The sequence below is a fragment of the Triticum urartu genome, chromosome 3A (genome assembly GCF_056163025.1).
Source record: "Triticum urartu cultivar PI428250 chromosome 3A, HENAU_Tu73, whole genome shotgun sequence".
Taxonomy (NCBI): domain Eukaryota; kingdom Viridiplantae; phylum Streptophyta; class Magnoliopsida; order Poales; family Poaceae; genus Triticum; species Triticum urartu.
Genome location: NC_141875.1, coordinates 126,161,287 through 126,305,465, shown reverse-complemented (window position 1 = coordinate 126,305,465; position 144,179 = coordinate 126,161,287). Strand labels below are relative to the sequence as shown.

The window sequence follows — 144,179 nt, the reverse complement described above, 5'->3', positions numbered from 1 at the left end:
TCAGGTCATTCCAAGAACTTTTATTTCTGCACAAAAATAACTCCATGGCAATTCTACTGAAAGCAACATCAGTCCGGGTTAGTTCCATTCAAATCATGCAAGTTAGAGTCCAAAACAAGGTCAAAAGTGTTTGGAAAAGTAGATACGATGGATACGTATCATCTCCCCCAAGCTTAAACTTTTGTTCGTCCTGAAGCAATTCGGTTGACAAACTGAAGTGATAAAGAAAACTTTTACAAACTCTGTTTGATCTTGTTGTTGTAAATATGTAAAGCCAGCATTCAAGTTTTCAGCAAAGATTATGAACTAACCATATTCACAATAACATTTAGGTCTCATGTTTACTCATATCAATGGCATAATCAACTAGAGAGCAATAATAGTAAATCTCAGATGACAACACTTTCTCAAAATAATCATAATATGATATAACAAGATGGTATCTCGCTAGCCCTTTCTGAGACTGCAAAACATAAATGCAGAGCACCTCTGAAATTCAAGGACTGACTAAACATTGTAATTCATGGTAAAAGAGATCCAGTCACAGTCATACTCAATGTAAACTAATAGTAATGCATGCACATGACAGCGATGCTCTCCAACTGGTGCTTTTTAATAAGAGGATGACGACTCAACATAAAAGTAAATAGATAGGCCCTTCACAGAGGGAAGCGGGGATTTGTAGAGGTGCCCGAGCTCGATTTTTTGAAATAGAGCTAAATAATATTTTGAGTGATATACTTTCATTGTAAACATAACAACCAAGAGATCTCGATATCTTCCATGCTACACACAATATAGGCGGTTCCCAAACAGGATGGTAAAGTTTATACTCCCCCACCACCAACAAACATCAATCCATGGCTTGTCTGAAACAACAGGTGCCTCCAACTAACAACATTCCTGGGGTAGTTTTGTTTGCAATTATTTTAATTTAAGCATGGGACCGGGCATCCTGGTTACCAGCCATTTTCTCGTGAATGTGGAGCAGAGTCCACTCCTCGTGAGAATAACCCACCTAGCATGGAAGATATAGACAGCCCTAGTTGATACATGAGGTATTCGAGCATACAAAACATAATTTTATTTGAAGGTTTAGAGTTTGGCACATACAAATTTACTTGGAATGGCAGGTAGATACCGCATATAGGAAGGTATGGTGGACTCATATGAAATAACTTTTGGGGTTTATGGAAGTGGATGCACAAGCAGTATTCTCGCTTAGTACAAGTGAAGGATAGAAAGAGACTAGGAAGCGAGCCGCTAGAGAGCGACAACAGTCATGAACATGCATTAAAAGTAATCAACACTGAGTGCAAGTGATGGTGTCCTGGACTAGGGGTACTCAACACGTCATCTCCCGATCTGATAGATTGGGCCGAGGACCCCCGTGGCCGTATAGTCATGGGTCAGTTCGGACAACTGCCGCATACAAGGAAGATTCCACAAGACTTGGCGATCAAGACAAGGACTTCTCCCCACCGGCGTATTTGGCTAGGACTCTTGTTAACCTAGGCCTCTGGTGCATTATATAAACCAGGGCCAGGCTAGTCGATAGATCATATATACATACAATCATACCATAGGCTAGCTTTTAGGGTTTAGCCTCCTTGATCTCGTGGTAGATCTACTTTTGTACTACCCATATCCTCAATATTAATCAAGCAGGACGTAGGGTTTTACCTCCATCAAGAGGGCCCGAACCTGGGTAAAACATCGTGTTCCTTGCCTCATGTTACCATCCGGCCTAGACGCACAGTTCGGGACCCCCTACCCGAGATCCGCCGGTTTTGACACTGACATTGGTGCTTTCATTGAGAGTTCCGCTGTGTGATCGACAAAAGGATCGATGACTCGCCTGCAGATCAACTGCGACTTCGGCATCTTCGTCACCAGCTCGACTGGTCATCTTGGTTCGACCAAGAATTGCGCCCCGTGTTCGGATCACCATGTTCGGACGAGGGCCTTCATCAAACATCAACTCCGATCTCTATTAAGATCATGGAGTAATCATCCATGGAGCTCGGGGGCTCAACGTCAACATTGCCCTCAAGCGACCGTGCTGTTTTTCTGGACAGCGAACTCGTATCTGCTGCCACCACCTCCTCGAGTATCGCTTTGACGATCGCTTTGGTGGAATTGTGCGGAATTGAGTCTACAATAATCCTGGAAAATTTCGTCGAGTTCCGATGGAGGAATCTCTGGCAATCCACAATATACCGGAGCCCTGTTAAATCTGGAAGGGAATCTGGATGAGTTTAGGGCGTGGTGTCCAGCTTCTACCTCGGACGTCCTTTGGAAGATCCAACCATTGATCGGCTGCGGAATTCCTATATCTAGCACCTCTCAAAATTTCAGCTCGATCCGACCGTCCAAACTCCGGGAACCTTCCGATTAGTACATCACTTTTCGGATCTGTTTTCTCCGCGAAAACGAATCCAACCCGAGTTCGTATTTTTTATGAACGGGATTTCGGACATCCCTTTTGAAGGAAGTTTTGTATGGGGTATTGTGTTTTGTTCCCGAACACATCCCACTAACTTTAAGTTCTTTTGAACATGATCTTCAACATCATGCTGGTGTCAAACCAGTCCGGCAATATTGCTCCATGGCTGCCGACCTACGCTAGACACGTCGTCACTTTGTTGAGCCAAGCTCAACTTCTTCGGATCATCATCTCAGCAAGCCGAACAAGAGTCCGGCATTGCGAAGGATAAATCATCACCAACATCGTCGCCGCACGGATTACACAGAGCAGGCATACCAGCATCGCCGCACGGTCACTTCATCAAGCCGGCATCGACCACGTCACGACCTGCATAGGCAGGGCCGCACTATTGCTTCTTCAAGCTGGTGTCCGTCACGCCGACCTACTTCGACTCATCGGCTGACATCGAGGCTCCGTCACCTCGGCTAGACCGAGGACTTGGCTATTTCTTCATCAACATACTCCAGTGACTTCGGTGTCACCAGCCGACCAGCTTCGTCACGTTAGCTGGACCGAGGGCCTCGCCTCGGCAAGCCAACCTTTGCCAGCATCACCGGGCCATCGCTTTATCGCCCATCAAGCAATGGGTGTGCGGATCGATTCTTGATTTTGGGAGTCGCTTTTCTTCGGAATGCTACAGCAAATAAACTGGGTGCTATTAATCCTAACAATTTTTGCTTGTTGGGTTTATTTTTCTTAAGGAATTATTACTCTGGTTTGTTCCATCATCTGTACACAGGTCTATCAAATGGCGGCCACATTAAAAACGGTCGCGTGGTGGTTCGGTCAGTTTCCGTACATTATTCGGCAAACGCCGCATCCGGAGCCCGGACCGCCCTGCAAATTCAGGCTTTGTCACGCCTTCACTGCATCACGCCGACGCCCTGCATAGACATTGACTTCGGCGCCAGGCCATATTTCTTTTATTACTCACTTTGCATAAATTATTTATTATGCAGCATTTTTTATTATTATAATTACTATTATCTCCAGTTGGCGCTATTTCTTGTGCACAGGAAATTGATCCGGGTTGGGCAGTATCGTCAACTCGGCGTACTGACATACCATGTCACCTCGGCTGGACAGGGGGCTTCGTCAACACTTCATTACCCCATGCCGGGGACTTCGGTATCACTCTGCCGGCCTGCATTGGCCGTGCTATGTCACTACTTCGGTGTGCCGAGCTCTTTGCTCCGCCACCTCGGGACCGGCTTGGGGGATGGAACCTTGTCCCGCATCAAGCTCGGACCACGTCGTTAATACCGAACACATTAACTAGCTAAGTGTCCTTCATGCTCCAATTTTTAAATTTTTTACTTGTGTTCGGTTCGACCAAGCATTATAATTTTTTGGAAAAAAGTTGCTTGTAAAAAATCTCCTTGTCAAAACTTTGTTTGTGACACACAAATTCAAGGACCCAATTCACTTGGGGGCTTCCTTTATGAAGCTTTTCCTCTTGCATATGATTATACTTGTACGGCTTCGTTCCTTGTTCATGTATTATGCCACAATATGCACCATATTGACTTAAGCAATTTGCAAGCTAGGTTGCCTCGCTCATGTGTTTACCCCTACGTTCCTGATTGTTCGGCTAGGGAGTAAAGGGAGCACCTCTGCGATTGTCACGATTGGGTCACCCGAGCCGGACCTTAGACTGGGTGAAGCCGAAAGCTAGCGCTCTTATAGTTTTCAATGATGGTCGGCACACAACGGAACTCATGAGTACAAAAAATCTATTGCACAAGTCTCATAATAACAATGAGCACCGAAGAAAGGTATCGGTGGGGGTACTATTTTCTTCGAAGATGCTTCTTACACTTTGCAGTAATATATCATAAGTTCCCTGAGCGCGCTTTGTCTGTTACAGCCTTATGGCCTGATTGCCTGGTTATTGGAAACACCGTCGTTATTCTCGACAGATGGAGTACATAACACTTTTCGGTCCTTGACCGAAGAGGGAGAAGCTGACGGTCGGTTAAGACGCATTTAAAGTTCGGTTGAACATAGATATGATATAAGTACTTCGGTACATGCAATCATTCTTTTACCCAAGTCACTTGGGGGGCTCTTAAGTTTATTTGAGCCGTTTTACAATAAGTGTTCTTCTTCTTAGTCGTTGCAAAGTATTATTATTATTATTATTATTATTATTTATCACTCCTTTTTTCGACACAAGTGTGTGGTCACTAGCCGGGGAGCCTAATTTCTCTCTCAAGGCCGCTAGAGTTTAGTTTGCTAAACTGGCCTAATGAGAAGTACTCCGCCTTCGGGATAGGAGGTTGAAGCCGTAGGCTGACCTGCTTGAAGTCTTGAGATAGGATGTGTCATGTTAAAGCGCGACAGAAGCACTCCTTTTTTCTAAGACCAATTTTCGGATTGGCACTTTACACTTGATCTTGTTCGGACGTCAAGTTTTTACTGACATTTTTTTGGTTTTCCAAGCTTATGGAACTTTTAAACTATTCGTGTCTTTCCAGCACAAGTCTCACAGTGCAATGCCGGACACCTTTATATATTCGGCAAAAACATTCTCGGATCTCACTATATATGCATTGGTTTCGAATTGTGTCTTCGGTCAATAGTTGGGTTGCCCGGCTCCTGCGCTTGCCTCCTACATTTCGCTTTGTTTGGCTAGGTTTGCAAAGGGAGAACCACTACGATTGTGCTTCCAGCTCACATGGTTAAGCACCTCAGTGGAGAAACCCGAAAACTGACTGTCACAATAAGCGTAAACTGGTCAGCAATCCGATGACGGTGTTAAATAACTAGCCATTCATAACATTGGCCGAAGTGTTTACGGCTTGATCTCGACTGTCACTGAACACTACCGGGGGCTATTAACTGGCCTCCCAAACTAAATCCTCAATATTTTGCTCTTACATTAGAGCTGAGGTTTCATGATCATGCTTAGCATGACAACCCAAAGAAAGGAACCGATAGCGGGACTATTTTCTTTGGAAGACATTTCTTATGTTAGACAGTAATATAACATATCTCTCTACGTACCTTTGTTTATAAAACCGTATGGCTAGATTGCCTTGTTTGTCGTAAATCTTTGCCCTCATAAAGGATTTATAAAGTAGGACAAACACTCCCCGGCTTCTGGCCGAGGAGGTTGAAGCTGGTGGTCAGTTAACAAAGTTTTGTACAATGCGGATCTGAGCATTAATGACGTAAAGTACTTGGATACATAGAGTCATTACACATAATTTGTGATTTTACTATGGATATCGATCCTTAATTCGGCCACCCATGCCCGCATTAAGGCTCGGGGGCTATTGGGCTTCGGGCTTATTATTTACAAATATTAAAGGGGCACATCGATCCCCTGATCTGGTGTTGCCACCCGACCAGTGTCTCGGGGGCTACTGTATTGCTTGTTCAATGCAGAAAATTTTAAGTGCAATACAGTTGCCAAGGAGATTTTGATCCTCAGGTTGGTCGGCCGCACCCATCCTGAGTCTCGAGGACTGAGCACGCCGCTTTTTGTGTCCCGAAGTATTCTGCCGAGCTAGGACTTGATCCTCAGGCCGATTTTGCAAATCAACCTGAGTCTCAGCAGCTACTGGGATCAGCGGTCTTACGTCATCCTTCAAGTGCATCTCGGGTTTTAAACCGATACACACCTTGAGGGCTACTGGCTATATATCTTGGCAGAGAATAAATTGCACCAATAAAAAATATTAACAAAAATCGGCCCACATTCGGGGTGGTGCACCACCTCGGAAGCAGTCCGGCATAAAGCTCGGGCGTTAGTGGCTGGCTCCATAGAGGGCATTTCCGGCATTAAGCTCGGCTAAACTCCTTCAAACTTCTTTGAACCAAGGTGATTTACGACACCTCGGATACAGTCCGGCGTTGGAGCTCGGATACATAGTACGGCGTTGGAGCTCGGATACAGTCCGGCATTGGAGCTCGGATACATAGTCCGGCGTTGGAACTCGGATACATTCCGGCATTAGAGCTGGGAAGCGGTCCGGCGTTGGTGCTCGGCTGCAAAAGATACCTCGAATGCAGTCCGGCGTTGGAGCTCGGACGCAAGAGGACGCTGCCGCCCAGGAACAATTTCAAACCCGAGGTGTGGCATAAAGATAACAAGGCATTGATAAAGGCCGGAAACTTAAAGGGGCTCCTCGGATACCCGATGTATAAACTTGTCGAATTCATTTTGGCGATCCTCAAGATCGAAGATGAGAAGATTTGTTGAACCAGTTTTCAAGACCGACGACCGAAGATGAAGAACAGTTCGGAAGAATCGAGGAGCATCCCTAACTTGAAGACCGGTTCAGGGGGCTACTGACGGTGTCCTGGACTAGGGGGTACTCAACACATCATCTCCCGATCTGATAGATTAGGCCGAGGACCCCTGTGGCCGTATACTCATGGGCCAGTTCGGACAACTGCCGCATACAAGGAAGATTCCACAAGACTTGGCGATCAAGACAAGGACTTCTCCCCACCGGCATATTCGGCTAGGACTCTTGTTAACCTAGGCCTCTGGTGCATTATATAAACCAGGGCCAGGCTAGTCGATAGATCATATATACATACAATCATACCATAGGCTAGCTTTTAGGGTTTAGCCTCCTTGATCTCGTGGTAGATCTACTCTTGTACTACCCATATCATCAATATTAATCAAGCAGGACGTAGGGTTTTACCTCCATCAAGAGGGCCCGAACCTGGGTAAAACATCATGTTCCTTGCCTCCTGTTACCATCCGGCTTAGACGCACAGTTCGGGACCCCCTACCCGAGATCCACCGGTTTTGACACCGACAGCAAGCATTGGTAGGATATAATTCACCATGAACATAAATATCGTGGATGCTATGTTGATTTTGTTTCAACTACATGTGTCAACACGTGCCAAGTCAAGCCACTCAAATCGTTCAAAGAAGCATACCACCCTATCATACCACATCACAACCATTTTAATAGCATGTTGGCACACAAGGTAAACCATTATAAACTCCTAGGTAATTAAGCATGGCATGAGCAACTATAATCTCTAATTGTCATTGCAAACATGTTTCATTCATAATAGGCTGAATCAGGAACAATGAACTAATCATATTTACAAAAACAAGATAGGTCGAGTTCATACCAGCTTCTCTCATCTCAATTAGTCCATCATATATCATCATTATTGCCTTTCACTTGCACGACCGAACGGTGTGGATAATAATAATAGTGCACGTGCTTTGGACTAAGCTGGACTCTGCAAGCATTCAATACAAGGGAGAAGACAAGGTAATATGGGCTCTTTGTTAGATCAACAATAATGCATATGAGAGCCACTCAACATTTTCATCATGGTCTTCTACTCTTGACCTCCAAAGAAAAGAAAAGAAACAAAACTATTTACACGGGAAAGCTCCCAACAAGCAAAAGAAGAACGAGAATTGTTTTGGGTTTTCTTTTAATTATTACTACTACGGTCATGGAAAGTAAACTAGCTAAAAGCTACAAATAATTTTTTTGATTTTTCTTAAGGTTTCTCAAACACACAAGAAGAAATCTTGGAAAAGAAAATAAACTAGCTTGGATAGTATAAAGAAAAAGTATGAGCACCGACAACTGGAATGAGTGTGTGAACATTAATGTAATGTCGGTGAGAAATACGTACTCCCCCAAGCTTAGGCTTTTGGCCTAAGTTGGTCTAGGGCCATGGCTCAAAGCTGCCCTCTACGGTGTATGGAGGAGTGTCCTCTGGGTGTCACTGGTTGGCGATCTCCTCCGAATCCCACTGATAAATAGACTGTCGATAAGGGTCAAGGGGTGGCTTCCGCTTAGGCTCTGGAGCTGGTGTCAGGCTCCAGTATGCATGAACGGCCTCTGGAAAAATGAGGTACGTGCCTGAAAATATGTTAAACAAAGAGTGCGCGGGCAAGGTAATAATCTCACAATAATTTTTTTTATCAAATATCAATTTATACTTAAGCATCTTCTTCTTATCTTTAACAATAAAATCATGTGCTACCATACTCTTATAATCTAGAAAAATAGGGGGCAGCAACTTTTCCTCTTTCTCATAATGCCTAATAGGTATCCCAAAGTGTGCAGCAAGGCGCAAAGCAAAGATGCCTCCAAAGATGGGGCCCTTTCTATGGTCCAGATTTAATCGTTTAGCAACAATAGCGCCTAAACTGAAAGTGGTATCTGTTGGGGAACGTAGTAATTTCAAAAAAATTCCTACGCACATGCAAGATTATGGTGATGCATAGCAACGAGAGGGGAGAGTGTGATCTACGTACCCTTGTAGACCGACAGCGGAAGCGTTAGCACAACGCGGTTGATGTAGTCGTACGTCTTCACGGCCCGACCGATCAAGCACCGAAACTACGGCACCTCCGAGTTCTAGCACACGTTCAGCTCGATGACGATCCCCGGACTCCGATCCAGCAAAGTGTCGGGGAAGAGTTCCGTCAGCACGACGGTGTGGTGACGATCTTGATGTACTACCGTCGCAGGGCTTCGCCTAAGCACCGCTACAATATTATCGAGGACTATGGTGGAAGGGGGCACCGCACACGGTTAAGAATATGATCACGTGGATCAACTTGTGTGTCTAGGGGTGCCCCCTGCCCCCGTATATAAAGGATCAAAGGGGGGTGCGGCCGGCCAGGAGGAGGGCGCTCCAGGAGGAGTCCTACTCCCACCGGGAGTAGGATTCCCCCCTTTCCTAGTTGGAATAGGATTTGGGAGGGGGAAAGAGGAGAGAGAGAAGGAAGGGGGGCGCCGCCCCCTCTCCTCTCTTCCACTAAAGCCCACTAAGGCCCATATACCTCCCGGGGGGTTCCGGTAACCTCCCGGTACTCCGGTAAAATCCCGATTTCACCCAGAACACTTCCATATCCAAATATAGGCTTCCAATATATCAATCTTTATGTATCGACCATTTCGAGACTCCTCGTCATGTCCGTGATCACATCCGGGACTCCGAACAAACTTCGGTACATCAAAATGCATAAACTCATAATATAACTGTCATCGAAACCTTAAGCGTGCGGACCCTAAAGGTTCGAGAACAATGTAGACATGACCAAGACACGTCTCCGGTCAATAACCAATAGCGGAACCTGGATGCTCATATTGGCTCCTACATATTCTATGAAGATCTTTTATCGGTCAGACCGCATAACAACATACGTTGTTCCCTTTGTCATCGGTATGTTACTTGCCCGAGATTCGATCGTCGGTATCTCAATACCTAGTTCAATCTCGTTACCGGCAAGTCTCTTTACTCGTTCCGTAATACATCATCTCACAACTAACTCATTAGTTGCAATGCTTGCAAGGCTTATGTGATGTGCATTACCGAGAGGGCCCAGAGATACCTCTCGGACAATCGGAGTGACAAATCCTAATCTCGAAATACGCCAACCCAACATGTACCTTTGGAGACACCTGTAGAGCACCTTTATAATCACCCAGTTACGTTGTGACATTTGGTAGCACACAAAGTGTTCCTCCGGCAAACGGGAGTTGCATAATCTCATAGTCATAGGAACATGTATAAGTCATGAAGAAACCAATAGCAACATACTAAACGACCGGGTGCTAAGCTAATGGAATGGGTCATGTCAATCAGATCATTCACCTAATGATGTGATCCCGTTAATCAAATAACAACTCTTTGTCCATGGTTAGGAAACATAACCATCTTTGATTAACGAGCTAGTCAAGTAGAGGCATACTAGTGACACTCTGTTTGTCTATGTATTCACACATGTATTATGTTTCCGATTAATATAATTCTAGCATGAATAATAAACATTTATCATGATATAAGGCAATAAATAATAACTTTATTATTGCCTCTAGGGCATATTTCCTTCAGTCTCCCACTTGCACTAGAGTCAATAATCTAGATTACAAAGTAATGATTCTAACACCCATGGAGCCTTGGTGCTGATCATGTTTTGCTCGTGGAAGAGGCTTAGTCAACGGGTCTGCTACATTCTGATCCGTATGTATCTTGCAAATCTCTATGTCTCCCACCTGGACTAGATCCCGGATGGAATTGAAGCGTCTCTTGATGTGCTTGGTTCTCTTGTGAAATCTGGATTCCTTTGCCAAGGCAATTGCACCAGTATTGTCACAAAAGATTTTCATTAGACCCGATGCACTCGGTATGACACCTAGATCGGATATGAACTCCTTCATCCAGACTCCTTCATTTGCTGCTTCCGAAGCAGCTATGTATTCCGCTTCACACGTAGATCCCGCCACGACGCTTTGTTTAGAACTGCACCAACTGACAGCTCCACCATTTAATGTAAACACGTATCCGGTTTGCGATTTAGAATCATCCGGATCAGTGTCAAATCTCGCATCAACGTAACCATTTATGATGAGCTCTTTGTCACCTCCATAAACGAAAAACATATCCTTAGTCCTTTTCAGGTATTTCAGGATGTTCTTGACCGTTGTCCAGTGATCCACTCCTGGATTACTTTGGTACCTCCCTGCTAGACTTATAGCAAGGCACACATCAGGTCTAGTACACAGCATTGCATACATGATAGATCCTATGGCTGAAGCATAGGGAACATCTTTCATTTTCTCTCTATCTTCTGCAGTGGTCGGGCATTGAGTCTTACTCAACTTCACACCTTGTAACACAGGCAAGAACCCTTTCTTTCCTTGATCCATTTTGAACTTCTTCAAAACTTTGTCAAGGTATGTGCTTTGTGAAAGTCCAATTAAGCGTCTTGATCTATCTCTATAGATCTTAATGCCTAATATGTAAGCAGCTTCACCGAGGTCTTTCATTGAAAAACTCTTATTCAAGTATCCCTTTATGCTATCCAGAAATTCTATATCATTTCCAATTAGTAATATGTCATCCACATATAATATCAGAAATGCTACAGAGCTCCCACTCACTTTCTTGTAAATACAGGCTTCTCCAAAAGTCTGTATAAAACCAAATGCTTTGATCACACTATCCAAGAGTTTATTCCAACTCCGAGAGGCTTGCACCAGTCCATAAATGGATCGCTGGAGCTTGCACACTTTGTTAGCTCCCTTTGGATCGACAAAACCTTCTGGTTGCATCATATACAACTCTTCTTCCAGAAATCCATTCAGGAATGCAGTTTTGACATCCATCTGCCAAATTTCATAATCATAAAATGCGGTAATTGCTAACATGATTCGGACAGACTTAAGCATCGCTACAGGTGAGAAGGTCTCATCGTAGTCAATCCCTTGAACTTGCCGAAAACCTTTTGCGACAGGTCGAGCTTTGTAGACAGTAATATTACTGTCAGCGTCAGTCTTCTTCTTGAAGATCCATTTATTCTCAATTGCTTGCTGATCATTGGGCAAGTCAACCAAAGTCCATACTTTGTTCTCATACATGGATCCCATCTCAGATTTCATGGCTTCAAGCCATTTTGCGGAATCTGGGCTCACCATCGCTTCTTCATAGTTTGTAGGTTCCCATGATCTAGTAGCATGACTTCCAGAACAGGATTACTGTACCACTCTGACGCGGATCTCACTCTGGTTGATCTACGAGGTTCAGTAGTATCTTGTTCTGAAGTTTCATGATCATTATCATGAGCTTCCTCACTAATTGGTGTAGGTGTCGCAGAAACAGGTTTCTGTGATGTACTATTTTCCAATAAGGGAGTAGGTACAGTTACCTCGTCAAGTTCTACTTTCCTCCCACTCACTTCTTTCGAGAGAAACTCCTTCTCTAGAAAGTTTCCGAATTTGGCAACAAAAGTCTTGCCTTCGGATCTGTGATAGAAGGTGTATCCAATAGTTTCCTTTGGATATCCTATGAAGACACATTTCTCTGATTTGGGTTCGAGCTTATCAGGTTGAAGCTTTTTCACATAAGCATCGCAGCCCCAAACTTTCAGAAATGACAACTTTGGTTTCTTGCCAAACCACAGTTCATAAGGCATCGTCTCAACGGATTTTGATGGTGCCCTATTTAACGTGAATGTGGCCGTCTCTAGAGCGTATCCCCAAAACGATAGCGGTAAATCAGTAAGAGACATCATAGATCGCACCATATCTAGTAAAGTACGATTACGATGTTCGGATACACCATTACGCTGTGGTGTTCCGGGTGGCGTGAGTTGCAAAACTATTCCACATTGTTTCAAATGTACACCAAACTCGTAACTCAAATATTCTCCTCCACGATCAGATCATAGGAATTTTATTTTCTTGTTACGATGATTTTCAACTTCACTCTAAAATTCTTTGAACTTTTCAACCGTTTCAGACTTGTGTTTCATTAAGTAGATATACCCATATCTGCTTAAGTCATCTGTGAAGGTGAGAAAATAACGACATCCGCCACGAGCCTCAACATTCATCAGACCACATACATCTGTATGTATGATTTCCAACAAATCTGTTGCTCTCTCCATAGTACCGGAGAACGGTGTTTTTGTCATCTTACCCATAAGGCACGGTTCGCAAGTACCAAGTGATTCATAATCAAGTGGTTCCAAAAGCCCATCAGTATGGAGTTTCTTCATGCGCTTTATACCGATATGACCCAAACGGCAGTGCCACAAATAAGTTGCACTATCATTATCAACTCTGCATCTTTTGGCTTCAACACTATGAATATGTGTGTCACTACTATCGAGATTTAATAAGAATAGACCACTCTTTAAGGGTGCATGACCATAAAATATATTACTCATGTAAATAGAACAACCATTATTCTCTGATTTAAATGAATAACCGTCTCGCATCAAACAAGATCCAGATATAATGTTCATGCTTAACGCTGGCACCAATAACAATTATTTAGGTCTAATACTAATCCCGAAGGTAGATGTAGAGGTAGCGTGCCGACTGCGATCACATCGACTTTGGAACCATTTCCCACGCGCATCGTCACCTCGTCCTTAGCCAATCTTTGCTTAATCCGTAGTCCCTGTTTCGAGTTGCAAATATTAGCAACAGAACCAGTATCAAATACCCAGGTGCTACTGCGAGCATTAGTAAGGTACACATCAATAACATGTATATCACATATACCTTTGTTCACCTTGCCATCCTTCTAATCCGCCAAATACTTGGGGCAGTTCCGCTTCCAGTGACCAGTCTGCTTGCAGTAGAAGCACTCAGTTTCAGGCTTAGGTCCAGGTTTGGGTTTTTTCTCTTGAGTAGCAACTTGCTTGTTGTTCTTTTTGAAGTTCCCCTTCTTCTTCCCTTTGCCCTTTTTCTTGAAACTAGTGGTCTTGTTGACCATCAACACTTGATGCTCCTTCTTGATTTCTACCTCCGCAGCTTTCAGCATTGCGAAGAGCTCGGGAATAGTCTTATTCATCCCTTGCATATTATAGTTCATCACGAAGCTCTTGTAGCTTGGTGGCAGTGATTGGAGAATTCTGTCAATGACGCAATCATCTGGAAGATTAACTCCCAATTGAATCATGTGATTATTATACCCAGACATTTTGAGTATATGCTCACTGACAGAACTGTTCTCCTCCATCTTGCAGCTATAGAACTTATTGGAGACTTCATATCTCCCAATCTGGGCATTTGCTTGAAATATTAACTTCAACTCCTGGAACATCTCATATGCTCCATGACGTTCAAAACGTCGTTGAAGTCCCGATTCTAAGCCGTAAAGCAAGGCACACTGAACTATTGAGTAGTCATCAGCTTTGCTCTGCCAGACGTTCATAACATCTGGTGTTGCTCCAGCAGCAGGCCTGGCACCCAGCGGTGCTTCCAGGACGTAATTCTTCTGTGCAGCAATGATGATAATCCTCAAGTTACGGACCCAGTCCGTGTAATTGCTACCATCATCTTTCAACTTTGCTTTCTCAAGGAACGCATTAAAATTCATCAAAACAACAGCACGGACCATCTATCTACAATCAAGCATAAATAAGCAAGATACTATCAGGTACTAAGTTCATGATAAATTTAGGTTCAATTAATCATATTACTTAAAGAACTCCCACTTAGATAGACATCCCTCTAATCCTCTAAGTGATTACGTGATCCAAATCAACTAAACCATGTCCGATCATCACGTGAGATGGAGTAGTTTCATTGGTGAACATCACTATGTTGATCATATCTACTATATGATTCACGCTCGACCTTTCGGTCTCCGTGTTCCGAGGCCATATCTGTATATGCTTGGCTCGTCAAGTATAACCTGAGTATTCCGCGTGTGCAACTGTTTTGCACCCGTTGTATTTGAAGGTAGAGCCTATCACACCCGATCATCACGTGGTGTCTCAGCATGAAGAACTTTCGCAACGGTGCATACTCAGGGAGAACACTTCTTGATAATTAGTGAGAGATCATCTTATAATGCTACCGTCAATCAAAGCAAGATAAGATGCATAAAAGAGAAACATCACATGCAATCAATATAAGTGATATGATATGGCCATCATCATCTTGTGCTTGTGATCTCCATCTTCGAAGCACCGTCGTGATCACCATCGTCACCGGCGCGACACCTTGATCTCCATCGTAGCATCGTTGTCGTCTCGCCAATCTTATGCTTCCACGACTATCGCTACCGCTTAGTGATAAAGTAAAGCATTACAGCGCGATTGCATTGAATACAATAAAGCGACAACCATATGGCTCCTGCCAGTTGCCAATAACTCGGTTACAAAACATGATCATCTCATACAATAAAATTTAGCATCATGTCTTGACCATATCACATCACAACATGCCCTGCAAAAATAAGTTAGACGTCCTCTACTTTGTTGTTGCAAGTTTTACGTGGCTGCTACGGGCTTAAGCAAGAACCAATCTTACCTACACATCAAAACCACAACGATAGTTTGTCAAGTTGGTGCTGTTTTAACCTTCGCAAGGACCGGGCGTAGCCACACTCGGTTCAACTAAAGTTGGAGAAACTTTCACCCGCTAGCCACCTTTGTGTAAAGCACGTCGGGAGAACCGGTCTCGCGTAAGCGTACGCGTAATGTCGGTCTTGGCTGCTTCGTCCAACAATACCGCCGAACCAAAGTATGACATGCTGGTAAGCAGTATGACTTATATCGCCCACAACTCACTTGTGTTCTACTCATGCATATAACATCAACACATAAAACCTAGGCTCGGATGCCACTGTTGGGGAACGTAGTAATTTCAAAAAATTTCCTACGCACATGCAAGATCATGGTGATGCATAGCAACGAGAGGGGAGAGTGTGATCTACGTACCCTTGTAGACAGATAGCGGAAGCGTTAGCACAACGCGGTTGATGTAGTCGTACGTCTTCATGGCCCGACCGATCAAGCACCGAAACTACGGCACCTCCGAGTTCTAGCACACGTTCAGCTCGATGACGATCCCCGGACTCCGATCCAACAAAGTGTCGGGGAAGAGTTCCGTCAGCACGACGGCGTGGTGACGATCTTGATGTACTACCATCGCAGGGCTTCGCCTAAGCACCACTGCAATATTATCGAGGACTATGGTGGAAGGGGGCACCGCACACGATTAAGAATATGATCATGTGGATCAACTTGTGTGTCTAGGGGTGCCCCCTGCCCCCGTATATAAAGGATCAAAGGGTGGGTGCGGCCGGCCGGGAGGAGGGCGCGCCAGGAGGATTCCTACTCCCACCGGGAGTAGGATTCCCCCCTTTCCTAGTTGGAATAGGATTCGGGAGGGGGAAAGAGGAGAGAGAGAAGGAAGGGGGGGCGCCGCCCCCCTCTCCTTATCCTATTCGGACTAGGGGGGGAGGGGCACGCGGTCCATCCCTGGCCACCTCTCCTCTCTTCCACTAAAGCCCACTAAGGCCCATATACCTCTCGGGGGGTTCCGGTAACCTCCCGGTACTCCGGTAAAATCCCGATTTCACCCGGAACACTTCCGATATCCAAATATAGGCTTCCAATATATCAATCTTTATGTCTCGACCATTTCGAGACTCCTCGTCATGTCCGTGATCACATCCGGGACTCCGAACAAACTTCGGTACATCAAAATGCATAAACTCATAATATAACTGTCATCGAAACCTTAAGCGTGCGGACCCTACGGGTTCGAGAACAATGTAGACATGACCGAGACACGTCTCCGGTCAATAACCAATAGCGGAACCTGGATGCTCATATTGGCTCCTACATATTCTATGAAGATCTTTTATCGGTCAGACCGCATAACAACATACGTTGTTCCCTTTGTCATCGGTATGTTACTTGCCCGAGATTCGATCGTCGGTATCTCAATACCTAGTTCAATCTCGTTACCGGCAAGTCTCTTTACTCGTTCCATAATACATCATCTCACAACTAACTCATTAGTTGCAATGCTTGCAAGGCTTATGTGATGTGCATTACCGAGAGGGCCCAAAGATACCTCTCGGACAATCGGAGTGACAAATCCTAATCTCGAAATACGCCAACCCAACATGTACCTTTGGAGACACCTGTAGAGCACCTTTATAATCACCCAATTACGTTCTGACGTTTGGTAGCACACAAAGTGTTCCTCCAGCAAACGGGAGTTGCATAATCTCATAGTCATAGGAACATGTATAAGTCATGAAGAAAGCAATAGCAACATACTAAACGATCGGGTGCTAAGCTAATGGAATGGGTCATGTCAATCAGATCATTCACCTAATGATGTGATCCCGTTAATCAAATAACAACTCTTTGTCCATGGTTAGGAAACATAACCATCTTTGATTAACGAGCTAGTCAAGTAGAGGCATACTAGCGACACTCTGTTTGTCTATGTATTCACACATGTATTATGTTTCCGGTTAATACAATTCTAGCATGAATAATAAACATTTATCATGATATAAGGAAATAAATAATAACTTTATTATTGCCTCTAGGGCATATTTCCTTCAGTATCACGAAACAAAGCATGGCGCAAAATAACAATATCAGGAGCACTGAGATTTCCACTGTTCCCGCAACCAATTAAGCATTTACTAGCAAATACTGCAAAGTAATGTAGAACAGGAAAATGTGTGCTAGTAATTCTTGCATCGGAAACTTTCCTCGTTTTCCCTACAGAAATTTCATCGATAAATCCCTCCACATCATTACGATGTGGTTCCTCTATGCTGCCCGCAAAGGGTATCTTACAGACCCGACAAAATCATATAGTGACATCTCCTCAACCTCATCATATAAGTGAAATTCCACTGAAGGTGGTGATTTCTTAGCATGAAAGTAAAAAATTTGCACGAAAATATTAGTGAGTAGGAGATAATGTCCGCGCTCGTCATGGAGGAAATCGATGAGACCTCCATTCTCAGCCAAATAATAAAAGTCCTCATAAATCCCTGCTGCTCTCAAGAACTCATCACAAGGCCATTCGCACGACCGAACCTCCGTAGTGCGAGGGAGATTATATTTGGGCTTCTTATTCTCTTCACTTTGCTTATCCTGCGAGCTTCGGCTCGAAGAGCCCCTCAACAATCTCTTCATCATTTTCTCTCTCTGAAAAATTTCTGAAATTTTGAGTGACTCAAAATAAAAGTGAACCAAACTCAACAAGATTGATAGCAACTACTCCCAAGTGCCCAGAGGCCATATCATGCATTAAAACTACTTTTGACCACATGATTTTGACATGCAAGCTCAAAAACAGGGTCACCTAAGCAGCACAAATTTGCAATAAATAAAGCACTAGAACAGAAACTAATTGGACCATTGGAGGAGTCACATACCGAAGAAGAATCCCCCAAAGCAGTTTTGTGAATGGAGCTTTGAGCAAGGAGATCGAAAATAGCAGCAAGATGAGCTAGAACACATGTTTGAGCTGTGGGATGATTTTTCCTATAGGAAGACCAAGTGTGTGGGTGCTGGAATAACTGGAGGGGGCCCACGTGGGGTCCACGAGGCAGGGGCGCACCCTACGGGGTGGGCGCGCCCTGGACCCTCGTGGCCAGGTGGTGTAGCCCCCTGGTGTGTTCTCAGTGCCAATAATTCTTAAATATTCTACAAAAAATCATCTAAAATTTTCAGGACATTTGGAGAACTTTTATTTTCGGGGTATTTTTTATTGCAAGGATAATTCAGAAAACATAGAGAAAATACTATTTTTGCTTTATTTAATCTAAATAACATAAAGTAAAAGGAGGGTACTGAGAGTTGTGCTTTCTAACTTCATCCATCTCATGCTCATCAAAAAGGAATCCACTAACAAGGTTGATCAAGTCTTGTTAACAAACTCTTTTCGAATAACATGAAACCTTAGAATTTTCGAATAACACTACGTTACCTCAACGGGGAAATGCACGTCCCGAAATAAGAATATCATATTTCTTCTTGGCAGTAGGAAGAGGAAATTCAAAACCTCCAATAGTAATCGTTGAAGTTTTTCCAATAGAATTAATACTGTGGACTTGAGGTTGTTTCCTCAGAAAGTGTACCGTATACTCATTACCATTAACATGAAAAGTGACATTGCCTTTGTTGCAATCAATAGCAGCCCCTACAGTATTCAAAAAGGGTCTACCAAGAATAATACACATACTATCGTCCTCGGGAATATCAAGAATAACAAAGTTCGTTAAAATAGTAACGTTTGCAACCACAACACGCACATCCTCACAAATACCGACAGGTATAGCAGTTGATTTATCGGCCATTTTCAAAGATATTTCAGTAGGTGTCAACTTATTCAAATCAAGTCTACGATATAAAGAGAGAGGCATAACACTAACACCGGCTCCAAGATCACATAAAGCAGTTTTAACATAGTTTCTCTTAATGGAGCATGGTATAGTTGGTACTCCGGGATCTCCTAGTTTCTTTGGTATTCCACCCTTAAAAGTATAATTAGCAAGCATGGTGGAAATTTCAGCTTCCGGTATCTTTCTTTTATTTGTGACAATATCTTTCATGTACTTAGCATAAGGATTCATTATAAGCATATCATGTTGGAAATATGCCCTAGAGGCAATAATAAAATGGTTATTATTGTATTTCCATGTTCGTGATAATTGTCTATTATTCATGCTATAATTGTATTAACTGGAAACCTTAATACATGTGTGAATACATAGACCACAACATGTCCCTAGTAAGCCTCTAGTTGACTAGCTCGTTGATCAATAGATGGTTATGGTTTCCTGACCATGGACATTGGATGTCATTGATAACGGGATCACATCATTAGGATAATGATGTGATGGACAAGACCCAATCCTAAGCATAGCACAAGATCGTGTAGTTCGTTTGCTAAGAGCTTTTCTAATGTCAAGTAGCATTTCCTTAGACCATGAGATTGTGCAACTCCCGGATACCGTAGGAATGCTTTGGGTGTACCAAACGTCACAACGTAACTGGGTGGCTATAAAGGTGCACTACAGGTATCTCCGAAAGTGTCTGTTGGGTTGGCACGAATCGAGACTGGGATTTGTCACTCCGTATGACAGAGAGGTATCTCTGGGCCCACTCGATAATGCATCATCATAATGAGCTCAATGTGACTAAGGAGTTAGCCACGGGATCATGCGTTACGGAACAAGTAAAGTGACTTGCCGGAAACGAGATTGAACGAGGTATTGGGATACCAACGATCGAATCTCGGGCAAGTAACATACCGATTGACAAAGGGAATTGTATATGGGATTGATTGAATCCCCGACATCGTGGTTCATCCGATGAGATCATCGTGGAACATGTGGGAGCCAATATGGGTATCCAGATCCCGATATTGGTTATTGGCCGGAGAGATGTCTCGGTCATGTCTGCATGGTTCCCGAACCCGTAGGGTCTACACACTTAAGGTTCGGTGACGCTAGAGTTGTTATGGGAAATAGTATGTGGTTACCGAAGGTTGTTAGGAGTCCCAGATGAGATCCTGGACGTGACGAGGAGTTCCGGAATGGTCCGGAGGTGAAGATTGATATATTGGACGAAGGGTATTGGAGTCCGGAATTGTTCTGGGGGTACCGGGTGACGACCAGCGTGTCCGAAAGGGGTTTCGGAGGCCCCGACAAGTGTTGGGGGGCCTTACACTTATGGGCCAAGGGTAAGGGGCACACCAGCCCACTAAGGGGCTGTGCGCTCCTCCCACCCCATCTCACGTAACCAGGAGAGGTGGGGGCACCTCCCCTAGGGCAGCCTCCCCTCCTGGCTTGGGGGGCAAGTCTTCTAGGGGTGGGGGCGCCCAAAACCCATCTAGGGTTCCCTCCCTGGCCGCCGCCCCTCCCCTAGATGGGATCTGAAGGGGCCGGCCCCCTCTCCCCTTCTCCTATAAATAGTGGGGGTGGGAGGGCTGCTAGACGTGACAGACCCTTCCCCTGGCGCAGCCCCACCCCCTCTCCTACACCTCCTCCTCCTCCGTAGCGCTTGGCGAAGCCCTGCCGGAGAACCACGAGCTCCATCACCACCACGCCGTCGTGCTGTCGGAGTTCTCCCTCAACTTCTCCTCTCCCCTTGCTGGATCAAGAAGGAGGAGACGTCCCCGATCTGTACGTGTGTTGAACGCGGAGGCGCTGTTGTTCGACGCTTAGATCGGAATCGACCGCAATTTGAATCGCTGCGTGTACGACTCCACCAACCGCGTTCTGGTAACTCTTCCGCTTAGCGATCTTCAAGGGTATGAAGATGCACTCCCTCTCTATCGTTGCTAGTATCTCCTAGATCGATCTTGGTGACACGTAGGAATTTTTTGAATTGTTGCTACGTTCCCCAACAGTGGCATCATGAGCTAGGTCTATGCGTAGATTCTATGCACAAGTAGAACACAAAGCAGTTGTGGGTGATGATTTGTTCAATTTGCTTACCGTTACTAGTCTTATCTTGATCTGGCGGCATTGTGGGATGAAGCGGCCCGGACCGACCTTACATGTACGCTTACGTGAGACTGGTTCCACCGAATGACATGCACTTGATGCATAAGGCGGCTGGCGGGTGTCTGTCTCCCACTTTAGTCGGATCAGATTTGATGAAAAGGGTCCTTATGAAGGGTAAATAGCAATTGGCATATCACCGTTGTGGTTTTGCGTAGGTAAGAAACGTTCTTGCTAGAAACCCATTTCAACCACGTAAAACATGCAACAACAATTAGAGGACATCTAACTTGTTTTTGCAGGGTTTGCTATGTGATGTGATATGGCCAAAAGGATGTGATGAATGATATATGTGATGTATGAGATTGATCATGTTCTTGTAATAGAAATCACGACTTGCATGTCGATGAGTATGACAACTGGCAGGAGCCATAGGAGTTGTCTTAATTTATTTATGACATGCGTGTCAATGAAAACGCCATGTAATTACTTTACTTTATTGGTAACCATTAGCCATAGTAGTAGAAGTAATAGTTGGCGAGGCAAATTCATGAAGACACGATGATGGAGATCATGGTGTCATGCCGGTGACAATGGTGCTCATGCCGCGCCTCGAAGATGGAGATCAAAGGCGCAAGATGATATTGGCCATATCATGTCACTTTATGATTTGCATGTGATGTTTGTCATGTTTACATCTTATTTGCTTAGAACAACGGTAGCATAAATAATATGATCCCTCACTAAAATTTCAACAAAGTGTTCCCCCTAACTGTGCATCGTTGCGAAGGCTCGTTGTTTCGAAGCACCACCTGATGATCGGGTGTGATAGATTCTAACGTTCGAATACAACGGGTGTAAGCCAGATTTACACATGCAAAACACTTAGGTTGACCTGAAGATCCTAGCATGTACAGACATGGCCTCGGAACACGAGAGACCGAAAGGTCGAACATGAGTCGTATAGTAGATACGATCAACATGGATATGTTCACCGTTGATGACTAGTCCGTTTCACGTGATGATCGGACACGGCCTAGTTGATTCGGATCATGTATCACTTAGATGACTAGAGGGATGTCTATCTGAGTGGGAGTTCATTGAATAATTTGATTAGATGAACTTAATTATCATGAACATAGTCTAAATTGTCTTTGCAAATTGTGTTGTGGATTAATAGCTCGCACTTTAGCTCTTTGTTTTAATACGTTCCTAGAGAAAGACTAAGTTGAAAGATATTGTAAGCAATTGTGCGGACTAGGGCCGTAGTCTGAGGATTGTCCTCACTGCTACACAAAAGGCTTCTGTCCTTGATGCACCGCTCGGTGTGCCAACCCCTCTGGCGTCGTCTATGGATGTTGTGAACATCTGGTAGACACGTTCTGATGACTACCTGATAGTTTAGTGTACCATGCTTTAGGGCTTAGAGTCGGGGCTCCAAAAGCGTTTTGAACGCCATAGAACATATGAGATGTTCGAAGAGCTGAAATTGGTATTTCAGGCTCATGCCCGTGTTGAGAGGATGAGACCTCTGATAAGACCTTTGCCTACAAGATGGAGGAGAATAGCTCAGCCAGTGAGCATGTGCTCAGAATGTCTGGGTATTTCAATCACTTGAATCAAGTGGGAGTTAATCTTCCAGATAAGAGAGTGATTGACAAAAGTTCTCCAGCCGCTATCACCAAGCTACTAGAGTATCGTGATGAACTATAACATGCAAGGGAAAATAATCCCGGAGCTGTTCATCGTGCTTAAGGCCATAAAGGTAGAAATCAAGAAGGAGCATCAAGTGTTAATGGTTAACAAGAGCACTGGTTTCAAAGAAGGGCAAGGGCAATAAGGGAAACTTCTTGAATGGCAAGCCAGTTGCCGCTCCATTGAAGAAACCCAAGAACCCAAACCCGAGACACAGTGCTTCAATTAGGGGTACGGCCACTAGTAGCGGAACTGCCTCAAATACTTGGTAGATAAGAAGGCTGTCAACTTCAACAAAAGTATATTTGATATATGTGTGTTATTGATGTGTACCTTACTAGTACTCCTAGTAGCACCTGGGTATTAGATACCGGTTCAGTTGCTAATATTGATAACTCGAAACAAAAGCTATGGAATTAACGGAGACTAGCTAAGGGCGAGGTGACGATGTGTGTTGGAAGTGTTTCCAAGGTTGATGTGATCACCATCGCACGCTCCATCTACCTTCGGGATTAGTGTTGAACCTAGATAAATGTTGTTTGAATTGGTGTCTGCGTTGAGCATGAACATGATTAGATCATGTTTATTGCAATACGGTCATTCATTTAAGTCAGAGAATAATGGTTATTCTGTTTACATGAATAATACCTTCTATGGTCATGCACCCAATGTGAATGGTTTATTGAATCCCGGTCGTAGTTATACACATGTTCATAACATTGATGCCAAAAGATGTAGAGTTGATAATGATAGTACCACTTTAATGTGGCACTACCGCTTAGGTCATATTGGTGTAAAGCGCATGAAAGAACCTCCATGCTAATGGATTTTTGAAGTCACTGATTTTGAATCACTTGACACATGCGAACCATGCCTCTTTGGCAAGGTGACTAAAACCCTGTTCTTTGGAGCAATGGAACGGGCAAGTGACTTGTTGGAAATCATACATGCTGATGTGTGCGGTCCGATGAGTGTTGACGCGCGCGGTGGATATCGTTATTTTCTCACCTTCACCGGTGAATTGAATAGATATGGGTATATTTACTTAATGAAGCATAAGTCTGAAATGTTTGAAAAGTTCAAGCAATTTCAGAGTGAAGTTGAGAATCATCGTGACAAGAAGATCAAGTTCCTTCCATCTAATCAAAGGGAAAGTATCTGAGTTATGAGTTTGGCAATCACTAAAGACAAGGTGGAATCGTTTCATAGTTGACACCGCCTGGAACACCATAGCATGATGGTGTGTCCGAACGTCGTAATCGAACCTTATTGGATATGGTGTATGATGTCTCTTACCAATCTACCGCTATTTTTGGGGGTTATGCATTAAAGACAATTACATTCACTTTAAATAGGGCACCACGCAATTCCATTGAGATGACACCATATGAACTATGGTTTAGAAAAACCTAAGCTATCGTTTCTTAAAAGTTTGGGGCTGCGACGCTTATGTGAAAAAGTTTCAGGCTGATAAGCTCAAACCCAAAGCGGATAAATGCATCTTCATAGAATACCCAAAACAGTTGGGTATACCTCCTATTTCAGATCCGGAAGCAAAAGTGATTGTTTCTAGAAATGGGTCCTTTCTCGAGGAAAAGTTTCTCTCGGAAGAATTGAGTGGGAGGATGATGGAGACTTGATGAGGTTATTGAACCGTCACTTCAACTAGTGTGTAGCAGGGCACAGGAAGTTGTTCCTGTGGCACCTACACAAATTGAAGTGGAAGCTTATGATAGTTATCATGAAACTTCGGATCAAGTCACTACCAAACCTCATAGGTCGACAAGGATGTGTACTACTTCAGAATGGTACGTAATCCTATCTTGGAAGTCATGTTGCTAGACAACAATGAACCTATGACCTATGGAGAAGCGATGGTGGGCCCGAATTCCGACGAATGGCTCGAGGCCATAAAATCCGAGAGAGGATCCATGTATAAAAACAAAGTATAGACTTTGGAAGAACTACTTGATGGTCGTAAGGCTGTTGGGTGCAGATGGATTTTAAAATGAAGACAGACAATGATGGTAAGTGTCACCATTAAGAAAGCTCGACTTGTCGTTAAGATGTTTTCCGACAAGTTCAAGGAGTTGACTACGATGAGACTTTCTCACTCGTAGCGATGCTAAGAGTCTGTTGGAATTATGTTAGCATTTACTGCATTATTTATTAAATCTTGTAGATGGGATGTCAAAACATTGTTTCCTCAACGATTTTCTTGAGGAAAGGTTGTATGTGATACAACCAGAAGGTTTTGTCAATCCTGAAAGATGCTAACAAGTATGCAAAGCTCCAGCAATCCTTCTAAGGACTGGAGTAAGCATCTCGGAGTTGGAATGTATGCTTTGATGAGATGATCATAGATTTTGGGTTTATACAAAGTTTATGAGAAACTTGTATTTCCAAAGAAGTGAGTGGGAGCACTATAGAATTTTTGATGAGTATATGTTGTTAACATATTGTTGATCAGAAATGATGTAGAATTTCTGGAAAGCATACACGGTTATTTGAAAAGTGTTTTTCAATGGAAAACCTGGATTAAGCTACTTGAACATTGAGCATCAAGATCTATAAGGATAGATCAAAACGCTTAATAGTACTTTCAAATGAATACATACCGTGACAAGATTTTGAAGGAGTTCAAAATAGATTAGCAAAGAAGGAGTTCTTGGCTGTGTTACAAGGTGTGAGTATTGAGTAAGACTCAAGACCTGACCACGGCACAAGAGAGAGAGAAAGGACGAAGGTCATCCCCTATGCTTTAGACGTGGGCTCTACAGTATGCTATGCTGTGTACCGCACCTGAAGTGTGCCTTGCCATGAGTCAGCAAGGGGTACAAGGGTGATCCAGGAATGGATCACATGACAGCGGTCGAACTTATCCTTAGTAACTGGTGGACTAAGGAATTTTCTAGATTATGGAGGTGGTAAAAGAGTTCGTCGTAAACGGTTACGTCGATGCAAACTTTGACACTAATCCGGATGACTCTGAGTAGTAAACCGGATTCGTTTAGTAGAGCAGTTATTTGGAATAGCTCCAAGTAGCGCGTGGTAGCTGCATCTACAACATGACATAGAGATTTTTGTAAAGCACACATGGATTTGAAAGGTTCAAACCCATTGACTAATAAACCTCTCTCACAAGCGAGATATGAACAAATCCCATGGGTGTTGGATTCATTACAATCACATAGTGATGTGAACTAGATTATTGACTCTAGTGCAAGTGGGAGACTGTTGGAAATATGCCCTAGAGGCAATAATAAAATGGTTATTATTGTATTTGCTTGTTCATGATAATTGTCTATTGTTCATGCTATAATTGTATTAACTGGAAACCGTAATACATGTGTGAATACATAGACCACAACATGTCCCTAGTAAGCCTCTAGTTGACTAGCTCATTGATCAATAGATGGTTATGGTTTCTTGACCATGGACATTGGATGTCATTGATAACGGGATCACATCATTAGGAGAATGATGTGATGGACAAGACCCAATCCTAAGCATAGCACAAGATCGTGTAGTTCGTTTGCTAAGAGCTTTTCTAATGTCAAGTATCATTTCCTTAGACCATGAGATTATGCAACTCCCGGATACCGTAGGAATGCTTTGGGTGTACCAAACGTCACAACGTAACTGGGTGCTATAAAGGTGCACTATAGGTATCTCCGAAAGTGTCTATTGGGTTGGCACGAATCGAGACTGGGATTTGTCACTCTGTATGACGGAGAGGTATCTCTGGGCCCACTCGGTAATGCATCATCATAATGAGCCCAATGTGACTAAGGAGTTGCCACGGGATCATGCGTTACGGAACGAGTAAAGTGACTTGCCGGTAATGAGATTGAACGAGGTATTGGGATACCGACGATCGAATCTCGGGCAAGTAACATACCGATTGACAAAGGGAATTGTATACGGGATTGATTGAATCCCCGACATCGTGGTTCATCCGATGAGATCATCATGGAACATGTGGGAGCCAATATGGGTATCCAGATCCCGCTATTGGTTATTGGTCGGAGAGATGTCTCGGTCATGTCTGCATGGTTCCTGAACCCGTAGGGTCTACACACTTAAGGTTCGGTGACGCTAGAGTTGTTATGGGAAATAGTATGTGGTTACCTAAGGTTGTTCGGAGTTCCGGATGAGATCCTGGACGTGACGAGGAGTTCCGGAATGGTCCGGAGGTGAAGATCGATATATTGGACGAAGGGTATTTGTAACACCCCGGATGTAACTTTCCCAATTTTACTCCAACTCTTGCCGTTTCCGGCGTTAAGATATTTTATTTCCTCGGGTTCGGGGTTTTTTGTCTCCGTGTGTTGTTATCATTGTCATGCATCTCATATCATGTCATCATGTGCATTGCATTTGCATACGTGTTCGTCTCATGCATTCGAGCATTTTCCCCGCTGTCCGTTTTGCATTCCGGCGCTTCGTTCTCCTCCGGTGGTCATTTCTAGATTTCTTTTGTGTGTGGGGATTAAACATTTCCGGATTGGACCGAGACTTGCCAAGCGGCCTTGGTTTACTACCGGTAGACCGCCTGTCAAGTTTCGTATCATTTGGACTTCGTTTGATACTCCAACAGTCCAACACCCCTCCATTTTGGCCCAAAACCCACCTAACTCTCCTCCATCACCTAGAGCGTTTGATCACGATCGCGTGGCCAAAAACCGCACCTCATTTGGACTCTCCTAGCTCCTTCTATGCCTATATATACCTCCCCCATTCCAAATCTTGGATCCCCTCGTCAAACCCTAAAAAAAACATCTCCGCCGCCGTCGGACGTGTCCGCACAGGCCGGACAACGTCCGGATCCGCCTCCGCCAACCGGGAGCCGCCATGTGGGCACCCCGGACCACATCGCCGCCGCCTCCCCACGGGCCCGCGCGGCCCAGGCCGGGCCCCCCGGCCCGCATCGCCACCGCGCCCCGCCTCCTCGCGCTCGGCCCGCCCGACCGGCGCGCGCCGCCGCCCCGCCGCTGCCGCGAGCCGCCGCCCGCTGCCTCCTTCCCCGGTCGCCGCAGCCGCCGCGGGTCCCCGCCGCCGCCGCGCCATGTCCGCCGCCCGGAGCCGCCGCCTCCTCGACGTCGGCAAGCTCCACCGCCGCCGGCCGCCCTCGCCCCCGTCCTCGCCTCTTCTTCTCTCCCGCCGGCGAACCGAACCCCAGCTGCTACAGTGCTCGCGCCGCCGCCTCGGGAAGCGTGCAGATCTGGAAACCCTAGATCGGAGGTTGAATTTTCGTCCAAGTCCCCGGATTTTCTAGCCCATATGCACATGTTCGTAGCTTCGTAACTTTGCATCCATAGCTCCGATTCATGCATATAGCATATCAAAATGTTCATCTCAGAGAGTACATCATTTAATTCCATTGCATCATTTTCATTTGAGCTCATCTTGATGCCCGAAACGCTGTTAGAAGAGGGCTACTTGAGTTAATTGTCAGATCTGCTACTCCGTTTAGCACTTTTGTCATTTTTGCCATGATTAATGTGTGCATGATATGCCCTGATGCTCTACATGTGTTTTGTTAAGGGTTTTGTCATCTTTCCAGAGGTGCAACCCATCTATTTTTGTGATGTGTGTGGTGACTTTTGCAAGCTTGCAAAGTGGTGCACTTGCTAATTTTGTTTTCAGGGACTTAGTAATTTCACTAAGTCTTGGAACTATTTATCTCATGATGCCATATGTTCTTGTTGTTTCCTAGTGATCCGTGCCTCTTTTGAGGATGATCAGTAAGGATGTTTTGTTAATCTTGTAGTGCTCTATCCATCTATGTCTTTGTTTGCAATATGGAGCAACCTAGCTTGAGTCAATCGAGCTCTACGTTTGCTACTTTGTGAATCTGGGCAGATTGTCAACTTGTTTGCAATTTTGCCGATGATGTTGTAGTTGATCCATGCATGCTATGCTATTGTTCTTGCCATGTCTAGCTTGCATTTTGTGCCTTCTTGATGGGTGTATGATTAGCTTGTCATGAATTGCATCGTAGTGAGTGCATCGAGCTTGTAAACATGCCTACTTGAGTTATATTTCAGCATGTGTCAGTTTTTCACTAAGTCTGAAAACTGATTATGTTTTTGCTATGTTCACATGCTTGCAATTGTATTTTATGATCCCTTTTGGCTCAAGGTCACTAAGGGACTTTTGTTAAGCTCTTTGAGTAGCTACATGCCATGCTTTACTTTTCCATGTTCAGGTCCTGTAGCATATAGTTTTGTTGCTCCGAAGAGGGCTACCGGATCTGAAATTCCAGGCGAGTGTTAATTTCACTAAGTCTGAGATCTGTTCGTCATATGCATTTTTGCCATGCTTGTTTGAACATGTTAATGGATGAATTGGCCGTAGCTCAGTGCTAGACTTTTGTTAAGCATCTTCTGTGCATCAATGCCATGTATTTTGTTGTCATATTTGGTGGCTATAGCATGTTCATTTCGTTGCAGTTAGATGCCTACTTGCTGTAAATCGCAGACCGGTGTCATTTTTGAATCGCTTGCCATTTCCAAACCGTAACTCCGATTCCGGCGTTCTTTATATCGTTTTCAAGCGATTTCATCTCATCTTTCCAGTGGAACACTTGGATTTCCAAGTTGAAGCCAGGTTCATGCATTTCCTGTCATATCTTGCATTTTGCATCCCGCATCGCATTTCGCATGGCATATCATTATTTCATCATATTGCTTGGTCTTGCACGTGGTTGATTGTATCCTTGTTGCTTGTTTGTCTTGTTTGGGTAGAGCCGGGAGACGAGTTCGCTAACGAGGAGCCCATTGAGTTTGCTTTTGAGGATCTAGTCAACTCTGACAACTGTGCAGGCAAGATGATCATACCCTCGAAATCACTACTGTCTTTGCTATGCTAGTTTGCTCGCTCTTTTGCTATGCCAATGCTACGATGCCTACCATTTTCTTGCAAGCCTCCCAAATTGCCATGTCAAACCTCTAACCCACCATTGTCCTAGCAAACCGTTGTTTGGCTATGTTACCGCTTTGCTCAGCCCCTCTTATAGCGTTGCTAGTTGCAGGTGAAGATTGGAAGGCCGTTCCTTGTTGGAACATTTATTTACTTGTTGGGATATCATTATATTGCTATGTTATCTTAATGCATCTATATACTTGGTAAAGGGTGGAAGGCTCGGCCTCTCGCCTAGTGTTTTGTTCCATTCTTGCTGCCCTAGTTTCCGTCATATCGGTGTTATGTTCCCGAATTTTGAGTTCCTTACGCGGTTGGGTTATAATGGGAACCCCTTGATAGTTCGCCTTGATTAAAGCTTTTCCAGCAATGCCCAACCTTGGTTTTACCATTCGCCACCTAGCCTCTTTTTTCCCTTGGGTTACCGGAGCCCAAGGGTCATCTTATTTTTAACCCCCCCCCCCCTGGGCCAGTGCTCCCTCTGAGTGTTGGTCCGAACTGAGCTGCCTGCGGGGCCACCTCAGGGAAACTTGAGGGTTGGTTTTACTCGTAGCTAGTCTCATCTGAGTGTGCCCTGAGAACGAGATATGTGCAGCTCCTATCGGGATTTGTCGGCATATTCGGGCGGTGTTGCTGGTCTTGTTTTAACCTGTCGAAGTGTCTTGAATTACCGAGATACCGAGTCTGATCGGAACGTCTTGGGAGGAGGTCTATTCCTTCGTTGACCGTGAGAGCTTGTCATGGGCTAAGTTGGGACTCCACTGCAGGGTTTTAAACTTTTGAAAGCCGTGCCTGCGGTTATGGGCAGATGGGAATTTGTTAATGTCCGGTTGTAGATAACTTGAACCTTAACTTAATTAAAATGAATCAACTGAGTGTGTTACCGTGATGGCCTCTTCTCGGCGGAGTCCGGGAAGCGGACACGGTGTTGGAGTAATGTTTGCGCAGGTTGCTCTCTAGTTTCTCGCTCGTGCTTTGCCTTCTCTTCTCGCTCTCTTTTGCGAATAAGTTAGCCACCATACTTGCTAGTCGCTTGCTGCAGCTCCACTCATATTTTACCTTGCCTTACTTATAAGCTTAAATAGTCTTGATCGCGAGGGTGCGAGATTGCTGAGTCCCTGTGGCTCACAGATTACTATTACACCAGATGCAGGGCCTGATGATTCCGCTCCAGGAGACGCGTATGAGCTCAAGTGGGAGTTCTACGAAGACTCTCAGCGTTACTATGTTTCCTTTCCCGACGATCAGTAGTGTTGCCCAGTTGGGGGTGATTGGGACTGTGTCGCATGTTGGGTTCTCTTTTATTTTGGCGCCGTAGTCGGGCCATGAGTGTTTGGATGATGTAATGTTCTTTATGTACTTGATTGACGTGGCGAGTGTAAGCCAACTATGTTATCTCCCCTTTATTATTATTTATATTACATGGGATGTTGTGAAGATTGCCTAACTTGCGACATATGCCTTCAATGCGATTATGCCTCTAAGTCGTGCCTCGACACGTGGGAGCTATAGTCGCATCGAGGGTGTTATAGTATTGGAGTCCGGAATTGTTCCGGGGGTACCGGGTGATGACCAGCGTGTCCGAAAGGGGTTTTGGAGGCCCTGACAAGTGTTGGGGGACCTTATGGGCCAAGGGGAAGGGGCACACCAGCCCACTAAGGGGCTGTGCGCCCCTCCCACCCCATCTCACGTAACCAGGAGAGGTGGGGGCGCCTCCCCTTGGGCAGCCTCCCCTCCTGGCTTGGGGGGCAAGTCTCCTAGGGGTGGGGGCGCCCAAAACCCATCTAGGGTTCCCTCCCTAGCCGCCGCCCCTCCCCTAGATGGGATCTGAAGGGGCCGGCCCCCTCTCCCCTTCTCCTATAAATAGTGGGGGTGGGAGGGCTACCAGACGGGACAAACCCTTCCCCTGGCGTAGCCCCTCCCCCTCTCCTACACCTTCTCCTCCTTCGTAGCGCTTGGCGAAGCCCTGCCGGAGAACCACGAGCTCCATCACCACCACGCCGTCGTGCTGTCGGAGTTCTCCCTCAACTTCTCCTCTTCCCTTGCTGGATCAAGAAGGAGGAGACATCCCCAGGCTGTACGTGTGTTGAACGCGGAGGCGCCGTTGTTCGACGCTTAGATCAGAATCGATTGCGATCAGAATCGCTGCGTGTACGACTCCACCAACCGCGTTCTTGTAATGCTTCCGCTTAGCGATCTTCAAGGGTATGAAGATGCACTCCCTCTCTCTTGTTGCTAGTATCTCCTAGATCGATCTTGGTGATACGTAGGAATTTTTTTGAATTATTGCTACGTTCCCCAACATATCAGTCAAACGCATACGCAAAAAGATAGGTCTAATCATTTCTGCAAAGCGCTCAAAATCCTCATCATCGTTTTTCTTGGATGGTTTAGGAGTAAAAGGCATGGGTTTCTGAACCCATGATTCTCTTTCTTTACCGTGCTTCCTAGCAACGAAGTCTCTCTTATCATAACGTTGATTCTTTGATTGTGGGCTATCAAGATCAACAACAGGTTCAATCTCTATAATTATTGTTATTTCTAGATTGAGCATCAACATGAACATCATCATTAACATTATTGCTAGGTTCATGTTCATTGCCAGATTGTGTTTCAGCATCAGAAATAGAAATATCATTGGGACTCTCAGGTGTGTCAACAACAGGTTCACTAGAAGCATGCAAAGTCCTATCATTTTTCTTTTTTCTTCTTCTTAGAAGAACTAGGTGCATCAACATTAGTTCTTTGAGAATCTTGCTCAACTCTTTTAGGGTGTCCCTTAGGATACAAAGGTTCCTGAGTCATTTTACCCCCTCTAGTCACAACTCTAATAGCATTATCATTTTTCTTATTATTTAATTCATTGAGCAAATCATTCTGAGCTTTAAGCACTTGTTCTACTTGAGTGGTAACCATAGAAGCATGTTTACTAATAAGTTTAAGCTCACCTTTAACTCTAGACATATAATCACTCAATTGTTCAATCATATAAGCATTACGTTTCAATTGTCTACCAACATAAGAATTGAAGTCTTCTTGTTTAACAATAAAATTATCAAACTCATACAAGCATTGGCTAGCAAACTTAGTAGATGGGATTTCACCCTTATCAAATCTATAGAGAGAATTTACCTTTACTACCTATGTAGGGTTATCAAGACCATGTATCTCTTCAATAGGTGGTAAATTCTTAACATCTTCAGCTTTAATACCCTTTTCTTTCATAGATTTCTTTGCCTCTTGCATATCTTCAGGACTGAGAAATAGAATACCCCTTTTCTTCGGAGTTGGCTTAGGAGTTGGTTCATGAAGTGTCCAATCATTATCATTACTCAACATATTATTCAATAGCAATTTAGCTTGATCAACAGTTCTTTCCCTAAAAACACAATCAGCACAACTATCCAGGTGGTCTTTGGAAGCATCGGTTAGTCCACTATAAAAGATATCAAGTATTTCATTTTTCTTGAGAGGATGATCAGGCAAAGCATTAAGTAATCGGAGAAGCCTCCCCCAAACTTGTGGGAGACTCTCTTCTTCAATTTGCACAAAATTATATATTTCCCTTAAGGCAGCTTTTTTCTTATGAGCGGGGAAATATTTAGCAGAGAAATAATAAATCATATCCTGGGGACTACGCACACAACCAGGATCAAGAGAAATAAAACATATTTTAGCATCAACCTTTAATGAGAACGGGAATAACTTAAGGATATAGTAGTAACGAATTTTTTCCTCATTAGTGAATAGGGTGGCTATATATCATTCAATTTCGTAAGATGTGCCACAATAGTTTCAGATTCATAGCCATAAAAAGGATCAGATTCAACCAAAGTAATTATCTCAGGATCGATAGAGAAATCATAATCCTTATCAGAAATACAGATAGGTGAAGTAGCAAAAGCAGGGTCATATTTCATTCTAGCATTCAAAGATTTTTCTTTCAGCACACCTATCCATAACTATACCCAAATGCAGCACATCTTGTCCTTTGGGCTGGCGACCGACAAGCATACCATGGGCTCTGGTGAGTCACTCGGTTAGCCCATGCCTGACTATCCGGACACTCAGGAGTCAGAGGCCATCATCCTTCATGGTCCTGCTAAGGGTGGTGATCACGATCATGTGCTTGACAGGAAGAGGAAGAGGGGCGGCTTCATGGATGAAAAGCTAAGCGTCTTCAACAACATGACTAAGGTCATCAAGGAGGTGGCAACCATCATTAATTAGGGAGAGCAAGTGGGTTGATGTCCACCCTGACCTCTACAGCGCTGTCATGGACCAAGGTAGCTTTAGCCCAAAGTCTTCCATGACTGCTCTGGGCCACCTACTGGACAACAAGGCTTAGGGTGTTAGGTTTGTTGGAGTAGACGGCCGTAGGTTGCTCTAGCTCAGGACCACGCTGGGCAAGCACTATTGGTAGTGATGTTTCTGGTTCTCCACTAAGCTTAGCTAAGATTTTCCTGAGCGCACTCGAGCAATACCTAGGAAAATAAAGGTTGGACAAGTCTTCGAGCCAAATTCAGGAAGAAATGCATGTGAAAGAGAATGCTCTCGAGGGCGCATGATTCTTTTCTGTCTTGGGTGAATTGACTCATTTCGAGGTCTATGCCTGACTTCATCTTTGGGTCGAAACTACATACTACATACCCGACCCGATGCGGGAGCCACTCGCACCCATTAGAGACTTTAAATAAAAGTATGGATTAGACCAGATATGGGGAGAAGTCTCCATTTCTCCTCACGTCTCATCTGTTAGCGGAATGCAAGATCCAAGAAAAACTGGTGGTGGTGACAACATGCATGATCGTCAACAGCGATGGTTATAGCGATGACGATGACGATGTATATTTTGTGCTAGCTAGGGCTTGAGAACTATTGTTGGTATGTATATTTTGAGAAGGTGGTATATACTAACCCCTCGTGCTGATGGCAAACTTGAGGTGGTAGGATTGCACCCTCTTTTGAATGTGATGGTAGGATGACACCATAGTAGTGGTAGGTTGAACTAGCTATGATGTATGATCATGCATGCTTTCTTCTGTTATGTCTCTAGTGTGCTCCATTGCTTGTTGCTTGAATTGTTTCTCTTCTACCATGGTAAGACAAGTGTTATGTGGTGCTCTGGGGGAGGGTTCCAGGGGTTTACAATTGATGGGAAGCATGTGATAATAAGTGAAGGGTTACAAAGTAGCCACTACATAGGGTTTAAGAGTAGGCAGGCGACATAGAATGCTCACTCCAAGACCATGCTCAAGCAGACGTGTAGTGTTTCAGTTAGCAAGGCGGATCGACAGTTTGGGCTAAAGTAATTCATCAAAACATCCAGTTTGTCATGATAGGAGTGTTGTTTTATTGGTGTGATCAGTGACATCATGCGTAAGGTGTAGTTGGTAAGCTCACCATGCAGGGTACATGATAACCCACAAGTATAGGGGATCGCAACAATTTTCGAGGGTAGAGTATTCAACCCAAATTTATTGATTCGATACAAGGGGAGACAAAGAATATTCTCAAGTATTAACAGTTGAGTCATCAATTCAACCGCACCTGAAAGACTTAATATCTGCAGCAAAATATTTAGTAGCAAAGTAATATGGAAGCAGCGGTAACAGTGGCAAAAGTAACAGTGTTGGTTTTGTAGTGATTGTAACAGTGGCAACGGAAAAGTAACTAAACAAAGATCAATATGTGAAAATCTCGTTGGCAATGGATCAGTGATGGATAATTATGTCAGATGCCAATCCTCATGCAACAGTTATAACATAGGGTGACACAGAACTGGCTCCACGTCATCAATGTAATGTATGCATGTATTCCGAATATAGTCATACGTGCTTATGAAAAAGAACTTGCATGACATCTTTTTTCCTACCCTCCCGTGGCAGCGGGGTCCTATTGGAAACTAAGGGATATTAAGGCCTCCTTTTAATAGAGTACCGGAACAAAGAATTAACACATAGTGAATACATGAACTCCTCAAACTATAGTCATCACCGGGAGTGGTCCCAATTATTGTCACTTCGCGGTTACCGGATCATAACACATAGTAGGTGACTATTGACTTGCAAAATAGGATCAAGAACTCACATATATTCATGGAAACATAATAGGTTCATATCTGAAATCATGGCACACGGGCCCTAGTGACAAGCATTAAGCATAGCAAAGTCATAGCAACATCAATCTCAGAACATAATGGATACTAGGGATCAAACCCTAACAAAACTAACTCGATTACATGATAAATCTTATACAACCCATCACCGTCCAGCAAGCCTACGACGGAATTACTCATGCACGACGGTGAGCATCATGAAATTGGTGACGGAGAAAGGTTGATGATGACCATGGCGACGGATTTCCCTCTCCGTAGCCCCAAACGGACTCCAGATCAGCCCTCCCGGGAGAGATTAGGGCTTGGCGGCGGCTCCATATCGTAAAACGCGATGAATCCTTCTCTCCTACTTTTTCTCCCCGAACGTGAATATATAGAGTTGGAGTTGAGGTCGGTGGAGCCTCAGGGGGCCCATGAGACAGGGGGCGTGCCCCCCACCCTCGTGGACAGGGTGTGGGCCCCCTGGTGTTGATTCTTTCGCCAGTTTTTTTATAAATTCCAAAATATTCTCCGTGAAGTTTTAAGTCATTCCGAAAACTTTTATTTCTGCACAAAAATGACACCATGGCAATTTTGCTGAAAACAGTGTCAGTCTGGGTTAGTTCCATTCAAATCATGCGAGTTAGAGTCCAAAACAAGGTCAAAAGTGTTTGGAAAAGTAGATACGATGGAGACGTATCAATACAATGTAAGTATACCTCGTTGTCTATGTACAACCAAACATCATGTAGTTGCAGGAGTACAACCAATGCAAGACATCAACCTCATGCCAACATTGCTCCACTAATGGAGGTAGTCTAGATCCGGGAAACCAACGATGTGCACATGATAGTTTTTTCCTCATCCTGTCTCACATGTAATGCAGGCAAAATCGTTGCGGGCAACCAAACGTTTCTAACACCACGGGTATATCTTTGCATGCAATGACGTTAGAAGCTTCTAGAAGAAATCCAGCAAAGCCGTCCATGAAAGGTAATGCCATGATTAATTCATCCATCCATGACTATGGGGAAAACTGATAGCCAACATGCACAACAGAGTAAGAGATATCTCGGGGTAAGATAAAGCAGTGGTCTTGATGGCGTCCGAGAAGTCAAGAGCACACGTGGAACAACGCGTCGTGACTATATCTTGCATTAAGCGAGATGGTAGGAACTCTCACTGCAAGCTTCAATGGTAACGGGTTGGCCCACTCGCGCACACTTTAGAAGCAAAATAGTGAAGAAAAAGGAGTGCACGGGGGAGTGGACCCCAACCAGCGGGCTAGCATTGGGTTCCCGATGAAGTAATATGACAGGGTATACTTCACGCGAAATGAGCCCACTTTCCACTGGTTTTTTTTCCAGTTTTCCCTCTTTATACTATTTTTTCTTTTCTTTCTTTTTGTTCATTTTTATATGGTCTTCTATGTTTTTTATTTTCTTTTTTCCTATTGTTTTTTGTTAGGTTTTATTGTTTCTTCTCTGGTTTATTGTTTTTCTTTTGTTTTTTTTCTTTGTTTCTTTCATTGTTTTTATCAGTTTTTTTATTCTTACTCATTTCCCTTCTTTTTTGAGTACATAGTCAACATTTGTTCTATACATATTTAACATTTTCCAAAGACAAGTTTAACATTCTTTGAATACATGGTCAACGTTTTTCCTATGCACATTTAAAAAAATCAAAAAAAGTTTAACATTTTATAATACATGGTCAATATTTTTTCTATACATACTTAACATTTTTTAATACAAGTTTACATTTTTCGAATACAAGTTTAATTTTTTTAATACATGGTCAATATTTTTTATATACACATTTAACATTTTTCAAACACAAGCTTAACATTCTTTGAATACATCGTCAATATTTTTTCTATACACATTTAACATTTTTCAAAGACAATTTAACATTTTTTGAATATATAGTCAACATTTTTTATACACATTAAAAAAATTTCAAAGACAAGTTTAACATTCTTTGAATGCATGGTCAACATTTTTTCTATATACATTTAACATTTTTCAAATACAAGTTTAGCATTTTTAATACATGGTCAACACTTTTTATGTACACGTTTTATATTTTTCAAATACAGCTTAACATTTTTCGAACACTTGTTCAACATTTTAAAAAATGCTTGAATTAACATTTTTAAGTACATGGTCAACAGTTTTTATATACACATTTCACGTTGTATATTTTTTCTATACATGATAAACATTTTTTCTATACACGTTTAACAGTTTTTAAATGCCTGATTAACATTTTTTGAAATACTTTATGTAAAGTACTTTTTGTAATATAGAATATCTGTAAATATAAATAAAGTAAAAGTAAACAAAAAAGCAAAAGCAAAAGTCAAAAAATGAGAATATGGCCTATGGCCTCTGGCCTCTGGTCAGCAGCTCGATGGGCCAGCCCAATATGGAGCTCGCCTTCACCGAGACTTCCTCTGTTCTGGCTGGCGAGACATATCAGTGCCCCATGGAACAGCGGTGCATCTTGGAAATTGACTGTCACCAGGCTTTGTCTTGGTTGTCTATAATCCGAGATATTTGATTTTTCTTCTCGCTGTAGGCGAGACATATCAGCACTCCATGGAACAGCGGCACATCTTGGAAATTGGCTGTCACTAGGCTTTTGTCTTGGTTGTCTATAATTCGAGATATTTGATTTTTCTAGTCTTTGACCAGAAGTCAATCTATTTTATTTCTAAAAAGTGAGTTTGAGGCCCACCCTAAGTTACTGGGCCTAAACATATAGTAAAAGCATTCAAATTTGGTTGCCAATCTCCGCTCGCATCGGTCCCTCTTCTCTCGCCCACCTATTTGGTGCCCTCGGCGCCTGTTATATGCTATTCTAGAACAGGTGCACACGCCCTTCTATCTTGGGCCCGTCCTGTTTTTTTATTTATTTATTTTATCCTTCAAGGAATGGGTGTGCGACGTGAGATTCAAATGCCCGACCTAACAGTTTAGTACCACCCACGGTAACCAATTGTGAAAGCTTAGCCCATGTGACTACCTACTTCTTTTTTCTTTCTTGTTATGCGTCAAATGTAACACTAAAAAATACAATGCCTTACTTGTTTGATTTTCTTTTTTTTTTGTTTGGCTAGTTCTTCTTTGTTTTTCTTCATTCAATTTTTCCTTAGGAATTTTTCTATTTCTTTTCATTTTATTTTCCTTTTTATATATTCAGTATTTTTTCCAAAATTATGAATATTTCTAATTCGTGAACATTTTTCCAAATTAGATCATTTTTGTAAAATTGGCGAACTTTTTTTCGAATACGTGAAATTTTATAGAATACATAAATGTTGTTCAAATCCAGGGGCTCTTTTAAATTTTCAAAAACTTTTGCCAAATCCGTGAACTTTTTTGAATGCATGAATGTTTTTCAAATCCATGAGCTCTTTTCAAAGTTTATATGATCTTCTTTTTAAATCCACAAACTATATCCAAATTCATGGTTTTTTTTCAATTTATGAACTCTTTATTTTTCAAAATCTATAAAAATTTTGCATTTTCATGAACTTTTTCTAATATCATGAACTTTTTGAAATTTGTGATTTTTCTAAATTTAATGAACTTTTTTGGATTTCACAACTTTTTTCAAATTCACGATCTTTTTTCAAATTGATGAACATTTTATCAAATTCATGGACTTTTCTTGTGAATTGTTTTTCATATTTTTATGAACTTTTCTCTCAGATGAATGGACTTTTTAAAAATGTCTGTGAACTTTTTCGAATTCATAATTTTTTTTCAGTGGTATTAAAAAGACGGTTGTTTTTCCTACCAGACCAACAGCACACAAAAAGACTAGCGGGCGAAGCGAGGGAATAGCTGGAGTGAGTATGGGCCACAGCCGGCTTGCATGCACGCGAAGCACTTAAGGCACTAGGGAGGACCTCCCCTCTTCTAATGTCGCGTGTCCTGTGTGGCGCCCACGCGACCGCTTGCCACACCCTTATACCTTCCCCTTTGCCTCTAGGCCATCCGTGTTGTGTGCCCATCCTTTCGTCCACCTCCTACCCGCGTCGGTGCGGCTCCTCCGGTACTCTTTGCTCTCCTCACCTATAACCACCGCTAGCCCATCTCAATCTCGCTCCTCCGGTATGCTCGATGTCACCGGACCTTGCTCTACCAGTGGGTTGCAGATCACACCGTTTGTGAGGGACGAGCGACGTTGGAAAAATCTATCTCACAAGCTCCTCGAAGCGGGCACGGGGTGCTGCTACGGGAGCCAGAGGCAAGGAGTGACCACACTGGACGAGTGCCGCGAGCTCGCATGGCTTGGTGTTGCATCCATCACGGAGCTCGCCACTCGATGCTTCAGTGCACCTAGAGAGTTTGCGGCCGCCGGGCGACTTCAGGGTGGTCGTGCTGGAACCGTCGGACGACCATACTGTGACTGTGGGCGCCCGTGCTAGAACCATTGGACGGACGGGTTACGACGCGCAGGTGACCATGCAGAGATCATCGACTGTAAAAAAAAAACTAGACATGATACTTCAACTTTCGCAATGGAATATTGATCTCAACAAAAGAAAAGATGGTTGGGCACATTAACAGATGTAAATGTCGGCACGTTTTCGGGAAAACATGAATGAAACCACAACCATAATGAATACATAGAAAACCTCGTGACGAATTGGCAAGCCTGTGTATCGGTGACTCGTGTATATCGGTGATCAGTAAAAGTTGTAATAAGTATACAAATCCGCGTAGCATCCAATTACTACCAGGGTTTGCAACTGTTTATGCTGTTTAGCCAGCCTTTGGCAATATAGCGGTGGGCTGCCTCGGTGAAATGGCCGTCCCAGTAGAGATATTGAGACGGGTCCTGGCACACCGTGGCGCCTGGCATACCGCAACCGGCGCTTATGTTGAAGTTGTACTTGCCACCTCCACCGCAGCAACAACTCAGAACATCCGTGGTAAGCCCTACACATTGCAATAAGGAAGTAAATAAACAACTTGTGTCAGAACAAGCGATGCCATCTTAATCAGCACCACAGCTTGAACGAGCAAACTGGACAGAGATTGATCAAATTTGTCAGTAGATTGACAAAGACGGTTACTGACCAAATTTGTAGGGAGACTCCACCATCTCGATGACGGGGGTGAAGAAATCGGCGTAGATGACCCGGGCATCTGGGTGGTTTCCCCGGACCGTGTCGAGGGCCTTCCGCAGCTCCGAGTTGTGGTGCCTGGCTATCTCGTTGAGGCCTTTCAGGCATCCGGTGCTGGACTCGTAGCCTGCCGTCTCGTTACTGGGGAAGAAGACCAGATTCGGCGGCATGCATCCCAGCGGCGGGATCCCGGGGACCACCACGGTCTTCGCCCCCTGCCCGAGTAGCGCCTGCTCGGCGTTTACAGGGTCGCATATCTACCATGATCAGCGCCGGCCGACTTCAGATAGAGTTGTTCAGACTGATAGATCCGGCATGGTTACCTCAGTGGCCGCGGCGATGGTTTTGACGACGTCGGGGACGATGGATCTGAGCTGTGGCAGGGTCATTCCGAAGACAGCGAAGCTGTAGTCGTTGAGGCCGATTTCGCCCATGAAAAAGAGCGTCCTGTGGAAGAAGCCCGGGCACTCTGCAACACACACACAGAGCGTACGTAAGTTCACTCACTGTCCCAAGGATATTATCATATCAAATCTATCAACACATATCACTGAGTTTGGAATTGGAAATGCTAGTAATTGATTACCTTGGGCGGGGCTGCACAGCGACGGCTTGAGCGACTGGAACCACCCCAGCTGCACGCTGGAGCTGGTGTTGAGAACAAACGAACCTACAAGCGGGATGTCCCTGAAGAAACTGGCGTTGAGAGCGGTGGCGCCCGCCACGGCGAAGTTGACGCCCTCGCTGAAGCTGCCGTTGTGCGAGAGGTACGGCAGGAGAAACGGCAGACCGAGCTTCTCAGCTGCACGTACGCCGGCCAAGCAAGCACAGATACATACATCAGCACGAGAAGAAGAAAGTAAGTAAGAGTGGCCGGGAAGGGCGTGCGTACCGATGAAGTCGATGATGAGGCGGCCGTTGGAGTAGCGGCCCGTGGGGCGGCCGAAGAAGGTCATGCCGTAGGGAGGCTGCACCGTCGGGTCGAACCGCGATTTCTCCGCCAGGACGACGACAGCGTTCCCGGTGTCGGTGAAGGAGTCGCCGAAGGTGATGATGGAGTCGTAGCGCCGGGGGGACGAGACGGCGGGCTCCACGGACGCGAGGGCGAGGACCGCCGCGAGGACGCAGAGCAGCTTCATCGTCGCTCCTCGCCCTGGGAAGCTCGGGCCAGTCGACGGGAGAGGAGATGAAGTTAATGGAGTACGACTACGAGCGTAGACTCTACGAAATTTATAGTACTATTGTTCTACATGTATACTGGTACATGGTCGCCTGCAGCTAATGGCAAGTTGGCCACGCCCAAATTTTGCGCGTCAACTGGTTTCATGTTTTTATAAAAGAGTAAAGAAAACGACTCAACGTGCCCGAGAGGTGACCTAGAAAAAAAGAGAAACTTGTCATAAATACAAATATAGTAGAACACATGGTTGCAGGACGCAATGTTGCAGAAATAGCCACTTGACTGGACCACAAGAGAATCGTATCGATTCTACACGAACGAGTGAAGTGAGATACTGGAGTAGATATTAACATTTTTATGAAACTAGGGACATGAACACAATAGATAGGGATTTGTGCTTTGCGAGTGAAAGTTTTTGTGGGGATGTTTCAGAATTATAATCCTATATGCTTGGCATTAATTTTCTTTCAAGAATAATACCATAGATTCACAGTTGTCAACGTATTGGCACGTCAGTGAACATATTATAGTTCGAAATGACTAGTTGGAGGGCCTTCATTATGACAAATAGGCTTAGAAAAAGGAACACCTTACCTGTATCTAGATGTAATACTACAAATGAACAATCCTTGTATTACCTAAAAGCATCTCCAACAGGCGCCGAACGCGCTGCGCGCAAAAAACTGATTTGTCGCGCGCCCATCGCCTGGTTTGGCACAGCGCGCAGCGCTGGTTCCAGCAGCCGCGCTAAAATGCAGCGCGCGCGACTCTCACACAAACAACATATGCATTCCAAAATAGAAGCAAAAAGATCAAACACAAACAAAAATAAATCAAAATAAATAGTTCAATTTTATTATTACAACTCAAACAAACAGCTTATCGTTCAATACAACAAATAGTGCAATAAACACAACAAATAGTTCAACAATACAATATCAAACGCACAAATCATGATGCTCTTTGTCGTCCATTCCATGCCCACCACTCCTCAATAAGATCCTTCTGAAGATCATTATGCGCTGCGGGACGTCGAATGGCATGATAGGAGCCAACAAAACGGGCCACCCTTTCAGCCCTCCGTCGCACTCGCACCGGATGTCCCAAAAGCTCATACTGAGAGTAGTCTACATCTTGGCCACGCTCATTCTCGATGATCATATTATGCATGATCACACAAGCGTGCATGATGTACCAAAGCATTTTCTGATCCCAAAATCTAGCCGGTCCTCTCACAATAGCAAATTGGGCTTGCAAAATCTCAAAAGCTCTCTCCACATCTTTTCTAGCCGCCGCCTGAGCATTGTGGAAATCAAGTTCTTTCTTACCTTCTGACTTTTTCAACGGCTTGACAAAGGTTTGCCACTTTGGATAGATGCCATCCGCTAGATAATAGCCATAGTTGTATGTACGGCCATTTGCTACAAACTGCACCGGTGGCAACTCCCCATTTGCAATCTTACTCATCAGTGGTGACCGGTTGACAACAATGATGTCATTCAAAGATCCAGGCATTTCAAAGAATGCATGCCAAATCCAAGTCTCTTGATCGGCCACCGCTTCAAGGATTATAGTGGAACCTTTTTTTTGGCTGTGGAATTGCCCATGCCATGCCTTTGGACAATTCTTCCAACTCCAATGCATGCAATCTATTGAGCCAAGCATGCCAGGAAAGCCGCGAGCTTTGTTCATCGCCAAAAGCCTTGCGACGTCTTCAGCGGTGGGAGATCTCAAATACTCCTCGCCAAACACTTGCACAATTCCGACTGCGAAGCGCTTGACACACATGATAGCTTGGCTCTCACCCATAGCCAAGTGATCATCAACTAGATCAGCCGGTATACCGTATGCCAACATACGCAACGCGGCGTCACCTTCTGAAAGGTGCTATGCCCGAGCTCTCCGGCGGCATTCCTCCTTTGCTGAAAAAAGCGGTCATGGCTCGCTAGTTTCTCTGCAATGCGTCTGAACAACTCGGTGCTCATCCTAAACCGGCGACGAAAATACGACTCGGGGTATGTGGGATTCTTCGCAAAATAATGCCTGATCAATCTGTTGTGGGCATCGATCCTATCCCTCCAATTTTTTTGCCAACCCATAACCGAACCACCGTGTTTCGGTTTTTTATTAATATGCATAGCTAGGATCATTGCAAGATCCTCCTCCTCTTCCATATCAAATTCTTCTTCGGAAGAATCATACGACGAACTCATCTACAATGTTGAATATTATGCTATAAATAAAAAACTACAATCAACATGCACGAAATTCATGGCTTTTGAGCAATACATACCTTCTAGGCGTTTTGTCGAACACCTAGCGGGCGCCGAGCGGCAGCGAGCGCGCGAGCACTGTTCGTCGGTGGACCAGCACACGCGCGGGACGGCGGGCCTAGAGGGGGGCCGGAGAAAGCGCGCGCGGGGCGGGGATAGGCCGGGGAAGCGCCGGAACGGTCGCCGGATGGCGCGGTCGGCGGCGGCGGTGCGGCTGGAGGGGGGTGGGAGGTGCGAGCGAGCGCGCGAGAGTCTAGCGCGCGGGAGCGGGCGCAGCAAATAAGCGGCGCGCGCTTGCGTTTCGGCCCGCACGCTGGACTACGTATGCCGTGCGCGCGGTTTTCGCGCGCCCGCTGGAGCAGCTCTTCCGGTTGCGCGTGCGCTAAAAGGGGGGGATTTTGCGGCACGGCGCTAGTTTGGCGCGCCTGTTGGAGATGCTCTAATCAGTTTTTGATGTATGTCAACTTGCTACAAATTAAAGGACAACGTTTTCGCAACCGAGCTCAGATGCTCCCGCACATGAACAATGAAATCGAAATAAATCGCAAAAAAGAAAATATGGTTTATTAATTAAATTTTAACAAAAATTCCCTAAGGGCTTGCAAATTTTTGTGGCGATATGACATTAGAGAAGCTCTAAAACGGAATTTTTAGAAAGGCTTTTATTTATTTATTTCACACATGGAAAACTTTTTCATCTTTGATGTGCAAAAATTTCAGTTTTTTTTTAAAAGGTGGTATTCATTTCTAATTTACTACTCCCTTCGTCCGGAAATACTCGTCGGAGGAATGGATGTATGTAGATGTATTTTAGTTCTAGATACATTCATTTTTATGCACTTCTCGGACAAGTATTTCCGGACGGAGGGAGTATTCACCATGGATCATCTTAGCTCTTGTCCAACTATGGATTTCCGGTGTTACGACTCTTACGATGTTGATATGTTAGCCTTATGTTCTGGTATGAATAAATTGTCCATCTTCTCGTCATTTTTGACGTTTAATAAATTAATGCACGCAACTCAACTCAATGCTTGTATGATCTGAAGGGATTTTGATCATTTGGTACCGGTTATGAAAGGAGGTAGAACCCGAGTTATAGTGTTTTGTTTCATGCAAAATTGCAATGTTTGGCTGAATCTGTCTACCTCTGTGTCGCCGGCTCGGGCGAAGGACTTCTTTGTTCATTAAAATCCAATTGCCGCGCCAGTTCATCATACGGAAAGATTTAGAGGACAATTTGAGAAAATTGTGGAAGTGGAAAAAACTAAATAATTTGAATTCTAATGCAACCATACATGCGGTGGGACATATTTATAAGTCAGAACTAATACATTAGCATAATTGCTTCCCTTTTTACATTTCTCTGTATCATGTTCATGGGCAAATATGCAAAAAAAAAAAAGGGTCAGAGTTAAACGTGTAGTTGTGATCTGGGAGTTGGTTAGTACGTGTATATCTCCTGTAACAACCTGATGTATATCCTGCCTGCCGGTTGTGCCCTAGCGCACATATATATAAACATCTCAAGACCACCCCGTATGGTCGACCCGATCCAATCTCTCTCTCTCTCTAGTTTCTCATGGTATCAGGCCTTCTCGCGCCGCCGCACCATTGGTTCTCCTTCCGCTGCTGCCTCGTCCTCCTCTGCCATGACTTCCATGTCCCCTGACGAAACTAGACAAGATGTTTTTTTGGGAGGGGGGGGGGGGGGGGCGCTAAGCAGAACATAAGGATGTTTGGAGGGGCCAGAAAACTATATTATCTTAATCTAACCCCTCTCAAAAGGAATCCCTGTGTATTTTTATCAAGGCTGGGGGGCCATGGCACCTGCAGGAACCAACGTAGCTCCGCCGTTGTCCTTGTCCCTGCCTGCTTCCTTCACTGCGCCGTCGGCTTCGGCTGTCCCTGCGCCATCTGCTAGCCTCATCACCGCCAAGCTCACCACCTCCAACTACATGATGCGGAAGGCCCAGATCCTTCCTCCCCTGTGCATCGCCTACGTCATCGTTTACGTCAACGACACTATCTCGACTCCTCCTCGTGACTCCTTGAAGCCGACGACAAAGGGGTTCGCGCGCTCAATCCGGAGTATGATGTCTGGTTTCGTCAGGACCAGATCGTCCTCAGCTACCTGTTGGCCTCCCTCACCGAAGACGTCCTCCAACAGGTGATCATGTTCGACACCTCGTGTGCCATTTGGGCAAACCTGGAGGAGATGTAATCCACCCACTGTAATGCTAGTATTGTGCAGATCAAGCTAGACATGACAACGTTTCAGAAGGGCAACCTCTCCATGGTGGACGACTTCGCCAAGATTCGTGCCAACGCCGACCAACTTGCTGCTGATGGTCGCGCCATGCGTGATGAGGACATCATCACCGCTGTCATCACTGGCCTCGACAGCGACTACGAGGCACTCATCACCGCCGCCACGACTCGCATCGATGGCATGACTCTTGGGGAGTTCTACTCCCATGCCATCGCCTTCGAACGCAGGCGTGAGTACAATGCCGCCCGACTCCATCACCAAATCGCCGGGGTCTTCCGTCAACTACGTTGCCCGCGACAAGAATAGCAACATCAACAACCAGGGCAAGGGAAACTATCATGGCAAGGGACGCGGTAACTTCAGTGACCACGGCGGCTACAACAACAACAACAACAACCACGGGGGTGACCATGGCGGTGGTGGCGACCGTCAGCAGGGCGAATATGGTAGCAACCGTGGGGATGACTGAGGGAGTCCTGGGCTAAGGGGTCCTCGGGCGTCCAACCTATTGGATATGGGCCAGACTGATGGGCCGTGAAGATACAAAGACCGAAGACTCTACCCGTGTCCGGATGGGACTCTCCTTGGCGTGGAAGGCAAGCTTGGCGACCAAATATGAATACTCCTTTCTCTGTAACCGACCTTGTGTAAACCCTAGGTCCCTCCTATGTCTATATAAACCGGAGGGCTAGGTCAGTAGATACATCTTCATAATTATAGTCAGGTTAGACTTTTAGGGTTTAGCCATTACGATCTCATGGTAGATTAACTCTTGTAATACTCATATTCATCAAGATTAATCAAACAGGAAGTAGGGCATTACCTCCATAGAGAGGGCCCGAACCTGGGTAAACATTGTGTCCGTCGTCTCCTGTTACCATCGATCCTAGACGCACAGTTCGGGACCCCCTACCCGAGATCTGTCGATTTTGACACCGACATTGGTGCTTTCATTGAGAGTTCCATCGTGTCGTCCTCAAAAGGTTTGATGGCTCCTTCAATCATCTACAACGATGTTGTCCAAGGAGAAGTCTTCCTTCCCGGACAGATCTTCGTTCTCGGCGGCTTCGTACCGCGGGTCAACTCGCTTGGCCATCTGGAGCAGATCGAAAGCTACGCCCCTGGCCACCAGGTCAGATTTGGAAACTTGAACTATGTCGCAGATATCCGTGGAGACTTGATCTTCGACGGATTCGAGACCACGGCAACCGCTCCCTGCCACCACGATGAACATGACCTAAATCTGTCATCGGTCCACACGCAGGAGATAATACCTATAGCTGCTCCAGCCATAAATCCGGAGCAGATCGCCCCATCCAAAGACGGGAAGCTCAAGCCCACCGCGGAAGCCGCGGTCTCAGCGGCACTGGAGCCGCACACAAACTTAACTTCAAGTGACATCTATGTCACTGGAACTACGGACCCGTCTCAGGCTGCAGGTTCCGAACTATGCGCGTCCGCGCTATCGAGCTCGATCGGTTATCGATCACCGAATTCAGTGCCGCAGACATCTTCCCGCATTCGCCTCTGGGCCACGTGCTAAACTCGTTAAGATCACTATCCCTAGCAGGGGGCTCACAGCCGAACTATATCCGGTTCGAACTGGAGATTGATAACGGAGAATTTTGCTTCCCACCCACCGCCCACTTCATACACACTGTCGAAGACTTAACCAACACGCTCGACTACGGCTCCGAAGACATCGACGGTATGGACGATGATGCCAATGAGGAACCGGGCCAAGACCCGCCGTTTACCGAACTCTGGAAAACCACCTCTTACTACGACATATACATGGTGGATACAACTAAGAGAACTAACGACAACGAGAAAGCAGATCCAGTTGAGGACAAACCTTCGGTGATGCAACCAAAACGCCGGCGTCAGCGGCGTCGCTCTAAGTCGCGTCATGGAATAGACGGCGATACGGACACAGGAGAGGGCAACACTCCGGATGGTAGCGAAGACAGAGAAGATCCCGACGAACGAACGGCCGAACAGGATGATCGGGAAAACGGGCAACTTAGCCCTGACGAACAGGCCATAAACGACGACTCGGAGGACAGCAATTATTTTCCACTCTCTGAGGATGAGGTGAGTCTCGGCAGCGAGGATTTTATCGTGCCTGAGGAACCTCAGGAGCAGGAGCGCTTTAAGCGTCAGCTAATAGCCACTGCAAGGAGCCTGAAAAAGAAGCAGTAGCAGCTTCAAGCTGACCAAGATCTGCTCAACGATAGATGGACTGATGTCCTAGCATCCGAACAACACGACTTCAAGCGCCTAGTCAAAATTTACCCGAAGCTAAAATTGCTACCTCAGTTCGATAACGAGGCACCGGAGCCCATACCATCACCGCACAATGCGGCTAACAGACCACCACGCGGTCGGGACAAAGCGGCAACTCAAGCCGAACACCAGCCCACCCCTCCTCACCGTAAAGGCAGAGACAACACAGCTCGTGGTCACACAATGACCTTCGGCAGGACCTGGACAATAGAGAAGGACATACCAGATCGATCTACAGATCGCGAGGACGTGCCCCGATATGTGACAACGACTATCTATTCGGACATGACAAGCCTAGTCACACCCGGGCCGAAAACCGCAGGCGGACTCCATTGGAGCTACGTCGCAATGTGGCCCAACATAGAGGTGCCGCACACCCTCTTTGCTTCATAGACGAAGTAATGGAGCATGAATTCCCAGAAGGGTTTAAACCCATGAATATCGAATCATATGATGGAACAACTGATCCCGTGGTATGGATCGAGGATTTCCTTCTCCTTATCCACATGGCCCGCGGAGATGACCTTCATGCCATCAAATACCTCCCGTTAAAACTCAAGGGTCCAGCTCGGCACTGGTTAAACAGTCTGCCTGAAGACTCTATTGGCAGCTGGGAGGATTTGGAAGACGCCTTCCGCGACAACTTCCAAGGTACATATGCCCGGCCACGAGACGCCGATGACTTAAGCCATATAGTTCAACAGCCCGGAGAGTCAGCCAGGAAGCTCTGGACTAGGTTCTTAGTTAAAAAGAACCAAATCGTCGATTTTCCGAACGCGGAAGCCCTAGCAGCCTTCAAACACAGTATCTGGGACGAGTGGCTCGCCCGCCACATCAGTCAACAAAAGCCAAAATCCATGTCAGCCCTTACTGCTCTGATGACCCGCTTTTTCGAGGGGAGAAGATAGTTGGCTCGCTCGTAGAAGCAACAGCGCCAGCGATCCGGGCACTTCTGAAGTCCGAGACGGCAATGGAAAACCACGACGCAGCAAACACAAATGTCGCAATGATAATGAGAGAACGCGCGACACATCGGTCAACACCGAATTCAGCGGCCCCAAACCCGGTCAACGGAAAAAGCCATTCAAGGCAAACAGAGATGAGCCATCCACCTTAGGCAAGATATTGGATCGACCCTGTCAGATTCATGGCAATCCCGATAAGCCAGCCAATCACACCAACAGAAGTTGTTGGGTCTTCAAACAGGCCGGCAAGCTCAACACTGAACATAAGGGGAAAAGACCGCCCAGTGATAGCGATGACGAAGAGATTCACCAACCAAATACCAGGGGTCGGAAGCAATCCCCCCCCCCCCCGAGGTAAAAATGGTGAACATGGTATACATGACACACGCCCCTACAGAGGAGCATGAGACATACTCCCTCCGGACTGAGGATCATACTACGTTCCCTCCAGCCGGAGTACAAGTCGGCCTTATTAAACCGCATAACTAGTCGGCCATAAAGCCGCCGGTTCCCATTCGGCAGCACCAACAAATTATGCGGCTGGCCTAGCAGTTCGGCCTCCGCCGTCCACCTCGTTCACCTGCGAAATCTATACCGCGCGTACATAACTATGCACTTAAAATACCATGGGCGTCGGCAGAGGCATAATACGGACGGACCTACAAGTACTTCTATAACCCCTCTCTTTTCAATTCTTTTCTGATGACTTTTTCTTTTTTTTCATTATCCTTTTATCATAAGTGACTCGTAGGCTGGTCATCTCCCCGACTCCATCGGAGTTCCGGTTTGTACATTCGTCCAAAAGTTACTCCCTGTAAGGAGCCCCTCCATTAAGGAAAGGCGGCGTAGACGTGCGACAGGAGGTCCAAAACAACTTTTTCGACTATACTCTCTATTTTGCGAGCCTGTAAAGTGCCTTCTACCTCAGCCATCGACCCTTGGCATGTCAAATAGCTAGGGTCGTGGCGTTATTATATACAAAACAATGATTGGCATGTCACTCAAGTTCTAGCGAATATAATTTATATGATGTATTCACTTTTCTGTAAAAAACTATATTTTCCTCCTTGTGTTATTTCACACACCCCGCTAGGGGCTCGATATGGGAACAAATTAAATTGCCAATAAGTCCGAACAACTTTATAGCATACTTCGGCGTCACGAGTTTGGCCTTATATGCATCAGCTCCGAATCATGTCTTGGGTCAATAGTTGGGTTGCCCGGCTCCTGTGCTTGCTACCTTACGTTCCGCTCTATCGGCTAAGGTAGTAAAGGGAGAACTACTGCTATTGTGCCCTGGTTTACCCAGGCGAGCGCCTCAGTAGAGAAAGCCGAAAACTGACTGTCATGATGCGGTGAGAGCTGGTCAACCACTCGACGACTTATCAGAATCTTTCGTGATTCCCTTCGTATTACACGAAGGACCTTTCTTTTAGGTCATACATGTGAATGCACCACATTGGGATAACAGCGTACATACCAGGGTTTATATCATAGACCCACCATAAAACTCCTATGGCTAAGTGAAAGTATTAACGCCCTATAGTCCGGTTGCCTTGTTCACCGCATTGACACATCCATTCATGGACCAAGACATTGGGTTAAGAGTGATCATATGCTTTTCTGAACACCCCCGTATTTTCTACGTGGGGGCTGAAGCCGACGACTGGAAAACTTCCAGATTATGCAAACAACGGCCGCACAGGAGGAACCAAAAACTTTTAAACAAAAATCATAATATTATCATCATACTGTCTTTTACAAATTCAATACATTTCATTCAAATATCATATCTTTCGAGAACTGACCCTCTATCAAGCGGGCACCCTCTAAGACGTCCTCGAAATAGTGTTCGGGTGCGTGATGGTCCTTACCCTTGGGGGGACTCCCCACGGCAACGTCAGTGGCCTTCATCTTGGCCCAGTATGTTTTGACATGGGCAAAGGCCATCCGTGCACCTTCAATGCACGTTGAACGCTTAACGGCGTTGATACGCGGCACCACATCCACAAGCCTCTGCACCAAATTGAAGTAACTATTTGGAATGGGCTCCGTAGGCCACGGCTAGACTATGACGTCCTTCATGGTGGAACCAGATATCCGGTGGAGCTCAGCCCACTGGACCATCTGTTCATTTAGTAACAACTGACGCTTTGGCGCGCCGAACTATGACCAAAAAAGCTTCTCCATGGCACACCCTTCATGCACTTGGTAAAATTGCGATGCATCGGAGGCACTCTTCGGAAGGTCTAAAAAGGGGTCCGGAGAACTCCACATTTGGTTAAGCGGAGAATACTTCGGATCGCCGAACTTCGTCTGCAATAAGAAAGGCTTACCAGCCGCTATCTCCCCGGCTTGCCGGATCTCTTCCCGATCCGCTCTAGACTCAGACCGTGCTTCTTTCGCTTTTTGTAAGGCCTTGTCGAGATCGGCCGTTTTGGCCTTGTTATCCTTCTCAAGGAATTCACACCGGACGGTGGTCTCCTCCAGCTTGCGCGCCATGGTAGTAGTTCTTTCCTCACACTGGCGCCAAACAGCCTATTCGGTTTTAACTCTTCAGCCGCCTTATGGGCAGCCAGATACTCCTCCGGGTTTGTTCCTTGGCAAGGACAAGCTCAGCCCGAAGGGCCTCCATTGCAGCAGCACCATCTGTAGTTACACATGTCTCAGTATACAATTCCAGCTTCATGCTGATGTTATCATGCATAAATATACTGGCTGACCCAAAAACATACCTTGTGCCTTGTCAAGACGCTTGTTGATCAGCGTGATGTCGTCATCCGCCTCATCAATCTTTCGCTGTAGATATGCAACCTCCGCGGATCATGCAGTTGCAGGGGAAGTAATAGCTTGTGTTCAAGTAGTCATATTATTTCCTGGATAAATATTTTTGATCCTCTGATTGCTTCCCTTGGGAGCCTATCAATGTCTCAGGGGCTACTATCTATACATAGGAGTATTTTGTGAATAAAACACAATTGAAAGCATTACAGCACAAACCTCGAAACCTCTTAGCAGGCTCGTGAAGGCTTCATTCAATCCGCTTTTCGCGGACAGAACCTTTTTAACCACCGTATCCATCAAGGTACGATGGTCTTCGGAGACGACCCTTTTCTTACCATAGGGGGAATGAATGCTGGCTTCCCCTTTACTTTTTCCTTCGGGAGAAGGGATTTTCATCTCCCCGGACACGACGTCTAAAATATCTTCGGGGTGGAGGCCCTCTTTGGTCCCCCCGCTCCCCGTCTTGTCCTCCTTGGCAAACATCTGGTATGGTGTCGGGGCCAGCATCCTTGTTAATACGGGATCTGCTGAGGCTTCAGGAAGGGGGGCCGAACACCTAATTAGTTCCGCTTTCTTTATCCAGCCCTGAAAGAAGATAGTTTGCTCGGTAACATATCACGATATACTTAACTATGAAGTGTGAAGGAAATATGCCCTAGAGGCAATAATAAAGTTATTATTTATTTCCTTATATCATGATAAATGTTTATTATTCATGCTAGAATTGTATTAACCGGAAACATGATACATGTGTCAATACATAGACAAACAGAGTGTCACTAGTATGCCTCTACTTGACTAGCTCGTTGATCAAAGATGGTTATTTTCCTAGCCATAGACAAAGAGTTGTCATTTGATTAACGAGATCACATCATTAGGAGAATGATGTGATTGACTTGACCCATTCCATTAGCTTAGCACTTGATCTTTTAGTTTGTTTTTATTGCTTTCTTCATGACTTACACATGTTCCTATGACTATGAGATTATGCAACTCCCGTTTACCGGAGGAACACTTTGTGTGCTACCAAACGTCACAACGTAACTGGGTAATTATAAAGGTGCTCTACAGGTGTCTCCGAAGGTACTTGTTGGGTTGGCGTATTTCGAGATTAGGATTTGTCACTCCGATTGTCGAAGAGGTATCTCCGGGCCCACTCGGTAATACACATCACTTAAGCCTTGCAAGCATTGTAACTAATGAGTTAGTTGTGGGATGATGTGTTATGGAACGAGTAAACAGACTTGCCGGTAATGAGATTGAACTAGGTATTGAGATACCGACGATCGAATCTCGGGCAAGTAACATACCGATGAAAAAAGGAACAACGTATGTTGTTATGCGGTTTGACCGATAAAGATCTTCGTAGAATATGTAGGAGCCAATATGAGCATACAAGTTCCGCTATTGGTTATTGACCGGAGATGTGTCTCGGTCATGTCTACATAGTTCTCGAACCCGCAGGATCCACACGCTTAAAGTTTGATGATGGTTATATTATGAGTTTATGTGTTTTGATGTACCGAAGGAAGTTCGGAGTCCCATATGTGATCACGGACATGACGGAGAGTCTTGAAATGGTCGAGACATAAATTGATATATTGGAAGCCTATATTTGGAAATCGGGAATGTTCCGGGTGAAATCGGGATTTTACCGGAGTACCGGGGGTTACCGGAACCCCCCCGGGGGGGTTTAATGGGCCAAGATGGGCCTTAGTGGAGAAGAGGAGGGGTGGCCAGGGCACGCCGCACGCCGCCTCTCCCTCTAGTCCGAATTGGACAAGGAGGGGGGCGGCGCCCCCCTTTCCTTCCTCTCTCCCTCCTCCTTCCCCCTTCTCCTACTCCAACTAGGAAAGGAGGGAGTCCTACTCCCGGTGGGAGTAGGACTCCTCCCTGGCGCGCCTCCTCCTGGCCGGCCGCCTCTCCCCCCTTGCTCCTTTATATACGGGGGCAGGGGGGCACCTCTAGAGACAACAATTGATCTCTTAGATCTCTTAGCCGTGTGCGGTGCCCCCCTCCACCATAGTCCACCTCGATAATATCATAGCGGTGCTTAGGCGAAGCCCTGCGTCGGTAGAATATCATCATCGTCACCACGCCGTCGTGCTGACGGAACTCTCCCTCAAAGCTCAGCTGGATCAGAGTTCGAGGGACGTCATCGAGCTGAACGTGTGCTGAACTCGGAGGTGTCGTACGTTCGATACTTGATCGGTCGGATCGTGAAGACGTATGACTACATCAACCGCGTTGTGCAAACGCTTTCGCTTTCGGACTACAAGGGTACGTGGACAACACTCTTCCCTCTCATTGCTATGCATCACCATGATCCTATGTGTGTGTAGGAATTTTTTTGAAATTACTATGTTCCCCAACAGTGGTATGAGAGCCAGGTTTTATGCGTAGATGTTATATGCACGAGTATAACACAAGTGAGTTGTGGGCAATACAAGTCATACTGCTTACCAGCATGTCATACTTTGGTTTGGCGGTATTGTTGGATGAAGCGGCCCGGACCGACATTACGCGTACGCTTACGCGAGACTGGGTCTACCGACATGCTTTGCACACAGGTGGCTGGCGGGTGTCAGTTTCTCCAACTTTAGTTGAACCGAGTGTGGCTACGCCCGGTCCTTGAGAAGGTTAAAATAACCTAACTTGACGAACTATTGTTGTGGTTTTGATGCGTAGGTAAGAACGGTTCTTGCTCAGCCCGTAGCAGCCACGTAAAACTTGCAATAACAAAGTAGATGACGTCTAACTTGTTTTTGCAGGGCATGTTGTGATGTGATATGGTCAAAGCATGATGCTATATTTTATTGTATGAGATGATCATGTTTTTGTAACCGAGTTATCGGCAACTGGTAGGAGCCATATGGTTGTCGCTTTATTGTATGCAATGCAATCGCCCAGTAATGCTTTACTTTATCACTAAGCGATAGCGATAGTCGTAGAAGCATACATTGGCGAGACGACAACGATGCTACGATGGAGATCAAAGTGCCACGCCGGTGACAATGGTGATCATGACGGTGCTTCGGAGATGAAGATCACAAGCACAAGATGATGATGGCCATATCATATCACTTATATTGATTGCATGTGGTGTTTATCTTTTATGCATCTTATCTTGCTTTGATTGACGGTAGCATTATAAGATGATCTCTCACTAAATTATCAAGGTATAAGTGTTCTCCCTGAGTATGCACCGTTGCGAAAGTTCTTCGTGCTGAGACACCACGTGATGATCGGGTGTGATAGGCTCTACGTTCAAATACAATGGGTGCAAAACAGTTGCACACGCGGAATACTCACGTTAAACTTGACGAGCCTAGCATATGCAGATATGGCCTCGGAACACTGAGACCGAAAGGTCGAGCGTGAATCATATAGTAGATATGATCAACATAGTGATGTTCACCATTGAAACTACTCCATCTCACGTGATGATCGGACATGGTTTGGTTGATTTGGATCGCGTGATCACTTAGAGGATTAGAGATATGTCTATCTAAGTGGGAGTTCTTAAGTAATATGATTAATTGAATTTAAATTTATCATGAACTTAGTACCTGATAGTATTTTGCTTGTCTATGTTGATTGTAGATAGATGGCCCGTGTTGTTGTTTTGTTAAATTTTAATACGTTCCTTGAGAAAGCAAAGTTGAAAGATGATGGTAGCAATTACACGGACTGGGTCCGTAACTTGAGGATTATCCTCATTGCAGCATAGAAGAATTACGTCCTGAAAGAACCGCTGGGTGCCAGGCCTGCTGCAGATGCTGCTGATAACGTTAAGAACGTCTGGCAGAGTAAAGCTGATGACTACTTGATAGTTCAGTGTGCCATGCTTTACGGCTTAGAACCGGGACTTCAACGACGTTTTGAAGGTCATGGAGCATATGAGATGTTCCAGGTGTTGAAGTTAATATTTCAAGCAAATGCTCGGATTGAGAGATATGAAGTCTCCAATAAGTTCTATAGCTGCAAGATGGAGGAGAATAGTTCTGTCAGTGAACATATACTCAAAATGTCTGGGTATCATAATCACTTGACACAACTGGGAGTTAATCTTCCTGTTGATAGTGTCACTGACAGAGTTCTTTAATCACTGCCACCAAGCTACAAAAGCTTCGTGATGAACTATAATATGCAAGGGATGACTAAGACAATTCCCGAGCTCTTCACGATGCTAAACGCTGCGGAGGTAGAAATCAAAAAGGAGTATCAAGTGTTGATGGTCAACAAGACCACTAGTTTCAAGAAAAAGGGTAAAGGGAAGAAGAAGGGGAACTTCAAGAAGAACGACAAACAAGTTGATGCTCAAGAGAAGAAACCCAAGTCTGGACCTAAGCCTGAAACTGAGTGCTTCTACTGCAAACAGACTGGTCACTGGAAGCGGAACTGCCCCAAGTATTTGGCGGATAAGAAGGATGGCAAGGTGAACCAAGGTATATGTGATATACATGTTATTGATGTGTACCTTACTAATGCTCGCAGTAGCACCTGGGTATTTGATACTGGTTCTGTTGCTAATATTTGCAACTCGAAACAGGGACTATGGATTAAGCGAAGATTGGCTAAGGACGAGGTGACGATGCGCATGGGAAATGGTTCCAAAGTCGATGTGATCACGGTCGGCATGCTACCTCTACATCTACCTTCGGGATTAGTTTTAGACCTGAATAATTGTTATTTGGTGCCAGCGTTGAGCATGAACATTATATCTGGATCTAGTTTGATGTGTGAAGGTTATTCATTTAAATCAGAGAATAATGGTTGTTCTATTTATATGAGTAATATCTTTTATGGTCATGCACCCTTTAAGAGTGGTCTATTCTTATTGAATCTCGATAGTAGTGATACACATATTCATAATATTGAAGCCAAAAGATGCAGAGTTGATAATGATAGTGCAACTTATTTGTGGCACTGCCGTTTAGGTCATATTGGTGTAAAGCGCATGAAGAAACTCCATACTGATGGACTTTTGGAACCACTTGATTATGAATCACTTGGTACTTGCGAACCGTGCCTCATGGGCAAGATGACTAAAACGCCGTTCTCCGGAACTATGGAGCGAGCAACAGATTTGTTGAAAATCATACATACAGATGCATGTGGTCCGATGAATGTTGAGGCTCGCGGAGGGTATCGTTATTTTCTCACCTTCACAGGTGATTTAAGCAGATATGGGTATATCTACTTAATGAAACATAAGTCTGAAACAATTGAAAAGTTCAAAGAATTTCAGAGTGAAGTTGAAAATCATCGTAACAAGAAAATAAAGTTTCTACGATCTGATCATGGAGGAGAATATTTGAGTTACGAGTTTGGTCTTCATTTGAAACAATGCGGAATAGTTTCGCAACTCACGCCACCTGGAACACCACAACGTAATGGTGTGTCCGAACATCGTAATCGTACTTTACTAGATATGGTGCGATCTATGATGTCTCTTACTGATTTACCGCTATCATTTTGGGGTTATGCTTTAGAGACGGCTGCATTCACGTTAAATAGGGCACCATCGAAATCCGTTGAGACGATGCCTTATGAACTGTGGTTTGGCAAGAAACCAAAGTTGTCATTTCTTAAAGTTTGGGGTTGCGATGCTTATGTGAAAAAACTTCAACCTGATAAGCTCGAACCCAAATCGGAGAAATGTGTCTTCATAGGATACCCAAAGGAAATTGTTGGGTACACCTTCTATCACAAATCTGAAGGCAAAACTTTTGTTGCTAAATTTGGATCCTTCCTAGAGAAGGAGTTTCTCTTAAAAGAAGTGAGTGGGAGGAAAGTAGAACTTGATGAGGTAACTGTACCTGCTACCTTATTGGAAAGTAGTTCCTCACAGAAACCAGTTCCTGTGACACCTACACCAATTAGTGAGGAAGTTAATGATGATGATCATGAAACTTCAGATCAAGTTGTTACTGAACCTCGTAGATCAACCAGAGTGGTATGGTAATCCTGTTCTGGAGGTTATGTTGCTAGACCATGACAAACCTACGAACTATGAAGAAGCGATGGTGAGCCCAGATTCCGCAAAATGGCTTGAGGCCATGAAATATGAGATGGGATCCATGTATGAGAACAAACTGTGGACTTTGGTTGACTTGCCCGATGATCGGCAAGCCATTGAAAATAAATGGATCTTCAAGAAGAAGACTGACGCTGACGGTAATGTTACTGTTTATAAAGCTCGACTTGTTGCAAAAGGTTTTCGACAAGTTCAAGGGATTGACTACGATGAGACTTTCTCACCCGTAGCGATGCTTAAGTCTGTCTGAATCATGTTAGCAATTTCTGCATTTTATGATTATGAAATTTGGCAAATGGATGTCAAAACTGCATTCCTGAATGGATTTCTGGAAGAAGAATTATATATGATGCAACCGGAAGGTTTTGTCGATCCAAAGGGAGCTAACAAAGTGTGCAAGCTCCAGCGATCCATTTATGGACTGGTGCAAGCCTCTCGGAGTTGGAATAAACGTTTTGATAGTGTGATCAAAGCATATGGTTTTATACAGACTTTTGGAGAAGCCTGTATTTACAAGAAAGTGAGTGGGAGCTCTGTAGCATTTCTGATATTATATGTGGATGACATATTGCTGATTGGAAATGATATAGAATTTCTGGATAGCATAAAGGGATACTTGAATAAGAGTTTTTCAATGAAGGACCTCGGTGAAGCTGCTTATATATTGGGCATCAAGATCTATAGAGATAGATCAAGACGCTTAATTGGACTTTCGCAAAGCACATACCTTGACAAAGTTTTGAAGAAGTTCAAAATGGATCAAGCAAAGAAAGGGTTCTTGCCTGTGTTACAAGGTGTGAAGTTGAGTAAGACTCAATGCCCAACCACTGCAGAAGATAGAGAGAAGGTGAAAGATGTTCCCTATGCTTCAGCCATAGGCTCTATCATGTATGCAATGTTGTGTACCAGACCTGATGTGTGCCTTGCTATAAGTTTAGTAGGGAGGTACCAAAGTAATCCAGGAGTGGATCACTGCACAGCGGTCAAGAACATCCTGAAATACCTGAAAAGGACTAAGGATATGTTTCTCGTTTATGGAGGTGACAAAGAGCTAGTCGTAAATGGTTACGTCGATGCAAGATTTGACATTGATCTGGACGATTATAAATCGCAAATCGGATACATGTTTACATTGAACGGTGGAGCTGTCAGTTGGTGCAGTTCTAAACAAAGCGTTGTGGCGGGATCTACGTGTGAAGCGGAGTACATAGCTGCTTCGGAAGCAGCAAATGAAGGAGTCTGGATGAAGGACTTCATATCCGATCTAGGTGTCATACCTAGTGCATCGGGTCCAATGAAAATATTTTGTGACAATACTGGTGCAATTGCCTTGGCAAAGAAATCTAGATTTCACAAGAGAACCAAGCACATCAAGAGATGCTTCAAATCCATCCGGGATCAAGTCCAGGTGGGAGACATAGAGATTTGCAAGATACATACAGATCTGAATGTTGCAGACCCGTTGACTAAGCCTCTTCCACGAGCAAAACATGATCAACACCAAGGCTCCATGGGTGTTAGAATCATTACTGTGTAATCTAGATTATTGACTCTAGTGCAAGTGGGAGACTGAAGGAAATATGCCCTAGAGGCAATAATAAAGTTATTATTTATTTCCTTATATCATGATAAATGTTTATTATTCATGCTAGAATTGTATTAACCGGAAACATGATACATGTGTGAATACATAGACAAACAGAGTGTCACTAGTATGCCTCTACTTGACTAGCTCGTTGATCAAAGATGGTTATGTTTCCTAGCCATAGACAAAGAGTTTTCATTTGATTAACGAGATCACATCATTAGGAGAATGATGTGATTGACCCATTCCATTAGCTTAGCACTTGATTGTTTAGTTTGTTGCTATTGCTTTCTTCATGACTTATACATGTTCCTATGACTATGAGATTATGCAACTCCCGTTTACCGGAGGAACACTTTGTGTGCTACCAAACGTCACAACGCAACTGGGTGATTATAAAGGTGCTCTACAGGTGTCTCCGAAGGTACTTGTTGGGTTGGCGTATTTCGAGATTAGGATTTGTCACTCCGATTGTCGGAGAGGTATCTCTGGGCCCACTCGGTAATACACATCACTTAAGCCTTGCAAGCATTGTAACTAATGAGTTAGTTGCGGGATGATGTGTTACAGAACGAGTAAAGAGACTTGCCGGTAACGAGATTGAACTAAGTATTGAGATACCGACGATCAAATCTCGGGCAAGTAACATACCGATGACAAAAGGAACAACATATGTTGTTATGCGGTTTGACCGATAAAGATCTTCGTAGAATATGTAGGAGCCAATATTAGCATCCAGGTTTCGCTATTGGTTATTGACCGGAGACGTGTCTCGGTCATGTCTACATAGTTCTCGAACCCGTAGGGTCCGCACGCTTAAAGTTCGATGATGGTTATATTATGAGTTTATGTGTTTTGATGTACCGAAGGAATTTCGGAGTCCCGGATGTGATCACGGACATGACGAGGAGTCTCGAAATGGTCAAGACATAAAGATTGATATATTGGAAGCCTATATTTGGATATCGGAAATGTTCCGGGTGAAATCGGGATTTTACCGGAGTACCGGGGGTTACCGGAACCCCCCGGGGGTTTAATGGGACAAGATGGGCCTTAGTGGAGAAGAGGAGGGGCGGCCAGGGCAGGCCGCGCGCCCCCTCTCCCTCTAGTACGAATTGGACAAGGAGGGGGGCGGCGCCCCCCTTTCCTTCCTCTCTCCCTCCTCCTTCCCCCTTCTCCTACTCCAACTAGGAAAGGAGGGAGTCCTACTCCCAGTGGGAGTAGGACTCCTCCCTGGCGTGCCTCCTCTTGGCCTGCCGCCTCTCCCCCCTTTCTCCTTTATATACGGGGGCAGGGGGCACCTCTAGAGACAACAATTGATCTCTTGGATCTTCTTGGATCTCTTAGCCGTGTGCGGTGCCCCCCTCCACCATAGTCCACCTCGATAATATCGTTGCGGTGCTTAGGGAAGCCATGTGTCGATAGAACATCAGCATCGTCACCACGCCGTCGTGCTGATGGAACTCTCCCTCAAAGCTTGGCTGGATCGGAGTTCGAGGGACATCATCGAGCTGAACGTGTGCTGAACTCGGAGGTGTCGTACGTTCGGTACTTGATCGGTCAGATCGTGAAGACGTACAACTACATCAACCGCGTTGTGCAAATGCTTCCGCTTTCGTTCTACGATGGTACGTGGACAACACTCTCCCCTCTTGTTGCTATGCATCACCATGATCATGTGTGTGCGTAGGAATTTTTTTGAAATTACTACGTTCCCCAACAAAGTGTTCGAAAGAGAAGTGCTTACCGGGGTGTCCGGACGGTTGCAGTCAAGGCCGACATCTTCGGAGGTGTCCGGCCAATGTTTTCGTTTCCCAAAAAGCATCTTCCACATCCCTTTGTGCGTAGCGCCGAAGAAGTGTTGGAGGCTTCGTGGCCCTTCTGGATTAAACTCCCACATGTGGAAAGGCCTACGCTGGCATGGCAGGATTCGGCGGATCAACATTACTTGAATCACGTTGACATGATCGATGTCCCTCTCGAGGAGGGTTCGGGTGCGGCTCTGTAGAGTCCGCACTTCATCAACTGATCCCCAGTCCAGCCCCTTATTGACCCAGGATGAAAGCTGTAACGGAGGGCCGGAACGGAACGCAGGTGTAGCTGCCCACTTGGTGCTATGGGGTTTCGTAACGTAAAACCACTCTCGCTGCCATTGATTGGAAGCTTCGGTGAAGGAGCCTTTTGGCCAGGAAGTGTTGGTAAGTTGGCTTGCTACAGCACCGCCACACTCCACTTGTTCCCCGTCGACTACCTTTGGCTTCACACAAAAGGTCTTGAGCCATAAGCCGAAGTGTGGGGGGTTCGGAGGAAGGCCTCGCATGTGACAATAAACGCCGAGACGTGAAGGGAAGAATCCGGAGCTAGATCGTGAAAATCTAGTCCGTAATAAAACATTAGCCCCCGGACAAAGGGGTGGAGAGCGAAACCTAGCCCTTGGAGGAAGTGAGAGATAAATACAACCCTCTCGCCAGATCTGGGGGTCGGAATAACTTGTCCTTGAGCAGGGAGCTTGTGGTGGATCTCCGTGGTCAGGTATCTGGCTGCCCGAAGCTTTGCAATATCCTCCTCTGTGACGGAGGAAGCCACCCATCGACCCTGAGGGCTGGGTCCGGACATGATGGGGAGGCTTGAGGCAACGAAGTCGAACCTCGGGTGCTAGAAACTCGAGGCTGGGAAGGTTAAGGAGAGGCTTGGCGTAAAAGGATGGCCCTTGGTTCCTTTATAAAGGCCGCGGGTACTGAACGCCTTCTCCTAAGACTAAAAGCCTTCCTATTCCCAAGGAATCTTTCCAGTGGAACGGTTGGGTTACCCACGCTCGTATTAATAAGGATCCCGCAATAAGGGGGACACGATCTCTGCTCCGACAGAACGTGCCAATAAGGGCCACGCCTCAGAACGTGGAACAAGAAATGGTTCGAAATACCAACCGGACAGACGTGATGTCATCTTGTAAAAAGTTGTCAGCAGATGGGACTCGTGAAATATTATATTCCCTGCAATCGTGTGTACTATTTGTGTTGCAGATCCGGACACCTTCATTTTATCCAAAGACCATCTTGGAGTATTCGGAAAATGGAACCCACCTTGCAATGTCAAAGATAATCTACGCGCCGGACACATCGTCGTTGAAGTCTGGTTCAGGGGCTACTCAGGGAGTCCTGGACTAAGGGGTCCTCGAGCGTCCGACCTATTGGACATGGGCCGGACTGATGGGCCGTGAAGATACGAAGACCGAAGATTCTACCCGTGTCCGGATGGGACTCTCCTTGGCGTGGAAGGCAAGCTTGGCGACCAAATATGAATACTCCTTTCTCTGTAACCGACCTTGTGTAAACCCTAGGTCCCTCCTGTGTCTATATAAACCGGAGGGCTAGGTCAGTAGATACATCTTCATAATTATAGCCAGGTTAGACTTAGGGTTTAGTCATTACGATCTCGTGGTAGATCAACTCTTGTAATACTCATATTCATCAAGATCAATCAAGCAGGAAGTAGGGTATTACCTCCATAGAGAGGGCCCGAACCTGGGTAAACATTGTGTCCCTCGTCTCCTGTTACCATCGATCCTAGACGCATAGTTCGAGACCCTCTACCCGAAATCCGCCGGTTTTGACACCGACAATGACCACGGTGATCACTTTGGCGGTGGTGACAACCGTGTGTAATGCCAGCCCTGTTGCGGCCGTGGGCATCTTTTCTGGGAGTGCGGTTACAACCATGCCTTTCGGCCTCAACACTCCAAGATGGCGGGACTTGCTGCTGCTTCTCCCCCGTCCATCCTTGGCAATCCCGCCTGGTTCACGGACACGGGGACCACCGACCACATCATCCCTGACCAGGATCGTCTCATTGTAAGGGAGAAATATCCAAGGAGGGACCGCATCCATATGGCTGACGGATCAAGTTTGCACATAGCTCATCATGGTCATGCAATACTTGCCACACCTTCCTACACCCTTATTTTATGATTTTGTTTTCTGAAACTTCTAATCAGGACTACCAAGATGCATATGTCCCGATCCATGAGATATGATGTGATCGCTTCTACTCCGTAAGTTCTAACGTTGCCTTTGCCTCTAGGATGGGCGGGTCGGCAAAGGGCCCGTAGAGCCATCCCTTGGCGATGTGGCCGTAGGCTGCCTCCGTGAGGTGGACGCCATCCCAGTTCCAGTGGTTTGATGGGTCGTCGCAGGCGTAAGCGCCTGGCTCGCCGCACTTGGACGTCAGGTTGAAGTTGTATACCCCCACGCCCGGCGCGCCGCAGCATGTCCTCGGAGTCTGCTTCAGGAACCCTGAAAAAGCAAAAGTTGAAATTAGGGTATGAAGTTGTCGGACTCAAAGACGAACTGGGCTCTAGGCCTGAACTCTCAATTGACCATGGTGAACTAAGCCCATCAAGGGGGTCTATGCTTCTATGGGCCTTCAGTGCTTCCTGGTCAACTATTGGCCATCATGCTTTTCCGGGAAAAAAAATATGTGGTCTGTCATCATGTAGAAAATGTAGCGATGATGTAGATAAGTTCACAAAATATTTCATGCGGTCATTGAATTGTTCTTTGCTTCCAACCTTGATAGCGAGTTGGCACAATTTCTACTTTGTTTCTTGCATTTAGATGGAGGAACATTTCAACGAAAGTTAGCGACATCATCAAGAACGACTTTGCTAAATCATGCATGACCATTCCTAATGTCGAACAGTAACAAGAAACAGCACAACATAGACTAAATGAGCTGCGTGCATTCCAAAAACTCACCCCACTTCTCGGCGCGCAGGACGAACTGCGTGACGGCGGTGTAGTAGTCGGCGTACATGATGCGCACGCCGGGGTGCTTCTTCCGGAGCTCGGCGATCTTGCGCTGCAGCAGGGCGTTGTGCACCCAGGACAGCGTGTTAAGGTCCTTGATGCAGCCGCTGCGCGGGCCGTACATCTCCGGCCGCTGCTTGAGGAAGATGGACAGGTACACGGGGAAGCAGCCGATCGGCAGCACGCCCGGCACCACCAGCTCCACCGCCCCCTCCGCGATCAGCTTCTGCACCCAAGCAAACACGCCGGACGGACACAGTAGGGTGATTGAGATTAGTGCGCACATGTACATGCATGAAAACGAGATGGGTAAGACCTCTCCCAATGCAAAAGTGCTTAGATGAGGTGCTAAGTATATTAAATGCCTTAGCAACTCAAGTCCACAATGCAAAGATGCTAAGCTTTTAGGTGCTAAGCTTCGTACATTTAATTTGTTGTACACTCAGAATTGTGATTCTATCTAGGTGTACGTGCTTAGCATCGTTTCTTCCTGGGTCACCATACTACTTTTTCTTTTCTTAACTAGCATGCCACATCATATTTTTTGCTTAGTTGGCAACCTTAGCACCCGTACAACGCGGAGCATTGGGAGGGGCCTAAAGTAGACCTGAGAGAGACGAGCACCTCGATTCCCTTGCCGATGGAGTCGACGATGTGCGGCACGAACGTGTGCACCTTCTGCACCGGGAGGAACGCGCCGAGCGCCGCCGCGTAATCGTTCCCGCCAAACTCGCCGACGATGAACAGCGACCGCCTGAACAGGTCCCTGCACTCTGAATTCCGATCGAAGTGCAAAGCAAATCAGTACGATGTAGCGAGCCGCACACGGTGTGTCAACAGCATAAAATATATGGTGAACCTTTTGGGGAGTTGCAGATGGATGGCTTCATGTCTTGAAACCACTTGAGCTGGGTGTGCAGGGAGCCGGAGTTCCAGACCGTGTGCCTCATGCCACGCGCCTCAAAGAAGCTCGTGTCCAGCGACGTGCCGCCGGTGATCGCGAAGTTGGCACCACGGTGGAACGACGCGTTGTGCGCCTTGGACGGCGGTAGCAGTGGCAGGCCCAGCTCCTGCGCTGCACATTGCCACAGCCAGGGAAAGATCATCAGGAACACACGTGCACGTACAATAGGTCGATCGGTTTAATCCGATCAAAGTTGGAAAGACGAGGATACCGATGAAGTCGACGACGAGGCGGCCGTCGGAGACGCGCCCCGTCGGGTACCCGAAGTACGTCATGCCATACGGCAGGCGCGCCGTGGCGAGGTAATCCGGGATGCCATCCGCGACGAGGTTGCCGGCGTCGGCGAGGGAGTCGCCAAAGTTGAAGATAGCGGCGTACTTCTGCGCAGCCGCGGGCAGCGGCCAGAGCCCGGCGACTATGAGCGCGAAGCCAACTAGGTACTCACGCCTCATGATGAATTGATGATACGCTCGTGAGTGCGCCCAAGGTCGTCGTCTCTGCCTGTGGGTATCGTGTTTGCAACGGGGTGGTTTCGTGTACGTTGAGATCTGTTATAGTATGTTGCACCATGGTCTGTGATGGAGAGTGCCGACCTGTTCTACGCACCTTGCTTGCTTGACTACCGCGGCGTGATTTCAAAATGATTCGTGGAAGTGGTCTTAGGATGAACTTCCTGGATTAACTAGTAGTCTAAGAGTAGGTGTTATTGTGCGACTTATAGCATTTTGATTGCTCTTTCTGAGTAGGAATGCAAAAAAGATAAGAAGGAAAATTCCTTTACTCTTCCTATATGTTTCATCCCTTTGAATCAATAGATATATAGTATCATGGAAGGAAAAATGAATTCCTATTTCCATATTTTCCTCCACCTTTAATATGAATCATAGATGCCCTTAGTTTTGGGTTACCGGTATTTTTTTTGCCTTTTTTAGTAGAGTGCAATGGTCTTGGGTTCTTTGCTTTCTATAATATAATATGTAAATGAGGACCACATTTGTCTAACATTAGGTTAGTGGTTCGGTTCTTAGGATCTTGGTGTGACCATAACAGAAATGGCCCGGATGTGTTGAGCGGCCTTTTGGCTCGGCTCACGGCCCGCTATGGATCGGCCTGAACGGTCCAGGCGTTGTAAAAGAAAAACGGCCGGTCCGGGTTGTCAAATTAGGCCCGACTAATAACGTTTTCTTTTTTTTTGTGTGTGTGTGTGGGGGGGGGGGGGGGGGGAATTTAGGCCCGACTAACGTTGCATTAACAGTAATTTTCATATTTGATTCTAAAAAAAAGTAATTTCCATATTTTACTCCACCTTTCATATCTCTACTTTTAATGGAGCAGTTGGTAGCCTGGTACGGTTTATTTTTGTCCCACCTCCCACCTTAGCTGATTTTTTTTCGTCCTCCTCCCACCTCGTATGGTTTTTTTTGTCTCCCCCATCCCACACGGAAATAAACAGAGGAAAACTGTAGCAATGCCCCTCGCATGAAAAAACAGAAGAAAACGGAAGAACCAAAGTGAGGCCCCTCGCACGAAAAAAAATGACGAAGTAGGCTGCCCTCGATCTATTCCTACGACGACGGGAACCACGCCCCAGCCGCCATCGATCCCTTCTGTCGTCAATCCCAGTACGACGACGGGAACCACACCCCAGCCGCCATCGATCCCTTCTGTCGTCGATCCCAGCGAGGCCACATCCGATCTCATGGAGGCCGCCTCAGATCATGCACATATGTGACAGTGCCAGGTCTCGCCGTCGCCGCACAATCCCATTGACGCCTCCGCCGCCGCCGATCCGTGGGAGGCTGCCTGTCACGCCCTCGATGCGGCTATATCTCCCACGTGCCGAAGCACGATTTAGAGGCATAACCGCATTGAAAGCAATGTCGCAAGTGAGGTAATCTTCACACAACCCATGTAATACATAAGGAAAAGAGATACATAGTTGGTTTACAATCGCCACTTCACACAATTACATGAATAAAGCATTACATCAACCAATACATACAAGGTCCGACTACGGAACCCAAAATAAAAAAACACTATCCAAAATGCTACACAGATCCCCGATCGACCCCAACTGGGCTCCACTACTGATGAACTAGAACGAAACAACACCAAGGACAAGATCTTCATGAGCTCCTCCTTGAGCTTGGATGCGTCATCTGCACGGTTCAACGACACCTGCAAGCTGGTTTTTGAAATATCTGTGAGTCACGGGGACTCAGCAATCTCACACCCTCGCGATCAAGACTATTTAAGCTTATAGGAAGGGTAAAAGGTATGAGGTGGAGCTGCAGCAAGCGACTAGCATATAAGGTGGCTAACATACGCAAACGAGAGCGAGAAGAGAAGGCAAAAGCACGGTCGAACAACTATGATCAAGAAGTGATCCTAGAACAACCTACGTCAAGCATAACTCCAACACCGTGTTCACTTCCCGGACTCCGCCGGAAAGAGACCAACACGGTTACACACGCGGTTGATGCATTTTAATTAAGGTCAACTTCAGATTTTCTACAACTGGACATTAACAAATTCCCATCTGCCCATAACCGTGGGCACGGCTTTCGAAAGTTCAAATCCCTGTAGGGGTGTCCCAACTTAGCCCATCACAAGCTCTCACGGTCAACGAAGGATATTCCTTCTAGCGGCAAGACCCGATCAGACTCGGAATCCCGGTTACAAGACATTTCGACAATGGTAAAACAAGACCAGCAAAGCCACCCAAATGTGCCGACAAATCCCGATAGGAGCTGCACATATCTCCTTCTCAGGGCACACCAGATGAGCAAGACGTCGGGTAAGCCAGCCCAGGGTTGCCCCTGGTAGCCTCGAACATCGCTCAGTTGGACCAACACTTAGAGAAGCACTGGCCCGAGGGGGTTAAAATAAGATGACCATTGAGCTGGCCGACTCAAGGGAAAGAAAAAGGCTAGGTGGCAAATGGTAAAACCAATGTTGGGCCTTGCTGGAGGAGTTTTATTCAAGGCGAACTGTCAAGGGGTTCCCATTATAACCCAACCGCGTAAGGAACACAAAATCCGGGAACATAACACCGATATGACGGAAACTAGGGCGGCAAGAGTGAAACAAACACCAGGCATAAGGCCGAGCCTTCCACCCTTTACCAAGTATATAGATGCATTAATTAAATAAAATATATTGTGATATCCCAACAAGTAAACATGTTCCAACAAGGAACAACATCTCCATGTTCCAACAAGGAACAAACTTCAATCTTCACCTGCAACTAACAACGCTATAAGAGGGGCTGAGCAAAGCGGTAACATAGCCAAACAACGGTTTGCTAGGACAAGGTGGGTTAGAGGCTTGGTTCAACAATATGGGAGGCATGATAAGCAAGTGGTAGGTATCGCAGCATAGGCATAGCAAAAGAGCGAGCAACTAGCAAGCAAAGATAGAAGTGATTTCGAGGGTATGGTCATCTTGCCTGAAATCCCGCAAGGAAAAAGAACAAGTCCATGAAGAAGACAAACGGACGTAGCCGAACGGGTCCTCACAATCACGACGTTACCGGAAACAACCCGAAGAAGCAACACCGGAAAGAAGCACACAACATAGTAAACAACCAACACATGAACATGTTATGATATGCGGGATGCGGTATGCGATGCATATGCATGATTTGCAAATGAATGATTGAACCTGGCCTAAACATGGAAATTCAAGAGTGCCACTGGAAAGGTGAGGTGATTTCGGTTGAAATCGATATAAAGATCACCGGAATCGGATGCACGGTTTGGAAATGGCAAGCAAAACAAATATGACACCGGTCTGCGATAATCAGCAAGTAACCATCTAAATGCAACAAGATAAATATGCTACAGCACTCAAACATGGCAACAAAATACATGGCAGGGGTCCACTCAAGAAGTTTGCCAAGAGATGAACACTGAGCTATGGCTAATTCACTCATTAACAGATTCAAACAAGCATGACAAAAATGCAAATGATAACAGGTTTCAGACTTAGTGAAATTAACACAAGTCTGGAATTTATCATCAGGAAGCACACTTTAGAGCATGAAAACTACATGCTTCAAGAACTTAACATGGCAAAGAAATGCATGTCATAAGCTACTCAAAGCACTTAACAAAAGTCCCTTAGTGACCTTGAGCCAAAAGGGATCATAAAATACAATTGCAACCATGTGAACATAGCAAAAACATAAACAGATCTCAGACTTAGTGAAAAACTGGAGCATGTAAACCAGTTAACGAGTAGGCATGTTTACGAGCTCGACGCACTCACTACAGAGCATGGCATGACAAACTAAGCATACACCCATCAAAAATACATGGCATAGAAGCTAGACATGGCAAGAACAACAACATAGCATGCATGGTTCAATAGCAACATCCTCGCAAAATCGCTAACAAGTCAACAATCTGCTAGGATTCACGATATAGCAAAAGTAGAGCTCGATTGACTCAAGCTAGGGTGCTCCATAAATGCAAACAAAGACATGGATGGATAGAGCACCACAATATTAACAAAACATCCTTACTGATCATCCTCAAAAGAGGCACGGATCACTAGGAAACAATATGAACATATGACATAACGACAAAAATCAGGATAAGGACTTAGTGAAATTCTAAGTCCCTGAAATCAGCATTACCGATCACGCTACTTTGTAAGCTTGTGCTAGTCACCACAAATATCACAAAAATACATGGTAAGCACCACTGTAAAGATGGCATGGCATATAACAAAACACATGTAGAGCTCAAGATCATATCATGCACACATTAATCATGGCAAAAATGACAAAATGCCATTTGCTGAAACAGATCTGACAAATTACTCACATAGCCCTCTTCCAACAGCATTTCGGCCATCAAGATGAGCTCAAATGAAAATGATGCAATGAGATTAAATGATGTACTCGTCGAGGCGAACATTTTGATATGTTAAACGCTCAAAATGGAGCAACGGGTGCGGAGTTATGACATGATGAATAATGCTAAAAAATATGCAGATCTGGGACTTAGAAGAAAAAAATAGACCTCGCGGAAGTCAACGCGGGACGAGGGCGAGTGGGATGGAGCGGTCCAGGCGCGGTGTTTGGATGGACGCGCGGGTGGATCTGATCCATCCCGCGGTGGATCCGAACGAGGCGGACGGCGACGGGCCTCCGAGCGGCGGAGCTCGCCGGCGTGGAGGCGGTGGTGCTCGCCGGCGCCGGCGGCCGGCGAGACGAACGGCGGGAGGGAGACGCGGCGGCGCCGGGCGGCTGATGCATGGCGGCGGCGGCGAGCGAGTGCGGCGGCGCGGGTCGGCCGGTGAGAGGAGCTGCTCCGGCCGGTGAGAAGAAGTGCGGCGGTCGCCGGCGCTGCAAGGGCGGCGGGGCGGCGCGGTGCACAGGCGGCGGAGAACGAGCGAGGCGACGGGGAGGTCCGGTAGTTGACCGCCGACGGCGGGCGGTGGTCCGAGGCGCTCCGGCGAGCTTCTTGCCGGCGGCAACCGGAGACGAAGACGGCGCGAGGTTCGGGCGAATCGGGTTGTTCGGGCCCGCCGTGGCCCGGAGATGGGCTCGCGGGCCCGCGCGGTGGAGGGGAACGGCGGCGACACTTGGCGATGCACGGTTGGGCGAGGGCGGCGGCTGGCTGACGTGGCAGCGCACTATTTGCCGGGGCGACGTGGCTGGAGGCGGAGGACGCGTCCGGCGGCGGAGTGGACATGTCCGGCGGCGCAGAGGGAGGAGTTTTAGGGTTTCGGGGAAAAGATCCGAAAACGAAAATGAAGGGGTCTATTTATAGAGGTAGAGTGAGCTAGGAAGCTCCAAATGAGGTGCGATTTGCGGCCACGCGATCGTGATCGAACGACCGAGATGATGGAGGGGTTTAGGTGGGTTTTTGGGCCAAAATGGAAGGGTGTTGGGCTGCAACACACACGAGGCTTTTTCGGTCCCTCGGTTAACCGTTGGAGTAACAAACGAAGTCCAAATGGCGCGAGACTTGACAGACGGTCTACCGGTAGTAAACCAAGGCCGCATGACAAGTCTCGGTCCAATCCGAGAACGTTTAACACCCGCACACGAAAAGAGGTAGAAAGGGACACCGGGTGACATAGGAGCGCCGGATTGCAAAACGGACAACGGGGAAAATGCTCGGATGCATAAGACGAACATGTATGCAAATGAAATGCACATGATGACATGATATGCAATGCATGACACGCAAGCAAAGACAAGGCAACAACAACGAATAACTGGAGGACACCTGGCACATCGGTCTCGGGGCGTCACAACACTCCACCACTACGAGAGGATCTCGTCCCGAGATCTAGAATGGCACCGGAGGGAAAAACGGAAGAGAAAGAGAAGAGGTAAAACTAAGTTGCTCCTTTGACAAACGAGTGAAACCAAAGAATCTGCAAAGGTTAAGCCATTTCGAGAAAAGAATACAACGGATATGACGAAGTTGAAAAACACTTTGTTTGAAAAGAGGAACAAGGAAGAACAACTTTGGGCAGCTCTCCGATTGAAAAGAAAGGAATTGAATAAGAACTTGATAAGGTGATAGAACTTGAAAAGAGGGCACGACACTCCGGTTAAATGGACAATCATGAAAAGAACATGATCTTTGACAAACGAGATGATGGGTTGAGAAGAGCAACATCACAATGCCTCCAAAACGAAAGAATAGAATATAGATAATTGAAATAAAAGAATGGAGAAGAAAATGCCAACTTCTGTCACAAAAGAGTTTGAAAAGGCATCCTTAGGAGAAGGGTCGAACGGAGTTGTTGGAACACCAACAACGAAAAAGAGTAAGCTTAAAATGGTCTTATGGAATACATCTCAAATTATGAGGTGACAACCTGCCACTCATGGGAAAAAGAATTGGATTGGTAAGAACAAGGAGACGAGAAGCTATCTCACCGGGAGGATAAAAGAAGGACTTGGGTCCTTTATAAGCACCATAGATAGCAACAATCCTTAGGGAAGGCTTTAGGTGAAGTATAACCCAAGATAATTCAAATGACGAGATTGATGGATTCAAAATATCTCATTCTTAACAACATATGGATCATGAAACATGAACTCAAATTATCAAGAATGACACAATACCACCTCCAATGATACGGAAGAAAGAATTGCACTCCGGAATGCAAGATGGAGAATGCTTGAGCTCCTTAGAAAAGAATCTCGATGAACACTTCGAGAAGGAATATAAATCCTTGATGAACCATCATGTAGAACCTTCATGAAGGACTCTGGTAAACAAAAGAATTACGAAAATAAAGAGAAGCTGGAAACACAAGGTGAAACCTTGTAATGATTTAATGGATCTTTGGAATGATGAGAGCTTGGAACTCCGGGAAAAGAAAATATAAAGCATCTCGAACCGAGAATGTGATATGATGAACCACTCCGGAAAGCAGGAATTGAATACATTCGATGAAACAAGAATAAGAATTACATTATGCTTAACCTTCACCAATTAAATTGATGACAATCAATGGATTTGGCATATTACTTATACTCGTAGAAAGGATTATGATAGATATATCGCCAACTTGAGAAAGTCTTCAACAAGTCACCGGTAGGATAGAAAACAACGAATACATTGATATGATAAATGAAGGAAGAAGAATCTTGGAAGAACCACCGTAAGAATTGAAAAAGAACGAATAAAGATAACGAATCACCGGGAAGAATTTGCAAATGAACGAAGATGCTAGAGAGAAACTAGATACATGAGAACGAAGGGATCACGAACTGATTAGAGATCACTTGAACGAAGCACCGGTAAGATTGGAGAACGAGAGCTGAAAGCTGAGAATGAATAAATTCTGAAATGATGGGCTCCGGAGAAACAAACTGAAAAGAATCTTGAATTGCTCCGGATAGGTGAAAAGAATTCTCACAATCCAAAAACAACTATGAGAGGATGGCAACAAGCTAGAATGACGAATCTTTGAGAGAACGGATAAGATATGGAGGAAAAACTCTTCTTCGGTCTTCAAAATCTGAGAATTACGACGAGAAACACCATCATGAATTGTAGAGGCACTCCGGAATAAAGAAGAATGGAAAAGTTGAACCAACGATGAAAAGAATTTGAAAGATCTTGAAGAAATACATATGACTGATGACAATTCATTCTTACGTAAAACTTTAGAAGATTTGAGAATAACTCTGATAAGAACCGAACCTCGTAGTGAGATCCGATCCGTTGTTGGGGCCAGATCTTTCACGACACTCCACCACCAGCAGTAGCAACCTCTCGCCCGTGCACGCGATGTACACGAAGTAGAGGGTTTGAACCTTGCGGCCCAGCACGAGAAAACCAATCTCGACGAAGGTACTCACGCGCAAAACAATTTCCACAAAGAAAAATCGCAAAACAGAGGTTTTCTAAAGATCTCTCCAAAACTTGATACAGGTGTGTCTACCCTGAAAAACACATCGTGTCTATTTCATATAAAAATAACCTGATTTTACAATGAACTCAATCGGCTTTATATAATAGCCGCACCTCTTAACTAACTTGGAAAGCAAGCATTTGATACACGTAATTAAAAAAACCGACTCATCTATCTAAGGAAACAAAAAGTACTAGTTTTGATGGATGCATCGCCGGCTTCAGATTTGGTGCCGGTGGACCCCATCCAATTTCCTGTAGACATAGTAGACTCCATATATCCCATGTATGTGCACTTGCCTGATATTCCTTACGTGGCAGGAAAAGAAATAGAACTCTGCTATTTATCTTCTTGACCGATCCCAAAACATCAGGTAATATATTTTCTATTTTATCTCTAACAACGACTCCTTTCGTGGATTTGCCTTCACAAGATCTTGATGGAACCACGTACTGCCATGGACCCAAGTAGTACTAGAACATGTAGTCTTAGCTGAACCAAAAATAATATTAGTGCATGTGTAAATTGTTTCAACCAACTTTTGTACCTGGTGCACTTTTGTATCTTCATGCCCAGTTTGTATCTGCTGTTCGATTGTGCCCAACTCAGTGTATACTTTCCTAAAGTGGCATGTGCCATTCTTGCATGTAATCAACACCAAAGACTCGACCTCCTTGTTACCTTCACTAAATTGAAATATTTTAGGCTCGTGTATATCTGTGATCTGAAGCGGTACAACATTATGTGTGGTCGTATCATCCTCTCCTCCTTGCATCAAAACCGTCCTCGGATTTGGGTTGACCTCTTGAGCAATATTTTCTTCACTCGATTGAATAACAACCACAGAAATTTCAGCAACTTGGGCCTTCTTCTTTTCTTCTTCTTCCTGCTCTTTTATCCTCTCAAGATGTTCTTTCCTCCTAGAAATAAAACGCTCCTCACCCATTGGCACGAGGCTGCACCTCTTACCCCTCTTGATGGTATATCTGTGTGTTTTGCAATCGTACGCGACATCATGCTCTCTGTACCACGGCTCTCCCAATAACAAGTGACATGAAATCATCGGTGCCGGAATCACGTCGCACAAAACCTCGCAAACATAATTTTCCAACAAAAACGGTACCTTTGTTTGTTGCGTGACAGTGAGCTCTTCATGACCCCAACGGAAACAATATGGTTGTGGATGTGGTGTCATTGGTAGATTCAGCTTCTCCACCATCTCGATGCTTGCGGCGTTTATCAAATTCATGTGATCGACCGTCATAGCACATGATCTCTCTCTCACCACCACACGGGTGTGAAATAGCCCGGCCCAACGGCCTTCCTCCTCCAGCTGAAATCCATAGCTTAACTTACTGAATGATAATGCGCTCGTCATCTTCTCCATAGTGTCGTGAACAACCTTGCTCTGAATACCACCTGATAAGGACCGCAACAACGGATCGGATCTCGCCACGAGGTTTGGTCCTTATCAAACTCCGGGAGAATAAGAAGAGTCAGGTAAGATCCTGGAAAAAGACCTGTGGGTTAGGGCCCACTGAAAAGAAACACCGTAAAATGATTTAGAAGATAGATTGCGCCAGTTGAATTAAATGGCTAGAATAAGATAACAACCTCGAAAGATCTTGAATGAATGCAGAGTGGAAAACACGAATCTTCGAGATATCTTGGGCACTCCGGAACAATTAAATAGCGAGAAGTGAATGAATATGAGGTGCACCGGCATGAGAAGGTATTTGAAACGAGGAAAAAGGATATGATCAACACCAAAGCTTGATTTGAATCCACCGGAGAAGAAAAGAATGAAGAATGACGAACTTGAGGCTCCGTTAGTATCTTCATGAGAATCACCAGATAAGAATATTGACGGAAAAGGAATGGAGAGACTTCGCATCAATAAGATGGATACTTGATTAAGAAATATGAGTCCTTGAAGAAAAAGGGTGGGAGGGTGGGAAAACAAAGGCAACTTGGGATGGATGAAACAAACACCGTTGAGAAGAACTAGTAATAGATCTTGCTGATGTTGAAATGGTCGGATCCACTTGAAGAGAGACACACCAGTTGAGAAGGATTGACATGAAAATCTCAATAAATGAGAAGGATTAGTATTCGCATAGAAATATGAAAACACCGCTTGGGGAAGGTATGGAATCAACATTTGACTTCGAAGCAACTCGAATACCACAACTCAAAAACAGAACAAGGATTGGCTTGCAGAATAAGCCGAAACAAACATATGATAGAGATTTCATCCGAAGTTTTCGTGGTGGGGCCTACACGGGCTCGATCGTACAACACCATCATGTACAAGGCAGTGCACATGACATACGAAGCATCCCCGAGTCGGCATAGCCAAGGACTCTTTAAGACACAACGAGACCACTGTAAAACCAACCGTGAATAGGCGGACCACTAGACGTCGAACCCCAATTTCATATCATACATCTGTCGGAAAGATATCCTAAGAGCTACTTGAATTCCCATTTATAAACTCCCGAAATTTTCCCAGTTATGCAATCAGGTGTTGGGGATACAGGGGAAGCATAATATCTCACCCAAAACTAGCAAATCCTACATCCAGCTGTATCCATCCTTCAACACATAACCGAGAACCCTTCGGAAATCGTCTACCTCAACCTTCGAAAAGCATCTGTTATACGAGTTATGGCAATACTCCCGAACTCCCGCCCCAGTACTAGGTGGCGTCGAGGTTATCTCACCAACAACTGCATAAAAGAGATTTTCAATGTCGGCGAAACTAAACTCAGGTATTCCAGAACTGCAACGATAAAATTGTGACGACAACACCTCGGAGCTCAACTCCCCGGGACACTGCCACAACCCCTAAATGTCAGGAGGCACCAAGAACAATGTTCTTGTCACAAATCGATCGGAACGATTCCAAGATACCCGTGTGATCCTAAATTTTTTTTAGTGAAATTTGAGAAGAGAAGAGTCAAAACTCTACGTCAGGATGCCTCACCAGAGCGACGAAGGGAGTGAGGAGTAAAAAGAATCCTACTCTCCAATATATATAAATCCTAAAAGACTCAAAACATTTTTCTAGACTCAACAACGCCAGCTATTCGATCAAGCAGGGGGCTCCTAAGGTCGGGGAAGGCTCTGATTACCAACTTGTCACGCCCTCGATGCGGCTATATCTCCCACGTATCGAAGCACGACTTAGAGGCATAACCACATTGAAAGCAATGTCGCAAGTAAGGTAATCTTCACACAACCCATGTAATACATAAGGGAAAGAGATACATAGTTGGCTTACAATCGCCACTTCACACAATTACATGAATAAAGCATTACATCAACCAATACATACAAGGTCCGACTACGGAACCCAAAATAAAAGAAGACTACCCCAAATGCTACACAGATCCCCGATCGACCCCAACTGGGCTCCACTACTGATCAACTAGAACGAAACAACGCCAAGGACAAGATCTTCATCGAGCTCCTCCTTGAGCTTGGGTGCGTCATCTGCACGGTTCAACGGCACCTGCAAGCTGGTTTTTAAAATATCTGTGAGTCACGGGGACTCAGCAATCTCACACCCTCGCGATCAAGACTATTTAAGCTTATAGGAAGGGTAAAAGGTATGAGGTGGAGCTGCAGCAAGCGACTAGCATATAAGGTGGCTAACATACGCAAACGAGAGCGAGAAGAGAAGGCAAAAGCACGGTCGAACAACTATGATCAAGAAATGATCCTAGAACAACCTACGTCAAGCATAACTCCAACACTGTGTTCACTTCCCGGACTCCGCCGGAAAGAGACCATCACGGTTACACACGCGGTTGCTGCATTTTAATTAAGGTCAACTTCAGGTTTTCTACAACCGGACATTAACAAATTCCCATCTGCCCATAACCGCGGGCACGGCCTTCGAAAGTTCAAATCCCTGCAGGGGTGTCCCAACTTAGCCCATCACAAGCTCTCACGGTCAACGAAGGATATTCCTTCTAGCGGGAAGACCCGATCAGACTCGGAATCCCGGTTACAAGACATTTCGACAATGGTAAAACAAGACCAGCAAAGCCACCCAGATGTGCCGACAAATCCCGATAGGAGCTGCACATATCTCCTTCTCAGGGCACACCAGATGAGCAAGACGTCGGGTAAGCCAGCCCAGGGTTGCCCCTGGTAGCCTCGGACATCACTCATTTGGACCAACACTTAGAGAAGCACTGGCCCGGGGGGGTTAAAATAAGATGACCATTGAGCTGGCCGACTCAAGGGAAAGAAAAAGGCTAGGTGGCAAATGGTAAAATCAATGTTGGGCCTTGCTGGAGGAGTTTTACTCAAGGCGAACTATCAAGGGGTTCCCATCATAACCCAACCGCGTAAGGAACACAAAATCCGGGAACATAACACCGATATGACGGAAACTAGGGCGGCAAGAGTGGAACAAACACCAGGCATAAGGCCGAGCCTTTCATCCTTTACCAAGTATATAGATGCATTAATTAAATAAAATATATTGTGATATCCCAACAAGTAAACATGTTCCAACAAGGAGCAACATCTCCATGTTCCAACAAGGAACAAACTTCAATCTTCACCTGCAACTAACAACGCTATAAGAGGGGCTGAGCAAAGCGGTAACATAGCCAAACAACGGTTTGCTAGGACAAGGTGGGTTAGAGGCTTGGTTCAACAATATGGGAGGCATGATAAGCAAGTGGTAGGTATCGCATCATAGGCATAGCAAAAGAGCAAGCAACTAGCAAGCAAAGATAGAAGTGATTTCGAGGGTATGGTCATCTTGCCTGAAATCCCGCAAGGAAAAAGAACGAGTCCATGAAGAAGACAAACGGACGTAGCCGAACGGGTCCTCACAATCACGATGTTACCGGAACCAACCCGAAGAAGCAACACCGGAAAGAAGCACACAACATAGTAAACAACCAACACATGAACATATTATGATATGCGGGATGCGGTATGCGATGCATATGCATGATTTGCAAATAAATGATTGAACCTGGCCTCAACTTGGAAATCCAAGAGTGCCACTGGAAAGGTGAGGTGATTTCGGTTGAAATCGATATAAAGATCACCGGAATCGGATGCACGGTTTGGAAATGGCAAGCAAAACAAATATGGCACCGGTCTGTGATAATCAGCAAGTAGCCATCTAAATGCAACAAGATAAATATACTACAACACTCAAACATGGCAAAAAAATACATGGCAGGGATCCACTCAAGAAGCTTGACAAGAGATGAACACTGAGCTACGGCTAATTCACTCACTAACAGGTTCAAACAAGCATGGCAAAAATGCAAATGATAACAGGTTTCAGACTTAGTGAAATTACCACAAGTCTGGAATTTATCATCAGGAAGCACACTTTAGAGCATGAAAACTACATGCTACAAGAACTTAACATGGCAAAGCAAGGCATGGCATGAAGCTACTCAAAGCACTTAACAAAAGTCCCTTAGTGACCTTGAGCCAAAAGGGATCATAAAATACAATTGCAACCATGTGAACATAGCAAAAACATAAACAGATCTCAGACTTAGTGAAAAACTGGAGCATGTAAACCAGTTAACGAGTAGGCATGTTTACGAGCTCGACACACTCACTACAGAGCATGGCATGACAAACTAAGCATACACCCATCAAAAATACATGGCATAGAAGCTAGACATGGCAAGAACAACAACATAGCATGCATGGTTCAATAGCAACATCCTCGCAAAATCGCTAACAAGTCAACAATCTGCTAGGATTCACGATATAGCAAAAGTAGAGCTCGATTGACTCAAGCTAGGGTGCTCCATAAATGCAAACAAAGACATGGATGGATAGAGCACCACAATATTAACAAAACATCCTTACTGATCATCCTCAAAAGATGCACGGATCACTAGGAAACAACATGAACATATGACATAACGACAAAAATCAGGACAAAGACTTAGTGAAATTCTAAGTCCCTGAAATCAGCATTACCGATTACGCTACTTTGCAAGCTTGTGCTAGTCACCACAAATATCACAAAAATACATGGTAAGCACCGCTGTAAAGATGGCATGGCATATAACAAAACACATGTAGAGCTCAGGATCATATCATGCACACATTAATCATGGCAAAAATGACAAAATGCCATTTGCTGAAACAGATCTGACAAATTACTCATATAGCCCTCTTCCAACAGCATTTTGGACATCAAGATGAGCTCAAATGAAAATGATGCAATGAGTTGAAATGATGTACTCGTCGAGGCGAACATTTTGATATGCTACATGCTCAAAACGGAGCAACGGATACGGAGTTATGACATGATGAATAATGCTAAAAAATATGCAGATGTGGGACTTAGAAGGAAAAAATAGACCTCGCGGAAGTCAACGCGGGACGAGGGCGAGCGGGACGGAGCGGTCCAGGCGCGGTGTTTGGATGGACGCGCGGGTGGATCTGATCCACCCCGCGGTGGATCCGGACGAGGCGGACGGCGACGGGCCTTCGAGCGGCGGAGCTCGCCGGCGCGGAGGCGGTGGCGCTCGCCGGCGGCGGCGGCCGGCGAGACGAACGGCGGGAGGGAGACACGGCGGCGTCGGGCGGCTGATGCATGGCGGCGGCGGCGAGCGAGTGCGGCGGCGCAGGTCGGCCGGTGAGAGGAGCTGCTTCGGCCGGTGAGAAGAAGCGTGGCGGTCGCCGGCGCTGCAAGGGCGGCGAGGTGCACAGTCGGCGGAGAACGAGCGAGGCGACGGGGAGGTCCGGCAGTTGACCACCAACGGCGGGCGGTGGTCCGAGGTGCTCCGGCGAGCTTCTTGTCGGCGGCAACCGGAGACGAAGACGGCGCGAGGTCCGGGCGAATCGGGTGGTTCGGGCCCGCCGCGGCCCGTAGCGGGCCGGAGATGGGCTCGTGGGCCCGCGCGGTGGAGGGAAACGGCGGCGACACTTGCCGATGCGCGGTTGGGCGAGGAAGGCGGCTGGCTGACATGGCAGCGCACTATTGGCCGGGGCGACGTAGCTGGAGGCGGCGGACGCGTCCGGCGGCGGAGTGGACATGTCCGGCGACGCAGAGGGAGGAGTTTTAGGATTTCGGGGAAAAGATCCGAAAACGAAAATGAAGGGGTCTATTTATAGAGGTAGAGGGAGCTAGGAAGCTTCAAATGAGGTGCGGTTTGCGGCCACGCGATCGTGATGGAACGACCAAGATGATGGAGGGGTTTATGTGGGTTTTTGGGCCAAAATGGAAGGGTGTTGGGCTGCAACACACACGGGGCTTTTTCGGTCCCTTGGTTAACCGTTGGAGTATAAAACAAAATCCAAATGGCGCGAAACTTGATAGACGGTTTATTGGTAGTAAACCAAGGCCGCATGACAAGTCTCGGTCCAATCCGAGAACGTTTAACACCTGCACACGAAAAGAGGTAGAAAGGGACACTGGGTGACATAGGAGCGCCGGATTGCAAAACGGACAACGGAGAAAATGCTCGAATGCATGAGACAAACATGTATGCAAATGAAATGCACATGATGACATGATATGCAATGCATGACACACAAGCAAAGACAAAGCAACAACAGCGAATAACTGAAGGACACCTGGCACATCGGTCTCGGGGCGTCACACTGTCGCACAACCCCACGCACGCATCCGCCTCCGCCGATCCAGGGAGGGTGCCACCGATCAGGTTCCGCCTAAATCAGGTTCGCCTAAACCCTAAACCCTTCGTCCATTCAACAGGGCCCAACACACATACGTACAGAACTCCGATGGAGCAGTACCTTCCTGTACGTATGATGATTTTTTATGCTTCCGCCGGCAGCACATTCAATAAGACACTTGAAGGTTTTCGGACTTGTGAATCATACAATTTATACATATGCAACTTCTCTGAATTTTACGCAAAGCTAAATTACGCCTTTTCTTTATCAATGTTCCCAGCTCGACCAGGTTCAAGCTTTTCCTGTAAGCAGTTGCTAGCTTTGTCCTCCTGTAAGTTTACTTTGAAATGGACCTCTACTCTAGCTTCTCATGTTAGCCTACATTTGTGATAGGTCACTCATCAGAACAAAAGGTAAGTATGGGAAATTAAAATAGCAAGGCACCGGAACAGAGAAAGGCATCGGATGTACCTCTACCCCCTCTTGTTGATCTACATCCCCAAGGAAGTCCAGGTTTACCTCTACCCCGTCTTGTTGACCTTCATTCTGGTGTAAACACAACATTGCATATAACTACCGTGTTACAGGCCATAATGAGGGTATAAATGTCGATGAATCCATCCTAGAAATTGTTCTCGCACCGAGTCACAACATTGACGAGTATTACCCAATTATGGCAGGTATGGGGCTTTTGTAAATAACGTGCATTATCAAATAGTTCTTATTTGATCTTCTCATGTTGACCTACATTTGTGATATGTCACTCATCAGAACAAAAGTTAAGTATGGGAAATTCAAATAGCAAGGCACCGGAACAAAGAAAGGCATCGGATGTACCTCTACCACCTCTTATGTTGACGAATCCATCCCAGAAATCGTTCCCGCACCGAGTCACAACATTGACGAGTATTACCCAATGACTCCAGGTATGGGGATTTTGTAAATAACATGCATTATCAAATGGGTTTTATTTGATCATTTCATCAATCATGCCTAACAGATTTGGACAACAACAAAAAACCAAAATAACCTACCATGTCAGTATTGCATATTAGTCCCTCTGGAGGGGTGATACTAGAACAGGACATCACAAATGACGATGACTTTAGACAGGCTTTACATAGTTCAACCTTAAAAAGCTAAATGGTTTGAGCCATGCGTCCATCTGCACCATACTACTTTCCACGTATCTTAAAAAATAGGGTTTGTAGCTGGCTCCGACAAGTAACAAAATACTACTTTCTGTTATGCTTATGGACTATAACGACGGACACCTACGCATTACATCTGTCATGTGCGCCACGTAGTGTGACTAATATTCATTTACTGCCTCTGATCCATGGATTGGATACTAAGTTCTGGAATTGGTAGGAAAGAAGTGGTAAATAACAAGCATTCTGGAATTGGTAATAAAGAAGTGGTAAATAACAAGCACATAAAAGCATTCTAAAAGTTTTCCAAGATTTTACCAAGAAAATCTTGGTAAAATCTCCTTGCAATTCTATTAGCACGAAGAAATGCAGGACAGATGTAACATCTTGACTCCAATCTTTGTACTGTGAAGTATGTGATAAAACTTTGTGGTAACATGCTTGCAGAAAGGAACCTGTAGTAACTTGGGAAATGGACATTGGACTACAAACTGTTCCAATCGCATAATGGCCGGCTAGAAACAAGATACATAGCTTCATCAACTGATCGCATCAAAATATTGGCTGTAGCTGCATTTATCCGTCCCTCGTCAAGCATTGCCCAGTAACTGGCTTGCACACCTGAAGACAATATTTACAAAAAGGAAAAATAATCTTTGTTAACTAACCGCATTTAGTATGAAACTAAACATCTCCATAAAATACAGAGACAAGATAGAATTACGGACGTATCAAGCCAACTATTTAAGGGCAAAAAAGAAAAGCAAACAAAAAGCCTGCCTGCCATTCAAAATACGCACTCGACCATCCCTTAAATTCATGGTATGTATGTGATCATGATTGTCATCATGTGGATGTGCATGTTCATCTTCCAAGTTACTCAAGCCTGTGATATATTTCTTAACTGTAACCCGGTCAGCAGGACCAAGCTCCTCATCATCTTTGAGATCACCAAAAGCTTCTAATGTCTTGTTTAGAACTTCATGTCTAACATAATTCAACATGCGAAGCTGCAGCAGTAATCAGAATACAACTTTTATGCCGAACCTGAACAGAACATTACTATACTATATATATATTTAAGGGCAATCACATGTGAAACCATAAAGTACTGGTATTTCTGGAAGCAACATGGTATCAGTCACGCAAAACCTACTCCTCGGAGTTGCTGGATGAAGAAGTTTAACTAAAAATTGTAGTAAGCAAGGCTCACAACACCGTTGGGACTTACAAATAGGTTCAACTGAAAGAAAAATAAATCATTTTCATTCCATGGTTATATAAGATGCTAATCCACCAACCCTGAACTCATAGGCACATAAATAAAATATGTGTAACAATCACACCATATAATCTTCCTATTTACTAATTAATCTTAGGGAAATGAAAGAGGAGTTATAGTTCAAAAGATTTCTGATTAGCATGCATAAACACAAATTCTTTAACTCCAAGGTTAAAAAACCCACAGATGAAACCTGTAATTTGTAAATCTAACCTTTGTTACTGACAAGTTGTCCATAGCAAGTGCGTGCAGCCAAAATTGTGTGGTAGAACCATTCAATATTCTGACGTGAGAGGGAAATGGATAATGGAGGGTGTGAGAGAGAGGGAAGTGACCTAAAGAGTACAGACTTAGGGCTAGACTAACAGGGACAATATGATAGAAGGAGGTTTACATGGTAATATAAAAGGAGAGGGAGGAAGAACTGCAAAGAGCTGAACCAAATAAAGATCCATCTTAAACAAAAACATAGAATGGACAATGTCGCAATGGGACGCACCTTCCCTTCTTGTGCTTATGGGTGTTCATATTCATCTGTGAGCCTAACCACTAGCTTTTGTTCTGTTCCTCTAGGTCCAAAATCTCCACATAACGATGTCTGCCTAAATGCCCATGGTCATGATGGTTTAGATTTTGCGCCAACGTCTACCCCAAGTGATTCCCAGACAACACCTCTACTCCTGAATGTCGCCAAGCTATCTACTAGAAAGCATGATAAAGAATGCAGTAATAACTTGACAGAAGAACAAAGGGAGCGGAGAAACGCGCGAAGGCAAGAAAGTTATCGGAAGAAAAAGGAAGAGAATACGATCAAGCTCCAAAGTGAAAAGAAAAATGTTTCTCGACCCCCTCTTGGTGATATCACCAATGTTCATCAGCCTTCCCATGAGATAACAGGTATGGATCTAGAATTTATACTTGGTATAACTGTAGCGTAAATTTGGTAATGGTAGTTATGGGGCAACGTGATAAAGAAAGCAACAATAACTGCACAGGCGATAAAAAGAAGCAGAACAACACGCGGAGGCGAGCAGCTTATCCGAAGAAAAAAGATGAGACTGTGACCAACCTCCAAGATGAAACTCAGTGTGTTTCCCGACCCCCTCTTGATGATATAACAAGTGTTGATCAACCTTCCCATAGCATATCAGGTACATGTGTTTAATTTTTCACTTCATAAATTAAGTAATCGTTAGATAGAATGACCTCATTCTGCAGCTTCGTGCTTGCTGAACATGGATGATATGGTTATGTTTCAATTTATTGTTCAACCAGCCAACCCAACTAGCTCCAGCTATACATCCTTGTCACATGCTGATGCAACGTTGCCTGCTTCGAGTACTCCCATTGTTGGGTACATTGATGACAATGTACTAGCTGGGTGGCAACATGAGAAAGAAGAACAAAAGGAGCAGAGAAACGCACGGAGACGAGAATCTTATCGGAAGAAAAAGGAAGAGGGTACGATCAACCTCCAAAAAGATAATCCAGTGCAGCGTGAGCGACGAAAGGAACAACGAAACAACAGGACCCCTGATGATCAGGGGGAGTCAAGTGCGAAGAGAAAGGCAGACTATGCTAGAAGGAAAAACACCCTTTGTGCTGAATCGATCGCAATGCCACGTCCAGATCAAACTAGCACATTGTCCAACTCTCACGCTTTCAACCCTCACGCACATTGTCCGACTCTCACACTTCCAACCATCACGCAACAATCTGACAGTGAACAGATAGATCGTGCTACAACTGTCAAGTCGGCCCCCACATACATTCGCAACACCGAAACCGATGGTAGATATCCCATCAACGATCATCTTTCATCTTGCAATCATTCATCGGTTATTTATAATGATTCGATAATATTGTAGGTGCATACCTAAGCAGAACCCTAGGTGATGGTGATGTAGATGGCAACCTCATAAAAATCAATGAGCACCTACCAAGTGCCGACCAGCAGACCAGTGATCCGGTAACAAAAGCGGATTATGGCGCTGGCAAGCAGAGTCATGAGTCCAGAGCTCAGCGTAGGACGAGAGAGCGAGCTTTCAAGGGAAGTATGGCGGCGAATAAGTGTCAGGAGAAAATTGACAAGCGAAAATCATGTTCGCAGGTGCCACATGGTGAGAGGAAGGCTCTGCTAGATCGTCGTAATGCAAGCTTTGCAGGTAGGGTGAATACCCCAGCCGTCAAGTCCATCTCCACATCGGAGATTAGCTCAACGGGACAACCTACCATAGTTGAAGCACACGGTGCCTCAACATCATCTAGCACACCGGAGTACACGATCAGAAGTGAAGGTAACACCCCCATCCTTACTCTCCTTGTGTCCCTTGAGACTGAACCCTCATTTGTGTTGTTTGGCACCTGGGCAGACGACATGGACGCTTACCTCAATGGTCTCATGAATGATAATGCCAATCCTGACAACCTCTTTGACGATGAATATTACCTGTTTGCTGGTGAAGGTATGTACACCCGCTTGAGCGTGATCCACATGTTGGGGGTATCTCACTAATTAGAAACATTGTTTGCAGGCTCAGATGTTGATGACATGGAGCACAATGAATTGGAAGACTCAAGGCACAATAACTATGTCGACCATGATCCATTTGACTATGTGTACTCAAACCTCCCAGCCAACACACACATCCTGAAGCACGCCGCGAACTGCGACCACTGCAAGGCTAAGAAGTTTGTGTCCGAGGCCCCGGGATTATGCTGTCGCAGTGGGCCGATCGAGCTGAAGCAACCGGAGCCCATCCCGGAACTCATGAGGCTTTGGTCTAGCACTAATGTGGACTCTAGACATTTTCAGGAGAACATACGGTTCTTCAACGGCCACTTCTCCTTCACAACCCTCGGCATCAGCCTCGATGAAAGCTACACAAACATGAAGTCTGGGGTGTACACGTTTCGGGTGCACGGCACCATCTACCACAACATTCATTCCTTCGGGCCAACATCCTGTCCAGAGCATCTACAGTTGTACTTCTACGACGACGACCCAGGCCTAACCCATCGCAAGGCTGCCACCAAACAATTAGACCAAGATGTCGTCAGAAAGTTAGTGGACATACTCAGGGAAAACCCGTATTCCCAGCAGTTTAGGAGTTTGGGTGCGCATAGGGACAACCTCGACGATTACAGGATAGACCTCAACACTGACCAGATACTAGACCAAAGGAAGTATAATAGACCTCTGTCATCTGAGGTCGCTGCAATTTGGGTGGAGGGCACTGACCTAGCGAAGAGGTTCGATCGTAGGATTACACTTTGCGGGAATGACAACCAGAGGCACAGTATACATGTGACAGCTGGCTCGTATGACCCGCTCTCTTACCAACTCTTCTACCCAAGGGGGGAGCTCGGTTGGCACCCAAAACTACCTAAACGTGATGTCCCTTGGCCGGTTGTGCAACAACCAAGAGGTGGACGTGATGATGATGATGAAGCAGGTAAGCCTTATGCGTATTATGTTGTTTTGATGAATTGTATAGTTCTCATATGAATCCTAACTTCCGCGTTACTCATCCATGTGAAGAGGGGAATAGCAGGTTATGCGTCTCGGTGAGAGACTACTACTGTTACATGCTGCAGACATGACCTGGGATATTCAATCCCATACTCTGTGGAGCACGATTGCTCCAGCAATGGGGGTGGACATGTACATCAAGATTGAGAGCTGTAGGTTGAAATGGTACAGGAAGAACCAGACAAAGATCCGCGCCGACCTGTATAAAGGAGTTGTTGATGCAATTACATCCGGAGAGACCCGGGCAAGCGCTGTTGGAGTAAGGATAGTGCTCCCTGGAACGTACCCAGGTGGCGACCGCGACATGAAGCGGAGGCATATGGATGCCATGGCAATAGTCCATACCTACGGGAAGCCTAACATCTTCTTGACCATGACCTGCAACCCTAACTGGGAAGAGATAACGAATGAGTTGTTTCCTGGTCAGACAGCGCAAGACCGACCTGATCTTGTGGCTCATGTGTTCCATGGCAAGCTAGAGGCTATGAAAGAGATGTTGTTCAAGAAGAATATCCTCGGTGTTGTTGTCGCACATGTATACGTAGTCGAGTTCCAGAAGAGGGGCCTCCCCCACGCACACTTTTTATTGATCATGGATTCTGCCTATAAGCTTGTCGTTCCGGAGCAGTACGACCGACTTATTTCTGCCGAACTCCTAGACAAGCAGAAGTATCCTGAACTCCACGCCTTGGTGGTAAAACATATGATGCATGGACCATACGGTGCTCTCAACCCCAAAAATGTGTGCATGCAACAGAACGAGTGCAAGTGCAGATACCCGCGGCCGTTCAATGAAAACATGGCACATGGCAAGGACTCATACCCAGTTTATCGTCGTCGAGATGATGGTCGGCAAGCTAAGGTCCAGGGTAAAATGTTGGACAACAGATGGGTTGTGCCATATAATCCTTACCTTCTACGTATGTTCAATTGCCACATCAACGTTGAGGTTTGCTCCAGCATAAAGGCCGTCAAATACCTTTACAAGTACATATACAAGGGCCATGATAGGGCTTCTTTCAGCATCGACCAACCCGACGCCGATGGTAACATTGATGAGATCAAAAGATACGTAGACGCGAGGTGGGTTACTCCTCCAGAGGCGATGTGGAGGATATTTGGCTTCCCCTTGTGTGCCAATGACCCGCCTGTCCTACAGTTGCCTCTTCATCTCCCGAATATGCACATGGTGGCATTCAATGAGCAAGCTCACTTGACCGACGTAGTCGCCTCTGAGAATGCTTCCAAATCCATGTTGACAGAGTATTTCAAAGCTAACCAAAACCACCCGTGGGCTAGGAATATATTGTACAAGGATTTTCTTGGAAGGTTCACATGGCAGAAGGGTAAGAAGTATTGGAAAGAGCGGGTGGAGCGTTATCAGATAGGTCAAATTGTGTCTGCCAATCCTGCCGAGGGGGAGCGATACTATCTGTGTGTGCTGCTAAACCATGTTGCTGGCAAGACATCCTATGAGGACATGCTCACCGTGGACGGTAGGTTATGCGGGAGCTTTAGAGAGGCTGCCGAAAGGTTGGGACTCATCGAGGCAGATAACACGCTCGACGACTGTCTTACCGAGGCAAAGCAGTGGGCAATGCCATGTTCTCTCAGGAGGCTCTTCGCAACAATTTTGGTGCACTGTGAGCCAGGCAACGTGCGTGGTTTATGGGATATGCACTTCGAGCCTATGTCTGATGACTATCGGCGATCACACACGTGCCCGATTGAGGTGGAACAGATGGTGTTGCTTGACATTAGGGGTATGTTGCAGTCCATGGGCAAAGACATAGCTGATTTCGCTCTTCCATGCATTGATGATGCGTTCGACCCAAACGAGGGCGAGGCCAGAGAAGTGATCGAGGAATCCAACATCGATTTTGACATCAACGACACTAAATTGGCATCGTCGCTAAACTTGGAGCAGAGGGTTGCATACGACGAGATACTAGCTGTTGTTGAACGCGGTGATGGGGGTGTGTTCTTTGTTGATGGCCCGGGAGGTACAGGGAAGACCTTCCTGTACAGGGCGCTGCTCGCCAAGGTTCGAAGCGAGGGAAACATCGCTATCGCTACCGCGACGTCAGGTGTCGCCGCTTCTATCATGCCTGGAGGTAGGACTGCCCACTCGAGGTTCAAGATCCCATTGAGCTGCGACGATGGCGCCTCATGCACCTTCACGAAGCAGAGTGGTACCGCCAAGCTACTGAGGATGGCCTCATTGATACTATGGGACGAGGCCACCATGACTAAGCGACAGGAGGTCGAGGCACTCGACAACAGCATGCGCGACATCATGGGAAGATGGGACCGACCCTTTGGAGGAAAAACTGTTGTGTTTGGCGGGGACTTCAGGCAGGTGCTTCCAGTCGTCAGGAGGGGGTCCCGGGGTCAGACAATCGATGCAACCCTCCGAAGTTCACATCTCTGGAAGGGTATGCGCCAGCTAAGGCTCGTCACCAACATGAGGGCTCATAATGACACCTGGTTTGCGGATTACTTGCTAAGGGTAGGCAATGGTACCGAGGAAGTTGACGATCAAGGAAACATACGACTCCCTGAAGATATTTGTGTGTCGTCTACAGGCGAGGGTGACGACCTGGAGAAGCTGATTGGCCATGTGTTTCCGAGACTAGATGACAACATGTCTGATCCGAATTACATGACTTCACGCGCAATCCTCTCCACCACGAACGACAACATCGACAAGATAAACATACGCATGGTAGAGCGTTTTCGGGGGGAAGAAGTAATCTACCATAGCGTTGACAGTGCAGAAGACGACCCATATGGCTACTATGCTCCTGAGTTCCTAAATGGATTGACTCCCAACGGTCTGCCTCCGCATGCACTCAAACTGAAGCTCAACTGCCCTGTCATACTTCTGAGGAACATTGATCTGGCTAATGGTCTGTGTAATGGGACGAGGCTTGTGGTGCGAGGTTTCGAGAGGAACGCCATCGACGCAGAAATCGTGATCGGACAACACGCAGGTAGGAGGGTATTCCTTCCTCGAATACCCCTATGCCCATCTGACAACGACATGTTTCCATTCAAGTTCAAGAGGAAGCAATTTCCTGTAAGGCTTAGCTTTGCTATGACGATTAACAAGGCTCAAGGACAGACGATTCCGATTGTTGGCATGTACCTACCTAATCCGGTGTTTTCTCATGGTCAACTCTATGTCGCATTGTTTCGAGCCACCGCGAAGAGAAATATAAAGATCCTCATTGAGAAGGAGAAGGACAAGGAGAATGGCAAGAAGCAAAGCAGTAAATCAAAGAAGCGAAAACGACCTACCTTGTCCTTACAAACCTCGATGAAGAACATCGTCTATAAGGAAATCCTTACAGGCTGAAGTCCGCTCTTAAATATGACAGAGGATTTACTCTTATGCTACAGATAAGTTGGTGCTCTTCGGTGTTCTTGTACAGATATCTTATCTTTCGATGTTAGCAATTAAACCTTATTATGTTTATACAATAAGTCAAATATTAATAATATTGCCTCGGATTTGTGACTTTGCAAGCTGCCAATTTTTGTTGTATGTGACATTATTTTCCCTTTTGCTGGATTGCTTATATATATTATTCTTTTGTTGTTTTGTAATCAATCATCTACTGCATCTAAACTCGGCTTTGTTTTCCTGCACAAATTTTGCACACTACCTGGGTCAATCCGTTGTTGTAAAACTAGACTCCACTGGAGTGTTCTACATTAGATAAGTTTTTATGATGCACCCCCAAAGCATGCAATTCTGAACATGCAGAAAAAAATAAGCATGTAAACAATAATATTACACCAAAAATATCACAACTATATAAACTTTCATCTCTGTTACTAATTAGGAAGAAGGTCATTTCTACTGAAACTACAATGACAATGTCACTAGACTAGAAAACAACTTAATCTTTAATCCCAGTGCAGTAGTGAAACACTTAACCTTTAGGCATGTTTGCATGCTTTCAGTACTGTCACAATTCAGGCCATATTCGTTTGACATAAATTTCCTGGTTTGGTGCTGAAAATTGGCAGTGTATTGTGAAATAACAGTACTAACAGATTATTCTACTGTTATTTATCTAGAGATGGGAGTAGGCTGAATTAGAGCGGGATTGGGCATATGGATACACACAGAAATCTTGCTGAATTGCTTTTTAAACATGTAAATGCTACTCCTTGCTGTACTTTTTAAAAATACTCCTTGATGTGCATTCAGACTCAGAATTCAGAGTGGCTAGAATTTAGTTGCAAATCAATCAGATACGGCGCACCAGCGAAGTGCTTCCACAAGTACACCTAGCAGTTCAGAACTGCAACTACTCCTACTGCAAACAAAATTCAGTAAATTTCAGTGCATCTACTGCAAACAAAATTCAGTGCATCAACTCCATGTACTCCTAGAGTACTCTTTCTTTGAAATTCAGTGCATCTACTGGAAACAAAATTCATTAAATTTTTAGCAACTACTCCTACTGCACAAAAAATTGAGTGAATTAAGCATGCAGAGATACCTTCCACAACTTGATTCACATGTTTGGATTCAGTTGCATTGATGGATTCAGAGTACTACTGCCGGCACTCCCTGTTTCTTGGCTTGCTGAAGAAAGAAAGCAACCAACCAACAAATTCAGAGGAGGGGCTCGCAAGCAAGCAAGCAGGCCAAGAGAGAAAAGGAGGGGCTTACCATCAGCAATGCGGGAGCCGGGCGAGGTAGCGCTTGCTGAGACGGTCGATGGAGATGCCGAGGTCGCCGGGCGCGGGGGGCATTTCGGTTTCTTGGCCTGCTGAAGCAGCCGAAGGCGGGCCATGACGGCGCGTGCTTCGAGCTGGACGAGCGTGAGGTCGTGTGGCCGGCCGGCGGCAGCGATGGGGACGTGGACGGATGGTCGGCCACGCCGGTGGCTGAGGCGGAAGTGCCCCCGCGGCGCGTTGCTCAGCGCACGTCGTGCCGCAGAGCTTCGAGCTGTCATCGCGCTGGTCGTGCCTGTGAGGCCGGGTCACGGCGCCGCGGCACATCAGGGGCGACAACGATGGGGCCAACGGAGAGGCAACAACAGCCCGAGAGGGAGAGGCGCCGGTGATGCGGGTGAGGGAGAGGTGCCGACGAGGCGTGCGAGGGAGAGGCGGCGGCGGCGGTGGGAGACGAGGACACCGGCTGTGCGGCTGTGGGGGCGAGAGCGGAGGGAGTGTGGGTGACTCCGCCGTGATCTGGATTGTGTGCGTGAGTGGAAAGGGAGTGGAGAGAGTGAGGAGAAGGAGTTGGTGGGTGCTGGTTGGCCCATGATGCGAGTGGGCTTGGGCTTCTTGGGGCCTTGGATCAGCAACCTTTGTTATAAGAAAACAAATGCCTACAAAAATGATGTACGAAAAAAGATAGTATATATTAAAGTAAAAAGGATATAGATATATTAATTAAACATGGATCATCCAAATAAATCATTTTTATACTTATTCCATATATTCAAAATATCACACAGAAAACACAATTTTGAGTGAAGAAACAAAGTATACTTGGTTTATGTTGGAGAAGGGTGACGCTAAAAAGGGCCGAAAATTCACCGAGTTTTTCACAACATAATGATGTGGAGGCGGTGATATCTCATAAAAAACTAAAAAAGTATGCCAATTTAAATGTTATCGCACAAGGTATTCTTTTCAATGTTATTATCGATCTTTCTTTCATCATATTGCCTTTTGTATTCAGCCAATTTGTCTCATTTTAATACAAATTTGGCTCATTTTTGTATCATGACGATAGACTATGTTTGTATCCCTAGAGATATTACAGTCATCGAATAAATCATGTCTGCCCCAAGAAAACCAAGTTCGTGGACATTGAAGATGCCTTGTTATCAAACGATGATTTGGAATGCTTTATGAAGGATGTTATGTTCTTACAGGATGGTGTAAGACCAATTGCATAAACTTTGTAATTAATAATATAAACAATATATAATATCGTAAAACATATATATTATGGTCATTGTGGAATTACAGCTAGCTCATGATCATCTATAAGATAGGGCGGGTGAAAAGGTACATATTATTAGCACGTTTGTTTCTGCCAGATGAAAGAAGACGGACAAAGAGACATAGAAGCATCAAAATTTGTTAAGTGCATCAAGTATATCTCAGTAATTTTTAATAGATTTTTAGTTGGATCATCCCTTATATGTATACGTTGTTAATGTGCTATTTTTCGTTATCACTTTACATTACAAAGTTAAGTGGACTTAAATTATTATGTAATTGGGACCGTGTTATAGTGTCTCTATCTTACGATTTCAGAAGCCCGTGGCAACACACGGGCATTCTACTAGTGAATCATAGATGCCCTTAGTTTTGGGTTACCAGTAAGTTATTTTGTTTTGCCTTTTTAGTAGAGTGCAATAGTCTTGGGCTCTTAGCTTGCTATAATATGATAAATGGGGACCACATTGTCTAACATTAGGTTAGTGGTTCGGTTCTTAGGATCTTGGTGTGACCGTAATAGAAATAAGGAAAATATAACACGTACTCTTGTACATTTTTTAAAATAAGGCCGGAGATTTGCCATTTTCATTTATTAAAAACATATTTTCTTGATTAATTTAGAAAAAAGGATGAAACCCGTTAGAAATGCCCACAAATGTCGTCATAGACATGACCGCGTAGGGCACCATTAGCCCACTTGGCTGCTGATACATCTCCAACGTATTTATAATTTTTGATTGTTTCATGCTATTATATTATCAACCCTGGATGTTTTATATGCATTTATATCCTATTTTATATGATTTTTAGGACTAATCTATTAACCTAGAGCCCAGTACCAATTTCTGTTTTTTCCTTGTTTTTGAATATCGCAGAAAAGGAAAATCAAACGGACTCCAATTGACCTGAAAATTCAGGGAGATTGTTTTTGGACCAGAAGAAGCCCACGGAGTACCGCAGATGGACTAGAGGAGTCCAGAGGCCACCATGAGGGTGGGGGCGCGCCCTACCCCCTGGGCCCGCCCCCTATCTCGTGGCCGCCTCGGGGACCCCCCTGACTTGTTCTCGACTCCAACACCTCTTATATATATCCAAACTTTCAGAAAGAAACCTAGACCGGGAGTTCCGCCGCCGCAAGCCTCTGTAGCCACCGAAAACCAATCTAGACCCATTTCGGCACCCTACCGGAGGGGGGGAATCCTTCTCCGGTGGCCATCTTCATCATCCCGGCGCTCTCCATGACAAGGAGGGAGTAGTTCACCCTCGGGGCTGAGGGTATGTACCAGTAACTATGTGTTTGATCTCTCTCTCTCTCTCTCGTGTTCTTGATTCGACACGATCTTGATGTATCGCGGGCTTTGCTATTATAGTTGGATCTTATGATGTTTCTCCCCCTCTACTCTCTTGTAATGGATTGAGTTTTCCCTTTGAAGTTATCTTATCGGATTGAGTCTTTAAGGATTTGAGAACACTTGGTGTATGTCTTCCATGTGCTTATTTGTGGTGACAATGGGATATCACGTGATCCACTTGATTTATGTTTTGGTGAACAACTTGCGAGTTCCGTGACCTCCTGAACTTATGCATAGGGGTTGGCACACGTTTTCGTCTTGACTCTCCGGTAAAAACTGTGGGGCACTCTTTGAAGTTCTTTGTGTTGGTTGAATAGATGAATCTGAGATTGTGTGATGCATATCGTATAATCATACCCACGGATACTTGAGGTGACATTGGAGTATCTAGGTGACATTAGGGTTTTGGTTGATTTGTGTCTTAAGGTGTTATTCTAGTACGAACTCTATAATAGATTGAATGGAAAGAATAGCTTCGTGTTATTTTACTACGGACTCTTGAATAGATCGATCAGAAAGGATAACTCTGAGGTGGTTTCGTACCCTACAATAATCTCTTCGTTTGTTCTCCATTATTAGTGACTTTGGAGTGACTCTTTGTTGCATGTTGAGGGATAGTTATATGATCCAATTATGTAATTATTGTTGAGAGAACTTGCACTAGTGAAAGTATGAACCCTAGGCCTTGTTTCAACACATTGCAATACCGTTTTGCTCACTTTTATCATTAGTTACATTGCTGTTTTTATATTTTCCAGATTACAAAAACCTTTATCTACCATCCATATTGCACTTGTATCACCATCTCTTCGCCGAACTAGTGCACCTATACAATTTACCATTGTATTGGGTGTGTTGGGGACACAAGAGACTCTTTGTTATTTGGTTGCAGGGTTGTTTGAGAGAGACCATCTTCATCCTATGCCTTCCACGGATTGATAAACCTTAGGTCATTCACTTGAGGGAAATTTGCTACTGTCCTACAAACCTCTGCACTTGGAGGCCCAACAATGTCTACAAGAAGAAGGTTGCGTAGTAGACATCAATCTCTTTTCTGGCGCCGTTGCCGGGGAGGCGAGGAAAGCGGCACTAACACCCAGTCAACGAAGCTCTTTTCTGACACCGTTGCCGGGAGGTTAGCGCTTGAAGGTATATCTTTAGATCTTGCAATCAAATCTTTTAGTTTCTGCTTTTATCACTAGTTTAGTTTATAAAAGAAAATTATAAAAATGGAATTGAGGATACCTCATATGCTTCATCTTTTTAATGTCTTTCGTGAAAATAAGGATTCCGATAATTGTGCCAAAGTATTAGAAGAAGAATACATTAAAATGTTTGGCACTAAATCTTTGAATGATGAGCATGATTGCAATGTTGTTAGTATGGATCTTTTGAATATCCATGATGCTAATGATATGCAAAGCCACAAGCTTGGGGATGCTATGTATGATGAAGATGATATTTTCTGTCTCCCAAGTTTTGATGAGCAAATTTATTATGATGATAGCATGCCTCCTATTTATGATGATTATATTGATGAAAGTGGGTTTGGAAGAGTGTCAACTTTAGGAAGTGATGATCCCACTATTTTGGAGGGTGTTGAATCTTATTGTGATAACTATAAAAGTGGATTTGGAGAGGTCATGACTTTATTTAGTAATGATTCCACTATTTGGGAAGAGGTTCCAATTGATTATGAGAACAAAGTTGCTGTCTATGATGATTATTGTGATGAATTGTATGCTATTAAGAATAATGATATCCCTGAAACTTGTCATCATGATTTTAACTTTAATTGGATTATGCCTCACATGATAGTTATTTTGTTGAGTTTGCTCCCACTACTATTCTTGAGAAGAAATTTCCTTGTGTGGAGAGTAATAAAAATTCTATGCTTGTAGATCATGAAAAAAAATGCTTTATGTGATGGTTATATTGTTAAATTCATTCATGATACTACTAAAAATTATTATGAGAGAGGAACATATGCTTTTACATATTGCAATAATATCAAGTTTCCTCTCTATGTGCTTAAAATCTTGAAGTTATGCTTGTTTTGCCTTCCTATGCTAGTTGATTATTGTTTTCATAAGTTGTTTGCTCACAAAATCCCTATGCATAGGAAGTGGGTTAGACTTAAATGTGTTAGTAATATGCTTCATGATTCTCTCTTTATGTTTCAATTCTTATCTTTTATATGAGCATCATTGAAATCATCATGCCTAGCTAGGGGCGTTAAACGATAGCGCTTGTTGGGAGGCAACCTAATTTTATTTTTGTTCTTTGCTTTTTGCTCCTGTTTAGTAATAATTAATTCATCTAGCCTCTGTTTAGATGTGGTTTTATGTTTTAATAGCTCTAGTGCATTCGTTGCATGGCAATCCCTACTCACTCAAATTGATATCTATTGATGGGCATCTCCATAGCCCGTTGATACGTCTAGTTGATGTGAGATTGTCTTCTCCTTTTTGTCTTCTCCACAACCACCATTCTATTCCACCTATAGTGGTATGTCCATGGCTCACGCTCATGTATTGCATGAAGATTGAAAAGGTTTGAGAACATCAAAAGTATGAAACAATTGCTTGGCTTGTCATCGGGGTTGTGCATGATTTAAATATTTTGTGTGATGAAGATAGAGCATAGCCAGACTATATGATTTTTTAGGGATAGCTTTCTTTGGCCATGTTATTTTGAGAAGACATGATTGCTTTGTTAGTATGCTTGAAGTATTATTATTTTCATGTCAATATTAAAATTTTGTCTTCAATCTTTCGGATCTGAATATTCTTGCCACAATAAATAGAATTACATGTATAAATATGATAGGTAGCATTCCACATCAAAAATTCTGTTTTTATCATTTACCTACTCGAGGACGAGCAGGAATTAGGCTTGGGGATGCTTGATATGTCTCCAACGTATCTATAATTTTTTATTGTTCCATGCTATTATATTATCAACCTTGGATGTATTATATGCATTTATATGCTATTTTATATAATTTTTGGGATTAACCTATTAACCTAAAGCCCAATGCCAATTTTTGTTTTTTTCCTTGTTTTTGAGTATCACAGAAAAAGAAAATCAAACAGAGTCCAATTGACCTGAAAATTCACGGAGATTGTTTTTGGACCATAAGAAGCTCACAGAGTACCGAAGATGGACCAGAGGAGTCCCGAGGCCACCACGAGGGTGGGGGCGCGCTCCCTTATCTCGTGGTCGCCTCGGGGACCCCCTGACTTGTTCCCGACTCCAACACTTCTTATATATACCCAAACTTTCAAAAAGAAACCTAGATCGGGAGTTCCGTCACTGCAAGCCTCTATAGCCACCAAAAACTAATCTAGACCCGTTCTGGCACCCTGTCGGAGGGAGGGAATCCCTCTTAGGTGGTCATCTTCATCATCCCGGGGCTCTCCATGACGAGGAGGGAGTAGTTCACCCTCGGGGCTGAGGGTATGTACCAGTAGCTATGTGTTTGATCTCTCTCTCTCTCTCGTGTTCTTGATTCGGCACGATCTTGATGTATCGCGAGCTTTGCTATTATAATTGGATTTTATGATGTTTCTCCCCTCTACTCTCTTGTAATGGATTGAGTTTTCCCTTTGAAGTTATCTTATCGGATTGAGTCTTTAAGGATTTGAGAACACTTGACGTATGTCTTGTATGTGCTTATCTATGCTGACAATGGGATATCACGCGATCCACTTGATGTATGTTTTGGTGATTAACTTGCGAGTTCTGTGACCTCGTGAACTTATGCATAGGGGTTGGCACACGTTTTCGTCTTGACTCTCCGGTAGAAACTGTGGGGCACTCTTTGAAGTTCTTTGTGTTGGTTGAATAGATGAATCCGAGATTGTGTGCTGCATATCGTATAATCATACCCACGGATACTTGAGGTGATATTGGAGTATCTAGGTGACATTAGGGTTTTGGTTGATTTGTGTCTTAAGGTGTTATTCTAGTACAAACTATATGATAGATTGAATGAAAAGAATAGCTTCGTGTTATTTTACTACGGACTCTTGAATAGATCGATCAGAAAGGATAACTTTGAGGTGGTTTCATACCCTACAATAATCTCTTCGTTTGTTCTCTGCTATTAGTGACTTTGGAGTGACTCTTTGTTGCATATTGAGGGATAGTTATATGATCCAATTATGTTATTATTGTTGAGAGAACTTGCACTAGTGAAAGTATGAACCCTAGGCCTTGTTTCAACGCACTGCAATACCGTGTTCGCTCACTTTTATCATTAGTTACATTGCTATTTTTATATTTTCGGATTACAAAAACCTTTATCTACCATCCATATTGCACTTGTATTATCATCTGTTCATGGAACTAGTGCACCTATGCAATTTACCATTGTATTGGGTGTGTTGGGGACACAAGAGACTTTGTTATTTGGTTGTAGGGTTGTTTGAGAAAGACCATCTTGATCCTATGCCTCCCACGGATTGATAAACCTTAGGTTAGCCACTTGAGGGAAATTTGCTACTGTCCTACAAATCTCTGCACTTGAAGGCCCAACAACGTCTACAAGAAGAAGGTTATGTTGTAGACATCAGCTGCCAACACAAAACACGGCGCCGCCGTCAAGAAGACTGGTCCAGGTTGACTACACGTGCCATTATTATCACCCCTCCATGAGCCAATGACTTCAACTACCACTAATAGAAAAATTCCCATTTGCCCTGGTTCCAGAGGGCCTTTAGTCCAGGTTCTCCCCCCCCCCCAGTCCCGGTTCTGTTACGAACTGGGACTAAAGGCCATCCACGTCGCCGCTAACACCAACCGGGACTAAGGAAATTTTATGATTTTTTTAAGTTTTCCTGATTTTCAAATTTCTGAATTATTTTACAATTTAATCTCTAATCACCCTTCATCACTGCTCAATTTAACCTCTAATCTCTAATCACCCCTCATCATTCCAAATCATCTAACTTTCCGGCCGGTCACCCATCCTCTCACTACTCCAGCTTGAGCATGCTTAACTTCCGGGTTCTATTCCCCCTCGTTTCCAAGTCTGCACTTGTTGTTTTCCTGACAATAGTAAGATGTCAATCCTATTAACCTTCAGGAGTTTAGCTTGAGCATGAAGTCACACGATTCACTGTTTGAGTTTGAAACTATTGTTCTAAAAACAATAATTATTTAGTAACACTAATATTTCTTGAATAAGTAGTTTGACCACAGTTTGACTAGATTTGACCAAAATTAAAAAAATGAAATAATTATTTAGTAACACTAATATTGTTGAATAATTATTTAGTAACACTAATACTTCTTGAATATGTAGTTTGACCAGATTTAACCAAAATAAAAAAATGAAATTTGAGCATAACTTTTTTCCTAGAATTTGAGGATTCAAAAAATTTGCAAAACGGCCTACAACGGTCAAAATCGGATGCGGATTTTCGTGCTGAATTTTGATATATTACATGTTTTTTCCGACATCATATGCAAAAGTTAGCTAATTTTTTTTAAAATAATACTAATTCTTTATTAAATTTTAGAAATATTACGCCGTAATTATATATTTTTTTAAATAATACCCAGTCGGCCTACTGCTGCCTGATTGGCCGACTGGATCCAATCAGCCCACTACTGGTCGATTGGCGCCTAGTCTGCTTCCTCTAGGCCGACACGTGCATGCACCCATTTATCTGTTGACTAGGTATTTGGAAAACATTGAAAAATATTTTTAAAATGTTGATCATGCATATAAAAATGTTAATCAAGCATTTGAAAAAAATGTTGAACAAGTATTTGAAAAATGTTAAAAGAATATTTGAAAACTGTTGAATAGGTATTTGAAAAATGTTAAAGAAGTATTTTAAAAAATGGATGTTTTTTTAAATAATACAATTTTTTTATTAAATTTCAAAAATATTATGCCATAATAATATTTTTCTAAAATATTACATACTCGGCCTACTGCTGACCGACTGGATCCTGTCAGCCTACTGCTGGCCGATTGGCCCCCAGTCGGCCCACTATCGGCTGATTGGATCCAGTCGGCCCACTGCTGGCCGATTGGTCCTAGTCAGTCCTCTGCTGGCCGATTGGCACCCAGTCTGCTTCCTCTAGGCCGACAGGTGCATGCACCCATTTATCTGTTGAATAGGTATTTGAAAAATGTTGAATAAGTATTTTAAAAAATGTTGATCATGTATATAAAAATGTTAATCAAGCATTTGCAAAAAATGTTGAACAAGTATTTGAAAAAAATATTGAAGAAGTATTTGAAAAAACTATTGAAGAAGTATTTGAAAAAACTATTAATCATGTATATAAAAATGTTGAACAAGTATTTGTAAAAATGTCGATCATGTATATAAAAATCTTGAATAAGTATTTGAAAATTTTTGAACAAGTATTTAAATATTTTTGAACAAGTATTTTAAAAAATTGAATGAGTATTTGAAAAAATGTTTAACATCTGGAAGCTGGTGGGGTGGTTAGCTGGGTTGGGGATCGATGCCTGGTCTCCATGGCAATAACCTGCGCAGCTAACCACCCCATCACCTTCCAATTACTGGTTAGAAAAGGGATCGCGACCAACTAGAGGTGACTGAGCCGGTCTTCTCCATTATTTCTTTCTTTTTTCTTTTCTTTCTATATTATTTTTTCCAAATACTTGTTCAATTTTTTAAATACTTGTTCAATTTTTTTCAAATACTTGTTCAACATTTTTATATACATTAGCAACATTTTTACAAATACTTGTTCAACATTTTTATATGCATGATTAATATTTTTTAAAATACTTGTTCAACATTTTTTACAAATGCTTGATTAACATTTTTATATACATGATCAACATTTTTTAAAATATTTCTTCAACATTTTTTCAAATACTTGTTCAACATTTTTCAAATACTTGTTCAATATTTTTGCCAAATACTTGATTAACATTTTTATATGCATGATCAACAATTTTTAAAATAATTTTTTCAACATTTTTCAAATATCTATTCAACAGATAAATGGGTGCATGCACCTGTCGTCCTAGAGGAAGTAGACTGGCCAGCAGTGGGCCGACTGAGGCCAATCGGCCAGCAGTAGGCTGACTGGATTCAATTGGCCGGCTGTGGGCCGACTGGGGGCCAATCGGCCAACAGTAGGCCGACTGGATCCAATCATTAGTAGGCCGACTGGGTAATATTTAAAAAATAATAATTACGGCGTAATATTTCTGAAATTTAATAAAAAAATTGTATTATTTTAAAAAAATTAGCCAAAAGTAATAACCGTTTTACTTTTTCATAATACTTTTTTGCAAAACATGTCCAAATTTAAGTTTTTTAATTTTCCTAACTAGTAGATGTAGTAATATAACTACATCTCGAAGGATTTTATTTTTTAAAGTTTTTATCATTTTTTTTTCAAAACTGAAATGACGATACAGGGGGAGGGGGGTTGAGTTTGAGACACGAACCCCTTTAGTCCTGGTTTGAGACATGAACTGGGACTAAAGGGCGTCCCGCTTCGTGTCTCAGACCGGTGCCTTTTAGTCTCGGTTCGTGTCAGTCTCGGTTTGAAATACGAACCAAGACTAAAGGGCATCGCACCCTTTAATCCCGGTTCGTGTCTCAAATTGAGACTAAAGATCTCATTTAAACCGGGACTAATGCCTTTAGCTGCTCAAATCAGAACTAATGCTCACATTAGTCCCAGTTCGTAATGCAACCGGGACTAATGTGTATATTGAGCTGTGATCAAAACCCTGTTTTCTACTAGTGTACACTAGTTTTTGATAAAACTAGTGTACCCTGTTTTGTAGCAAAGTATTATATAAACCAAAGTATCAAAAACTACAGTAATTTTGTCTGTAGGTGTGAGATACCATAGTTTTATCAAAACAGAGTATTTTGCAGTATTCACAACACATAGAACCTGTTTGGCTTTTGCCGCATAACACTGTAAATTTTGCTGTTTAGCCGTTGTGTTTAAGCACTCAGTAGCTCTGTTTTTAAAAAAGAGATTTGGGGTTCTTTTTTTTATGCAGAGAAAAAACTACAGTTTGCCCAATACTACAATATTAAAAACACAATTGTTAGGGGCAATCAAACAGCTCATTGTAAATAAAACTGTGGCAATCGCAAAAATTATAGTATTTTCAAAATACTTAGAAAATACTTTGCTATCAAATATGGCCTTATATTTAGGAGCGGAGGAAGTGGTTATAATAAAGGGTTGGCTATCGCTATAAGCCTGGATGTGTTGAGCGGGCTTTCGGCCCGGCTCATGGCCCGCTATGGATCGGACTGAACGGTCCAGGCCTTGTAAAAAAATCGGCCGGTCCGGGTTGTCGAATTAGGCCCGACCAATGTTGCATTAACAGTAATTTAGTAGTGCTAAAAAAGGTATTTTAGTAGTGTCTTGTCTAAAAAAGTAATTTAGTAGTGTGGATTCTAATGCTTTCTACGGATCTGGTCAAGCTTTAAACAGTTTGATTCAGAGACAGCACTGCATGATCTTGTATTCATGAAAGAAGCGAGTGTGTTGCATCATACTCCTGGCTTGCACACGGCACCGGATCAACGTTCAAACGTTCGAGCAAAGCAAGAGATACACACGCATGCAGGCACGCGTCGCATCAGCCGCGGCAACGGTTGATCTTGCTGCAGCCGCGCGTGTAAGAGTTGGCCACCGCGGAAGGCCGGACGCTGGCGTCGGAGGTGTTGGCGCCGTTCCCGCGCAGGAGAGCACCGTAGCTGATAACGCCGTCGGTCGACGCTGGCCGCGCCCCGTCGGCCTCCTGGGCCGCCAGCACGAGGCTCGCCAGCACCAGGACCACCAGCGCGAGCCGCATGCTCATCACCTTCCCCATGCCTGCTCCTCCCTCCTGTGTTCTTCCAAGCAAAGAACAGAGAACAAAGAAACTTGATACGAGGAGGTGACCTACGACGTTGGCAGATGCAGAGCAAAGGGTCCCTTTCAACTGGGCACGCCGCCTAAAACACGAGCGGACCAGAGAAAACTCAGAGGCCTGTGCCATGTTTAGGTCTTGTTTTTCCAGCGAGCCTGCATCTTTTCCAAACACACGGAGCTATCTTGTACTTCCTCCGTCTCATAATATAGGAGTGTTTTTGACACTACATTAATTAAAAAACGCTCTTATATTATCAGACCGAGGGAGTAGCTTTTTAATAATTCTGATAGGAGGTTACGCATATCGCAATTAATCTTCTTTATCTCTTCTGTTTTCTTTTCTCCTTGTAACGCATGCATGTATGCATCTCCAGGGATATGCCTCTGCGTATGTATTTAACACCAAGCCGTCGCCTCTAACGATGTAAGACGTTGCACCCATTTTCCCAAAATCTCCTTCATGTCGTGAACAAACAGAACCAATTAATTAACAATTAACCAATCTGCACAAGGCATGTTCTGTTCTTTGACCTCCTTTCCTTTCTCTACAGTAGTGACCCACCCATGTGCAGGCGGCAATGGCATGTACGCAAAAACAAGCCTGTGTACTACTACTAGTGCTGCTACTCGAGGTTCCGGTTACCGACGATGGGCGGGTCGGCGAAGGGCCCGTAGAGCCAGCCCCTGGCGATGTGGCCGTAGGACGCCTCCGTGAGGTGGATGCCGTCCCAGCTCCAGTGGTTGGAGGGGTCGTCGCACGCGTACGCGCCGGGCTCTCCACACTTGGACGTCAGGTTGAAGTTGTACACCCCCACGCCCGCCGCCCCGCAGCACGCCCTCGGCTTCTGCCTCAGCATCCCTGCAACCAACCAAGGACCAAAAAAATTCACGTCCATCAAAATTATCATCATTGCAGCATCTGTCGCTTGTAGATAAGAATAGATAAATGTCCAGAATGCATTGTCTGATTCCAAGCCGGATTGCCCGGATCGCAACGTGCGTCATACTTCTGGGTCACTCTCCTCTTGTCTTGCCTGCTCTTTCGTGGGAGAGGCTACCAAAATGGACCAGACAAGAGTTAAAAAAAGGACCGGACAAAGGGCATTGCGGACCAAGTCACGCTGTTTTCACTTGATTTATTAAAATGGTTCATCACAAGCTCGACGTTGGAAAAAATGAGTGTCGTGAGGAATCAGTGCACAGCGGCACACCAGCTGCCTGCCCAATTTCTTCTTCCATGATAAAGAAAATAATCGGCTTGTTGGACCAGATCTACTCGTAATTAATTATATCGAGCGGTCGTTTTCTCCTTGTAAGAAATTAAGCTGATGTGCACACATATCTGTGATACTACCATGTACTAGAACCAAGACCAAGTTGCGTGAATAATGATTGCATGACTGTGCCTGATTGTTGTATGATTACTTGATTAGGGGGGCGAAAATGATAGGGGGAGAGCCTTCCAGATGTACAGTGCAGACAAGCTGAATGTGTCAAGTGGATGGCCCCAAATACGGTACAGACAAGCTAAACATGCATGCACACAGCTATATGTGTTGTTTTGCTCTTGTACTTCTGATGATCGTAGTTTGCACTTCCTAATTTTTCTTTAGCTATAGTTAAACTTCTGCGAAGTGTACACAACTGTAAACTATCATTGGGGCCAGCCGATTCTATGCATTTGATTCGTTTTGCTTTTCGAATGATGACACTTTGGTCCAACAGAGCGCGCCCAACATTCTAATTGCTTCAGTTAAATCCCAAATTGCTAGCTGCCCATGTTATATAACTACCAGTTGATCATGAACAGGTCAATGCTCTACGGATCACATGGACCAGCAATCAAGGCGCCACTAATTAAGACTTCAAAATACAATAACAAAACTAGGTTAATTAAAAAAATGAAACGACCATTTTTTTTATACAAGTGGTTTCGGCTTAGCCGTCTCCACCATGTGTAACAAAATAAATTAGAAAGAGATACTCATGCCATGACAGTTCCTGTACTAGCAGCAGTGCCAATTTATTTCACAGCCCTGCCACAAACTAAACAATGTGATCGATCAGACTAGCTAACTCACCTGATTTTGTTTCAAAACTTACCCAAATAAACCGAGCACATAAATGGCACTTGAATTTTTCAGGACAAAAGAATGTGGCAGTATGGGGTGGGGTTCCATCGATCGATTGGCTGGCTATGTCATCGGTCGTTTAGTTAGGTGTCGCATCAACATCGTCATGCTACACGTACGTAGGCGCCTACGAAATTAGTACCGGGTAGAATCGAGTACCCCTCCACGTTTCTTAATCGGTTGCAATGTTGACGACGCCATCGCCATGCCAGCCATGTACGTAGCTGGACAGCGAAGCTTCTTTTTGTGGGAAATTCATCCTCACCTCCCGTTCGCGAGAAGGGTTCGTGGTCTTTGTGCGTTTGATCACGAAACCTCTCAGAAATGGTAGGAACGTTCGGCCCAACCACCGGTTTGGATTGCCCGCCCGGAAATGCATGCGCGCTCCCGTCACCCCGTTGATTCTTTTGGTTTCTTCTCCCGCCCCTTCCCCAGCTCCCTCCCATGCTTGTGTTCATCACGGTTCACGCCACCTCGTAACAAATAATTATTCGCGTAGCGTTGCCGATTTGAATTTTTACAAAATTCGAGCTCTGGAATAGAAGTGAAAGTTCTTTATGTCCGTTTTAAACCTTTTTTCATTCAAAAAAGGTGACGGGGGACAGGTGGTGGGCCCGGTGTGTCAGCGCCCGTACACGTTGTTGCCGTAACGGACCGAACTAACCGCCAAGACGCAAACTGCCGTGACAAAACCATGGCGGGAGGGAGAGAGAGAGAGGGGGGGGGGGGGGGGGGGGGGGGGGGGGGAACGGTTGACTCACCCCATTTCTCGGCGTGGAGGACGAACTGGATGGTGGGCGTGTAGTAGTCGGCGTACATGATGCGCACGTCGGCGTGCTTCTTCCGGAGCTCCACGATCTTGCGCTGCAGCGCCACGTTGTGCACCCACGACAGCGTGTTGAGGTCCTTGATGCACCCGCTCTTGCCGCCGTACATCTCCGGCTGCTTCCGGAAGATGGACAGGTACACCGGGAAGCAGCCGATCGGCAGCACCCCGGGCACCACCAGCTCCACCGCCCCCTCCGCGATCAGCTTCTGCACCATCGATCGTCGAGCGCGCGCGCCAGCCGGCGGTGAGATTTTTATAATTGAACGGCAGGCCGGCGGCCGGGGACTCACGTGGACGCGCGGTTAATTACCTCGATTCCCTCGCCGATGGAGTTGACGACGTCCCCCACGAACTCGTGCACCTCCTCCAGCGGCCGGAACGCGAAGAGCGGCGAGTTGTAGTCGTTGCCGCCGAACTCGCCCACGATGAACAGCGACCGCCGGAACAGGCCCCTGCACTCTGATCAACCCAAGCCGGCGGGCGCGCCCAATGCATGCGCATCAGCTTACACGTTGAGGTAACCAGTAATTGAGATGCATGTATGTATCGATGAGCGACGACCAACCTTCGGGGGAGCTACAGATTTTGGGCTTCATCTCCTGCAGCCACTTGATCTGGGTGTGCAGGGAGCCGGAGTTCCACACCGTCTTGCCCAGCCCCTTGGCCACGAAGTAGCTGGTGTCCAGCGCCGTGGCGCCGGTGATGGCGAAGTTGGCGCCGTGGTGGAACGTGGCGTTGCGCGCCTTGGACGGCGGCAGCAGCGGCAGCCCCAGCTCCTGCGCTGCTCATGCGCACAACAGACAACCGAGACAACACACTTCAGAAAATGACGGCTGCTAATGCTAGCTGAGCTGAGACTAACCAACCATGACGAGAGAAACCGACGATGATCATCCAGTTTAAATTGAATCAATCAATTACCGATGAAGTCGACGACGAGGCGGCCGTCGGAGCAGCGGCCGGTGGGGTAGCCGAAGTAGGTCATGCCGTAGGGCAGCTTCGCGGTGGCGAGGTACTCCGGGATGCCGTCCACGACGAGGTTGCCGGCGTCCACCAGGGAGTCCCCGAAGTTGAAGATGGCGGCGTACTTCTTGGCCGCCGCCTGCTGCCCCGCGAGCACGAGCAGGAGGAGGACGCAGGCCGATAACCGGCGCCTCATCGTCATGATCGCACGCGCGCCCGGCGAGGTTGGTGTCACGCACGTACGTACCGGCGGAGACCTGGCCGAGCTTAATGGCTTCGCTCGATCGGCGCGCCCGTTTAAATCCTTGCGCGGAGATGGTCTCCGGTACGGTGGTGGTGGTTAAAGTAATGGAAGGATCTTTTGATCAAAGTGCGACGGTATTGGCTCGTTTAATTGTTTGATCAAGTCTCGGGCTCCGGCGAGAGGGTGGGGCCGAATGATTTAGTCGTGAGCGCGACGGAATACTCCAGCCAGCCAGCCAGCCAGCCAGCAAGGTCAATAGTCTGCAAGACGTTCTTAACGGGTTCGGGCCCCGCTTGTGATTTGCGGGTGATTAAGCGGCGGTTTTACTGAAACGCAGCTGACTGGTTTAAAGTGGCATCATCTTTCTTGGACGCTGGATCGTTCTGAGATTCGTGCTATGGTTTTGATTATTTTTTTAGTTGAAACCGTAGGGGCTCATACCCATGGGAGAATATCAGGCGATACCATCACTTAGATGCTCCCATGATACCCCATGGCTCGATACTCCTGCTTTAATGCACAACCAACAAATTTTTGAAAAAATAGATCAAATATTGTAGTTTCAAGGAATACCAAGAACTAAGGAGTACAGTTCGCGGTAGGTTGTAAATCAGTGGGGGGCCTAGGAACTATGGACCCGGAGTGCCAAACATCGATACATTGGTTTTGGAGAAATTACACAAAAGTACTATGTTTATCGAGGAATTACACAAAAGAGTACATTTGGGCTTAAACATCATTGTACAATCCTACAAATAGTCTAAAAATAACAATAAGTTATTACAAAAATAATGTTAAGTGTGCCATATACACTATTTTTTTTTTACTTTTGTAGGGGGTGCCATGGGTGCCTCAATAGATCCGCCCCTGATGTAAATATTAGATCTAATAACGAACAAGCCAATTTATGAAACACACATTGTAGACACCATACAAGTTGTCTCACAAAACTTACAAAAACAGTTGATTAATGTCGCTGGACACTCCATTAGTGCCTTTATGTAGACCTGACGCAGGCTCAGTGTAGCAAATATCAGTGACAATGCAGCAAGAAGTCAGGGCAAAGTTCACTATATTCATGAATTGTATATTTATATGCAAAAGGAAGTGCTTAAAAAAGCACCGTTGACTCTTCATTTACAAATTATTGCAAATATCAATTAAGAGAGTGTTTGAATACTTGGAGTTATTGTGTAATTAGCCTAGGATTTACCTTTTTAACCATAGGTATTCTTTGTGGATCAGCATGGAATAATGAGCGCGTGGGGAGTCCATAATATTTATTATCGCCATGTGTTGGTTCTCATGATGACATATAAATGGAGATAGATTGTCGCCACATCTCGGCGTGCACCGAGGAGAGGAGAGGAGTGCCATCGTCATGAGAACCTACACATGGGTGACAAATAAGGATTCTGGATTGTTGGAAAATAGAACCAATATTTCCATTCCCGGAAATGTAAGGAATACACACACTAGAATATGGTTATGTCTTAAAGTTACAAATGTTTTGTCTATTAATTTGCAAGTATTTTGATTGCTTGTATTTTACCTATATGAATTTTGTATTTTATATTACCTGCATTTTGATGGTTTTTGTTGCTTGTTATTGTCACCTATAACTTAATTGAGTGGTTTATTAGGCAATGACTCATTATAATTTTTATGGTCTTAGGATGAAAATGTCCAATTGGGTACTTGTAATTTCTAAAGTCCAAATTTGAACTTTTATAAGTATGGTTGTAGAAATGTGCGATTGAGTAGTTTGTACATTGTGAAGCTAAAAATGCATATAATTACTTTGGTGCTCTTTTGAGGAAGAGTTTAAGAATGGAAAATAGTATAATTTGCACATTTTGAATAGAAAATCGCACATAGCTGTTTTTTCATGAAAATGCGCGAGTGAGTATTTGCACACAGTTTGATGCCCAAAATGGTATGCAACTATTATTTTTCGCTAGTTTGGATATCATACATGAAGCCAAAAATAGCACATATAGTTTTGAACATTTTAGGTTTGCAGATGGACAGTTAGGTACTTATAACCTTTTAAAGCTTAAAATTACACACACCAAGTCCAATTGCATATTTTTTAGAAAAAAAATGTTTTTTATCTTAGTTGATGTAAGAATTTTATTCAGAATCAAGGATTGCAACGTAGATGTACACACTCGCACCATCACACATACATGCACTCCCACATCGCATGTCGAAGACCAGAGCAGAGTTATGGAGGTTCAGCGTTGACGAAGTCATCACTAACGCCTCGCTATCGACCGATATGTAACAATAATTCGCATGAATGAGACATCAAAGCATCAAATTAGGAGTTTGATCCTTGATGAACTGAGGATACCACCAACCACCTAACCAGCAAACCGTTGGTTGATCCTAATTGATATAAGGATTTATTAGTTTTGATATATGCATTTATTTATTTGCACACCAGTAAACTCAAAAGGAAACCATCCATTTTCCCCCGAAAAATGAGCAAAGGTGTTACAAGTGGTACCTACCATTAAGCGAACCTAGTTTACATGCAACTATGGATACCAATAAGGACCTTCAAAGGGCATCCACTACTCAACTTCCATATGTTCGTTCCGGCATAAAAACAGCCGCACAACGTTTCTTTCCCTCCCTCCCCCCCTAATTCATTCCATATGTCCGGTCCCCTCCCCAAAAACCTAGCCCCTGTGTGTGTGTGGGTGTCTGTGTGTGTGTGTGGGGGGGGGGGGGGGGGGCAATCATATGCCTCATGCTCGGACAATTGGGGGATGTCGTTGGCCACCATGTTTTTTGCGCACAATTGGTGGATGTCCGCGAACAGGAACTGAGCGCATCAACACTTCCTCCTTGCCAGTGTGTCGCAACATTGTTGTCTCTATCTCGAATCATGCCTCACCTCATCCGATGTCGTCGTTGTCCTTATTGTGTGGTGGTCGGCTCCGGCTCTAGACGAGGCTCACATGCACGTGTGTGTCGCCGTTCACTCTCGCCCGCCCTAATCAAGAAGAAGAAGAAGAAGAAGAAGAAGAAGAAGAAGAAGAATTTTTCAAAAAAAACATGAAAAATGAAAAAAAAATGCCTAGCAAACCATTAGCATAAATGATTTTCAGATGGAATGTGGTAAAATAATAACAATGGGGTGTACTATGTGGTATGTACACATGCATGTAGGAATCTACCTATCTGGCGGAATGGCTAGGTGAACGGGAGAGAAGCACATGCAAAGACTTGTCGTTGTTCCTCCCGTCAAGTTGACATTCCGAAGAAAAACCATACGCGTATAGTAGATGTCTTCAGTTTCCACAAGATAAAACTGCTGTTTTGCTATCGATGCGAGGAGAGGAGAAGCCAACGTGCTGCGCCGTTGAGCGATTCGAACCACAGCCGCCGCCGCACGTGTTTGTGGTTCCATGCAGCATCGAGGAAAGGACCATGTGGCTGGGCAGTTGGGCACCGTGGAGTAGACCTTCTATCCATTGGAACCGGAAGATTCTTCTTCTCATCCCAAACGAAAAAGAAAAAAGGAAGATTCTTCTTCTTCACCGTGGTCCGTGGAGCAGCACGTAGCTCCGCAGGCGAGCGCGCACCCGACCCGACCCGGACGCAATTGCGAGCTCTGAGCCAACGAAGGAGCCAGCCGGAGCAAAAATTCCTCGTCACATGCCCGGCGGCCAATGGGAGGAGGTAGCCAACGCGCGCCCGGAAGCCCACGTACGCTTCGACCGATCGATCGGGAAGAGAGGAAGGTCCCATCGGTGGTTGCGCCGTTCTTGTCACGGATAGAATAGACGGCGACGTCTCCCGCTTGCGCTGGCCATATGCAGCCAGCGAGCATTTCTGAATTCTGAAACGAAACCCAAACGTGCCGCGCTGCGTCATGGGAGGGAGCGAACTCCGGTACCCATCGGTTTGGTCCTTTGACCTTTCGGGGCTCGCCTACCTCTTCGCCTGTATTTCTGGATACCCAAACCCATAGATAGATACCAGTAGCTCTGAACGTCTGAGTGCGAGGCAGCGTTAAATATTCTTGGATTGTTTATCACTGGCGACTTCAGCAGCTGGTTAAAATACAAAGCTTGGAAACTGCAGTAACATTCTTGCTTTCTTTTTGACAACTAGATTAGCATTCTTGCTTGGGCTGGCTAAAGAAAGCTTGAGAAAAGTATATGCGAGTCGAGCAACTTGCAACAGATTTGACGGGGATTTTCCAGCATATATATGCATGTCACACCAAATACAGATTCCATCCGGCCAATTAGTGGATATACTGTACATGTGCAACACTCCAAGGAACGTTCCGCCAGATGGGTCGATCGGCGTCACCATGTCATGGTCACTTGCAGTCCGCGAGAGCGCGACGCTCTAGCAGTGGCTATCATCAGTCCGGCCGGCAGTCCCGTGCCCGAACAAAACACATACCTACCAGGCTACCATGCATGTACCGCGGCTACGTTTCGAAGAGTACGTACAAAGCTGGCCTAGCTTGTTTCACAAAAAGGAACGATCACGACGAGCTAGCTAGCTGGTGCAAGGCGGCGAAGAACGATTCTTCATCCTTGGGTGCATGCTAGCTACAGCCTGCAGGTACGTATATATTTAAAACACGTCACATGTAAACACCCTTCGATCAATACACGATCCATATACGGGGACGCTTAATCCATTAGCTAGCTAATCTTGCCTCCCCAATTAGTGCGGTGGTTGCCGGTGATCGATATATCGACCTGCCCCTTGTTAGGTGGCAGCGGTTTACCAGATCGAAAACGAGTTAACAATGATGATGTACAGGCAGGCAGTCAAGTGCCCTCGCCGCCGGCGCCATTGGCACGGCACATGACTGACTTGGCGTCGCTAAGGAGTTGTGTATTTTCGTTTTTGATGTGTCTTGTAATATAGTGTTAGTGGTTATCTGGAAGAGTTACTGTCAGGAGGTATACGGTTTCAGTATTTGTTTTCCGTTTAATTTTTGGGTCGAGGTTGTTTAGTTCTTGAATTTTGTATAATTAATAATATATGTCTGCATGCATCGTTTTGATGCAAAAAGCAGAGGCCGGGAGGTCATCCTCTTTTTTTATAAAACATGACTGACTTGCACTGGCTCGGTGCTCGCTAGTACTTGGTTTGCTTGTGACATTGGTACACTAATCTGACTTCCAGCGATGAACTTTCGGACCTCAATGGCTACTGGCTGGCTGTCCGTGACGGCAACAGCGCGCACGCACAAGTGAACAGCGAGAAGCTTTGGGGAGGCTCCGCTCCATTGTTCAAGTGGTGATTGAATTGGTCCCAAGGGAACTGTAGTTCGCAGCCCGACGAGACGACGTGCTTCCTCCGTCGCTGTCAGGGGAAGAAGATTCAAAGGCTTTTGATTAGATCGTCGCTGTCAGAGGAAGAAGATTCAAATGCTTTTGATTAGATGGCCACAAAGGCAACCGCAAAAACTGATTTGTCGCTGTACGGTTACTACTTGCGAGTTTGCATTTGCAGCCACTTGTTACTGCACACTTTGATTTCCACGTCGACCGTGAAAGAACACATTTTGTTTCCGTGCTTTTTCTCAAGGAAAAGGACCATGATAGGAACCGGAGAAGCTTTGTTGTTGCTTTCATAAGGTTTGATTGATTTACAACTGGGAAAAGCTTGCGTTTGAGCTTACGTTCGAGCTTGCGTTTGGCTCGTCACGCTCACTCCTCCTGTTCATCACTACACAGACACGTCTCTCTCACGAGTTGATTCCCTTACCTCTAAGCAGTATCGGTTCTGGACGAAACACCAATGGATGGCATCACTTTTCTTTCAAGATGGATGGCATAACAGTTGCAGTAATTTACATCAAGTGTACACTAATGATTGCTAATGCAATCGCAGATACCGTAGGATTACAGAAATTTGACATTTAGAGAGACGAAAATCATCGGAGATTCACATGATGGAGTAGTTGAGGATAACACAACGCGTGAACACTCGACCAGTTCAGTATATTGATCAGAACGAATACGTCTTCGTGGCAGTCCCTGCTTCCATGTGCCGTTTTCGCGACTGCGTTCGATCCGCACATGTACATAGTTGGCGTGGATAATCGGTGTTCTTTGTTTTAGCTGTGGGCTGGGGGTTGCTTTTTCCCTTGGCGCACTAGCCACGCATGTGATACTATCCTTCTTTTTTCTGTTCTTTATAAAATGCCAAAATGGCAGTTGTTTTCCATGTTTCTTTTCCTTTTTTTTCCTATTTTATTTCTTGCTTTTTCCTTGAATGCCTGATCTTTTTCAAAGGCGATGAAATTTTTGCAAAATCGGTAAACATTTTTTCAAATTTGATAAACTTTTTTTAAAAATTGATGAACTTTTTTTCAAAGTCGATGAACTTTTTTCAAGCTTGATTAATTTTTTGTCAAATTCAATGAAGTTTTTTTCAAAATCGATGATTTTTTTCAAAATCAACAAGTTTATTTTCAAAATCTTTGAACTCATTTCGGATCAATGATCTTTTCTTTCAAATTCAGTGAACTTTTTTGAGGGATTTTCGCCATTTTTAGGGGGTTCAATTGAGAGCGAATGTACCTGTGCGCGATCAAGAGCGATCTTTTTCTTTTCCGAGCGAGGCTAACATCCCAAAATTCTAGATTTTGGAATGTTATATTAAATAAATTATTATGATTGTTTGTTTGATTGTTGTGTAATTGATTGTGTGGAAATAATTGGAAATTGAAAACTTTTTGAAAGTTGAATGAGAGGGAATAAAAGGACTTTCCCAAAACTTTTCACCTTGCATTTTGATCTCCCTGAGTTCAAATTCATTTCATTACAAAACCCTAGAGTGAAGATAATATGACTTCTTTCATTTAAAGAAATGAAAAAAGGGTTTGAAAATGATTTGAATTCCATTTGAAGTATTTCAACTCAGAAACTTTATGCCACTCAAGGATTTTCATGAGAGAAGATAATAGGACTTCTTCAAAATATATGAAATAGAGTGGGGAGGGATGAGGACCACTTTTGAAATTTATTTGAATCACTTTTGGAAAAAATGATTTCCATTTGGAGTTTCAAGATCATTTCTATAAAATAAAGAGAAGGGATAAAATGACTTTCTCAAATATAAAAAAAAGAGTTGGAAAAATCAGTAGAATATTATTTGGAGTTGTTGGAGTTTATTTGGTATTTATTATATTGGCCGAAAGTGCATTTATTGCATTATAAAATTATTTTCAGAATCTTCTATGCTTGAATAAATGTTCACTGTGCTCTAGATATTCCGAGTTAATTTTAAAAATTATCTTGGTATTTTTACGAGTTCACTTGTTCCCCTTCCTTCGCTCTATCCCTGTCACCCCGACGCGCGCCGCCTCCACCGCCGGACAGCCCCCGACGCGCCGACCCCATTCGTCTTCTTCCTCACCACCGAGGACCACCGCAGGCCGCCGCCCCGTCCGCCGCCTGACGCCAGCGCCGCCGCCCCTGTTCGCCGTCCTCGCTCGCTGTGAGCTGCCCGCTTCTCCCCGTTCGTTTAGTTTTTTAGTATTAGATCGGTTTTGTATTAGATCGGTTAACCCGGTTTTAGTTAAAACCGACGGTTGGTTTTTTAGTTAGCCACCGCATAGTGTTTTTCTTATTTTGTGGCCATCCGCTATATAAGCTACGCGGCGAACGCCTTTCGGCCAGCCACGAAACGCCACATGGCCAAGGGCCTGTTTGCCGTACATTTTAGTTTCTGTTTCACTGATTAGTCCCTAGGATTTGCATATTGGTCCCTGAACTTTAGTTAGCCACAACTTTTTAACCGTAACTCCAAATTCGATGAAACCAGCGGCAAATTCTTCGTCCTGATTAGATCTATCCAGTAGCATCATGTTTGTGAACTTTTTCCAAATTCAAATTTGAAATTTATTCAGATTTGAATTCGAACTTCAAATGGCCATATCTCCTAAACCGTAGCTCCGATTGATGTGATTCTTTTTGCAACGTGTCACCGTAGCCAAACCCTACCACTTGGACCATTGCCAAACATTTTCCACACAAAAAGGTCTGTCCATGATAGTTGTACTATTATGCCATGTATGCACTTTAGTACATAGCACATCTTTGCACCCTATGTCACATGTTGTTTTTGCACGTAGGATATTTCCATGCTAGCTAAGTGTGTTGAATGTTCATTTGGTTTTTCCAAGACTTTTTGCTTTGCATGTTCTTCTTGGTTCTCTGAAATGATTTCTTATGTGAGTGCAATGTTTGACTTTATAGATTTTCATTAGAGAGTGACGAAGAGTTTTATTAAGTAAATTTCTAAGAGCGATATAATCTTCATCAACTATTACCAGGCAAGTTCACATTTGACCATTCTTCTAATTACCTATGTTTATATTATGCACTTAGTCCTTTTGTGGTAGGATTGCATGGTAGGATTTATTGTTGCCAGATGGCTATGCTGTTACCTAGTAGTTCACCGAGGTAGGTCTTATCTACACATCCTTGTCACTATCGTGTAAGTTTATTTTTGCCTCGCTAAATGTAGACGTTGTTTGGGAAGCGAGCTTGGTGAGACATGAGTGACAAAGTAGTAATCAGGACCAAGACTTGTAAATGAACTACCTGGGCGGTATTTGGTTTGAATGGTGGCGAAGTACAGTGGGAGCATGCATGGTTAATCCATGGTGGTGCACCACTAGTGGTCGGCCGCCCAGGCTCAAAGAGATCAATCGTATTCTCATGTCTAGAAGCTTCCGTGTGCAGCCACAAGCCAATATGGGCTCTGGCTTAGTTGAGTAGATAGTGTGACCTCTTCCGGGATAGGCTAGCAGATGTAGAATGATGTAGGTGTACCGGCCTATCCGTGGGTTAAGGGGGAACATTTTTGAAAGACTATGTCTCGGTCATCCTGTTCTCAAACGCCAGGCAGTGCGAGAACTTCAAGGGAGGCGATCGAGTCTTGTGGGGAAAAGTGCGCAAACCTCTGCAGAGTGTTAAAACCTAATCGATTAGTCGTGTCCCTGGTTACGGACAACTTGAGCATCTAGTAGTGGAAATGCTGGGAGATCTCATCACTCTTAATTAAACAGTTGGGTTGTAAATGAAACTTTAAGAATGGATTGAGTTGGGTTTACCAACTCATCCTATGTTATACAATAGTGATGGAATAATATCTTTTATTCTAGGGAAAAACTAGCTTTATGCAAAAACTAAACTTAGAGCTTTCCACCGACCAAATTGCATGTACAAATAGATTCATTATTCTTATGATGTGACTTGCCAGTACATTCAATATACTGACCTACAGGGCTGCAACGTCTTATGTTGCAGGAATTTTCTACGACGAGTAAGAGTTACGTTGTAGGGTTACGGTCTACACTCAACTTGCCGTTGGCGTTGATGGACTCCACACCCTTATGTTTGTTTCCGCTGAGACTTATAAGGTATATATCAGTTTTACGTTATTTATACATGTGATTGCAATTTGATATATACACTGATGTACTATGTGTGCCAGCATACCGATTCAGGGATGGTACGGATACACAGAGGCTTGACCGTTTGAGGTCGGGTCGCTACAGCGAGTACGTGGTCGGTAATGCCTCACCAAACTTAATCCAACCAGCTAGCTTAGCTTGTTCAGTGGCTGCTTCGTCAGCTTTCTTTTTTGAGGTTGTACTAATTGCTTATGTTTTGGTACTTCTAAATATTTTTGGTTTTTATTTACTTTTTCTGCCTTCTTTCATCTTTGTAGTTTTCTTTCCATTTTCATTTTTTCTTATGTAAGCCTAACTTTTTAATTCGTGAACAGTTTTTAAATGCTGTGATTTTTTTCAAAGACACTGGACATCTATCTAATATATGCTTAGCATTTATATAATATATGATGAAAAAATTGATTTACATGGTGAAAAAAATTATATATGGTAAACAATTTCTTAAACAAGATGAACATTTTCTAAATGAACGCTAATTATTATTTTTTTGTAATTTACGTTGAACATATTTTCAAAAGTAATCAAATGCATTTTATGTTCATTTTGCTAAACAATCAATTAGCCAAAATTTGACAACAACTTTGTATCTACTTGTTTTTTCGCTTGACATTTACATTTTTGAATTCTTCTCAGGTCAGCATTTTCGTTTTAGAAAAATGAACGCCCAAACAGTCAACACATGAATGAAACAGTAAAATAAATAAAATAGAAAAGACTGTCGGCCAAAGCAATTAGAAAAATCGAGGAAAACACATGCTAGAAAATAGGAATACAATGTACAAAAATGAGAAACAAGGACAAAACGTTAATGGGTCACAAAACACTCAGCCTGCCAGCAACCTCTCTTAAATTAGGCCGTTCAATTTGACGCCAATAGGCATTAACAAGGAGTGCTCCAAAAAATGACACCCCTAGATCTTCCATTTGGGGGAAAAACTACTAAACAATGTATGGCAGGGTTCCTTTGCTTGTGAAGCAAACCTACTGCAAAAAATAAGTCGAGTGTGGATTGGCAATTGGGACAATAACAATGATATGCCCCCAGTTGCGAGTTGGAGGTGGGCATGCAACTAGAATGAAACACAACTACGGTCCCAGTTACGAGTCGAAGGTGGACTTACAACTCGGACTAAAGCAAAACTCGGGGCCTAGTTGCGAGTCAAAAGTGGACTTGCAACTGGGACGAAAATGTAAATAATGATCTGGGGTGCTAAACCGCACGCCCCAGCCTCCATATATATACATCATATGAGTTACAATTAGGGTACAACAGGTATTGCTTGGGGTGTACTCCAAGTCGGCTGGTCTACCGCCGTGTCCTTCTCCAACACGCCCCCGCAGTCTGAACCAGGGAGAGGATCGACGTGAAGACTGGACCTGAATTCTCGGAACACAAGAGTCGGCAACCCTTTGGTGAATATATCAGCAAACTGCAATGATGAAGGAACATGGAGGACTCGCACAGCACCAAGAGCAACTTTCTCACGGACAAAATGAATATCCAGCTTGATATGTTTAGTACAACGGTGATGCACTGGGTTGGCGGTCATGTAAACAGTGTGACATTGTCACAGTAGACAATAGTGGCTGTATGAATAGGGTTATGGAGTTCCTGCAGTAGTTGTCGAACCCAACAAGTTTCGGCAACACATGTAGCCACAGCACGGTATTCAGCTTCAACACTAGAGCGGGACACAGTGGTTTGACGGCGAGAGGACCAACTGATAAGATTGTCTCCAAGATACACACAAAACCCGGAAGTAGAACGTCTGGTGTCTGGGCAACCAGCCCAATCGGCATCCGAATAGGCCACTAAGGAATGTGAGGAGGATCGGTGGAGAACAAGACCGTGAGCAAGAGTGCCTTTAAGGTAACGAAGGACACGTTTGATAAGAGAGAAGTGAGAGTCACGTGGGTCATGCATATGAAGACAAATCTGTTGAACCGCATAGGCAATCTCAGGTCTAGTTAAGGTGACATACTGAAGGGCACCGGCAAGGCTGCGATATAAGGAAGGATCAGAAAAAGGAGATCCTGCAGTGGCAGAAAGCTTGGACTGGGTGTCAATGGGAGTGGAAACAGGATGACAATAATACATGCCGGCTCGGGAAAGAACATCCAAGATATATTGTTTTTGAGAAAGATGAAGACTAGTAGGTGTACGGGTGACAGAGATACCAAGAAAATGATGAAGAGGGCCGAGATCCTTCATGGAAAATTCATGACTAAGAGCAGTAGTGATGGTGGTAAGAAAGATTGAAGAGGAGGCTGTGAGAATAATATCATCGACATATAGAAGAAGATAAGCCATATCTGAACCAAGACGAAGAATAAAGAGGGAAGCATCAGACTTAGATTCGATGAAGCCAAGTGAACGTGCATGCGAAGAAAAGCGTTGGAACCAAGCGCGAGGAGCTTGTTTAAGATCGTAGAGAGATTTAAGGAGACGACAGACATGAGTAGGTCGTTGAGGATCAATGAATCCAGAAGGCTGTTGGCTGTAGACCACCTGCTCTAGGTTACCATGAAGAAAAGCGTTTTTGACATCGAGTTGGTGAATAGGCCAGTTGTTAGTTAGAGATAGAGATAGAACGATACGGATGGTGGCAGGTTTCACAACAGGACTAAAGGTCTCATCAAAGTCGATGCCAGGTTGTTGTGAGAAACCTCGGACAACCCAACGAGCTTTGTGGCGAGAGAGAGAGCCATCTGAATTTAATTTGTGGCGGAAAATCCATTTGCCACTAACTATGTTGGCACCAGGAGGGGGCGGGACAAGGCTCCAGGTCTGGTTGAGAGTGAGGGCATCGAATTCTTCCTACATGGCATGGCGCCAATTAGGGTCACGAAGGGCGGTAAGATAATTGTGAGGAAGGGGGGAAGAGGCTATAGCTGAGAGGTTAATTTTGTTGGGTCGGTTGGGAAGACGACCGGTTACTGACCGAGTTCGGTGTGTAGGAGGAGGTGGTGGTGTGGGTTGTGGTGCAGGGGAGGGTGGCGGGCTTGGGTGGTGGTGTTGGTCAGCCAGTGCAGGGGATGGTGGCGGACTGGGTGGATGGTGTGGTTCAGGAGAGGGTGCAGGGGAGGGTGGCGGGCTAGGTTGATGGTGAGGATCTGTCGGGGCAGATGGGGATGCATGTTGTAGAGGAGCAGGAAGGACAGGATCAAACAAGTCAGGTTCAGGAGGTGTAGACGGAGGTGTAGGAGGGGTCGAGGCATAAGGGAAGGTGTTCTCGTCAAAGATGACATGTCGAGAGATAATAACATGTCGTGTAGCAAGGTCTAGGCATCTATATCCTTTGTGGCGAGGAGGGTAACCAAGGAAGACACATTTAGTAGAGCGAGGAGATAGTTTGTTGGGGGAGGTGGCAATGGTGTTTGGGTAGCATAGGCAGCCGAAAACGCGAAGAGTGTCGTAGGGAGGAGTGGTGCCATATAGGTTTTCGAAGGGTGTGGAGAAGGAAGTGGAGGAGGTAGGTCGGATGTTAAGAAGAAAAATTGCGGTGGAAAGAGCTTCAGCCCAGAACGATGATGGCATGGAGGCTTGAAAGAGAAGTGTGCGAATGACACTATTGGTGGTACGAATGGCATGCTCGGCTTTGCCGTTTTGTTGGGAGGTATATGGGCAAGAAAAACGGAGAAGGATGCCATTGGTGGAGCAAAAAAGATCAAGTTTGGTGTTGTTAAATTCGCGGCCATTGTCACATTGGATAGAAAGGATACTGAGATTAAACTGAGTTTGAGCATAGGCGTGGAAGGCGAGGAAGGTAGCATATACATCGGATTTTTTGCGTAAAGGAAAACTCCAAAAGTAATGCGTATAATCATCAACAATAATAAGATAGTAGCAAAAACCCGAAGGACTATGAATCGGAGATGTCCATAAATCACAGTGTAATAGTTGAAAAGGTTTAATACTAGATGACATCGAAGAGTAAAATGGTAATCTAACATGACGGCCTAATTGACAAGCATGGCAAAGTGTTGACGACGATTTATTGGGCGGTATGTGTTGACGCTGCTGAAGACGGGACATGGTGTGATGGCCAGGATGTCCAAGACGGCGATGCCAAAGGTCGGTGGTGGTGGCGGCGAGGAGGGCTTGGGGTGGAGCTTGGGGTGGACTGCAGAGTGTGTAGAGGGCGCCGGAGCTATTGCATCGAAGAAGTACGGTCTTGGTGAGGAGATCCTTCACAGAAAAACCGAATGGATCAAACTCTATAGAACAAAGGTTATCCATGGTGAATTGACGAACAGATATAAGATTTTTGATAATACGGGGAACAACGAGAATATTATAAAGGTAAAAGGGGTTAGAGGAGGAGGAGAAAAGGATGGATGAACCGGTGTGAGTAGCAGGGAGAGATGCACCGTTGCCGACTGTTATTTTATGTGAGGAAGTGGGAGTAATGGAGGAGAGTGTACCATAGTCGGATGCCATGTGAGATGAGGCGCCAGTGTCCATGACCCATTCTTGATTTCCGTGGAGCTGCAGGTTCTGGAGAGCAGTTAGCAAAGCCGGGTCCAGATGCTGATGAGGTGTGCTGGTGGAGCTGGAGGACGCGCCAGGAGGGAGATGCGGGTGCTCATATGCCGTGTATGCTTGGAAGGGGGTAGCGCCAGGACGGGGACACAGGACACCAGGAGCGCGCCAACGGGGCTGCCATGGTGCGGTGGGAGGCTGCTGCCATGGTGGTGGTGAGGACTGCTGCTGCTGTTGGCCGGCCCCAGTTGGGAGACCAGTCCAAGGATTGAACATCCAGGGATTGTTGTTGTCGCGTCCTCAACCACGGCCACCGCCACGTCCACGACGGCCGCCGTAGCCACCGTCACGGCTAGTGTTGGAGGAGGGCATGGTGGCGGTGTTGGAGTTGGAGCCACGGTCAGCGGGCGGTGGAGGTGGTGATGCCGATGCGCCGCCATGAGGGAGGATGCTGTTGCCACTGGCCCAGAGCGCCGTGGCGGACGCATGCTTCGCGTCGGTCTTCTTCTGGGTTTCCTCGAGAACGAGTGCTGAACGAGTCTGCAGGAAGGAGGGGAACGGGACCTGATATGGCAGGAAAGAGCGAAGATGGTTGTACCGCTCATTGAGGCCGCGAAGCACCGTCAGGACGAGCGTCTCGTCGGAAACTGTCTCACCAACATCGCCCAGAGCGTCGGCGAGAGACTTGAGCTTGGTGCAGTAGTCGTGGACGGACATGTCACCTTGAGGTGTGTTGCGAAATTCCGTGTCCAGAGCAAGGGCACAACTTTTCTTGTTGTCGTGGAAGAGGTTGGCGATGGAGTCCCAGATCTGCCGCGCCGTAGACCCAGGTGCCATGATGATGCCGAAGAGCTCGGGGGAGATCGACCGTAGATCCAGGAAAGGACAGTGAAGTCGTCACGTGCCCAATCAGAGGTGGGCGAAGTGTCGGATGGTGTGGCCGCGCCGTCGCCGGTGACATGGTGGGTGAGGCCATAGCGACCGAGGGCAACGAGAACCAGCTCACGCCACTTGATGTAGTTGGATTCATGGAGGTCTAGGGTTATGGCGACATTAGGTTTGAGGGAGGCGACATATGAGGAGGGGTTTGGGGTGGTGGCTGGGGCTTTGCCTGACTCGGCGAGGTGCTGGTCAAGCTCTTCTTGGCGAGTTCGGAGAAGGGACTCGCGTTCCTTGAGCTCGGCTTCGAGTTTCTGGAGTTCAGCGGCTGAAGCCATGGGAAGGGATCGAGAGTTGGATCAGGGAGGCTAGGGTTTAGGGAGATCGTGGCCTGGTGTCTGATACCATGTAAATAATGATCTGGGGTGCTAAACCGCACGCCCCAGCCTCCATATATATACAGCATATGAGTTACAATTAGGGTACAACAGGTATTGCTTGGGGTGTACTCCAAGTCGGCTGGTCTACCGCCGTGTCCTTCTCCAACAGAAAACAATTACCTGCCCTTGGTTGTGAGTTGAGGTGCAATTCAACTAGGGGAAAACATAACTACCATTCCAGTTGTGAGTCAAGCTTGGACTTGCAACTGGGACGAAAAAACTACGGGGCCCTAGTTGTGAGTCAAAGGTGGACCTGCAACTAGGATGAAAACAACTATGAGCCCAATTGCGAGTCGATGGTGGGTTTGCAAATGAGACAAGAACAACTACGGCCCCCCAGTTGCCAGTCGGAGGTGGGTGTGCAATTAGGACAAAACAGAACTACGTTCCTAGTTGCAAGTCGAGGATGGACTTGGGAAGCAAAACTATGGGGCTAGTTGCGACTCTAACATAGGCATGGAACTAGGATAAAACCAAAAAACTACGGGGCCCCAAGTGTGAGTCAAAGGTGGACTTTCAACCAGGATGAAACACAATATAATCCCAGTTGCGAGTCAAAGTGTGGGCTTGCAACTAGGTCAACTACAAATTGCGAACGTAGTTGCAAGACGAGGGTGATTGTTGATCCTTCTTGACTGTTAGTACAAATGAAGCCGCAACTGGGCTGGTCCTACGAGATGATAGAGAAATTTATGTTAAAGAGGCCAGGCTATCTGCTATATGGTCAAACGGGCGCGACTATTTCTCGCGTTACGCGAGAGGAGCAACCGAGTCGCTGAAGGGAACCGCTAGTTGGGCCGGCCCACGCGCGCGGAAACTCCAACCTGTTTTTTTGTTTTGTTTTGTTTTCGTTTGTTTCTTTCTTTTTTATATACTTGAAAATATTCCGAATACACACACACATGCGCGCACGCACACACATGTGATTCAAGCTACATATGATACCCATACCCTCATGTGTTCAATTTCTAGTTTTCTAGCATGCTTTTCTTTAAACCTAGTTTTCGACCATGCTAAAAAGACACACCTCCTAATATGTAGGGAGCTCAAATTTTAGGGCTAGGCTTACTATCCCGGAACCTGAGGTTGTCGCGGTGAAGCGGAAGCCAGGGGACAAGTTCCTTATCCCGGGCATCCGCGCGCTCTGGGACGTCATCACCCCAAGAGACGTGTGCGCCTTCATCAAGAGAAGATTGAGTGTGCCACAGATCATCATACCATGGGACAAGAAGCCAACGAACAGCAACGGTCCTCCCTGTGCGGAGGCACTTGTCAATGAGTTGGCCGCCCACCCGTTCAGTATATTACAGAAAACACTCTTCAAAAAACATTTAAAATATGTTAAACAAGGAATATAAAAATGTTGAAAAGTATTTGGAAAATGTTAAACAAGTATTTGCGAAAACTATTGAACAAGTATTTGGAAAAACATGTATATAAAAATGTTGAACACGTATTTAAAAAGTTGAAAAGTATTTAAAAAATGTTGAACAACTATTTTTAAAAAAAATATTGAAAAATGTTCATCATGTATGTAAAAATATTGAATAAGTATTTGAAAAATGTTGAACAAGTATTTTTTTGATTTTTTTGAAAACATGTTGATCATGTATAAGTATAAAAATGTTGAATAAATATTTTAAAAATATTAGAAAAGTATTTGAAAAAATGAAGAAGGAAACAGAAAACCTTCAAAAAGTGGACAATTAAAAACCGAATGAACAAAGAAAACTAAAAAAGAAACAAAATAAAACAAAAAAAAGAAAATGGAAAAGTAAACCCGAAAAAATGCAAAAGGAAATTAAAAAATGGAGAATAAAAAAAATGAAAAAATAAATGAAAACTAAGAAAAAAAACCTGACTCAAATGGGGTCAAGTAGGGTCCGCCCCTTCACATACAAAGGTTCCGACTTGGACGGGGTGGCTAGCAGCGTGGGTGAACTCCGTGTAGACCAGGGATTGATCCTAGTAGGCTTTGTTGTTTGGGCTTACTTAAGCATGATTAAAAACTTTGCTGATATTATAAAATTGAGGCCCATGTTGTACGTTCTTTTTCAGAGAGAGGCCCAATGCCGATCTTTTTAGCGGGCTCATGGCCCATGTGTAGTTGATTTTGTGCTAAATCAATCAATGTATGTACTCTTGCACTTACTCTTTGGAATCTCGAGCTTCTAGTTTTGAAGCCCATATCATAGCTAGGTCAGGTGTCTCTCTTCCTTTAGCGAGGCATATTTGGTTGGGATTGCCGCATGATCCCATTTGGTAGTAGGATTTCTCATCACCTTCTATCGGTTTGACCATCTGGGCTTCATTTGTAAAGTGTGGCGTAAGTCTGTTTCGCGAGGTTGCGATGCAGAAGGTATTAACCGTGATATATACTTATCACGGCGTAAATGAAATCCAATTATGAAGTTGCAAGCTCGATGTTATATCATAACGGTTTAATTTTGCATCTGGAGTGCACTGTGCACATATATCAAACTTGGGTCTCCATCAGAAACATCATTGATCGGCAGCATCCCCTTGAATTATTGGTTCATTACAGTGCACATTACTGTTAGCCAATATGTGTAGCCATCGGTAGCTCAATGAAGAATAGCGGGCACACAGTAGGGCCCTGTGAGCCACCCATACGCGATCGAACGGTAGGCATGCTCAGTCAAGTGGATGCCGTCCCAGTTCAAATAGTTCTGAGGGTCCTTGCAGGCGCTTGAGCCGGACATGCCACACCTCGCCTTATTATTGTAGTTGTATGACCCTTGGCCGCTCGCGCCGCAACAAACAGTCAGGCCGTAATCCAGTCCTGAAGGACATTGTGTAATGAGAATCATAAATACCACCGGTTAAAAAGAATAGCAATCTAATTCAGAAATGCATTTTTAAAATTAGAAGTAACTTTGGAAAAAAAACATCAGACCGTGAGAGTACTAAGACACGCCATTGATCCTCTTGTTGGGTTATTATGGGCTAGTCGTGAAGAAGAAGGAGAGCGTTACAACAACAACAACAACAAAACAGTTGCCGACGCATAGGAGAATTTTGCTTCAGATAACCTTGGGCCGACAAATCTGGATAACCCTTTTCTCCTCGCAAGACTTTTTTTCTGGATAAAATCTGAAACCGTCACTGGAGCCGCTTGCAGCAATGCTGAGCGCACAGAGGAAAAAAAGTCGAGCGGGTGTGCAACCAGACAAGCTGCAGATACACACGTACAGTTGGCCATATCCATCCCGTGGGCAGCGCCCCGGCTGGCAAAAAGCCGGACACCTGCTGACAAAGCCGTGGGCTTGTGTGCGTGTCGATCCACTCGCAGGAAGCGCGCGGTGCTGAATTTGTTGATGTTAATTGGTGTTACTAATTAGAGATGCTTGCTAACACGAGAAACACATATGCTAATCAACCCGAAGAGGCACACGGAGAAGCGCGCGACGGCGTGATCGAGCATGCATGCACGTACGTACCGAAGCTCCGGGGAGAGCGGACCATCTCGGCGACCTGGGTGTAGAAGTCGCCGTACATGAGCCTGACGCCGGCGTACTTGCTCCGGAGCCTGCCGATCCCCTGCCTGAGCAGCCGGTTGTGGTAGCCGGACAGGTCGTTGAAGCGCCTGAGGCAGCCGTCCCCATCGTAGTCGCTCTGGTTGGAGCTCCCGTACAGGGTCAGGTAGAGCGGGAAGCACCCGATCGGCAGCACGCCCGGCACCACCACGTCCACCGCGCCCAGCCCGATCAGCGTCTAGGATCGATCATGTGGAGGGTCACTCATGTAGATGTGTGGTTGCTCTAATCTTTTCAGGATGGATGCACACAAGATGTGTACGTACGTACGTACCTCTACGCCGCTTGTGACCTTGTTGATGATGTGTGGCACGTAGGTGTAGACCTCGTCCAGGCTCTTGCCGCCGAAGATCGCCGCGTTGTAGTCGTTGCCCCCGAACTCGCCCAAGATGAACAGGGACTTGCTCAGGTGGCTCCTGCAATCTACAGGCACATGGACGCGTGGCATTTAGGCACATTCATTCTTCACAAAATTCAGTCGAAGGCGTGAAGCATATATATATACTCACCGCCGGCGCCGCCGCAGATGGAAGGCATGAGCTGCAGGAACCACTGGATTTGCGTGTCCAGAGGCCCGTTGTTCCAGATGCTGCTGCCCAGGCCGTGAGACTGGAAGAAGTCCAGGTTCATGGCGGTGGCGCCGATGATGGCCATGTTCGCGCCTTTCCTGAAGTCGGTGCCGTTCGTCTTGGACTTGGACGGCGGAAGAAGTGGCAGACGGAAGAACTGAGCTGCACGCGCAGTACCAATAATGGTCAGAAGCTACAACCATGACCTACGAGGCATGCCGATGCCTGTATTTCGAGTGAGATGCATGGTGGCGCGCAAGATGAAGTCGAACAAAAAGATCGAACGGATATACCGAGGAAGTCGACGACGACGCGGCCGTCAGAGCAGCGTCCGGTCGGGCGGCCGAAGTAGCTGGTCCCGTACGGCGGCTGGCCCATGGTGAGCCACGACGGGCAGCCGCCCGTGCAGAGGTTGCCGGTGTCGGAGATGGAGTCGCCGAAGTTGTATATCGCATCGTAGCTCTGCCACGACGTCCCGCAGCGGGAGACGCTCAAGAGGAAGAGGATGAACACCACTGCCTTGGTCAACATTGCTAAGCTACAAGATATGGCAAGAACGTTTGCAACTTTATGCTCGTTAGATCCTCGGGCCTTTCTAGAGTTCTTTTTTTCTCTTGATAACCGGGCCTTTCTAGAGTTGAAGATGAGGCAGTGGCAACAAGCCTTGCAAGGGTTTATAGGCTCCTGAGTGCGTCACTGCGGACTTGCAAGTGTACCTACGTGTCGCCGACTCGCCATTAGTCGGTTCACCTACAAATGTATACAGGCGTGCGATAATGAGAAGGGAAACGTTTCACGACGGGGCACCGGCCCAAGCTTCGGCCGGTCGCGTCCAAGCGCGAACGTACCGAGCGACTCACCTAGCGACACGTAGGATGGAGGGCCCGACCATGTGCGTCTTCTCCCTCCTGTTTCTCTTCTTCCCGTCGCTTGTCTCTTTCTCCCCGCTGCCATGGTCAACCTTCACCGGCCGGAGGCCTCCCAGGGCGCCGCCGCCATGGGAATCAGCTGATCCGGCTGCCCTCGGCCAGATCTGCTCGGATCCGCGCCATCGGAGCTCTGCCTGCCCTCGTCGGACCCGACCACGTCTGATCTGCAACCCACCACGCGCGGAGCTGCAACCGTTGACCCTTTTTCCTCCCGGAACGGCACCGCGGCGACGATGGCCATGGGCAGGCGTGGGAGCTCGGCGGAGCACCAGCAAGTAGCTGTGAAAATGGTTGTAGCAAATTCCAACGCCGTTTGTAGCAAAACCAACTATAGTTGCAGCAAAACGACGTCATAGTCATCGCGGGATTCACAGCTAAGACAATTAGTTTGAAGCTTTTTTCAATGCCGGTTGTAGCTTTTGTAACCGCTGGTTGTAGCTTTTTTTTTGTCGCCCATGGCTTACGGCTCCACGGTTGAAGCTTTTTTCATCGTCGGATGAAGTTTTTTTCATCGTCGGTTGTAGCTTTTCTTTGGTCGTTCATAGTTTTCCGTCGTATGAGTTGAAACTTTTTTCATATCGGTTGAAGCTTTTTTCGTCAGCGTTTGTAGCTTTTTCCATCGTCGGCTGCAGCACTGGGCATCCATAGCTCCAGTCGTATACTGGTTGAAGCTTTTTCCGTAGCCGGTTGAAGCTTTTTCTATCGCTAGTTGTAGTTTTTTTGGTCGTTGGTTGTAGCACTGGGCATCTTCCCCGGTGCTCGATTTTTTGTCTGCAAGATGCACACCGGGCATGAGCTGCGGCGAGCATGCCGGCGAGCTTCGGTCGTTGCAACCGGAGCTACAACGGTCTCAACAAGAGCTTCAACTGGCGGGGTGCGGCTGTTGCACGGGGCAAAGCAACAACGGCGAGCGGCTAGTAGTTACGATGTTGCTGCAGCAGCGACGACGAGCGGCTACGGCGACCGGCGGCGAGCGCGGAGACGAGCACGGAGACGAGGACGACCGGGGGCGGGGGGAGGGGAGGGGGGAGGGGCTGTGCAACGCATGAAGCGGCGGGGGCAGTAGGAGGCGCGGCGCTGTGGTGCGAGGTAGAAGATGATAGGGCGAATCGTTTTGTTCAGCCAGATCCAACGGCCCACTCGCTCAGATCCAACGGCCGCGGTGCGACCGGCCCAACAGTTGGGCCGGCGCACCGGCGCAGATCGTTGCCCTAATGAGAAAGGGCCTCCTACTTTTGGAATTTTTCCATTAAAAAGAGTTTTTTTATGGTAGTACATGTACCATCGATCAAATTTAAGATGTAATATTAAGTTGATCTAGTGGTTAATATTGTTTAGCTCGGAGTTTTATTCGAGGATAGATTGGTAATTTGGCGGCTGCTAGGCATCAGTTGGCTGATTTGTACTCATAAAATGGAAGTTGCAACTTTTTTTTAAACATCAAGACTTTATTCCTCAAATAATAGACAGATCGTTTACAATAGCATCAGAAATAAAGTTCGGGATATTAGATTCCAAAAAGAAGAACTTCTATTGCTAAAAGAGTTGCTACCTAAGATATGAGCACCCTCATTGGCTTCACGAAGACAGTGTGAGTATGCTGTATTGACAAAACACTAGTACAAAAAGGACCTAATGTGAAGCACATTAGTCCTGGTTTGTAACTGAACCGGCACTAATGTGACCATTAGTGCCGGTTCGAACGGCTATGCATTAGTGCCGGTTCGTGTTGAACATTTAGTACCGGTTCGTGTCACGAACCGGTATTAAAGGGGTGGTGGCAGGCTGGGGCCTCACGAGCCCCTTTAGTGCCGGTTTGTGACATAAACCGGGACTAAAGGTCTAACCTATAGTCCAGGTTTGTGTCACAAACCGGCACTAAAGGGGTCTTAACCTATAGTCTCGGTTGGAGACACAAACCGGCACTATAGGGCAATTTTCAAACTCTACCCCCTGTATCGTCATTTCAGTTAAAAAACAAAATAAAATGATAAAAACTTCAAAAATTAAAATCCTATGAGATGTAGTTATGATACTACATCTACTAGTTAGGAAAATTTAAAATCTTAAATTTGAACATGTTTTGCAAAAAAGTGTGATGAAAAAGTACAGACTCCACTGTACGCGATTCCACCACAAATCTGGGTTCTGCAAGGATTCTACAAGGTATACATCGTGGCTATGTTTGATCTCGTATACGAATCTGGGTTCTACAAGGATTCCACCACAAAGCTGTTATCACACTCCACTTGTACTTTGTTCCATATGATCCTGCCGGCCAAATACAGACCATTGCGTATCGCCAACGTTTCAGCTGTGTCAACACTAGAGATATGAGGGAGGTACCATGTGGCTGCTGCTATGTAATTCCCTCGGTTGTCACGTGCAATAGCTCCTGTTGCTCTTGAAAGAGTGTCAGACTGGAAGCTGCGTCGACATTAACTTTTATTACATCACTTGTCGGGCGTTTCCACATATGATCCTGCTTCCTCTCTGAAAGATTGCTTGAGTAAGAACGGAGGAAATTGGTAGCTAGAACTCTAATTGATATGGCTGCTATATCTGCTGTTTAGATCGATTCCCCCCTTTCACATGTTGGCGCCTCTGCCACCATAGATACCAGATCACAACAAGTATTAGTTCGGCCATGGGCAAATCATCGTAGACGCCCTGCATCCGACTGAGAATCTCTAAAGTTACTGATCCCGATCGGTCCTGACTAACAGCCTCCAGTATAGTGTTGTGAACCCCCAGTTCTGTCCATACTTCCTGCACTCTCCTGCATGTAAACAAGCAATGTTGGATGTCTTCCAACCCAACTGAGCAAAACGGGCACTATGGGGTAACCAGGATATGTCTGTTAGCCAATATTCCATAGCAGGGTAACGATCCATTTAGGGCCTTCCAAGCGAAATGATTAATCAACGGAAAGTCATTACCCCCCGCCCCCACTGATGACCCACAAGTATAGGGAATCAGAAGGAAATGACAAGTAGTTTCTGATAAGGTATTGTCCGCAAGTGCTGAAATTGTAAGTAGCGGAGTAGTTTGATAGCAAGATAATTTGTAACGAGCAAGTAACAATAATAGTAACAAAAGTGCAGCAAGGTAGCCCAATCCTTTTGAGGCAAAGGAAAGGCCAAAATGGTCTCTTATGATAACCAAATCGTTCTTGATAGTACACGGGAATTTTATCTAGTCACTTTCATCATGTTGGTTCAATTTGTGTTCGCTACTTTGATAGTTTGATATGTGGGTGGACCGGTGCTTAGGTGCTGTTCTTAATCCTCCTACTTATGATTAACCCACATGCAAGCATCCGCAACTACGATAAAAGTATTAAGAATAAATTCTAACCATAACATTAAATTTTTGGATCCAATCGGTCCCTTACGGAATAGTGCATAAACTGGGGTTTAAGCTTCCGTCACTCTCGCAACCCACCATCTAATTGCTACTCCACAATGCATTCCCTTAGGCCCAAATATGATGAAGTGTCATGTAGTCGACGTTCACATAACACCACTAAGGGAATACCAACATACATACTATCAAATATCAAACATATATCAAGTTCACATGATTACTTGCAACATGATTTCTCCCGTGACCTCAAGAACAAAGGTAACTACTCACAAATAATAATCATGCTCAAGATCAAAGGGGTATTAAATAGCATAATGGATCTGACCATATAATATTCCACCAAATAAACCATATAGTAATCAACTACAAGATGTAATCAACACTACTAGTCACCCACAAGCACCAATCTATAGTTCCGATAACAAGATTGAACACAAGAGATGAACAAGGGTTTGAGATGAGATGGTGCTGTTGAAGATGTTGATGGAGATTGCCCTCCCCAAGATGGGAGAGCCGTTGGTGATTATAATGACGATGATTTCCCCCTCCGTGAGGGAAGTTCCCCTGGCGGAATCGCTCCGCCGGAGGGCAAAAGTGCTCCTGCCCAAGTTCCGCCTCGAGGCGGCAGCGCTCCGTCCCGAAAGTCTCCTCCTTATTTTTTCTAGGTCAAAATCACTTATATACCAGAAGATGGGCACCAAAGGTGGGCCGAGGAGGCCACAACCCACCAGGGCGCACCTGGGGGGCCTGGAGCACCCAGGTGGGTTGTGCCCACCTGGTGGCCCCCCTCTCGTGGTTATTGGCTCCAGTATTTCTTAAATATTCCATAAAAAATCTCCGTGAAGTTTCAGCTTATTTGGAGTTGTGCAGAATAGGTAGCCTGACGTAGCTTTTTCAGGTCCAGATTTCTAGTTGCCGGAATTCTCCCTCTTGGTGCATTCCTTGCAAATTATGAGAGAAAAGGCATTAGAATTACTCCAAAAATCATTATTATGGATAAAAACATTATAAATAACAGTAAGAAAACATGATGCAAAATGGGCGTATCAACTCCCCCAAGCTTAGACCTCGCTTGTCCTCAAGCGAAAACCCAAATCGAAAAACATGTCCACATGCTTGGAGAGAGAGGTGATGATAAAAACAAATACGGACATAGAAGCATCATGTTGATTATTATATCAGCAACAAAATTAAACATATGCCTTCCATCATAGAACTTTTATCATATACTTCTCATGAATAAGTAATAGTTCATCACGCAATCGAAGTATAAAGCAAAAACTCTATTAGAAACCAACAAACTATGTTCTCAGTCAACTTTGCAACTACAATTCGTCATCTTTTCAGGAAGAGTCACGTGTCAGAGCCTTTAGGCAAGTCCACATACTCAACCATCATATAGTCTTCTATAATTGCTAACACTCACCTCGTACCCATGAGAAAAACGTTTCAACCGGACACATAGAAAGACAGGGGCTTATGATTTTGCCTCCCAACATACTCACCTCAAGGGTGATGTCAACAATAATAACTCATGCCATCCATATTCAACTGGACATATGTGCCTAGATCTTTCCTCACCTCATGATGCTTGAGAAAAATAAAAGGAATAGAGAGAAAACTTTGACTCTTTGCATAAAAGTAAAAGATAGGCCCTTCGTAGAGGGAAGCAGAGGTTGCCATGCGCTTATTTTTTTGTAAGCTCAATCCCTTAGTGCAAGAGAACGTCACGTTGTATTGCCCCTTAAGATGACAACCTTTATTATGCAGTCTATCCTTTTATTCTTTGTCATCCAAGTTCGTACAACGCTCAATTTTGTCTTACACGAAATGATCTCACACTTTTAGAAGCAATTTTTATTGCCTTTTTGCACCGATGACAACTTACTTGAGGGATCTTGCTCAATGCCTAGGTAGGTATGGTGGACACTTGAAACAGATTTGGGTTTAAGGGTTTTTGTATGCACAAGTAGTATCTCTACTTAGTGCGGAATTTTTGGCTAGCAAAGATAGGGGCAAGCATCACATGTTAAAGGATCTATGACAATATGACTTATATGTGAATATAAACAAACATAAATCATTAAGTTGTCTTCCTTGTCCAATGTCAACAATTTTGGCATATAAAATTTTGATGAGGGCTCACAATCACAAAAGATTTTTCTAGGATAGTATATCTATATGTGAACCTTCTCTTCCCTTATTAATTCTTTCATGAGTTTCATCATTGACTAATGCTATGTTTGTCAATCTCTAGTAAAATTTTCTACTTATACTTTTCCTTATGTGGTGCTATTACCTACCATAGGATTAGTACATAATCTTATTGATTTATTTCCTTTCTTATTTTTATTTCCTTCCTCTTTTTCTTTCTTATTTCTTCTCTTTATTTGCTGAAAGTAAAGAAAGAAAAAACTCAAACTAACTTTATTATATAGCTTGCACACGATTACAAGGATAGATCACTAAGCAAACTCTCAAAGCAGAAAGGATCGAACTAAACTTTTATTCATCTAAAGCAAAAGGATCGAACTAAAATAAGTAAAAGCAAAAAGATAGTGGGATGATACGATACTGGGGCACCTCCCCCAAGCTTGGCGTAAGCCAAGGGGTGTGCCCATACCCGATACTTAGTTCTCCTTTGGTGGTGAAGAAGATGATGGTGGTGATGACAATTTTGCCTTCAACTTTTCCATATTGTAGTTGAGGAGAGCAATTTCCTCTTTCAGATCGTCGACCTCCAACTCCAACTTCAAGATATTGTCACATAAATCCCCTTTTCTTTTTTGCCGAAAACGAGAGGGAATAGATCGGTTAGGTCGTTTAGGAAGGCTGGATTTCTTGAACTCTATATGCATATCCCCGGGTTGAGGTGGAGGAACATCTTCCTCCTCCAAGCTTGAATCATCGATCCTCATCAAGTGAGTATCCTCCTCATCATCCGAAGTTCGACCATAAGGAGATAGGTCCTCATAGGTCTTTGGGTCAGCAATAAGATGTGAGACATAGCTCTCTCCGTCGGAGTCTTGGGACGACATACTTTCAAAACTATGCAGGATACAACAAGAAAATATAACAGAGGATTTCTCCGCAATGCGGTGATCAATAGGTTCGGGAAGTATATATATAGATTTTTTTTATCTTGGAGGACAAGTATATGGTAGAAAAACAGAGTACGAGAGGTGTCCCAGGTGGGCACAATCCACCTGGGCGCCCCAGGCAAGCCTGGAGCGCCCTGGTGTCTTGTGCCCACCAGCTGACGCTTCCTGGGAGTTTCTTTATTTCCAAAATTCTAAAATATTCCAAAACTGATAAAAAATATTTTTGCGGATTTTTTGGAGTCCGTTTACTTACCGTATCACGTACCTCCTTATTTTCACGATTCTGGAGTGTTCCGGAAGGACTCTTTTATGTGTTCTTCCGGTGTCATGGTTTGGATAATATTACTTTCAACATTAATAGGCGTACCTAAGATATAATGCTTTATTCGTTGCCCATTGACAACCTTCGAGTTAGTAGCTTCGGAGTTATTTATTTTGATGGTTCTCGACCGGTAAACCTCCTCGATGACATATGGGCCTTCCCATTTTGAGAGGAACTTTCATGTGAAAAATCTAAAACGAGAGTTGTACAAAAGAACATATTCTCCGACTTTAAACTCATGCTTTTGGATTCTTTTGTCATGCCATCTTTTAACTTTTTATTTGAATAACTTTGCATTTTCATAAGCTTGGGTTCTCCATTCATCTAAAGAGCTAATATCAAATAACCTCTTTTCACCAGCAAGTTTGAAATCATAATTGAGTTCTTTGATTGCTCAATATGCTTTATGTTCTAACTCAAGAGGCAAATGACAAGCTTTTCCATAAACCATTTTATAAGGAGACATACCCATATGATTTTTATAAGCTGTTCTATAAGCCCAAAGTGCATCATCTAATTTCTTAGACTAGTTCTTCCTAGACCTATTGACAGTCTTTTGCAAAATTAATTTTATTTCTCTTTTGCTAAGTTCAACTTGGCCACTAGACTGAGGATGATAGGGTGATGCAATTCTATGGTTAAGATCATACTTGGCAAGCATTTTACGGAAAGCACCATGAATAAAGTATGAACCACCATCAGTCATTAAATATCTAGGGACTCCAAACCTTGGGAAATAACTTTCTTAAGCATCTTAATAGAGGTGTTGTGATCAACACTACTAGTTGGAATGGCTTCTACCCATTTAGTAACATAATCAACAACAACCAAAATATGTGTATACCCATTAGAGGAAGGAAAAAGTCCCTTGTAATAAAATCCTAAAACATCAAATGGTTCAACAACAAGTGAATAATTCATAGGCATTTCTTGACGCTTACCGAAATTACCTATTCTTTGACATTCATCACAAGAAGAGACAAACTTACGAGCATCCTTGAAGAGAGTAGGCCAATAAAATCCAGATTGCAATACCTTGTGAGCAGTTATATCTCCAGCATGATGCCCTCCATAAGCCTCGGAGTGACATTTCTGTAGGATTTATCCCTATTCATGCTCAGGTACACAACGTCTAATAATACCATCTACTCCTTCTTTATAAAGATGTGGGTCATCCCAAAAGTAATGTCTTAAATCATAGAAGAATTTTTTCTTTTGCTGGTATGTAAAGCTAGTTGGTAAATATTTATCAACAATGTAATTAGCATAGTTAGCATACCAAGGAGTACTATTAGAAACATTTATTGCAGCTAACTGTTCATCAGGAAAACTATCATCAATAGGTAGTGGGTCATCAAGCACATTTTCAAGCCTAGACAAGTTATCAGCTACTGGGTTCTCAGCTCATTTTCTATCAATGATGTGTAAATCAAATTCTTGTAACAAGAGCCCAATGAATAAGTCTAGGTTTAGCATCTTTCTTTTCCATAAGATATTTAATAACAGCATGGTCTGTGTGAACAGTTACTTTGGAATCAACAATATAAGGTCTAAATTTATCACAAGCAAATGCCACTGCTAAGAATTCTTTTTCAGTCGTAGCATAATTTCTTTGGGCAATGTCTAAGTTTTACTAGCATAATGAATAACATTAAGTTTTTTATCAACTCTTTGTCCTGGAATAGCACCAACAACATAATCACTAGCATCACACATAATTTCAAAAGGCAAGTTCCAATCAGGTGGTTGAACAATAGGTGTAGATATTAAGCCACAACCATGACCTACGAGGCATGCCGATGCCTGTATTTCGAGTGAGATGCATGGTGGCGCGAAAGATGAAGTCGAACAAAAAGATCGAATAGATATACCGAGGAAGTCGACGACAACGCGGCCGTCGGAGCAGCGTCCGGTCGGGCGGCCGAAGTAGCTGGTCCCGTACGGCGGCTGGCCCATGGTGAGCCATGACGGGCAGCCGCCCGCGCAGAGGTTGCCGGTGTCGGAGATGGATTCACCAAAGTTGTATATCACATCGTAGCTCTACCACTATGTCCCGCAGCGGGACAGGCTGAAGAGGAAGAGGATGGACACCACTGCCTTGGTCCACATTGCTAAGCTACAAGATATGGCAAGAACGTTTGCAACTTTATGCTTGTTTGATCCTCGGGCCTTTCTAAAGTTCTTTATTTTTTCTTCACAACCGGTCCTTTCTAGAGTTGAAGATGAGCCAGTGGCAACAAGCCTTGCAAGGATTTATAGGCTCATGAATGCCGTCATTGCAGACTTGCAAGTGTACGTACGTGTCGCCGACTCGCCATTAGTCGGTTCATGTGTACAAATGTATACAGGCCTGCGATAATGAGAAAGGGCCTGCTACTTTTGGAATTTTTCCATTAAAAAGAGTTTTTTATGGTAGTACATGTACCATCGATCAAATTTAAGATGTAATATTAAGTTGATCGAGTGGTTAATATTATTTAGCTCAGAGTTTAATTCGAGGACAGCTTGGTAATTTGGCGGCTGCTATGCATCAGTTGGCTGATTTATACTCATAAAACGGGAGTTGCTACCTTTTTTAAACATCAAGACTTTATTTCTCAAATAATAGACAGATCGTTTACAATAGCATGAGAAATAAAGTTCGGGGTATTAGATTCCAAAAAAGAAGAACTTCTATTGCTAAAAGAGTTGCTAGCTAAGATAAGATCAGCCTCATTCCCTTCACGAAGACAGTGTGAGTATGCTGTATGATAGAGGCAAAAGGTGTCCCGATGTTTCGATGAGATGGTGGCTATCGTTTTCTGTGGGAGTCGACCTTGATGATCCGACTACGAACGTGCGAGACGTCGCGCCTTAGCAATCGCTAAACCAACTTCCGAGGGGTTATTGACCACGCCGGAGCACGATCAACCTGACCACGAAGGCCTGTTTCCTGCGAGCAAACGAAGAACAAGCAAGAAACTTAGATTGCAATCTGGATATTGCGAATATAAGATGAAAGCTTTATTGATCAAGGTGGGGTTCTGTGACGTCTTGGTCTGGTCGTTGGACACAAACGAAGTACGCGAAGTTGCAGCTATGGCAAACTTTTAATCTAAACAAAACCCAAAGTCTAAACGACGCCCTAAGGGCTGTATATATGGAGGAAGAGAGGGGAATTTCGTGGCCCTTGAGGGTGGGGTCCGAAACCAACCCTAACTCTTGTTTCCCCACACATACGGACTCTAAAAATAGCCTATACTTAAGTATTTCGAAATTACATGGGCCTGGCCCATTAATAAGGTGACGCAGCACCTAGAATAGCCTATGGACGAATATTATGAAGTGGCATCTTGTATATTTCGTCCATGGCTTCATGCACTCCTTATGGCGGCTTCAAAGTCCTGAAATCATCACTTGTAACTCCGTTCTTGATCCCCTTGCGCATGCCATCAACTTCATGCGTGTTCTTGCTCCAATGTTCATCCTTCTCCAAGCTAGGCCCTTCATTTGAAAGCAAAACAAATGTATCCAATTTAGGCAGCATCATAATCTCATGAACATTAGAATCATTACCAAGAAACGAAAGTACCTGGTAATTTAATTGGCGTGCGCGAGCTCTAGTAATTGGTCCAGTATATGTAACAGTAGGGGCTGTGGGTGTAACAATGGTATTGATGTCCTCATCATCCTCCCCTTCTTGAAATGAAGTCGTCCTCGATGGAAGCTCATCTTCCTCACCCAAATAAGGCTTCAAATCTGCAATATTAAAAGTGGGACTAACCCCAAAATCTGCAGGTAGCTCAAGTTTATATGCATTATCATTTATTTTCTCTAAAACCTTAAAAGGACCATCAGCACGTGGCATTAGCTTTGATTTGCGCAGATTAGGAAATCTATCTTTACGCAAATGTAACCAAACAAGATCTCCAGGTGCAAACACAACATGTTTTCTACCCTTATCTCCAGCAAGTTTATATTTAGCATTCATACGCTCAATGTTTTCCTTAGTTAACTCATGCATTTTTAAAATCAATTCAGAACGTTCTTTAGCATCAAAATTAACCTTCTCCGAAGATGGAAGAGGCAACAAATCAATAGGTGCACGAGGTAGGAAACCATACACAATTTCAAAAGGGCACATCTTAGTAGTAGAATGCAATGAACGATTATAAGCAAATTCAATATGAGGCAAGCATTCTTCCCACATTTTCTTGTTATTCTTCAAAACAGCCCTAAGCATAGTAGACAATGTTCTATTGACTACTTCAGTTTGTCCATCAGTTTGGGGGTGACAAGTAGTACTAAAAAGCAGCTTAGTCCCCAACTTAGCCCATAAACATCTCCAAAAGTGGCTAAGAAATTTAGTATCACGATCTGAAACAATAGTATTTGGCACACCATGTAAGTGAATAATTTCACGAAAGAACAAATCAGCAACATTAACAGCATCATCGCTTTTATGACATGGTATAAAGTGTGCCATTTTCGAGAACCTATCCACGACAACAAATATGCTATCCCTCCCCTTCTTTGTTCTAGGTAAACCTAAAACAAAGTCCATAGATATATCCTCCCAAGGAACACTAGGTACAGGCAAAGGCATATATAAACCATGAGGATTGAGTCGTGACTTAGCTCTTTGACATGTAGTGCAACGAGCAACAAAACGCTCAACATCCCGTCTCATCTTTGGCCAAAAGAAATGTGTAGCAAGTATATCCTCCGTCTTCTTGACGCCAAAGTGTCCCATTAATCCTCCTCCATGCACCTCCTGCAACAACAAAAGACGAACGGAGCTAGCTGGAATGCATAGCTTGTTAGCACGAAACACAAATCCATCGTTAAGAACGAACTTGTTCCAAGTTCTCCCTTCCTTACAATTCTGCAATACATCTTTAAATTCAGCATCATTAACATATTGATCCTTGATGGTCTCCAAACCAAATATTTTAAAGTCAAGTTGTGAAAGCATAGTATAACGACGAGACAAGGCATCAGCAATAACATTTTCTTTACCCTTCTTGTGTTTAATCACATAAGGGAAAGTCTCAATGAATTCAACCCATTTAGCATGTCGACGGTTCAGTTTTGCTTGACTTTTAATGTGTTTCAAAGATTCATGATCAGAATGTATAACAAATTCCTTGGGCCATAAATAATGTTGCCATGTTTCTAAGGTCCGAACAAGAGCATATAATTCTTTATCATAAGTAGAATAGTTCAGACTAGGCCCACTCAATTTTTCAGAAAAGTATGCAACAGGTTTTCCATCTTGTAATAACACACCTCCTAATCCAATTCCACTAGCATCACATTCAAGCTCAAAAGTCTTATTGAAATTAGGAAGTTGGAGTAAAGGAGCATGTGTCAACTTATCTTTCAATACCGTGAAGGCTTCTTCCTGTGCGGTACCCCAAACAAAAGGTACATCCTTTTTTGTAAGCTCGTTGAGTGGTGCAGCAATGGTGCTGAAATCTCTCACAAAACGCCTATAGAAACCAGCAAGGCCAAGGAAACTCCTCATTTGTGTGACCGTTTTGGGCTGCGGCCAACTCTCAATAGCTTCAATCTTGGCTTTATCAACTTCAATTCCCTGTGGAGTAACAACATAGCCAAGAAAAGATACTCGGTCGGTGCAAAAGGTGCACTTTCCAAGGTTACCAAATAAACGTGCATCACGTAGAGCAATAAAAACAGCACGTAAATGTTCCAAATGTTCCTCCAAAGATTTGCTATAAATCAATATGTCATCAAAGTAAACTACCACAAATCGTCCAATGAAAGCACGTAAAACTTCGTTCATTAACCTCATGAAAGTACTAGGTGCATTAGTTAACCCAAAAGGCATGACTAACCACTCATATAATCCAAACTTAGTTTTAAATGCTGTTTTCCATTCATCTCCCAATTTCATACGAATTTGATGGTAACCACTACGCAAATCAACTTTGGAGAATATTGTAGAGCCACTCAATTCATCAAGCATATCATCTAGCCTAGGAATAGGATGATGATAACGAATAGTAATATTATTAATGCCTCTACAATCAACGCACATACGCGACGTACCATCCTTTTTCGGCACTAAAATGATAGGAACAACACAAGGACTAAGGGATTCGCGTATATAACCTTTGTCGAGCAGTTCTTGTACTTGACGCATAATCTCCTTCGTCTCCTCTGGATTGGTACGGTATGGTGCCCGGTTGGGTAATGATGCACCGGGAATTAAGTCAATTTGATGCTCAATCCCGCGAATAGGTGGTAATCCCGGTGGCACGTCTTGTGGAAAGACGTCGGCGAACTCCTGCAAAATGTTAGTGACAGCAGGAGGCAAAGAGGAAGGCACGTCCTCGAATGAAAATAATGCCTCTTTGCACACAAAAGCATAGCAAACAGATTTGCTAAAATTTAGATCATCAATATCAGATTTGGTGGCAAGTAAACATGCACTTTTCAATTTAATTTCAGAAACAACACTAGATTGTTTATTATTATTAGGCTGCATTTGTTGCTCAAATTCGTTTGCCACAATCTGATTTTCACTCTTAGTTTTCTCCTGTTTTGCTTTATTAGCTCTATTAATATCATCTTTCAAAATGGAATCAGGAGTCATAGGAAGCAAAGTAATATTTTTATCCTTATGAACAAGAGTATACTGATTGTTTCTACCATGGTGAATAGAATTTTTATCAAATTGCCATGGTCTACCAAGTAATAAGGATCATGCTTGCATCGGTACCACATCACAATCAACATAATCAGCATATGTAGAGATACTAAAATGCACACGAACAGTACGTGTTACCTTAACCTTGCCGCTGTTGTTGAACCATTGGATGTAGTAAGGATGTGGATGTGGTCTGGTGGTGAGAGATAGCTTCTCCACCATCTCGATGCTAGCCAAGTTGTTGCAACTCCCTCCATCTATGATCACGCGAACAGAATGTTCCTTCACAACTCCCTTTGTATGGAACAAATTATGCCTCTGATTTTGCTCAGCTTGTGTAACCTGCACACTCAAAACACGTTGAGCAACTAAACATTCATACCTGTCAGCATCTTCAGGAGCCATGTATTGCGTCTCATGATCAGAATCGTCTCCACCGTGTTCGTCACGTGTAATAAGAGCCAAAGTCTCCTCATCATAGTCACTAGCGGACTCATACCCACCATCCTCAGTAACAATCATCACACGCTTAGATGGGCATTCTCTCGCATAATGACCTCCACCCTTGCAACGTCGGCAAATAATATCATGTGTTTGCCCTGTTGATGCCATGGATGAAGAAGAGCTCTTTGCAGGCCCAGAAGGTGTGCTCTTGGCAGATAGTGGTGATTGTGCCTGCTTTATTGTATCACGGTTGGAGGTGGCAGCCGACGGAGGCGCCAGTGTAGCAGAACGTGTGGAAGTAGATGATGCACGTGGTGTCCATGAAGAAGGTCGACCTGCAGAAAAGTTAGTCCGCGCCAATGCCTGTCGATCCTGCACTTCACGTTCAGCTTTACAAGCAAGATGGAATAAACGAGTGATATTAGTATACTCCTTATACTCTAGAATCGTCTGAATCTCTCTATTTAATCCACCCATAAAACGTGCAAGCATAGCTTCATTCTCCTCAACAATACCACATCTAATCATGCCAGTTTGTAATTCCTGATAATATTCTTCTACAGAATTTTTTCCCTGTCTTAAGCGCTGCAATTTTTGAAGTAATTCACGTTGATAATATGGTGGAACCCAACGAGTACGCATAGCAGTTTTCAAAGCAGCCCAAGTAGCAGGAATGGGATATAATCTACAATGCTCAGACCACCAAACACATGCAAAACTAGTGAATGCACAAACAGCAGCAGGAACACGTCTCTCCTCGGGATATTGTAAACATGTAAATCGTTGTTCAGTTTCTAACTCCCAAGTAAGATATATATCAGGAACATATCTACCCTCAAATGGTGGAATATTCAATTTTAGTTTAGGGAGATGGTCATGATCTCGTACCTGAGGGTGAGCCCTACCATTGCCATTATTTGCATGTGGACGACCTGATGGTTGCGGTGCTGGTGGTGGCACGTAGTTCTGAGTTTGATCAACCTCATCCTCATAATCTCCCACATAATCATCCTCCTCCGCATCAGCAGCAGGAGCCACAGAAGTAGCAACAGCAGCACCAACAGTTTGGCCAGGTGCAAGAGGGAGACGGCTCGCTCGGCGGAGGGCTGTTTCACGATGTGTAGGTAGTCGTCGTTGTTGTTGTTGTAGAGGTGCGTTAGGTGCAGCCGGTGGTGGTGGTGGAAGACGCGCGAGCAATTCATTAAACCTGTTATCGAGCTTTGTTTCGAACGTCTTCTCCATGTCATCTATCTTCTCCATGGCCTCTTCAAATCTGTTTAGCACATCCTGCACCTGTCCATTCATCATTTGCTGAAACTTATCATGCAACTCCTGATTCGTCATGTTCTC

General features: G+C 44.8%; 6 protein-coding genes, 1 long non-coding RNA gene and 1 pseudogene across 10 annotated transcripts; 1 reads left to right on the top strand and 7 right to left on the bottom strand.

The window, feature by feature from the left end:
* Positions 1–40,478: 40,478 nt before the first annotated feature.
* Positions 40,479–42,297, bottom strand: LOC125543253 (GDSL esterase/lipase At5g45910). Its single transcript, XM_048706545.2, has 5 exons — positions 41,972–42,297; positions 41,666–41,881; positions 41,403–41,548; positions 41,033–41,309; positions 40,479–40,891 (listed from the first exon to the last, which is right to left on the bottom strand). The coding sequence occupies exons 1-5, from the start codon at positions 42,216–42,218 to the stop codon at positions 40,686–40,688; spliced, it is 1,092 nt and encodes a 363-aa protein (XP_048562502.1). The 5' UTR covers positions 42,219–42,297; the 3' UTR covers positions 40,479–40,685.
* Positions 42,298–64,383: 22,086 nt separating this feature from the next.
* Positions 64,384–66,795, bottom strand: LOC125529686 (GDSL esterase/lipase At5g45910). The gene is made up of 5 exons (XM_048694113.2): positions 66,445–66,795; positions 66,129–66,344; positions 65,894–66,042; positions 65,219–65,495; positions 64,384–64,756 (listed from the first exon to the last, which is right to left on the bottom strand). Exons 1-5 carry the CDS (start codon positions 66,683–66,685, stop codon positions 64,509–64,511), a joined length of 1,131 nt encoding a protein of 376 aa, XP_048550070.1. The 5' UTR covers positions 66,686–66,795; the 3' UTR covers positions 64,384–64,508.
* Positions 66,796–82,364: 15,569 nt separating this feature from the next.
* On the bottom strand, positions 82,365–93,483 carry LOC147978900 (uncharacterized). 4 transcript variants are annotated; one of them, XR_015618385.1, is made up of 6 exons: positions 92,921–93,482; positions 92,748–92,833; positions 83,106–84,040; positions 82,910–83,012; positions 82,740–82,814; positions 82,365–82,646 (listed from the first exon to the last, which is right to left on the bottom strand). It is a non-coding gene; the product is annotated as an uncharacterized LOC147978900 (long non-coding RNA). The 4 variants fall into 4 exon arrangements; XR_015618384.1 differs by having other exon boundaries at positions 82,936–83,012; XR_015618386.1 differs by having other exon boundaries at positions 82,740–83,012; positions 83,106–83,261; positions 83,875–84,040.
* LOC147978901 (uncharacterized) lies at positions 86,758–91,591 on the top strand. The gene is made up of 3 exons (XM_087545752.1): positions 86,758–87,166; positions 87,236–88,156; positions 88,299–91,591. The coding sequence occupies exons 1-3, from the start codon at positions 86,758–86,760 to the stop codon at positions 91,589–91,591; spliced, it is 4,623 nt and encodes a 1,540-aa protein (XP_087401878.1).
* Positions 93,484–104,024: 10,541 nt separating the features above from the next.
* On the bottom strand, positions 104,025–104,503 carry LOC125543244 (uncharacterized). Its single transcript, XM_048706530.2, has one exon. The coding sequence runs from the start codon at positions 104,404–104,406 to the stop codon at positions 104,173–104,175; it is 234 nt and encodes a 77-aa protein (XP_048562487.2). The 5' UTR covers positions 104,407–104,503; the 3' UTR covers positions 104,025–104,172.
* A 407-nt stretch (positions 104,504–104,910) lies between these two features.
* On the bottom strand, positions 104,911–108,766 carry LOC125543243 (GDSL esterase/lipase At5g45910). The gene is made up of 5 exons (XM_048706528.2): positions 108,330–108,766; positions 107,974–108,189; positions 107,719–107,867; positions 107,341–107,614; positions 104,911–105,306 (listed from the first exon to the last, which is right to left on the bottom strand). Exons 1-5 carry the CDS (start codon positions 108,571–108,573, stop codon positions 105,071–105,073), a joined length of 1,119 nt encoding a protein of 372 aa, XP_048562485.1. The 5' UTR covers positions 108,574–108,766; the 3' UTR covers positions 104,911–105,070.
* A 13,472-nt stretch (positions 108,767–122,238) lies between these two features.
* LOC147978899 (uncharacterized) lies at positions 122,239–123,787 on the bottom strand (annotated as a pseudogene).
* A 2,513-nt stretch (positions 123,788–126,300) lies between these two features.
* LOC125548148 (GDSL esterase/lipase At5g45910-like) lies at positions 126,301–128,644 on the bottom strand. The gene is made up of 5 exons (XM_048711824.2): positions 128,309–128,644; positions 127,956–128,177; positions 127,721–127,869; positions 127,351–127,624; positions 126,301–126,692 (listed from the first exon to the last, which is right to left on the bottom strand). Exons 1-5 carry the CDS (start codon positions 128,544–128,546, stop codon positions 126,475–126,477), a joined length of 1,101 nt encoding a protein of 366 aa, XP_048567781.1. The 5' UTR covers positions 128,547–128,644; the 3' UTR covers positions 126,301–126,474.
* Between the last annotated feature and the right edge of the window lie 15,535 nt (positions 128,645–144,179).

Coding starts and splice junctions, on each gene's coding strand:
- LOC125529686 (XM_048694113.2), bottom strand. CDS start 66,685: ATGAGGCGTGAGTACCTAGTTGGCTTCGCGCTCATAGTCGCCGGGCTC. Junction 66,345..66,444: donor CCTCGTCGTCGACTTCATCG/GTATCCTCGTCT, acceptor GGCAATGTGCAG/CGCAGGAGCTGGGCCTGCCA. Junction 64,757..65,218: donor CCTGCGCGCCGAGAAGTGGG/GTGAGTTTTTGG, acceptor TTGCTTTTTCAG/GGTTCCTGAAGCAGACTCCG.
- LOC125543244 (XM_048706530.2), bottom strand. CDS start 104,406: ATGGGGAAGGTGATGAGCATGCGGCTCGCGCTGGTGGTCCTGGTGCTG.
- LOC125543253 (XM_048706545.2), bottom strand. CDS start 42,218: ATGAAGCTGCTCTGCGTCCTCGCGGCGGTCCTCGCCCTCGCGTCCGTG. Junction 41,310..41,402: donor CCATCGCCGCGGCCACTGAG/GTAACCATGCCG, acceptor AACGCCGAGCAG/GCGCTACTCGGGCAGGGGGC. Junction 40,892..41,032: donor GGAGTCTCCCTACAAATTTG/GTCAGTAACCGT, acceptor TGCAATGTGTAG/GGCTTACCACGGATGTTCTG.
- LOC125543243 (XM_048706528.2), bottom strand. CDS start 108,573: ATGACGATGAGGCGCCGGTTATCGGCCTGCGTCCTCCTCCTGCTCGTG. Junction 108,190..108,329: donor CCTCGTCGTCGACTTCATCG/GTAATTGATTGA, acceptor GCGCATGAGCAG/CGCAGGAGCTGGGGCTGCCG. Junction 107,868..107,973: donor AATCTGTAGCTCCCCCGAAG/GTTGGTCGTCGC, acceptor TGGGTTGATCAG/AGTGCAGGGGCCTGTTCCGG.
- LOC125548148 (XM_048711824.2), bottom strand. CDS start 128,546: ATGTTGACCAAGGCAGTGGTGTTCATCCTCTTCCTCTTGAGCGTCTCC. Junction 128,178..128,308: donor CGTCGTCGTCGACTTCCTCG/GTATATCCGTTC, acceptor CTGCGCGTGCAG/CTCAGTTCTTCCGTCTGCCA. Junction 126,693..127,350: donor CCGCTCTCCCCGGAGCTTCG/GTACGTACGTGC, acceptor AATGTCCTTCAG/GACTGGATTACGGCCTGACT.
- LOC147978901 (XM_087545752.1), top strand. CDS start 86,758: ATGGCGGCGAATAAGTGTCAGGAGAAAATTGACAAGCGAAAATCATGT. Junction 87,167..87,235: donor TTACCTGTTTGCTGGTGAAG/GTATGTACACCC, acceptor CATTGTTTGCAG/GCTCAGATGTTGATGACATG. Junction 88,157..88,298: donor TGATGATGATGATGAAGCAG/GTAAGCCTTATG, acceptor TACATGCTGCAG/ACATGACCTGGGATATTCAA.